This window comes from Pyrgilauda ruficollis, unplaced genomic scaffold, assembly GCF_017590135.1.
Source record: "Pyrgilauda ruficollis isolate IOZ18807 unplaced genomic scaffold, ASM1759013v1 scaffold105, whole genome shotgun sequence".
NCBI lineage: Eukaryota > Metazoa > Chordata > Aves > Passeriformes > Passeridae > Pyrgilauda > Pyrgilauda ruficollis.
Window position 1 is genome coordinate 1,671,616 of NW_024508656.1, and position 135,833 is coordinate 1,807,448.

General features: G+C 56.5%; 7 protein-coding genes across 20 annotated transcripts in view; 4 read left to right on the forward strand and 3 right to left on the reverse strand.

Annotated features, from left to right (window-relative positions):
• The first annotated feature begins 1,894 nt into the window (after positions 1 to 1,894).
• On the forward strand, positions 1,895 to 6,242 carry LOC121355139 (START domain-containing protein 10-like). Its single transcript, XM_041470341.1, has 6 exons — positions 1,895 to 2,059; positions 4,769 to 4,916; positions 5,009 to 5,112; positions 5,204 to 5,321; positions 5,470 to 5,522; positions 6,030 to 6,242. The coding sequence occupies exons 1-6, from the start codon at positions 1,895 to 1,897 to the stop codon at positions 6,240 to 6,242; spliced, it is 801 nt and encodes a 266-aa protein (XP_041326275.1).
• Positions 6,243 to 11,049: 4,807 nt separating this feature from the next.
• On the forward strand, positions 11,050 to 31,169 carry ARAP3 (ArfGAP with RhoGAP domain, ankyrin repeat and PH domain 3). Of its 4 annotated transcripts, none has more exons than XM_041469879.1 (34): positions 11,050 to 11,201; positions 12,815 to 13,906; positions 14,501 to 14,559; positions 14,848 to 14,921; positions 15,333 to 15,403; positions 18,855 to 19,124; positions 19,473 to 19,542; positions 19,963 to 20,083; positions 20,275 to 20,462; positions 21,225 to 21,331; positions 21,436 to 21,635; positions 21,787 to 21,872; positions 22,056 to 22,238; positions 22,450 to 22,612; positions 22,924 to 23,055; positions 23,128 to 23,284; positions 23,428 to 23,530; positions 23,734 to 23,932; positions 24,022 to 24,085; positions 24,915 to 25,078; positions 25,221 to 25,433; positions 25,574 to 25,679; positions 26,151 to 26,298; positions 26,478 to 26,546; positions 26,838 to 26,912; positions 27,024 to 27,138; positions 27,298 to 27,426; positions 27,597 to 27,730; positions 27,872 to 27,954; positions 28,161 to 28,196; positions 28,729 to 28,792; positions 28,886 to 29,023; positions 29,304 to 29,342; positions 29,991 to 31,169. In XM_041469879.1, the coding sequence occupies exons 2-34, from the start codon at positions 12,855 to 12,857 to the stop codon at positions 30,555 to 30,557; spliced, it is 5,379 nt and encodes a 1,792-aa protein (XP_041325813.1). In that variant the 5' UTR covers positions 11,050 to 11,201; positions 12,815 to 12,854; the 3' UTR covers positions 30,558 to 31,169. The 4 variants fall into 4 exon arrangements, with proteins under 4 accessions (XP_041325813.1, XP_041325831.1, XP_041325841.1 ...); XM_041469897.1 differs by having other exon boundaries at positions 12,815 to 13,900; XM_041469888.1 differs by lacking the exon at positions 11,050 to 11,201 and adding an exon at positions 12,458 to 12,664.
• Positions 31,170 to 31,302: 133 nt separating this feature from the next.
• LOC121354930 (proteinase-activated receptor 3-like) lies at positions 31,303 to 33,533 on the reverse strand. Its single transcript, XM_041470011.1, has 2 exons — positions 33,338 to 33,533; positions 31,303 to 32,444 (listed from the first exon to the last, which is right to left on the reverse strand). The coding sequence occupies exons 1-2, from the start codon at positions 33,432 to 33,434 to the stop codon at positions 31,381 to 31,383; spliced, it is 1,161 nt and encodes a 386-aa protein (XP_041325945.1). The 5' UTR covers positions 33,435 to 33,533; the 3' UTR covers positions 31,303 to 31,380.
• A 1,345-nt stretch (positions 33,534 to 34,878) lies between these two features.
• On the forward strand, positions 34,879 to 41,023 carry FCHSD1 (FCH and double SH3 domains 1). 4 transcript variants are annotated; one of them, XM_041469929.1, is made up of 19 exons: positions 34,879 to 35,335; positions 35,578 to 35,698; positions 36,148 to 36,193; positions 37,030 to 37,103; positions 37,353 to 37,497; positions 37,572 to 37,708; positions 37,783 to 37,846; positions 37,941 to 38,069; positions 38,249 to 38,371; positions 38,452 to 38,547; positions 38,623 to 38,730; positions 38,834 to 38,938; positions 39,138 to 39,368; positions 39,455 to 39,538; positions 39,646 to 39,802; positions 39,884 to 40,089; positions 40,193 to 40,289; positions 40,362 to 40,429; positions 40,588 to 41,022. In XM_041469929.1, exons 1-19 carry the CDS (start codon positions 34,894 to 34,896, stop codon positions 40,651 to 40,653), a joined length of 2,499 nt encoding a protein of 832 aa, XP_041325863.1. In that variant the 5' UTR covers positions 34,879 to 34,893; the 3' UTR covers positions 40,654 to 41,022. The 4 variants fall into 4 exon arrangements, with proteins under 4 accessions (XP_041325863.1, XP_041325853.1, XP_041325880.1 ...); XM_041469946.1 differs by having other exon boundaries at positions 35,190 to 35,335; positions 35,601 to 35,698; positions 40,588 to 41,012; XM_041469919.1 differs by having other exon boundaries at positions 38,452 to 38,730; positions 40,588 to 41,023.
• Positions 41,024 to 41,046: 23 nt separating this feature from the next.
• RELL2 (RELT like 2) lies at positions 41,047 to 55,829 on the reverse strand. 4 transcript variants are annotated; one of them, XM_041469989.1, is made up of 8 exons: positions 54,691 to 55,829; positions 50,864 to 51,077; positions 48,992 to 49,199; positions 48,527 to 48,715; positions 43,838 to 44,140; positions 43,510 to 43,807; positions 41,951 to 41,984; positions 41,047 to 41,722 (listed from the first exon to the last, which is right to left on the reverse strand). In XM_041469989.1, exons 2-7 carry the CDS (start codon positions 51,069 to 51,071, stop codon positions 41,952 to 41,954), a joined length of 1,239 nt encoding a protein of 412 aa, XP_041325923.1. In that variant the 5' UTR covers positions 51,072 to 51,077; positions 54,691 to 55,829; the 3' UTR covers positions 41,047 to 41,722; position 41,951. The 4 variants fall into 4 exon arrangements, with proteins under 4 accessions (XP_041325923.1, XP_041325932.1, XP_041325905.1 ...); XM_041469998.1 differs by having other exon boundaries at positions 43,510 to 44,140; positions 48,992 to 49,058; positions 49,137 to 49,199; positions 54,691 to 55,820; XM_041469971.1 differs by having other exon boundaries at positions 43,510 to 44,140; positions 54,691 to 55,825.
• A 1,527-nt stretch (positions 55,830 to 57,356) lies between these two features.
• Positions 57,357 to 67,038, forward strand: HDAC3 (histone deacetylase 3). Its single transcript, XM_041469959.1, has 15 exons — positions 57,357 to 57,519; positions 57,777 to 57,859; positions 60,372 to 60,514; positions 61,354 to 61,435; positions 61,610 to 61,666; positions 61,755 to 61,810; positions 63,086 to 63,219; positions 63,469 to 63,549; positions 63,639 to 63,712; positions 63,854 to 63,918; positions 64,356 to 64,445; positions 64,559 to 64,617; positions 65,058 to 65,137; positions 65,433 to 65,590; positions 65,867 to 67,038. Exons 1-15 carry the CDS (start codon positions 57,465 to 57,467, stop codon positions 65,934 to 65,936), a joined length of 1,287 nt encoding a protein of 428 aa, XP_041325893.1. The 5' UTR covers positions 57,357 to 57,464; the 3' UTR covers positions 65,937 to 67,038.
• Positions 67,039 to 112,970: 45,932 nt separating this feature from the next.
• The window catches only part of LOC121355170 (protocadherin gamma-B4-like), a 42,081-nt gene continuing 19,218 nt past the window's right edge, over positions 112,971 to 135,833 (reverse strand). For 2 of the 5 annotated variants that reach the window (XM_041470411.1, XM_041470430.1), the window contains exons 2-4: positions 132,018 to 132,076; positions 118,962 to 119,050; positions 112,971 to 115,379 (exon numbers count right to left, since the gene is read on the reverse strand). In XM_041470411.1, coding sequence (XP_041326345.1) covers positions 115,153 to 115,379; positions 118,962 to 119,050; positions 132,018 to 132,076 — 375 coding nt within the window. In that variant the 3' untranslated portion in view covers positions 112,971 to 115,152. Of the gene's footprint in view, positions 115,380 to 118,961; positions 119,051 to 132,017; positions 132,080 to 134,108 lie in introns of all 5 variants that reach the window. The other 3 variants (XM_041470420.1, XM_041470403.1, XM_041470395.1) reach the window with 3 other exon arrangements.

The following is a 135,833-nucleotide window of genomic DNA, read 5'->3' on the forward strand; positions in this document are numbered from 1 at the left end:
TTCCCTCACCCCACAGACACCTTTGGAGCTCCAGAGCCCTCAGCCTCAGGTCCTACCCACCTCCACACCCACCTGAGGCCTCTCCAGGCTGTACCTGGGGGACAGTCCCCCCTGCACAGGGACACACTCACAGTCCCCCCTGCACAGGGACACACAGCACGCAGCAGCAGCGGGGCCAGACAGCTTGTGTGGGCTATAAATCTGTGTGGCCAGAGCTGCTCCTGCTCCACAGCCCCAAGGCCACCCCAAGGTCTTTCCAAGGCGTGATCTGCCCCTCCCCTCCACTGCGGCAGCTCCTCAGCGGAGCGTGGCACTGCCAGCCCTGCCCTGGACAGCCCCAGCTGGGAAGCAGGGCCCCAGGGAGAGCCTGGGTGCCTGGGGAGCAGCAGGGCAGCCACGGCAGCCTCTGCCCTCTGGGAGCAGCTGCAGCTCTCCAGCTTCCTCCCTGCTCTCCTTTCCAGGAATGTTTCCCCATTTCTCAGTGCCCAGGGGATGCTGCTCCCAGGGTCAGCACTGGGGTTGTTCCCAAACCTCATCCCAGGGTTGGGTGAGGAGGAAATTGCACTCTGGCCTTGCAGATGAGGCTGATCCAGGGGCAAGGGGTGTGAGAGTGGCACAACCTCGTTTCAGGTGGACTTCAAGAACCCCAAAATTCCAGTCAAGAGAAACCTTGTGGACATCAACAGGATGTGCAAGATAAGCCCAGATGTCAGGCAGGCTGGGGATGAGGGGCTGAGCAGGATCCCAGTGAAAGGTCCTGGATAAGGTTCTGGACAGGAGGGTGGACAAACGGGACGTGCTGCACCCTGGGCAGATGTGGCCCCAGCCTGGGTCCTCTGTGCAGCACCAGGGAACTCCAGGCTCTGTGCTCAGAGTGATTCCCAGTCCAGGGAGAGATGGAGGGGCTGGAAAAGGACCAGCAGATGCTGCTGGCAGGGCTGGAGCTGGGAGAGAGCTGGGTTGGGATCCACCAGCATCCTGCAGGTGCCCTGGGGACAGAGCCAGTCCCTCTCAGTAGGACATGACTGGTACCCAGGGACAAGGGACATTCATTGCAGCTGCAGGCTGGGTAGTAGAATTGAAATTTTTTCCCGAGGAGGTGGCACAGCTGTGGGACTGAGGTGAGCAAGTCCATACTTGCAGGCTGGGCTGAGCCCTGCATGACCCTTCCTGTGCTGGTGCTGTCCTGCTCACGGTGGGAGGGGGCTGGACACCCCCCGGGGGTGCACCATGCTGTGAGCCCAGCAAGGGCCACCTCTCCCTCACAAATTCCTTCCCTCCCAGCCCCAGGGCACGCTGAGAGCCGAGGTCCTGTGCGCCGGACCGTGCCCCCTCCCCGGGCCCGCCCTGGCCCACATCCCGCTGCTGCAGCCGCGGGGCCGAGGCCTCTGCTGCTCCCGGCATCAGCTGATCCCTCCCGGCAGCCGGTGCTGCAAAGTCAGGCACAGAGATTGCCAGGGCGCCGGCGAGGGGACAGCAGGGGTGGCAGCACGGGGGGCTCGGGGAGCCGGGGGCACCTGTGCCCTGAAAGCCGAGCCACCTGCGCGCTGCTACCTGCTGAATAATAGAGGAGCTGACAGCCAGCGGAGAGAAATGTGATGCTGGTGAGGCAGCCCGGGAAGACATCCGAGCTGCCGGCAGCTGCGATAGCAACTGCAGCCGAGGAGCCTTCCAGCCCCGTGCGGGCTGCCTGCAGCGCTCTGCCCACCCCGGGGTGCCCGGGCGGCCGGGGCCCGCAGCAGGGACGCGGGCTCGGGGCTGGCAGGATGATGTGAGCTGCAGCGGGCACCCGGCGAGGCAGAGCTCAAGGGCAGGGCTGGGTTTCCCGGGAGGTGAGGCAGAGGCTGCCCGCAGGCGGTGCCCGCGCCCGCCCGGGGGGCAGCAGCTCGGCCCCATGTCCAGAGGAGGGGAGATGGTTTACATCCCGGATGACTCCGACTTCAGCTCCTTCAGGGATCAGTGCGAGAGCCTGGAGGGCTGGCACTGCCGCTACAACAAGGCTGGCGTGACCGTGTGGAGTCAGGGCCAGGAGGAGAGCTGCACCGTGCAGAAAATCAAGGTAAGCGGAGCTTCCCACCCCCAGCCGTGTGCCCGGCGGCTCCCGAGGGTCCCTGGGGACTGCCCCGTGCTGGAGATGCGCAGTTCGGCCTGCCTGGGGGTGTTTCTGTCCCGAATTCCAGGGCTGGCGGGGTTAGACCCCCGGAAGGTGCTTCCCAGCTGCTCCGGCTCCTGCTGCCCGCCCCGGGATCCCGCCGGGCTCCCCGCAGCCCGCGGCCGTGTGCGCTCACGTGCGGCTGCCCCCGGCCCCGACACCCGCGGGAAGGCCCCGGGATCGGTTACATTGTGGACGTGGCCCTGCCGGGAGCCCCCGGACGCCAGACGGGCTCATGGCACGTGTCCCTGTTGTCCCTTCCCCGGCTCGGCCGTCCTGGGGCACATCACGGGATGAGATCCTGTGGGAGCCCCAGGTGCTGTTTTGGGAGGTTTGTGGCTTGCCAGGGGCTGGACCTGGGGTGCTGCAGAGGGACAAGGAGGTCCAGCCATCCCTCAGGTACCTTTTGGTTGATCTCCACAGCCCCAGCAGCACTGCCAGGTGACCCTGGGCACATCAGGAGTGGCTGCAGGGGGCTGGGGGCATGGGGTGAGCCCAGGGTGGGTGTCACGGGCTTTGGCTTTTCTGCACCAAGAATCCCGAGCCCTGGGCAGGGATGGGATCTGCCGGAGCGAGGAGAGGCAAAACATCCGACCTGCAGGACAGCCCAGCTGCTGGAGAGCATTCACCCAGGAGTGCCGGGGGAGGGTCGCCACAGCCTCAGGGAGGTGGTGAGGAGGGAGCAACGCGCTGGAAGAGGCTCTCCCACTGCTGTCCTGAGCACAGGACACCCAGCTGCACCTCTCCTGCAGCCGGGGCACGAGGAGGAGCTGGGCACATGCTGCTGCTGTGGACAGAGGCCCTTCAGGGCCAGCGGGAGGAGCAGGAGCAGCACTCTCAGCAGAGCTGCAGCTGCAATACACATTTCCCTGCTGCCGTGAGCCAGGGACCAGCTTCTGCACCTGGATCAGGGAGCATTTAAACCAGCTGGGCATACACAGGATTAAGGGGTGCTGAGGGGTCAGGCTAGCACCTCTTTGAAAAGTCCTGGTGACTGCAGCAGGTCCCTGACACCTGGGAAGAGGCAAAAATCACATTCCTCTCCCAAAAGGAAACTCCAGGGCGGCACTGTGGGCTGCTGTGTCACCTCCATCCCTGGGAAGGACATGGAGAATGTGCTCCTGGAAGCCACGTCCTGAAGGAGGAGGGCAGTGGTGACAGCAGCAAGGACCTGCCAAGGGTAAATCCTGCCTGAGCAGCCTGCTTGCCTCTGCAGGGAGAGGTCTGGCTCTGTGGCTGTGGGCAGGTCCAGCCTTGGACAGGGCTTCCCGTAGTGAGATCTGGGCTGGAGAAGTGAATGTTGCTCAGAGTGACCAGGACAGGCTGGCAGGAAGCCCTGGAGCCCCGCCCTGAGCCTGGCAGAGGGGCTGCAGTTCTGTCCCCCCTGCCACCACTGAGCCCCACAGGGAGGGGACCCCAGGCAGGCCTGGGCAGTCAGGCAGCATCACCCAGCCTGGTTCAGTGCCATAACGGGGATTTTCCCTGCCCTGGAGAGGGCCTGGGCATGGTGCAGGGGTTGGCAGTGCCCAGAGCCCCTTCCCAAAATGTGGGATGCAGGCAGAGCTGCACAGCTTCCTTTGGGTCAGGAGAGCCTCAGTCTGTCCATTAACTGAGGGAGTTAATTTTCTCAGATTCCCTGAGCAGCTGGAGCTTTGGATTTTTTCCCCCTGAATTCCCTGTGGATGGGTCTGGGCTCTGTGCTTTCCCCATCCCAGCTGCTGCGCCTGACAGGGCCGTTCATCCAAGACTGCAGGGGGTGGTGGACAGGCTTTAGTGGGGAATTTGGGGCTCCAAGACTGCGATGGTCCCTCTGTGACAATCAGAGTTTCCAGGAGACCCATGAGCTCCACCTGCAGCTGGAAAAAGCAGCAGCACCTCCAGGCCCTGCTGCGAGGGTGCAGGCAGGGAGGGAGAGCAGGAGGAGGGGGCTGGGTGCTCCCACCCTCCCGCGGTGCCCTGGGGACTGCAGCGCATCTCCGAGCCCGGCCTGGGCACGGGTCCATCCATACCGGGCCACCAGGGAAAGCTTGCCCGAGATTGATGGGACCTGCCACACTCAGAGGGCCATCTCCTGTTACACAGCGCCTCATCAAAGATGCAAGGGCTCTAACGAGCAGCAGATGACATCTCCCTCCTGCCGGCGCTCAGAGGAGCAGGGCGGCCGCCTTCATCAATAATGCACGGCTGGTGCGGCCGGGAGCTCCGCGGCTCCGGTTACAGCCGGGCCCGACACCCCCCGGAGCGGGCCTGAAACCCCCTCGAGAGCGGACCCGACACCCCCCGGAGTGGGCCTGAAACCCCCCCAGGAGCAGATACAAAACCTCCCGGGAGCAGACCCCACACCCAAGACCATCATGAAGCACACGGACGCCCCTTTGTTTGCCCTGCAAGGGCATAGGTTAGGGGACAGGCATCAAAGCCTGGACCAGCTGGACCACCTGTGTGAGGGTCATCCCAGCCCCCTCTGGCTGCAGGAGCGGTGGCTCCGGGGCTGTCCTACAGCAGAGCCATGTCCTGCACCCTCCATGGCACAGGGACATGGGACAGCCCAAAGTCCTCGTGCCCAGGTGGGCACAGCTCAGGGCTGGGTGCTGCCCCCCGCCCCTCTCCCCACAGACCCGCATCTCCTGCAAGGATGTCCCTGCCGAGACGCTCTATGACGTGCTGCACGACACCCGCTACCGCAGGAAATGGGACTCCAACATGATCGAGACCTACGACATCGGGCGCCTCACCGTCAATGCTGATGTGGGATACTACTCCTGTGAGCACCCCTGAGACCCCCGGGGCCCCCTTCCCAGCCCCACTTCCCCAGGAGTGTGTGTGGGGCCATGGAGTAACAGGATCTGCCCACAGGGAAGTGCCCGAGCCCCCTGAAGAACCGGGATTTCGTCACGCTGCGCTCCTGGCTGCCCCTGGGCAATGACTACATGATCATCAACTACAGCGTCAAGCACCCGGTGAGCCCCGGCTGCCCCCAGCCCTGGCAGGGCTGTCTGTGGGCATGGGCAGGGCTGGGCAGGCTCTGAGGTGCCTGGAATATCCCCGCAGAAATACCCGCCCCGGAAGGATTTTGTGAGGGCTGTGTCCCTGCAGACCGGGTACCTGATCAAGGCGAACGGGGACGGTGCCTGCATCCTCTATTACCTCACCCAGGTGGACCCTCGCGGTGAGTGAGGGGGCTCACCCAGAGCTCACCCCCCTGGCTCCCCATTATGCAGGGGTGCCCGCACCAGCCCTGGCGTGCTGCAGGCTCATGGTGCCTCCCCTGGGGCTGGCCCTGCTTCCCTGGGTGATGGGGCTTTGGGCTCTTGCAGGGTCGCTGCCGAAGTGGGTGGTGAACCGTGTGTCCCAGTTTGTGGCACCGAAGGTAAGGAGGGGGATGGGAGTCCTGGGCAGCAGGGATGATCTGACCAAATTACCCCGGGTGGGGGCAGGGTGGGTGACCCCAGGGCCCACAGGGTGGATGTTAGGTGACCCAGGGCTCTGAGGATGGATGCTGGAAGACCCAGAACTCATGGGACAGGTGCTGGGAGACCCAGAGCTCACAGAGCAGGTCCTGGGTGACCCAGGACCTGCAGGACAGGTGCTGGGTGGTCCAGGGATCACAGCGTGGCTCCTGGGTAGTCCAAGGCTCACAGGATGAGTGCTGGATGACCCAGAGCTTGCAGAATGGGTGCTGAGAGATCCAGGGCTCACAGGATGGACCCTTGGTGATGCAGAGCTGCCAGGATGAGCTCGGGGTTTCACAGGGCATGCACTGGGCACGTTGCTGGGGCAGCCAGGCCCCATCCCCTGCCAACACCCCAAACCCTGCATGGGGAAGCTGTGCCCACAGCCCAGGGCAGCTCCAGCCCTAGCCCCGCTGTGCCCACAGGCCATGAAGAAGATCTACAAGGCTGGGCTGAAGTACCCGGAGTGGAAGCGCCGGCACGACCCCGAGTACAAGCCCTGGGTGTACCCCGAGCAGAACACGCTGCCCAGTGTGAGCCTGGCCGAGCTCTCCGTGCAGCACGCGGATTCCCTGGAGAACATCGATGAGACCGGCCTGTCCGAGGAGCACCTGAGCACCAGTGACCATGAGGCCTGAGCCCTCTGCCAGGGAATCCCCTCAGCACCAAGGCTTGGCACCCAGGGGGCACAGCAGGGAATTTGGCTCCCTGCTTCCCAATAGTCACATCTGCTCTCCCAACTCCTTCATCATTGACCCCCCTCCCTACCCAGGCAGCGGGGAACTGTCCTGTGGGATCTGTGCAACAGGTGCTGGGAAGAGGCAGGATGGGCACCCTGGTGGCCCCTGTGCCCATGGAGATGTCCCTGTAGGAGACAGAGCTGGCAGTGGGTGTTCCAAGAGAGGCTGGGCAGGCTGAGGTGGGCAGGAGCTTTCCTGGCACCAGGATATGGCTCTGCCACTGTAAGACCCTAAAAGGCCCAGAAGTGGGGGGTTGTGAGGGTCCTGCCCAGGCTTTGCAGCAGCACAAGGTTTGGATTGACCCCGTCTGGCCTGAGGTCCAGCTCTGCCAAGCCCGAGGTCAGGCTGTGCCCACTCCAGCCCTCCATGCCCCTCCAAGCTTAGTGTGGCCCCCCCATCTCAGGGAGCCCTCCCAGGCCCTCCTCAGCACCAGGCTCACCTCTGCAGGCTGGCTGTAGCCCAGCAGGCTCTGGGGACGCTTTCCCCTGGTGGTTCGTGGGGGTTGTCCTGGCAGTGGGGTCCTGGGCCACCTGTGTCCCCACTCTCCCAGTGTTTGCTGCTGCTGTGGTTCCTGGCACAATAAAGGGGTTGGTGTGTGTGAGAGCTCACGGAGCTGGCAGAGGATGGGGAGGGGGCTGGCACAGAGCCCACCCAGAGGCATCCAGCTCTGAGTGGGACAGGAGGGCCCATCCACACAGCCCCAGTGCCCTGGGGTGATCCTCAGCAGGGACAGAAGTGGCCACAGCAGGACAGGACAGAGGGATGCCGGGCTCTGCACCCTACAGGCGCGTGCATGGGCAGGGGGCAGCTTCCACCGGACAATGGGAAGTTGGTCTAGACAGGCACTGCCGTGGGAATGTGCTGACAAATGAGGGATTTTCCACCCACTCCTCGCTCCCACCCTCCGAGGCAGCTGCTGGGCTCTGTCCCCAGCTGAGCAAGAGCTGTGGAAGGTCACTGCAAATGGGGATGTCACTGCAGCTTTTGGGGTCCCTCTGACCCAGCTTCACCCCCCTGGTCCCACTCCAGGCCTGCCCTGTGAGTGCTTCCCCCACACCTGGAGCTTTTCTCCACCCCAGCATCTCAGGCATGGATGCTTGCTGTCCCCCTTCAGCCACACTGTTAGGTGACAAATGTCCCCTGCGCTGCCTCGGGGGACATCACACACACAGTGCTGGGAAGGGGACAGCAGGGTCTTGCTTTCGGGACAGCTGGATCCGGGGGGTTGCAGCTGGGCTGGCTGCACAGAAGCCGCCTCTGCAAGGAAAATGTGGAGAACAGGGGCAGGGGATGTGCAGCTCGCACCTTGCAGCACACAGCGACCCAAGGTTGCTCCCTCCCCCTCGCCACACTGCTCCCCTCCCGGGAGCAGATAGGGATTATTTTACCTCTAAAAAGACACAACCCAGTTCCAAATTGCCCCAAAAGCACTCTGGCAGCGTGGAAAATCACCCCTGGGTGCTGCTCTGATGGGGCAGAGCCCACTGGCACCCCGAGCCCGGCGGGTGCTGGGGTGAAGACCCTTCCCCTGCGGGAAGGAGCCTCATCCCTGCGCATTCCCGGATGTTTCCCTGCAGGATCCAGACTGCAGCTCTGCCGGGGGCTATTTTTAGCCAGACCTGAGTGGGAGTGAGGAGCTGCTGCCTGAGCACCGAGAGCCCGGCAGGGAGCCCCAGGGACAGCTGTAGCAGGCTGGGTGACCCCTCAGCCTGGGCTGTGTCCCGAAACTGGGATGGTGGTGGCACAGGCAGTGTCCCTGTCACTGTCCGCATCCAGCACTGGCTCTAGGAGAGCTCCTGACCCCCAGAATGAGCCAGGGTAGAACTGGGGGGGCACCGTGGGTGGTGCCAGCAGCCGCAGCGCGGTGATTTCTCTTGGAACGATGCGGGCTTCCTGTGGCACAAACAGGAAAGGGACCGGCCGCCGGCATCCCGATGGCGCAGGCAGGGTGCGGGAGGCGCGGAGCCCCCCGGGGGCCCTCGCTGGGATTTTGGGGGAGCGGGTGGCCCAGGGCCCGGTGGGACGAGAGCCAGACACGCGGGGGCTGCGGCCCCGCACGAGAGCCCAGCTGGGCGCTTTTCCTGCCCGGCTCCCGCGCGCAGAGGTTGGAAAGGAAACGGGAAGCTGCTGCTGGACGGGAGATTAGCCCGGAGGCAGTGATGTCAGCCGCTCCTGATGGATCGGGGGCAGCGGCAGCGTGGCACGGGCCCCATCTGGCCACACACCGTGTCAAACGTGCCCCTGCTGGGGCAGGATGTGACTCCATCCCTGGATCCCGTGATTTTTGACTCCTGAGCTCATGGATAGGTCTTGAGCAGCTTTTGGCCCCTCCACCCAGACCAGGACAGCGAGGAGCCCCCCCAGCAGCCTCATGGACTGGCCTTGAGCAGGGCTTTTGCCCTGCAGATTTCCAATACTCCAGTTTTCCCCAATCCCTCGCAGGGCCTCAGCTCTCTGCCGTGCCCTGCAAACCCTCAGGGTCAGTCCCAGCCCCACATTTCCAGCTGTCCAGTGTAATATTTCCTCTCTAGGGATGAGCCTGGAGTGTCCCTCACCCTGTCCTGCTCCCCAGAGATGCTCCCACCATCAGCCCCCTCATGAACTGCATGGGTGGGGCTGAAGGTGAAGAAAAATCTGGCCCAGGGTGGGGAGGGATGGATGGATGGATGGATGGATGGATGGATGGATGGATGGATGATGGATGGATGGATAGGTACCTGGACACAGGAATCTTGAGGGACAGTGTCATCCTGGGTAATGCCCAGAGAAGGGAAGGATCAAATGCTGGAAGCATCCATCCTTCACTTTGATGTTTGCTTCCTGCAGCCCCTGCCAACATCTTCTCAAAACCCAATCCAGCCCCAGGGGGTTTTCTGATCCTGCCCATCTTCCTCCTCCTAGGAGCAGGCATGGCCTTCCTGCTCTGTGACCATTGCAGGACAGGGCTCTGTGCCTCTGCCTGAGCATGCTGCTGTCTAGATATAAAGAAATAAATATAAATATAAATATAAATATAAATATATAAATCCCATCAGCAGGCTGGCAAACACTGGGAGCAAGCAGAGGCTTTGAAACCTGCTCTGCAAAACATGGGCTGATAGGAAGCCCTTGGGAAACATCCCAACCCTGTGCTCTGTCCCGGTGTCCTGCTGTGCCCTGCTCTCCTCCCTGTGCCAGCTCTGGGGCTCCGGGGTGGTCCCATGGCTGGGGAATGTCCTGGGTGGGTTCTGGGAAGGAGCACTTCACCTTGGGAACCAGGTGCTTTAGCAGGGGTTCCTCCTGCCAAGGGAACAGAGCCCCAAACCTGGGAATTCGGTGACTGTGGAGGGAGAAGGGAGCAGTGGAGAAGGTTTTCTACACCAAACTGCCCTGTCAGCAGCCAGCAGGGTGTGGGAGCTAGACCCTGCCCTTGGGCACATCAACCCTGCCAGGACAGTGACCTGCCATCATGAGGATGTTCCAGGGACATTTTCCTCCCCTGCTGTCCATCCCTGCCTTCCTGGCATCAGCGAGGAGCACTGCTCCCAGCAGCAGGTTCTGAGGGCTTCCAAAAGCACTGCTTTCTGAGCAGCGAGTTTGGACCAGAGTTTGGACCACTGTGGATCCTTGCAGCCTGACCCTGCCCGGGGTTCTGTCTGTGCAGGTGCTACAGGTGCCAGTCTGCGCTCACTGCAGCACAGCAGGACAGAGATGGTGACAGATCTGTGCTCTGTCCCTCCCAGCCACACCACAGACCTCAGCAGCCTTCCCAAGAATAGCAGGGCCCAACAGCTTCCTCTGCAAGGCAGGGGGATGGCACGGTCTGCCCTGCAGGGCCACAGGGTCCCAGCACACCCTGAGGTCCCTTGCACCCCGAGGGTCTCCACACCCCACCCACAAAGGGGTCCATGGGGTCACTCGTGCCCGGGGGATGTGTCACTCCCTGCTGGAGCAGCTGCTGGGGAAAGGGGAGGAAGGCAAAAGCCTTGCCAGGCTCGTGCTGAATTCTGCTTCTGCTTTGCAGCAGCAGCCTGTGCTGAGTGCCCTCCCCCCTGAACTGCAGGGGGTTTATAGGGTGGCACTCCCACACCACCCCACAATGGCCTTGGGGGCACTGCTGGGGTGGGGAAGGACCTGCTGGAGATGGAGCAAGGGAGTGCTCAGCTCTGGGCCCTCACAGGGCAGGGAGAGGTTATCAGCCACGGCATCAGGAGTGAGATATCAGCCTTGACACCCTCAAGGTTGGGCAAGAGCTGAGCTGGACCAACGGCCAGCCCTGGGGCTCTTGCAAGAGGTGTTGTGTTAAAAGCAGCTGGGCCAGACTGTGCTGAAAGCTCAGGCTCCTTGCAGCACAGAATCCCATTGAGTGTCCCTCTTCCACGCCAGCCCCTGCTGTCATCCTGCCCCTCAGCTCTCTCCACATACCCTGCCCACGGGGCACCAGAAGTGGGATGAGGTGCTGCATTCCCGGCACCCCCACAGCACAAAGGTTTTGATCTTCCCAAAATTTCACCCACGCAGCCCCCCAGGTGCCAGCCCTCCCATTCCCCACATCAGCATGAATATTTTAGCCTGTTTTCCTCAGTTTGGTCCCAAGGAAGGCAAAGCCTGGCTGAGGGACAGGACCCAGCACAGCCGGGGCAGCGTCACACTTGGGAAGGGACAGGACAGAGGGTGGGACAGGGATGGGGACCAGAGGGCTGGCCTGGAGGAGGGACCGGCAGTGGGAGGTGCAGGCTGGGTGCTGTGGAGCCCGCAGCAGTTCCTGCACGGGACTGCCTTGGCATCCCCCTGGAACCTGGAGCGGGGTGGCCCCGGAGCCCACAGGACACTGCCACCGTGCTGCTCTGCCGGACCGGCCCCGGGGGGCTGCCAGAGGTGAGGGACAACCGCGGGGTGGCAGGAGATGGATGGGACAGATTTGGGGACAGTGGGGAAGGGCCAGGACTGGGACAGTCCATGCTCACTGTGCCAGCTGGGCGTGGGATTTTAGGCATAGGGATGGTGCCCACCTGCCTGTCAAGTGTCACTGCCCATGCCCTGCACTGCCCCAAAGGGCCACACCACAACATGGTGCCCGGCATGGCCCCAGAGCCCCAGGAACGGGGAGGTCTCAGGAGCCATCTCCTCAGTGGAGAAGCCCCAGGCAGGGCAGGCACAGGGCAGAGCCAGCTGCAGATCCCTCAGGGCGATACAGGCATGAAAAAAAGGAAAATTGCCCCATTTCGGCCCCAGCTGCTGGTCAGATGTGGCCCCAGCCCTCTAACCCTGGGGCACAGACACCCAGCCCACATCGCTGTGGGACATCGCTGCCCTGTCTTTTCTGTGTGGGACATCGCTGCCCTGCCCTGCCTTTTCTGTCGGTCCTACACAGCCTGACAGCCGCCCTGTCCCCCTGTCCTGCTCCCGTGTCCCAGCCCCTGCTGTGGCTGTCCCTCCTCCTCGCTGACAGCGTCCCCCACGTGCTCGCGGGGACACCGCAGCCTCCCAGGGCACTTCCCCCTGGCACCCACGCAGCCCTTGCCTGGGCAGGCGGGGCTGGGCAGCGGGGCTGTGCCCGTGCTGGGCACGGGGGCTCAGCCCGGCTCTCCCGGGCCGCCTTTGGGACGCGGCTGCTGCGGGAGGGGGCAGGGGATGCGTGGGAGCGTGCAGGCAGCAGGAAGGAAGCCTGCGCCGAACAATAGAGGGAAATGGAGGAACTGGAAAAAGACCCAGTGGCAGCACAGTCAGCACAGATGGTTTAGTGCGGAGCTGCGTGATTCATGGGAAAAAGGCCCTCAGCAGGCTCTGTCCCGGGCTGTGCTGGCGAATCATCTCGGGCTGAGCGTCCCTGGTGGCAGCCGAGCCTGGCCGTGCCTTCGCGGCGATGTGCGGGCCTGGCAGAGGGGGTCCGGCCCGGCCGGGGGTGGGTGGGTGGGTGGGAGGCTGTCCCCCCTCTGTTTGCCCGTGAGTCATGCTGACCTCTCCCATGCCCTCGCCAGCAGTGAGAGAGAGAGATTATGGTCTGGCCCTTCCGGCCGCAGAGCCCTCCCCGAGCTGGCCGGCACAGGAGCTCATCGTCCCCTGGGAGGGCCCCGCCGCTCCCCCCGTTATCTGCCCGGGACACCCCCGCGGCTGCGCGGCTCTGCCCGCCCGCCGGCCCTGCGGAGCCCGGCGCGTCCCGGCGCTCGCATCTGCCCCACCGCCCGCTCCCGTGAGCCCCCGGAGCCTCGGTTCCTGCCCGGGCTCGGGTCACGGCCCCGCCGACAAAGCGGGGCCAGGATCCGGCTCCGGCAGCCTCGGGGAGCGCTGCAGAGGCTGGGGCTGGGGAACAACAGGATGCCGGCTCCCGGAGCTGGGAGGTAAGCGGCTGCGGGAACAGCAGCGAGGTGTGGGGACCTCCGGGAGCATCCCGCGCTTCCACTCGCGGTGTCCGCGCCCTTCACGGCAGCTGAACCCACCCCCTTCCCTTCCTGCCGCCTCCTCAGCCCTTCTCTCCCCTCCTCGCACAGATGATGGGCTGAGCATCCGTCCCGGAGGCACCCCAGGGCCATGAGCTCCCCGTGCGGCCCTGACTCGGATATTGCAGACTGGCTGGCCACCATCCACTTGGAGAGGTACCGGGATGTCTTCAAGCAGCACGGATACCATGTGGCCAGAGATGCCACCTTGCTGGACAGCCACCACCTGCAGCAGATCGGCATCACCGCCACCGGGCACCGCAAGCGCATCCTCACCCTGGCGCAGCAGACGCGGATGCTGAGCCAATCCCGGGGCAGACCTGTGGCAGGAGACACGCGTTCCCGAGGCACGGAGGTGCTGGATGCCCCCCAGGAGGGCAAGGATGCCATGAGAGCAGAGCCGGGAGGGACCAGTGACGCCTTTGGGACGCAGCAGCGTGTCACCGTGCCCAGCCAGGCACCTCCTGGAGACAAGGACGCTGCTCCTCCCGCCCTGAAGCCGGTTCCCAAGCCGAGGACGGTTTTCCCTCGCTCAAAGCCGGAGCAGGGATTAGTGCCCGTGCCCCCGGCACGCTCCACGGTGCCAGCGCACGGCCCGGGCAGCGAGAGGGCACCAGCAGCCTTTGTGGTACTAGAGGGGTTTGTGCCGGGGGAGAGCTCCACGGATTTGGAGAGCCCGGAGCCCGGCGCTGCTCCAGGGGCAGCCGTGGCCATGGGTGCGATAGCGTCCCGGCTGCGAGGGCGGGACAGCGCTCGGGAGGAGACACGGCCGTCCCCGAGTCACGGACAAGCCCTGGAGACACCGGAGAAATGCCCCCCGTCCGTCCCGTGCGTCCCCCCGCGGCACAGACACAGGGGCCTGGCAGCCGAGCCCAGCCCTGGCAGTGCCCAGGAAGGTCTCCCCGGCCCCAGCGCCGCCCCGGCCAGGAGAGAGCCCTCGCCGTGCCCCAGGGCAGCCTCGTCGCAGCCGGGCCCGGGGCAGCCCCGGCTGGAGATGGTGTCCAACGTCATCTACGAAGGACTCGAGCGCCCGGCAGCGCCCGCGGAGGAGCCGGGAGGGGAGGACGGGCCCCGGGGGGAGGGGGTCCCTCAGCCCCCCGCTCCGTCCCCGCAGGAGCACGCCCGGCCGGAGGACAGGTCTGAGTAAGCCGATGTTTTCTCTCAGCCCTGGGAGCCCAGGGGGCCAGAGCAGGCAAAGAGGAGGGTCCAGAGAGCCCCTCAGCCTCGGGACCCACCCCAGAGCTGGCCCTGCCTGCCTCCAGGTGCTGACGAGCCCCTGTCACCACCCTGCCCGTGCCTTCCCGGAGCTCTGGTACGGCAGCTGGGATCCCTCGGAGATGACAGGACGGCCCTGGGCCCCCGATGGCTCCTTCTGGATGCAGGGAGGGGCTGCTGCCCTTTCTCTGTCCCTCTGCCAGCAGGGCTGGGGGTCCCCAGCATGCTGAGGGGGTGGCTGAGTGAAGTTCTGGGGCTGCCTCCTGCTAGGAACGAGGTGGGAGATGTCAGAGGGGTGAGATGCTGCGGTGGGAAATGCCCCACAGCCCCAGAAAACATCCCAGCAGTGCCAGGGGTGGGAAGAGAAGGGAGAAAGGAGGGCACCGGGAGCAGGGAGGGGATGCTGCACATTCCAGGGGACAAAGCCAGGCTCGGGAGCAGCGTCCAGCAGTTCCTGCCCAGCCAGACCGGACAGCACAGAGTCCAGTGCAGCCACAGTAACCCTGTCCTGTTTTCCTGCAGTCCTGGCTGGCCCGGCGGGGCCCTGCCCCCCATCCCACAGAGACCCACCGGCAAGCCAGGTGAGAGCCCTCGGGGCACAGCAGGGACCTCCAGTGTCCCCGGGAAGGGGGAGAGGGGATCACCCACACCCCCTGCCTGTCCTCCGGCCCTGCCCCTGCTCCTGCTTGCTCAGGGACCGGGGTGATCCATTCCAGGCAGAGCTCAGCCCCACCTGTGTCACTGTGTCACACGCCCTGGGTGTTGGGGGGCACTGTGGTGGGCTAGGGGGTCCCTCTCAAGGGCTGGGAGTCCTGGCTGCTCTCGTCCTCCTCACCACTGATGCCTTTCCCTCCCCTCTCTGCCCACAGAGGGGAATGATCCGCCCATCACCCCCTACAGCGAGACCGTCTTTGGCCATGCGGCCCTGCCCCGGGAGCCAAAGGTGAGGGGACACTGTGGGGGTGGTGGCTGTCCCTTGCTGTCACTCTGCATCCCACCAGCTGCTGCAGAGTTGGGAGCTGCAGCTGGTGAGGCCACAGAGCCCGGCAGTGCCTAGGGAAGGTTCTCCCCCCAGAGGGTGCTGGCACTGCCCAGGCTGCCCTGGGAATGGGCACGGCCCGGGGCTGCCAGAGCTCCAGGAGCCTTTGGACAGCGCTGCCAGGGATGGACAGGGGGGATTGTTGTGGGTCTGTGCAGGGCCAGGAGCTGGACTGGATGTGTCCCTTCCAGCTCAGGAGATTCTGTGATTTTGGGTTAGGGTCACAGGCTGAGCCCCTGCACTGTGGGCCAGGCAGGCTCAGGGGGTCTGGACAGGGCACAGGGGACGGGAGATGTGACCATTCTCACTTCCCAGGGTGTTGGCATCTCCTCTGAGCAGAGCTACGAGGCCGTGTCCGAGCTGGAGCTGGAGCGGGAAGGCTGCAGGTAGGGATCAGCTCCTCGGGGCCACAGGGGCTGGGCTGGGTGTCAGGGGACAGGGCACAGCCCTGGGGACAGCCTGAGAGGGGATGGGGGTTTTACCCCACGGCAGAGCTGATCAGGAGCCTCTGGGATGATGTCAGCAGACGAGCTGACGGGTTTGGAGATGAGAAGGAGCTCTGCTGGTGGGTGGCCCTTGGGGGACAGTGCTTGGCAAGAGATTTCTGAGGGCACAGCTGGGGCAGCACCAGTGGCACTGCACACCTGTACATCCAGAGGAACCTGGGAATGGGGAAACACCATGGGAAATGGGGATTACTCAGAAATTAGCTGGCTCCAAGCTCCGGATTAGGGGCTGTGCAATCCCTGAAGGCCCCAGCAGCATCAGATCAGCATCTGCTGCTCAGTCACTCTGTGGTGGTGGACAGTGAAATTGTGAGGGGCACCTTTAAAACACTTTTGAAATGTACTTTCCATAACTCCTGATAGCATCTCAGAAAGAGGAAGGAAAGCTGCTCTTCCCATTTCAGATGGGGAGGGTTCCTTTTCCTGTGTTGCTTAGAGAGGAGGAGGTGAGCTGCAGCTCTGTGGCCTTCAGCCCTGCTGTGGCCAGTGCATGTCCATGTCCTGCCTTTCTGCCCAGTGTGGGGACACTCCCTGTGCCTCTTGTGCCCTGGGTGTGTGGCACCACGGTGGCACCTGAGCATGTGGCACAGATCACAGCCACGGATGGGGAACTTCAAATACCTGAGAACTGCAGTTTTGTAAACAGAAATACTGAAATCTCCTGTGGAGCCTCTGGATCAGCTCAGAGAGGAGCTGGGCACTGACCTGTCTGCATCCAGTGGCTTCCAGGGAGTTGGGATCCAGAACATCCCAAGGGAACTGGCCAGGCACTCGCAGCTGTGGCATTTTGCAGCTGGCCTTGCTGAGAAGAGGCAGGATGTGACCATCAGCCGTGTCAGGGACAGCAGTTCACAGGCTTTTTCTCCCAGCCCAAGCAGGGCTGGGGTGTGGAGAGTGGAACAGGAGACAGAAAAGCTCTGAGAACCTTTTGCAGAGTGCTCACAGACTCCATCATCCAGCTGCTCCAGCGCTTTCCTCCCACCCCAGCCGCACTGGTCCCCCCACATTCACTGGAACAGAGCTGTGGGATCCTGCTCAGCTGCTGGGGAGCTGCTGGCCAGCCCTGGCCCCAGCTCTGCTGCCTCTGTGGGACCTCCTGACCCGGCCCCCCCCTGCAGCCCTGGTGTTTCTCCAGTCCTCATCCTTGTGTCACTGGGAATGACCAGGTGTCCTCTGCAGCCCACCAATCCACTTGTCATGGGAAATATTTCCCAGTCCCAAAATTCAGAGAGGCCCTTCTGGCCCTTTTCCTACCTGTGGCAATAACTGCTCTTGCCTGTCCTTGGGGAGCTTTGTCTGGCCCACGCCACTCTCTGGCTTGGGGTGTGGCAGTGGAGTGTCAGGGGTGAGCAGAACCCCTCACCAGCAAGAAAATATCCTCAGAAAGAGGAAAAGGAATGTAAAATTCCTGCAAACTGTGAGCTGGGTCTCTGAGGCTGCAGCAGGTGGGATTTACCTGGCTGAGTCTGAGCACCTGCATCCACGCTGGTGATGCTCAGCCCCCTGAAATGCTGGGGCCCTGCTGCAGCCATCGGTCTCAGCAGATCAGAGAGGTGGCACAGCAGTGTCCTGGTCACCCCATGGAGCTCAGGGGACTGGCTCAGACTCACCAGGCATCGTGGGTGGGCTTTGCTTGCCCCTGCCAGATGCTCAGTGCCCTCTGTCTCTTTACAGCTTCATTGACTGTAAGTCCCAGCTCACGAAGGGGCTGCCATGGATTTTTCCTGTTTTTCTCTTGCCCTGACCCATTCCGTGGCTCTGCCTCCCACTCAACCCTGGCACTCAAGGCTGCTGTCTGCCTGTGACTCAAGAGTCCTCCAGCCACACCGTTCCCTGTCCAGTCCTTCCTGAAGCATCTGCAGACAAGGCTGGGATTCCAGCCAGATGAGTCACCCTGCCAAGGCTCTGTTGTGCTAATTAAACAGCGATTTTCCTTGTGCTCTGAGCCTCGAGGCCAGCCAGGGCCGTTTCTTGTCTTTCCTGGAGCCACACAGGCAGTTTTCCCTCTCCATCCTCTCCTCAGCCCGACACTACCCCACTTCTCTGAGCAGACCCCAGCTGGGATGGCTCCAGCCCAGCACCTTTCCTGGCAGATTTTGGGATGCTCCTGTCCCACGTAGATCAGGGATATCTGATGTCCCATGGCCTCAGAAGGTGCCTGTCCAGGGCCTGTCCTAGGATGAGGCAGTGCCCAAATCCAAGTGTTGGGAGAGTTTAGGAGTGTTTGGGGTCCTTCTTGTCCTGAAGCTTCTCATGAACTTACACTGGAGACACTTTCTCACATTCTGTTCTCCAAAAATGTCTCCATCTCCAAGGAGGATTCCCACAGCTCACCTGCTCCTCTCCCACGTGCTTCTGCACCTTGCTCCTTTCTTTGTCTGATGTCACCCAGCTCCTGAGGCTGAAGCAGTGATGGCCAAGAGAGTCCTCTCATTTCTCCTCATGACCCCGCCCCATCACCCACCCTGTCTCCTGGAAATGCCGAGTTTGCTAGGTGTTCCTCAGACAGAAGCTGGGACAAGTCTTGGATCATCCTTGTTGCCTTTTTAGGAGCCTTCTCTTTGCCCTGGCATTGGATTCCTCAGGGGAATTTGGCATGGATGCTCTCCTATGGGTGCTGGGGTGTCCCAGTTGCGACCACTGTCTTCCTGCTCATCACCATTGCACCTGGGCAGGCCCCCTGTGAGCTCCTGGGACTGTCAGACATTTTCCAGCACATTTCCTTTCCAGGGAAAGAAAAATGCCTGGCTGAGAGGGCTGATGGGAAGGGGCAGGCTTTGCAGTTTATTTTTATAATTTCCTTTTATTGTTATGGGCTGGAGCACCCCAGCAGGGCTGGCTGGGGGTTTGGCATGGCTTCCCAAGGAAAGGAGGTGGATGCAGGAGTTCCACCAGCCCAGCAGGCACAAAGGTGTCACGGCAGGAGTTTCACAGTGCTGGGAATGTTGGAGGGGCAGTGGGAGGGAGCAGCTGGGGTGGGTGTGCAGCAGAGAGCAGGATTTAGGATTGGGGATCTGCCTGGTTTTGTTTCGCTGCCTGTGAAGGGGGAAGGAGGTGATGCCAGGGGTTTGGAGACATGTGGTGGTGACCCCTGTGACATTCCCCAAAGCAGGGAAGCCCCAGCCTTAGGGCCATCACGTAGGACTGGCTGAGCCACAGGCTGCTGGTGGCCACGGGGCTCCTGAGCACTCCCAGAGATGCAAACCCCAACATCCCCGGGTGCCCCACATGGGTCAGGCTGAGGCCAGGAGCAGTGCCGTCCCCAGACAGGGTGGCATTGCCCAGGACCGTGCTGTGCTGCCCAGCTCCCTCCCAGCCCCTTCTGCCGCAGGACGAGCAGCGAGTGCAGCAGCGAGGGCCGGAGCGAGGACGAGGAGAGCCGGAGCCGGCTCATCGAGCGCATCGCCCACAACGACACCGAGGGATATTCCACCGTGGAGGCGCCGCGCGCCGAGGGCGCCCCGTTCAGCCTGCCCGCCCACCTGTACCCCGACGAGCTCCTGGACGACCTCACCATCTCCCCATACGCCAGCTTCACGTCGCTGTCCGAGCCCCGGCCCACCATGCTCAGCGGCTGGCTGGACAAGCTGTCCCCACAGGGGTACGTGGGGCAGGCGTGGAACCACAGCAGGCTTTGGGTTGGGAGAGACCTTAAGATCATCTCATTCCACACCATGCCATGGACAGGGACACCTTGCACTATCCCTGCTTGCTCCAAACCCCATTCAACTGGCCTGGAGCACTTCTAGGGATGGGGCAGCCCCCGTAGGTAAAGCCCCCTTGGGCAAGGCGAGGTGGTTGCTCTGGTCACTGTGCTCCCCTTGGAAGAGGAACCTCTTGGGTGCCGCAGCTGTGCTGCAAGACCCTCTGTGCAGCTGTGCCTGGGAGGAGGAAGGGTCTATGAGGGGCAATCATCCCCTTCCCAACAGCTTTTCTACCACCCCAACAGGAACTATGTCTTCCAGAGGCGCTACGTCCGTTTCGATGGGAAGAACCTGATGTACTTCAGCAGTGAGAAGGTACCACGGGGCACAGTGGGGCAGGGTGGGGAGGCTGAACCTTGACACCACCTGGGCAGCTGCCACATCCCCTTGGCCTCTTGTCCTTCTGGAAGGAGCCAGCAGTGCTCTGCCATAACCAGGGTGGAGCAGCTGATCCCTGGCAGGCTCCCAGCACAGCCTCAGCCTTAGGGAGCCCAGGATAGCAAGGGTCCCTCTGCCAACAGAGAGCAGGAAAGGGGAGGTCCTGCTGGAAACAGGGTCCCAGCCATAGATCCACCCCTTCCTGAATCCCCAGCACCCATCTGGCTGCTGGTGCCCGCAGGCTGTGCTGTGAGGCAGCACCAGCAGAGCACCCAGGGGATGTGGAGGATGTGCCAGGTCATAGAGGTGCCCTGGGGGAAGGGCAAAGGGGGTAACTCCACCTGGGGCTCATTCCAGGAGCCCTATCCCAAAGGAGTGATCCCACTGTCTGTGATTGAAATGGCTCGTTCCACCAAGGACAACAAGTTCCAGGTCATCACCAGCCATCGGATCTTTGTCTTCCGCGCTGAGAACGAGGGTGAGTGAAAACCTGAGCCAGGGCCCACCAGCCCTAAGGAACCATCCCTGCCTCCCTTCTCCAGGCAGAGCATCCCGCAGGTAGCTCTGACCCTATCCCCAAAACATCCCCTGCCTGCCTTCTGGGTGCTCTGCTCCATGCCAGGGCTGTTGGGAAGGGCTCAGCCCTGCTCCCTCATGCCTGGTCCCCAGCCCAGAGGAATGAGTGGTGCTCCACGCTGCAGAAGAAGGTGATGGAGCAGCGCCTGGTGGGGTCCCGGCCCCGGCCTGCCAACACTGCCCACTGCCAGAAGTCAGGAACCCTGGAGCTGAAGGGCCAGAAGTCCAAGGTTTTCGCGGCCCTGAGCCTGCCTGAGATGTGGCTGTACAAGAGTGAGCAGGTTTGTGCCCCGACCCCCACCTGGGATGAGAGGGATGGAGGGAGCTGAGCCAGGGCTGGTGCCAAAGGGAGAGCAAAGAGGAAATGGGTGGGCAGGAAAAAGGGAATGGCAGAGCAAGAAGCTGGAGATCCTGCTCAGGGCAGCAGTGATGGGTAACAGGAGTGGACCCCCCTCCCAGTCTTCTCACTGTCACCAAATCATCATCATCTCCACCAGGCATTTTGGTCTTGGTCACACCAGGCATCCCAACCCATCCCAGGGCAGCTGGATCAATGGCCATGGAATCAGCAGCAAACACACCTGCTGCAAGGGGCACTCACAGTGACAGCTGGTCTCTGTCACCTCCCATGCTGCTGCTGCTGCCCACAGAACACCTCACTTCCTTCCTGCTGAATTTTCTTAGCACCCCCATTTTTATTTCCATCACCTCACTTCCAGGTGCCTGATGTGCACTAAGCAGCATCAGCTCTGAGGAGTTGGGTCAGGTTGATGTTTGTTTTATGAGTGTCCCTGACTCGAATCCCCAGAAGAAAGGGACCTGGGTAGCCACATTTCAGGGGCTGTGGGCAGAAGCTGCCTTTCATTTGAAGGTATTTTCAGGGTGCTTTATGGCAGATGAGACGTGGCTGAGAGAGCGGCAGGGGCTTGTCTGGGCAAAGCAGGGATGGGATGCTGGGGGTGCCGTGGCTGCAGCCCCAACACCACAGGCATGCCCAGGGTGGTGCCCAGCAGAACCAAGAGCCCTGTCACCCTGAATTGCAGTTCTTCAAAATGGGCATTGCCATGTGCTTCATCGAGATGCGCGGCTCCACCATCCGCGAGGCCAAGAGCCGCGGCTTCGAGCTCATCACCCCCTCCAAAACGTTCAGGTATGCTGGCATCCGAGGGGGATGAGCAGGGAGGAGCAGCCTGGAGCTGGACTGGGTGCTGGTGGCTGCAGCCCCCTGAGCTCCAGCTGGGCTGGTTTTCCCAGCTTCGTGGCAGAGTCGGAGCGAGAGAAGCGGGAGTGGATGGAGGCGCTGCAGGAGGCCATCGCTGAGATGCTCTATGACTACGAGGTGGCAGAGAAGATCTGGTCCAACAAAGCCAACAAATACTGTGCTGATTGCTGGGCTCAGAGTCCTGACTGGGCATCCATCAACCTGTGTGTGGTCATCTGCAAGCAGTGTGCAGGTGAGAAAACTCCTGGGAGGCACAGGGGCATCCTCGGGGTGTGGGCTGGGCTGGCCTGGCCTGGGCAGGCATGGTGCTGCCTGGGGTGTGGGCATAATTTGGGGCTCAGTTCCCCAGCAGGTGGGGGTGCTGACTCTCCTGCTCCTTGCAGGGCAGCACCGCAGTCTGGGTTCCAACATTTCCAAGGTGCAAAGCCTGAAGCTGGACACCAGCGTCTGGTCCAACGAAATTGTGCAGGTGAGGCACTCGGGGGTGCAATGAAATTGTGCAGGTGAGGCACTCAGACATGGTGTGCTCAGGGGCCAGGCTGCTCCTGGCAGCGCAGCAGCCCCATGGTCTCCCTCAGGATGCAGGAACATTGGGAATCCTGCTCCTCCTGCTGACCCCGGAGCTCACCATGACCATGGGACTCTCCCACAGCTCTTCATCGTGCTGGGAAATGACCGAGCCAACCGGTTCTGGGCCGCTCGGCTCCCCGCCACCGAGGCCATCACCCCGGACAGCGGCGCCGAGCAGAGACGGGAATTCATCACCCGCAAGTACCGGGAGGGACGGTACCGCCTGCCCCACCCCCACTACGCCACTCAGGAGGAGGTGCTCCAGGTAAGGGACACCTCCAGGTGCTGGCACCTCAGACCAGGAGCTCTGGGGTGGCTCCCAGCAACTCCTGCCTGGCTGCGTGTGCTCACTCCCTCATGCCAGGCAGATTTTGGGAGGTTGTGCCCTGGTTTGGATGCCTTGGAGCAGCCCTGGGAGGGAGCTGGGGTCTCCATGAGCCAGGGCAGGGTCTCTAAATGTGCCTGTTTCACTCCAGGCCCTGTGCTCTGCAGTGGCAGGACCAGCCCTGCTCAAGACCATCCTGCAGTTCTTCTCATCCTCGGAGGCTGCTCTGGCCTCTGATCCTGCTGCCAGTGAGGCGGCCCCGGGGGCCGACCTTTGGTGGGGACCAGAGAGCAAAAGGCGCAGGAACCTTTCAGGTAAAGAGGACCCTTGAGCCCCATCTAGCTGTGGTGGAGAAAATTCCTGTTTGCTGCTGGCCCTGCCCCTCCTAGCACGGCCCAAGGCTGGGGACACTCAGGGTGTCAGGTGTGTGGCTCCCTGGGGGACCTGCCCTGTTGAAGGATTCCTCTGGAATCTCTGATTAGCGGGTTCCTCTGGAGTCCCTTTTCAGAGAACCCCATGCCTGCACACCCCGTTGCCTATACCTGCATGAGGGGGATCTCCCTCTGGTACCCACAATTTGGTGGGTGCCTGCTGTCCCCCCAACCCTCTGTACTGTGTCCCACAGGGAGCCCCCACGCACGGGACCCAGGTCCAGAGGGCGTCTACAACGAGATCACCCAGCCAGTGACACACAGCGGGTACCTGTACCGGGCCACAGCGCCCCCGAAGCTCCCAGGGGCGCGGAAGTGCAAAGAGGGTGTGTGTGGGCAGAGTGGGAGGGCAGCCAGAGGGTGTCCACCCCAGTGCCACTGACCCCCTGTTCCTGCAGACTTCCAGCGCACGTGGTGCTCCTTGGAGAGAGCCCTGCTCTTCTTTGAGACTGAGAAATGCACTGAGCCCCTGGGCCACATTGACAGCGGAGATCTCATCTCCCTGGGGGTCAACAGAGCCCACCAGACACTGACCAGCCCTGGCCCTACTGAAAGGTACCCCTGGCTGTGCCCCCAGTCATGCCCAGAAAGCTGGGGGCACACAGACAGCAGGGCTGGGCTCCTTGCTTGGTGCAGTTGCTGCTCTGGCTCTGGGGGCAGGGACAGATTTGCCCTCATGGCTAGTTCATCCTCTGCAGGTTTCGCTTCACCCTTGAGCTCTTCCTCACGGGGGAAAAAGTGCAGCAGCTGGGAACTGACGGGCCCGAAACACTGCAAGCCTGGGCCAGTGCCATCGGCAAGGTGAGCCAGCCCCAGCGTGTCCCCAGACTGTCCCTGCTTCCCTACTGTGATTCCTCACAGCTCCCCATGCTCTTCATGCACTGTGGGAAGCACTCTCCTCCCTTTCCAGGGCTCTTAGCCTACCTGGTGAGCTGCCCCCATCCTCATGGGGGTCAGCCCTCGGAGGTGTCTTCACCCCGCTCATCTCCTGTTCCATCCCACAGTGGTTCACCCCCGTGAGCTGTCACTGCCTGCTGGGCTACGAGTTCCAGCGCGTGGGCCAGCTGCGCTACAAGTGCATGCTGAACCCCGAGCGCTGGCAGCGGGCCTTCTTCATCCTGCAGAAAAGCCACCTCTTCATCTGCCCCGCCGAGGAGGACGGGGCCGAGGACAGCATCAACCTGCGGCGGCTGCAGGAGCTCAGTGAGTGCCGTGAGCTCACAGGGCCCGGGACAGGCTCTGCAGGGTGGCCCCGCGTGGCTCTGCCCGCTCAGCTTCTCACCCCAATGCAGGTCTGGTTCCCCCCACTGACACCCCGGAGAAGAAGGAGCTGCTGGTCCTGGTGGAGATGGGGAGGTGAGTCCTGGCCGTGGGGATGATGGGGAATGAGCCAAGCAACCTCGGCTTGCTGCCCAGGGCAAAGGGACTTCGGGATGTGTTGGGACTCGGATGTTTATTATTTGTTATCTATGTTACAGTCTCACAAACCCTGAGTTCTACAGCCTTTCACTCTAACAAACTAAAAATGGAGTCCTGTCTCTCTCTCTACAAGACCTTTTAAGGATAAACTATCCAATTAAGAAATGACACCTAATTTATTTTACTTTTAACCAAATAACCAACCACCCGTGGCCCGCAGTGTGGACTTTTGTATCCAATTACACAAAACCACCCAAGCCCATGGAGAAGAAGGTGAAGAAGGACCAGCCTCTGCCCTAAAACCTCCATCTTGCTTTATATATATTACTATATTCTAAAAGGTTAAACTCTAAGATTTCCACTGTGTGATATTACACACTTCTATTTAAACTTCACACCTACAATCCCAGTTCTATCATTCCATTATGGAAGCCTTCTCCATGGCCTCAGGTCAATGCAGTGTTCTCTTGGGGGTCAGTGCCTGTCAGCACAGAAATTCTAAAATTCTCGGTAGCCAGGGTTCCCACAGAGGTGAACCCTGTGGGAATCCCATGATTTGGGATCATGCCGATGCTGATCCTAAATCCTTGGTGGGGAATTTACAGGGACAGCAGGGCTGTGACCGAGAGCCTTGCAGAGGTGTTTTGGTGGGGTAGAGGGTCCCTCAGCTCAGCCTGGCTGGCCCTCGCTCCCTGTCACAGGCAGGAGGGATAACCTGCCCCTGGGACAACCCTCATTCCCTCTTTTCTGCCCTTGTTGTTCTCAGGACGTTTTACCTGCAGGGCTTGTCGCGGGCGGACTCGGCAGCGTGGTACGGTGACATCCAGGCATCGGCAGGGGGCCGGGGCAACGCTCTGAGGGACCAGCAGCTGAGCCGGGGGGACATCCCCATCATCGTGGACTCCTGCATCGCCTTCATCACCCAGTACGGTGAGCCCAGCACCCCCAGCACCCTCCAACACCTTGGGGTGGCCAGCAGATCCAGGCGGGAGGCACTGCTGCGGGGCCACCAGCTCCATGAGGGATTCTCTGAGCAGGATCCGGCCCCTGTGACCTCGTGTCCCTGTCCCAGGGCTGCGGCACGAGGGGATTTACCGCAAGAACGGAGCCAAGTCCCGGATCAAGGTACTGATGGAGGAGTTCCGGCGGGACGCTCGCAACGTCAAGCTGCGCATCAGCGACAACTTCATCGAGGATGTCACTGACGTGCTGAAGAGGTTCTTCCGGGAGCTGGAAGATCCCATCTTCACCCTGGAGCTGCACCCCCAGTGGAAGGAGGCTGCAGGTACCTCCTTCACCCAGCCCTGCTCCATGCTGGGTTCCCTGGAGTCAGCGTTCCTCTGGAAGGTTCCTGGTGCCAGCCTTGGTGCCGTGTCACCTCTGGATCTGCTGGGTTCAGCCAGGATCTGATTTTCCTCCCTCCAGAGATCTCCTCGAAGCCGCAGCGCTTGGAGCGGTACAAGGAGCTCATCCACCGCCTGCCTCGCCTCAACCACAAGACCCTGGCTGCGCTCATCGGGCACCTCTACCGGTCAGTGGGGCCCCTCAGTCAGGGTCCCCAGGCCCAGCCAGCCCTGTGCGGTCTCCCTGCTGCCCAGGGAGTGCTGGCTCCTGTCCTTAAGAGACAGGGAGGGCCCATGCCCTGCTCCACCCACACAGCTGGTGCTGGGACATCTTGGACATTCCCAAAGTCATCCTGCAGCAAGGGGGAGCAACAGGAGGTTTGGGAGTAGGGGACACCACCCTGTAGGATGTAAATGTCATCCAGTGCCCCAAAAAACCAGAAAACACTCAATTCCCATTGTGAGTCAGAGCCTGAGGTAGTGCCATTGTCTGGTTTGATGTCAGAGAGTTCTCAAAACAGGAACTGCCCAGTTGAAAGTTCCCACTGCTGAGGGGCTGGGGACATCCAAGCTGTTTATATGAGGCAAAGGAGGGTGGCTGGGGCTGAAACCCCACCCTGAGCGGGACCACCTCCTCACTTCTGTGCTCCTTGTGCCAGGGTGCAGAAATGTGCAGACCTCAACCAGATGAGCACCAAGAACCTGTCGCTGCTCTTCGCACCCAGCCTCTTCCAGACTGACGGCAAAGGGGAGCACGAGGTCAAGGTGATGGAAGATCTCATCGACAACTATGTCAGCATCTTCAATGTAAGCAGGGGCCTGCAGCCCCCTCCATGCTGAGTCTGATCCAGACCCCTTGGATCCCCCCATAGCGCCCACCTCTGCCTCCCCCTGCATCCCTCCACCCTGGCCCTGTATCCTGAAGCCAGATCCCACTCCATGGTGGATCCCACTCCACACTGACCCTGTCACCCTTCCTCTGGCAGATTGATGAGGATCAAGTATCTCAGATGGATCTGGAGAACAGCCTGATCACCACTTGGAAGGACACCCAGGTACTGGGAATGTGCTTGTTGGCCCCCACCACATCAGGGACCCCTGGGCTGGGGGAACTGGCTGGAGGATGGAGATATTCCCAGCTGCCCGCCCTGGGTACCCACTGTCCCATATCCACATTTGGGAAAGGATACTGCCCCTCTTATCTCCCCTGTCCCCATCACCCTGAGGCTCCTGCCTGGGGGAGGAACAGCCCCAGTTTCCCAGGACACCATCTCCAGCCCTGGGAAGGTGGGATGTGCTCAGCACCCACACCAACATCTCACCAATGCTACCTGCTCTCCCTGCAGCTCTCCCAGGCAGGGGACCTCATCATCGAGGTGTACCTGGAGCAGAAGGTGCCCGACTGCTGCGTCACCCTGAAGGTGAGTCCCAAAGCAGGGCTGTGCCAGAGCACGTGGGGAGGGAGGCAGCTCCTGGCGCCCCGGGACCCATCCTGCACCACCCGCTGCAGCTCCCCTTGTGTCCGGCCCCAGGTGTCCCCCACGATGACAGCAGAGGAACTGACCAATCATGTGCTGGAGATGCGCAACGTGGCCGCCAGCCTGGACATCTGGCTGACCTTCGAGGCGCTGGAGAACGGGGAGCTGGGTGAGCATGGGGGGATCGCCCAGGGGGATGCTTCTGCCATGGCCAGGCTGGTGAGGGGCAGGTGTGGGGGACAGGGGATGGCTTTTTGGTGGTGGCACAGGGGACAGGAACTGGCACAGGAAAGGGGACACAGTAGTGAGAGTGTCCCTGTGTCCCCAGAGCGGCCCCTGCACCCCAAGGAGAAGGTGCTGGAGCAGGCCTTGCAGTGGTGCAAGCTCCCGGAGCCCAGCGCTGCATACCTGCTGGTGAGGAAGGTGCCCATCGGCGAGGGCAGCTGTCTCTTCACAGGTGAGGCGAGCACAAAGGGACCCAGCCCCTCAGGGTGTCCCCAGAGGGGGACAGCTCTGCCTGAGCTTCCCCTTGCAGCCCTCAGGGGCACATCACTGAGACCCACAGTGGGATTCCCCTGCAATCCCACCCTGCCAGCCCCCTGACCCTTATGTCCCCACACTGGGCAGGTGCCAAGCGTGAGACCCCCAAGTGTGGGCTGCTGAAATGCCGGGAGGAGCCCCCCAAGCTGCTGGGGAACAAGTTTCAGGAGCGTTACTTCGTCATCCGGGACAGGAGGCTGTTGCTGCTCAAGGAGAAGAGGGTAGGGGGGATGCCGTGGGATAGACCTCAGCCCCGGGGATGGGAGGAGGAGCCTGGGGACAGCAGCAGCACAGTGGCGGCTGTTCTCCTGGCAGGGAGGCTGGCATCAAGCCAGGCTGACCTACTGGATGTCCTTTCCCAGAGTGCCAAGCCAGAGCGTGAGTGGCCCCTGGATGCAGCCAAGGTTTACATGGGCATTAGGAAGAAGCTAAAGCCACCAGCTCAGTAAGTGGGACCTTCCCAGCTGTGGCACTGGGGCAGATATCCATCCCTCAGTGCCTGCTCCTGGCACCCAAGCCCAGCTGCTGGAGTACACCTGGACCCAAAGCCTGTGCCCGGGGGGCGAGCTCAGCCCTCTGCCCACTGCCCACAGACCCCAGGCTGTGTCTGAGCTTGGCAGTGCTGCCCTACAGCCTTGTGTTCCTTTCCAGGTGGGGTTTCACACTGACCCTGGACAAGCAGCAGCTGTGAGTACCTTCCCCTGCCATCCTGGGGCTGGGGGAGGTCAAGATCTGTCCTCAGTTTTAGTGGGAGTGGGACAGCCAGGGACAGTGGTACAAGGCCCTGGAGTCAGGGCAGAGCTGGGGCTATTGAGAGGCAGAGCAGTGGAACCACATTGTCCCTGACACAGGATGGCAGCCAGGCTCCAGGGGCCACCCACATCCCTACCACACAGCCTTCCTGCCTCCCCACACACCGCAGCGTGCCTGGATAGTGCTGGGTGCCCAAAAATCTGTGAAAAGCTCCCACCTTGCCCTAAAGTAGCAATTTGGGCATGTAGAGATTTTCAGAGATATGGCCCTGTGGGGTATAGATGAACCTGAGAGCCTCAGGCTCACAGACAAGGTGACAAGGGGACATGGGCCCCACTAGAGATTTTCAGAGATATGGCCCTGTGGGGTATAGATGAACCTGAGAGCCTCAAGGTTCTCAAGCCACAAGGTGACAAGGGGACATGGCCCCCACTCCCTGGCAGCTCCTCCACTATTTGCTCTGCAGGTACCTGGTGTGCTCGGGGCAGGCTGAGCTGTGGGACTGGACCACCAGCATCCTCAAGGCTCAGGTGGGTGCAGGCTGGTGGTGCCACCCACCTGGGCAGGGCTGGGAGGGGGCTGGCAGGGTGTGACCCCCGTACCCACCCTGCCCCTGTGCACAGCACGACGACCTGCGCCCCGTGGTCCTGCGCCGGCGCTCCTCCTCCGACCTCGCCAAGCAGAAATTTGGGACAATGCCGCTGGTGCCTCTGCACGGGGACAGCACTGATGCCACCATGCTCTCTGCCAACCAGACCCTGGTAAAGCCCCTGCATCGCCCCCTGCCCACAGGTGCTCCTGTACCCATCCTGGTCCTTGTACCCGCCCCAGGACCCCGTGCCCACTGCAGGGTTGGAGAGGCTGGCGCACCGATGGGTGCTGTGTGTGCTGTGTGCCATGCTTGTGTCCGTGCCCCTGTCCGTGGCAGCTCTCCGTGCCCGCAGGCTCCTGCACCCTCTGCCCCTCCCCTGCCTGCCCAGGCAGCCGTGGCCCTGCTCCGCGCTCTCCGTGCTCACCCCTGTCCGTCTCCTCTGTTTCTAGCGCCGCCTGCACACGCGAAGGACTTTGTCCATGTTCTTTGTAAGTACCTGCACACCTGGAGCACCTGCTGCTGGCTTTGCACTGTGCCAGGGCTCATCTGCAGCATCCCACGGGCACTCAGAGATGTGCCCACCTTGTGTGGCAGACGAGGGGGTGCCCACTGCTCTGCGTGTTCCCTGCCTGGGGATGTGGGTCCCTGCACGGTCCCAGTGTGGGCAAGCAAGAGCACACCAGTCCAGCCCAGTTCCCAGAGCCTCTGCTGTTGGGCACATGTTGCCTGTAGGGCATCAATGGCAGCAAAGTGAGGAAAGAGGTTTAGGTGTGCCTTGTCAGTAGGTTATTTCCAAAATGGCCACTGGGCTGAACTTCATCTCACCTGGCTCTGTGCTCTGCATGGGATCCACCTGCCCGCCCCACCCCGGAACGCTCTGCCAAGGGGTGCTGGGCTGGTGGCATGGACCATGCCCAGGCAGGGACCAAAACTGCCCCTTCCTCAGCCATGGGGAAGAAAGGGCAGCAGTGCCTGAGCCGAGGGACCTGGTGGAGGGCGGGTCCCCTGCAGGTATCGGCCCCATGGTGAGGGACGAGGATCCCCAGCAGAGCAGGGAGGGCAGGGTGAGGGGGGACAGAGGGGTACAGCTGAGCTGTGTGGGCAGTGCCCCTCACCCTGCCCCCTGCCCTCCCCAGCCCATGAAGATCCACCAGGACTCCCTGGAGGAGCAGCAGGAGAAGGAGGCAGACACTGATCCTGTCTACGAGGAAGTGGGGAACTTCCCCGAGCTGGCGGCGCTGGACCTGGGGCAGGGGCTGCTGGCAGAGCTGGCGGCCGTGCCCCCCGTGGACAGGTCCAAGAAGCCGTCCCCGTTCCCCGAGGAGCCCCCAGGCACCGCCCTGCGCTCCTCACTGCCCGCCAGCCCAGCCCACAAAGTGACAGGTCCCTCTGTCACCAAAGCTGTGTCTCTCGAAAGGGGTTTGAACCTGGAGAGCAACAAAGCTCCAAGCCCAGGGCTCAGACCCACCAAAACGTCCTCTCTGGAGAGGAACGTGGAGCCTTCCCTGGCGCTGGGCAGGGACTGGGAGCAGGCAGCCACCCCAGAGAGCAGTTCCACTGCAGAGACCTCCCTGGAGCTGCCCAGGAAGAGGAGCTTGCAGCCTCCCTCACCCATCAGTGACAAACTGATGCAGGAGCTCAGCAGTGTCATCCTCAAGAAGAGCGATGGCCAACCCGCGGGGCCTGGCCAGCCCGTGACGTGATCGCTGTGCCAAAGGGGTGCCCACCGACCTGGGGGTCAAGTCGTGCCCGGTGGCAGCAATGATGGGTACCCCACACTCCCACATCATGGAACCCCCCACCCTGCTCCTCCTCCTCATCCCAGAGCCAGGCTGGGATGGGGAATCGAAGGGACAAGTGGCGACCAGGATGTTGGGCCGTGGTACCCCCTCGTGGGAGGGCCGGGACTGCTGCCACCCGTGCCCTTGCTCATGGGTGGCACATCTGTCATCGAGCCCAGCACCGAGGGACACAAGTAAAGGGGAAATGAAAGCAGGAACGCGGTGCCCGCATGTTTTGGCAGCATGGCACCGTGCCAGGCAGGGGGCATGGGGTGCCTGCCAGCACGGGGAAACACAGCATGTCCCCTCCAGCACTGGGCCTGCGGGGCAGGGCCAGGACACCCAAGCCATCCCCCCTTCCCTTCTTGCATCCACTGTGGCATATTTTGGGGGGAAAGGGGGAGCAGCAGGAGCAGGGCTGGCCATGTGTGCCTGGTGTTAGTCCTGGCGATGGAGGACAGCCCCTCCTCAGCGAGGGTGTTTGTACCTATTCCTGCTACTGGCAGGGAGAAATAAAGGTTTATTTGTACTCTGGAGGGTTTGGTCACTGCAGGAGGAGCGGTGAGGGATGCCAGGGTCTGGCAGGTGAGGAGATCAGGCTGCCAGGCACCCAGCTGAGGGTCCCATGGGATTGGGCAATGCTAGTTCATCGGGGGGGGCAAAACAGGCAAAATCCTTGTGAACCTCCGATCCAGGTGGGATTTTTTGCCCAAGTCTTTTGCCAGCTCTTCGTGGGGAGCATGCTTCAGGCTCCCCCATCCCCAGGGCAGGGGGACACAGCCTGGCAGCCCTGGCTCTGCTCACTGGACCTCAGGGGCAGGGCTGTCTTCTCCGTGGACCTCCCTGATGAGGCCTCGAGCCTCTGCAGGCAGCGGCCTCCTGCATCCCGGACCCAGCCCCGAAAATCCCGGGAGACATAGAAGTAAATGAAGGGATCAAAGCAGTTGTTGCAGGCGCTGAGCACCAGGGCCAGGGTGTAGGAGATGTAGGTGCCGTTGTTGCAGCCCGTGGGCTCCAGCAGGTGGTGGATGAAGAGCATCACATTGCTGGGCGTGAAGCAGAGGATGAACACCAGGAGGACCAGGGCCAGGACACGCACCACCTGTGCGTGGCTCCCTCCCTTGGCCAGCAGCCGCGCCAGGATGCAGCTGTAGGAGATGATCATGAGCACGAAGGGCAGGCCAAAGCCCAGCCCCACCAGGAACAGGAAATAGTAGCCAAAGAACATTTGGGTGTCCTTTTCTAGCACATCGTGGCACGTCGTGATGTTCAGCCTGGAGATATGGTGTGTGTGGGAGCGCAAAAGCAGAGGGCTCATGCCCAGCCCCACCAGCAGCCAGATGCCCACACAGATGCCCACTTTGCCTCTCATCCAACTGGAGCCCTTCCACAGGAACGGGTGTGCCACGGAGATGTAGCGCTCCAGGCCGATGCAGGTGAGGAAGAAGATGGAGCTGTACATGTTTCCGTAGAAGAAGGCCACCATGGCACGGCACAGGTAGTCCCCAAAGGGCCAGTGGTTGCCCAGGAGGTGGTAGGAGATCTTGAAGGGCAGCAAGAGGACAAAGAGCAGGTCGGCCCCAGCCAGGTTGAGCAGGAAGATGGTGCTGGAGCATCTCCTGAAGTTGGTGGCCAGGACCCAGCAGGCCAGAGCATTGGCTGGCAGCCCCACCAGCAGGACCGCGGAGTAGAGGGCAGGCAGGAGGCGGGTGCTGAGGGTGCTGTTGAGAAAATCTTCCTCGGAGGCCTGGGAGCACACGTTCTTCTCCTGGGGAGTGAGGGGGAGCAGGGCTCGCCCTTTCTTGGGCACTGTGGGGACACAAGAGGACACAAGGCATTGGGCTCAGCCGAGGGCAGGAGCTGTCACCTCCCTGCAGAGCCACCACTAAACACAGGAGGTGGCATCTCCCTGTCCCACGGCAGGGAGCCCCCAACACCCTGCTGCCCTCACCCTGCAGAGCTGTGCCCCACTCTGTGCCAGCCAGCACCGCAGCGGTGCCAGCCCAGCTGGGTGCCCTGCTCTGAGCCCGGACGGGCTCTGCTCCACAGCCCTGCTGCTGCCGATGTCCCTTGTCCTACCCAGCTTGGCACAACGGGGTCAGGAGGGCAGCACGGGGCTGGGATAGTCCCAGCCATGTCCCCAACTCCGCTCCCCGCCACAGCCGGAGACATCGCCTCATCTCCTGTGGTCAGGGGTTTTTCACTGTGTGCAAAGAACTAAAGCGAAGAACAGGAAGGCCCCAGGACACCAGAGAAACAACCCAGGATCAAATCCCTTTTCTGGCTTGCTCAAAAAAAAAAAAAAAAAACAACACCCAGACAGTCTCTGTCTCTGCACGTCATTCCCAGCTGCAGAATTTCTGTCCTGATGGTCCCCAGAACACCCTACCCCGGGGGGCTTTGGTTGCATCCAACGCGTCTCCCACAACCTCTGCCCCCTCTCCACATCCAGAGGATGGAAAATTCAGGTTACAAGAGCAGTAATCCGAATTTTGCTGCCAAAAGGGAAAATGCTGGCTGGGTTTCACGTCTTCACTCAGATCCTCAATGTGGACGCTGAGGGAAGGCAGCAGAGCAGGGCCCCAAACTCTCCCCATGTCACCTAGCCATCACCTCCAAGTGTCACGGGATGTGATATTGGGGTGTCCCAGTGAGGTGTCCCTGCCCTACCCCATCACCCCCAGATCCACTGAGACACTTACCTGAGGAGGGTTGGGCGGCAGAGCCAAGCCAGGCACAGCTGATCAGGAGGGTGACACAAGTAGCAGCAGATGCAGGTGACAGCAGCCGCCAGGACATCTCTGTGGAGTGACCACTGTGCCAGCCAGGTCTGCACAAATGGCACAGGGCTGGTGACACGGCAGGGCTGTCACCCGTCCCTTTCTCTGCTGACACCCCCCTTTGTCTCCACCACGTCACACCAGCATCCTGCCCACAACCCTGCGGTGTGGCAGCCAGACTGAGGCGTGGGGTGACTGTCAGTTGTCACCATCTGAGCACCTGAGGCACGCCACCGAGGGAGCGAAATTTCCAGCTGCCGTCACACGACCGCACACGACCGTGGGGAGGAGGAAGCGGCAAGAGGCAGCTGGAGGCAGCCGGGAGAACCACAGCGGGAAATGGAGCTGTTTGTGCCCCGTGTGTGGGACAGGAAGGTGGCAGCGGGTTCCCAGCCGGGTGACATGTGGCCCTGCCCCACTGCAGCACTCCAGGGCACTGGGCATCCTGCCTGCCCAGCCCTGCCAGGACCCACCACTGGGGTCAGGCTGACATGCTGGTGTCACAGCTTGGTGTAGATGGGCCACCCTGCATTGTCCCCTTCTTGTCACCAAAGTGGGCAGCTGGGTGACCTCCGGTCCATTTTTCCAGTTAAGAAGGGGAATACCAGAGCCAGTGACACATCCCCAGCCCACCCTTGTGCATCGTCACACACCAGGGGACCAGGACATGTGCAGCCAACCCCAGAAATGTCATGGGACAAGAAAGACGGGGACAAATGGGACAGTGGGGAGGGCCATGAGCTGTGCAGGAAGCACAGAGAGAAATCCAGACAGAAAGAGAAGTGAGCGATGAAGGGGGTGGGAGAGGGTTGGGAGGGGGACGGGGGAGACTCAGGGACTGGTTGAGAGCCCCTCATGATTCCAGGTGGCCCCCACTGAATGCCATTGCTCAGCTCTGTGCCCCTGTCCCCACAGCAGAGTCCTGCCAAGCCAGGGGCTCTGTGTCCTCATGTGATGTGGGACCCCACACGTCCCTGTGCTGGGGGCTGTCCCCTCAGTGTCCCACACGTCCCCACATCCCAGGGCCAGTGCCCCAGCACCCCATGTGTCCTATCCTGGGACCAGTGTCCTGTGTGTCCTCATGCACAAGGACTCGGTCCCCAGTGATTCCAGTGCTGTGTGCCCCAGCACTCCCCATGTCCCCATGACCCCCTGCCTGAAGACAGTACTCCCCATCACCTCATGTCCCTGTGGTGCTGTTCCCACACATCCCCATCTCTCATATCCCTGTGTCCCCATGTATGTCCCTGTCCTCCTGTCTCCCATGTCCCCATGTCCCTGTCTCACATATCCCTGTGTCCCATATTCCTGTCTTCTCTCGTCCCCATGTCCCCGTCTCTCATGTTGCCATGTCTGCATGTCCCTGCCTCTCATATCCCTGTGTTCCCACGTCCCTGTCTCCCCACCTACATGTTCCCATCTCCCTATGTCACATATCCCTGTCACATGTCCCTGTCTTCCCACATCCTCATGTCCCCATGTCCTTCCCGCTCATATCCCTGTGTTCCCATGTCCCCCTGTCCCCGTCTCCGTGTCCCATCGCCCCGCCCACACGTGCAGCACCGACCACCAGGCGCCGCTGCAGCCCCCGAGGGGCGGGGCTTGCTGGGCGCGATGGGCGGGGCTCCCCGGCAGGGCGGGTAAAGGGGCGGGGCCGAGGGCGGGGCCGCTTGGGGGCGCGGTCTGGGGCGTGTCCGTCCTTGTGCGGTGGGCGGGGCCTGGTGGGGCAGGCTCGTCTTGGGGCGTGTCTGTGGAGGGTAGGGGCGTGGTCAGTGTGGGGCGTGGTCAGTGGGCGGGGCGCGGCCGGCCCGGCAGTTCCGGGCTCCGCGCACGCGGGTCGGGGTGGCGGCGATCGGGGACCGGCACCGGGATCGGGATCGGCACCGGGACAGCGCAGCGATGCAGCCGCCGCCGCGCAAGGTGAGCGCCGGGCCATGCCGGGCCGGGCCGTGCCGTGCCGTGCCGGGCCGGGCCGGGCCACAGGGCGGGTCACCGGGGCCCGGTCCTGCAGCCGTGACCGAGACTCGCCCCCGGCGGAGCCTCCCGGGGCTGGGGAAGCGAGGCCGCGTTTGGGTGGCGCTCAGGACTGGGGGTCGGTGGGCACCGGTACCCGGGCAGGGCGGACAGCGCATCCCCGCACCCCGTGCCCGCCGCGGCCGCAGGGCTGAGCGGGACATTCCCGCAGGTGAAGCTCACCCAGGAGCTGCGGGTCCATCTCCTGGAGCAGCTGTCGGGCCTGCAGAGCAAACAGCAGCGGGACGCCGAGCTGCTGGAGGACATCAGGTAGGGCCCGCACAGGTGACACCCGGGTCGAGCAGAGAGCGGGCAGCTCATCCTGTCTGTGTGTCTGTGTGTGTGTCCCCGAGCTGACACCAGGCACTCATCCCACCAGTGTGTGTGTCCCCAAGCTGAGACCGGGCAGCTCATCCCAGCAGTGTGTGTGTCCCCAGGCTGAGATTAAACAGCTCATCCCACGTGTGTGTGTGTGTGTGTGTGTGTGTGTGTGTGTGTGTCGCCAAGCTGAGACCCGGCACGGGTGGGCCAGGGACCCGGCACGGCTCACCTTGAGCCTGTCACCTCGAGGTCATGGGCTCCATCACCCTCTGGGGTGGCCTGATGGGGACAGGATAGTAAGGGGGTGATGGCAGGGGGATGGTGGCAGCAAGTGATAGCAGGGGTAGCCCATGCCTGCCCCTCTCTGTGTGTCCTCTCTGTGTCCCCTCTCCCCCCAGGTCCTACAGCAAGCAGAGGGCCACCATTGACAGGGAGTATGGGCAGGTAAGGAGGTGCCACGGGATTCGGGATCAATGTTCCTGGGGGGCCCTGGCCCCATCCTGCCGGCCTGGGGCAGGAGCTGGGCACGGCCCCACGCAGGCAATGAGCTCGGAAATTACCCGAGCGTGGCTGCTCCGTGCTGGCCCCGGAGGGTCCAGCAGATGGCTCATCCTGCCAGAGGACCCTGACCACGTTCAGCACCCGCTGGGGGCTCTGCTGAGCACAGCATGGCGCAAACCTTGGGTGTTTTGGCAGCCTGGAGGGAAAACCTTGTGGGGGGAGGAAACCGCTGGGCTCTGCTGTCTGCTGGGTCATCGCAGGGCGCTGCTCTGAAATGTCAGTTTGGTTTTGATGTGAGATGTCCCTGCAGTGTTCCTTGGGGACATACTGCAGTAGAATTGTGTCCCCCCTTCCTGCAGCTGGTCATTGTGTCACTCCCCTCCCTCACACCCCCCAGGCTGGGGGTGACCATCCATCCTCCCCAGGGTTGGGGTCTTGCTGTACTTGGCTTTGCTGGGGCTCCTCTACTCTGTCTCTGTAGCCAGTGTCCCTCACTGATGTCCCTTTGCAGGTGCTCTTTCCCAAAAGCCACAGTGGGGGTGTCCTTTCATTGTGGTGGCTGCCCCCCCAAAAGATTTTGTCATGGAGAGCACAATGGGATTCCTGCTGATACTGAGCCACGGGGATGTGTCTGTGCTCTGGGGGGGCACGTGTGTGTCCCCAGGTCCATGGGGTGGGCAGCCGGGTGGGGAGCCCAGTTTTGGGCCCAGTGGGGGGTGGTGGGTGCTGGAGTGCTCGGCAGGGTCGGGCAGTGCTGGTGATGCCGGGTCTGTCTGCAGGCACTGCAGAGGCTGGCCAGCCAGTTCGTGAAGAGAGACTGGCAGCGGGGCCGTGGCGAGTCTGGCGACTCCAGGTGGGCTGGGGACAGGGACAGGGCTGGGGACAAGCAGCTGGGGCTTGCTGTTCTTGCCCATGACCCTCCCAGCTTGGAGATGTTTATTGCCAGCTAGGATTTGGGTGTCACTGGGATGCAGCTGTGGGTGGGATGTCCCCAGTGCCAGGGTCCTGCTGGGTCTGGGGGTGCTGGCAGTCCTGCTGGGCATCCCTGAAAGGTGTCACGGGGCAGGGAGTGCCTGGCCCTGTGTTAACCTTGTGCCCACAGGAGCGTGGCCGCTGTCTGGAAAGGTGTCATCGAGGGGACAGCGCACGCCGGGCAGGTCCGTGTCACCGCCTCTGAGAGCTACCGCGCCCTGGCCGCCGAGGCCGCCCGCAGCGCCCGCCTCTCCAAGGAGAGGACGCTCAAGAAGGTACCGGGGCAAGGACATGTCCCTGTGCCCGGGCAGTGGGGACAGCTGTCCCCCCCCGCTGACGCTCCCTGCAGGGCATCGAGCGGCTGCAGAAGGCGCAGGTGGAGCTGCTGGAGACGGTGAAGGAGCTGGACAAGGCAAAGAAGCAGTTCAGCCACCTGCGGCGCAGCAGCGAGGTGGCCAAGGACAAGGCGGCTGATGTGGAGGCGCGGTGAGTGGGGGACACGAGGCTGGGGGGCTGCTGTGGCTGTGGGGTGGTCTCACACCCCCTCCCATCCTCCTCAGCCTCCGCAAGAGCGACCGGCGGATATTTCACACCAAGGCCAGCCTGCAAAAGCTCAGTGCCAAGGTTAGTGGCGCGGGGATTGGCAGCATACCCACGTGCGGGGATGCAGGGGGACACAGGGCACCATCGCCAAGCCACACTGCCCATGTCCCCACAGTTCTCAGCGCGACTGGCTGAGCACTCGAGGCAGCTGGCAGGCGTGCAGAATGAGTACAGCTTTGCCCTGGTGTCTGCCTCTGCCCACCTGGAGCATTACCAGCGTGTGGAGCTGCCCGCAGCCATGCAGGTAGGAGATGCCCAGACCCCCCGTGCCCCTTCCCCAGGGTCCCTCAAAGAGTATCTCCCCACTGCCAGCAGGGAGGGTCCCGCTGGCACAGGGTCAGGGCTGGCTGTCCTGGGGGCTCAGGGACACTCCAGGGTGGGGATGTGGCAGTGCTGGGGGTGTTCCCATCTGCTTTCCCCCAGGCTCTGGACGGGGACCTCTACGAGCGGCTCCGGGAGCACTTGTCGGCTGCCAGCCGGACGGAGGTGGAGACCTGCCGGGCCACCCGGGACTGGTTCCAGGGCGTTGTGGAGGCATCCGCACGGGTAATGGCACTGTCCCCCAAGCTGGGTGGGACACGAGGGCACAGGTGAGCCCCCGGCCCCATGCCACTCCCCTGCTGCAGGTGTGCCGGGAGCAGGACCTGCTCCTCTTCCTGCAGGACCACCCTGCCTTCTCCCTGGCGCCCGAGCAGCGCTTCCAGCTCACTGGGGTGGAGGAGGTAAGCGGAGGGGGTCATTACAGCAAGGTGGGGTCTGCACAGCCAGCCCCTTGTCACCGCCGTGTCCTTGCCCAGGTGTGCCTGCTGCCACCAGCAGACGATGGGGCCAGCCTGGAGAAGGAGGCGCGGCGCTGGGCCACGCGGGTGGCCCGAGAGCACAAGAACAGGGCACACAGTGAGGAGGTGAGTGTTGTCCTGCCCCATGGGGCACTGGGGGGCTCAGGGAGGGGCTTTTGCAGCCCCTTCCCAGCTGCCACCACCCTCTGAGCTGTGGGTGCCCGCCCAGGTGCTGCAGCGGCTGGAGGCCAGGCGGCAGCAGGGGCTGGAGGCAGAAGTGGCGGCCGTGGAGCGGCAGATGGAGGAAGTGAGGGAAAACATCCGCAAGGCAGAGGTGGGACCCCCAGTCAGGGAGTTTGGGGTGACATCGAGATCTGTCACCCCCAGGGTGCAGGGACAGGGAGGGGTGGTGGCTGGGATGCTACCCTTGGGGCGTGGTGCTGGGGATGCCACCACCCCTGGGGATGGGGGCAAGGGGGTTGGGACACCGCCACAGGTGTCCTGGGGACTGTGACAATGCGTGGTGTCCCCAGGTGAGCCGAGTGAAGGCCGAGGCACGGCTGGCACTGCTGCGGGCGGCAGGGCTGGACGTGGACACCTGGCTGGCCGGGGCCATGGTGGGGACAGGAGAGGAGACCCCCACAGGGCTGGACCCGGCCGAGTTCGATGACTACGAGGACAGTGATGAGCCAGATGAGGACGATGAGCCTGGGCCTGCTGCCCGCACCTACCCCTACACCTGCCGGGTGATCTTTGGCTACCAGGTATGGCCCTGCCTGCCTGACCCTCACCCTGACTGCTGAGGGATGGCACCTCAGCCCCTCTGCCACTTTGTCCCCATCTTCTGCAGGGCTGCCAGGCGGACGAGCTGTCCATCAGCCAGGGCGAGGAGCTGGAGATCATCGAGGATGGGGATGCAGAGGAGTGGGTGAAGGTGGGAGGAGACTGAGCCCCCCTCCATACTGGGGCACACTTTTTGGAGGTCCTCAGGCTGGTCCCACTCTGGAGCCTGGGATGTTCACATGGTTTCTGCCTCCTCAGGCTCGGAACAAGGCTGGGCAGGTTGGCTACGTCCCCGAAAAGTACCTGCTGTCCCTGGGGTGTGACTCGGGTGCTGGGCTGGGCCCCCCAGGCCCCTGTGCCTTGCACCGCCAGCTCTCCAGCATCATGGCTGCAGAACTGGTGCTGGAGCCTGGAGGTGGGTGCTGGGCATCACCCCCACCCCAGAGAGGGGGGCGGGATCCAGAGGGTGCTGAGCCCGCCCCCGTCCTCCCTGCAGCCTGGCTGGTGCGAGCCCTGTATGACTACGAGGGGCAGAGCCCTGAGGAGCTGAGTTTCCCTGAGGGAGCCATCATCCGGGTGCTGCCCCGCGCCGCTGGCGAGGTGGACGATGGCTTCTGGACCGGCGACTTCGATGGCCGCGTCGGCGTCTTCCCCTCCCTGGTGGTGGAGGAGCTCACCGGGGCCCGGGAGGCAGCCGGGCAGGTCGGTGGCAGGAGGGTCATTGTGTCACCCTGGCACTTCCATGAGTGCCGAGGTGAAGACCCCCTTCCCACCATGCCCATCCCTCTTGGCTGTGTCTTCCCAGGAGCTGCCATCACCATCCCCTCCGCCCTTCTCCCCTCCTGGCCTTGCACCCGGGGCCAGCCTGGTCCCCAGCCCTGCTCCTGAGACAGCTCTGGGAGGTGAGTGCTGGGGAAACTGGGAAGGGGCTGGGAGAGCCTGGAAAGGCAGGCTGAGCTTCTGGGCACTCCCAGGTTGCCGACAGGATGGCACGGGCAGCGGGCAGAGTTCTCCAGACCTGGCAGCCACACGCCTGCGGCCAGTAAGTCCCTTCACAGGGATGCTGTGACCCCAAAACCTGCCCCAGCCCTTCTGTAATGGAGCCACCCTTGTGTTTTGTGTGGTCTGAAGGGGGATGAGTGGCCTCAGTATGTTGGCACCACTTCTCTCCCTTTCCCCCTCCTCTCTCTCTCTCTGCAGCTCCGTGCGCCGCCCCCGCCGCCCGGCAGAGCCCCCGAGCCCGACCCTGAGCTTCACTTCAGCTGACCCTGTGGGTGCCCCCAGCCCCAATCCCCCAAAAAGCTTTGCCTGAGCAAACCACCACAGGCTGCTGTCCCAGCAGCCTGGGCTGCTGCTGCCCCATGCCCCGAGCTGGTCTCTCCAGGGGCTGCATCCTGCCCAGTGCTGCTTGCAGAGTGGTCCTGCATCCCAGTACAGCACCCAGAACCCTTTTTTGGGGTGCCCAGTGCCACAGCCAGGCCCCATCTCACCCCCCTCTTGCCTCCACCCTTCCTGCCTGGCATCACCCGTGCACTCCCAGCCCTGGTTCCTGGGGGGCTCATCTCTGGACCCTGCCAGCCCCCACAGCACCTCCCCACTGGCAGGAGCGAGCATGCGGGGCTGTTCCAAATAAATCAATAAATCCCGCTGGCCCTGGCGAGGGGTTCAGCAGCTTTAATGGTTGTAGCTCATCTATGTACAGGGCGTTACACACCGAAGCTGGCACGGCCCCGGGGCTGCCTGCTGGCCTGGCCTGGGGCCATCCCGCCCCCAGGGCCGGGCTCCGGCCCCTCCAGTGCCGGGATGGGGCTGGGAGCTCCTCTCCACCAGCATCTCCAAGGGACCTGCCGGTGCAGGATTTGTGCCTGTGCCCGCTCTGCGTGGCAGGGGTGCCCGGGGGGGGGCTGTGCTCTGTGGTGAACGTGCCCGGTGGCTGGGGGGTGCTCCCCACCGCCCCGGGGGGGGCTCAAGCCGCTGCCTCCATCCCTGCCCCTCGCCGCGGCCCCCTCTGATTCTTCCCCCGAGCTGGGGGGCCGCGGGGGCAGCGGGCTCTGGATGCTGTCCTGCCCCTGCCAGGCCCTCGGGTCCCTCGGGGGGGTCTCCGGGGAGGGTGCGGTGGGTGGGACTCGGGTACCTATTGCCAATGGGATGAAGGCTGGCGCCGAGCGCGGTTGTCGGTGCCGCCGGCGCGTCGCTCCGGCCATGCCAAGCGCGTAGCTGCCCACCCGGGGCCGGGCACGGCTGCCCCGCGGCTGCCCCACGGCAGAGCCCCAGCCCCGAGGGGCCCGGGGGCTGCGCGCCTCCGGTGCACGCTCCAGCCGGGAGCGGAGAGGAGCTGCGGGGAGAGAGGAAGGACGGGGCTTGTGCCCACAGCCATGGCACCTCCCCATCACCCGCAAATGGGACTTCCCGGGGTCACTGCCTGTGGCTGGGCACATCCCGACCCCTGGTTCACCCTCTCTCCATCTCCAGCAGCAAGCTGAGACCCCCCGGGGCAGGGACACTGACAGTGCCCTCCCACCCGCCCCAGACATTGTCCCAGGGGCAGGGGACAGGCACTCACGTCACACACGGTCCTGCTCCGCGGCGCTGGGCTCCTGTGGGATGGAGGAGGGGGTCAGCACTCCCGTGGAGCGGGGGCTGGGCCGGGGCTCTCCCGTGGCCACAGCAGTGACCCGAGGGGCAGAACCCCACTGAGTCTCCAGGAGCAACTACAGCCCAGGCACCATCTCTGCCTTTCCCCACCACTGCAGGACGTGATGAGCAGCCAACAACCCTCGTGCTGGCTGTGACTGCCACTGAGGGGATTGGGGATGGTCCAAGTGGCACCAGGGCTTGGGGACAAACATCCCAGGGAGGTCCTGTCACCGTTCTCCTGGGCCCCCATGTCCTGGAGCAGCCCAGCACCACAGGCAGCATCCAGGGCAAAAGCCTGGCACTGTGGAGAGGACAGACATCACCATGTGCCTGGGCTTGCCCTGCACCTAACTGCTTCCCCACGGATCAGAGGATTCCCAAGGCTCAGTGGGCCACAGGAGGACCTGTCACCACCTCCCCAGGTCTCTGGGGAAGGGCTGCAGCCCATCAGCTCTATCCTGCCATGGGCTGCCCTTCTCCATGAAACAGCTCAAACCTTCCAGCCTGGTCACCAGAAAGCAGAGGGAAACAGTGGGATCCTGCTTTGCCCTTATCCAGCATACAGCCAGGCACCCTTCCCAGGCCGCTCCCGTGCTGACCCAATCCTGCCACATCCCACCCCCTGCCAAGGGCTGCTGGCATGTGCATGGGCCGTGCCCAGCCCTGCAGAACCAGCCTGAGGGGATCTCCATGGCTTTGAAGCATGCCAGGAATTTTACCCAGGCATTTGGCTTCCTTTTTCTTCCAAGGGCTTTGCCACACGTGCCCTGGTGCTGGTTTTGTGAGGCAAGCCAAGACCCAGCTCTTGGAGCTGCTGACACTACACAAGGGAGTGTTTCCCAGCCCCCTTCCATGAAAATCACCTTTTCCCAGCTGCAGAACCATGAATGAGTGTGTGAGTCTGTGAGTGAAATTCTGGGTGTCTGAACACCACCACCAACCTCATTTGCTCACTGGTAACAGCACAGAGGCAATTCCAGGGAGAAAATCCCCTGGAGCTTTCTAACCCCTTCCAGCAAGGCGGTTGGGTGGGATATTCGGAGGTACCAGGATACTGGGAGCTCCAGGCAGGGTGGGCTTTCCTCCTCTCTGAGCACAGCTCCTCAGGAGCAGGGGAAAACAGCCAAAAGATCACCACTTGGCTTTGCCATTTCCTGGTCTTCAAGGTAAGAAAGGTTCCTGGAGAAATCTGCCCCTGCCGGTTCCTTACTGGCCACATTGGACCCCATTGAGGCTACGGTTTTGGGGACACTACGTGGTGCAGTGGAGCTCTCCCAGGTCAAATCCCAATGGATGTTCCCAAAGGAAAAGGAGTCCCTTGCCAAGGAGAATGGGCAGCAGGTCCGCAGCACTTCCCACTGCCCCAGAGCAGGGTGGGACCTGTCACAGTCACTCCACTGCTCAGACACTGGAAAATGGGTGGGGAAAAGAAATCCCCCTCCAGCCCAGGGGACCACACGGGGACCAGGAAGAGGAGGAACATACCTGCTGCTTCCCGTCCTCCCCTCCGGACTGTTTCCTGCTGTTCTCGTCTCTCCCCAGCTCATCGGCCTGTTCCTGAAGACTCAGGCTCCCGTGAATATCCGACACTTCATCTGCCGACGCCAGTCCGATCTCCTCCAGGCAGATGCCGGCTCCTTCCCGTGCCAGCTCTCCTGGGATGTTGGGACTCGACGCTCCCAGCACCGGCAGGCTCATCAGCCTGCGCTGGCGGCTCGAGCTCCCGGGAGCGGAGCCAGCATCCTGCAGGGACCCCGCCGTGCCGAGCCCCACCGGGCCGGACCCCGCCGTGCCGAGCCCCACCGTGCCGGACCCCGCCGTGCCGGACCCCGCGCCCGCCCGCCGGCTGTCACGGGTGCCGGAGCTGGCTGGTGTGTTCGCGGCTGGGCTGGCGGACAGGCTTTGCTCCGCGCTTCTGCCACTCTGGGTGCCCGTCGGGATGGCTCCGTTCTGCAGGCCGCCCGTGGGGACAGTCCCGTTGAGAGCCCGCTCCCGCTGCAGCATCTCGCTGCTGCGCTCCAGCTCCTCCGTGCTCGGCTGCCGGCTGCCGGCGGGCAGGGCCCCGTCCTGCTGCTCCTGCACGGACGGCTTCTTCCCGATGTGTGTGACACGGAACCTGCAATGGGGGCAGGACAGAGCAGTCTTTTCCGTGCTGTCCCACCGCTGCATTCCCAGCTTTTCTGTACCTCCAGCCCCGATCTCCTCTCTTTGCCGTGATCTCCAACCTTTCTGACCCATTCTGACCTACACAAGCCATGTCCCCAGACTGATTTCCCCCTTCATTTTGAGTAAAACAAACAGAAAGAGAAGGATGGGAAGAGCAATCCAGGTCTTAGCTGGGGCAGGGCTTGTCCTCCCAGCAGCAAGATGGATCACAGCTCTTGGAAATGCTCTGAGACAACCGGGATGACAGTGTGCCCTCAGTGAGGGCAGGGACAGGGGTTTGGCAGTGATTTGGAAACAGGGATCAAAGGCTGGAGGAGCTGTTTGGCTAAAATCTGTCAGAGCACATTTTGCACCATACCTTGGAGGGGTGGATGGTACCTGAGTGTTCACCAAGGTTGCACCATGAGCAGGTAACAGCTCAGAGCTCCTGGGTGGGCAGGAGAAAAGCTGCAGAAATGGGTCTGACACCCTCAAAAGGTGGGTTAATAATCAGAGGTGATGCAGCATTGCACATGGGGAGAAGAGAGGGGTTAGAGATCATAGACTCATGGCTTGAGTTGGAAGGAGGCCCTAAAAGATCATCCATTCCCACCCCCTGCCATGGGTAGGGACAACTTCCTCTCAATCTGGTTGCTCCAAGCCCCATCCAGCCTGGCCCTGAACACTTCCAGAGATCCAGGGACAGCCACAGCTTCTCTGGGCACCTTGTGCCAGAGCATCACCACCAATTTCTTCCCAATATCCCTTCTAACCCTGCCTGGTGGCAGCAGGGAGCCATTCCCCCTTGTCCTATCACTCTATGCCCTTGTCCCAAGTCCCTCTCCAGCTCTCTTGGAACCCCTCTAGACACTGGAAGGGGCTCTAAAGTCTCCTTGAAGCTTTCTCCTCCCCCAATTCCCTCAGCCTGGGAGGGGCAAGGTGTCAGCAAAGCCTGAAAGTCTGAATTGTGATTGTGCTGATTGTGACTCCTCCTCACCAGCACTGCCAGCTGCTGCTGGACCAGCAGACAGGAAATCTCCACGGGGAGCTGGTGTCCACCAGCCAGAGCACTCCAGTGCCAGGACTGAGACCTCGTGCAGTCCATGGCTCACCCACAGCTGCTCTTGCTGCACTTGGATCACACATGGAAAACCCAACAGACCTGGCTGACCTGGCTGAGGTTCAGCTGCAAGTCAGGGTCAGGGCAAAGCAGAACTTCAGAAAGTTCTGGTGTGGAAAGAACAGCAAGACACAAAGGTCAAGCACATGGCAGCACTGTTGTTCCAAAGGAAAAAGCAGAGAGGTCCAAAAGATAGGAACAGATGCCAGGAGAGTTGGCAGAAATGAAGGAGACCACTTCCAGGCTGGAGCCCAGCCTGTGGACAGCACCAACCTCTCAGCAGGGCCAGAAAGCTGCTCAGGGTTGGGAGGGTGGAGAAGAGAAATGCTCCAGCTCCAGAGAAGGCTCCCAGGCCAAGCAGCAGAAAATGTGACCTTTCAGGTCTGTCCAGATATTTGGAGATAAGACACCAGCACTGCGATTTGGGGAGACCAAAGAATGTTCTGGCCCTGAAGAGGGACAGGAAGGAGACACAAGTGACAGGATCACTTCTTGGTAATGCCATTGAGCAGTGTCAGCCTGGAAGAGTCAGGAGTGGATTCAGAGAGCAGGAAGGGTTTGGACTGGAGAGGGTACAAGAGGTAACGCAGCCAGCCTCTGGCTGGTGAGGGAAAGCAGAGGAGCCCTGGCTGGCTGCCTCATCAGCATCCCTGGGATTCAGTGGGATGTGACACGCTCTGGCTGATGGGGCTGAGGACAGAGGGTCAGACACAGATATTTTATGGACAAGCTCTGCCACTGACTACAACTGGTTGAGGGAAAGCGCTGAGCTAAATGGTAAATCATCCTATACCATACATAACCCTGAGTGCCACAGAAGTTTAGAACAATATAGGTGCAAAAAGCCCTCAGGAGGTCTCCAGGCCAGACCCCTGCTCATATCTGGGCTCCCTCCTACCCTCAAGCACTTTACCCGGAGCCCTGTCCAGTCAGGTTTTGGAAATCTTCAGGGATGGAGACTCCTCCACTCTTCAGGGCTGTTGAGGGCTGCACCTCATGCACCTGCATCCCCATGGCAGAACAGTTTTTCCTTGCATCTTTTCTGGATTTCTCTTGTTGTAGCTCATGGCCATTGCCTCTTGCCCTTCCCAGTGCAGATCTCTGAGGAGAGTCTTGTTCCATCTTCATTTAAATTCCACCCACCCTTTGGGAAGTGTTAGAGGACAATTAGATCATCCCTTTCTAATGCTCCAGGCCAAAAAAGTCTCTTCAAGTGCCCCATACTCCAGCCCTGGATGATCTTGGTGGACCTCTGCAGCTCCCATCCTTTCCACTCCTCAGGGATGAGCCTGTTCCTACCAAGACCAGGGCTCATTCCATGTAGGAGCAGGCTGGACTCTCAACCACTGCATCCAAGGCAAGAACAATACCAAAAATAATGGAGAACAAGACTTGAGGGTGTCTTTAACTCTAGGGGTGGGTTAAAGAAGCCCTGTTTTGTAGGGTCAGTGCTGGGTCAAAGTACTTCAAGTTATTTGTCATAATAAGACACAGGAAGGGCAATCCTGGAAAAGTCATCCAGGACCTGGAAGAGAAAAGGGGCCAGTCTGGAAATAAGAAGCAGAATTTGGAGGTGGGATTGTACCTCTTGGGCACATAGGCCCCTTAGCAGTTGGACCTTGTACCAAAGAGATTCAGGATTGAAAGTAAAGCCTTGGAGAAACGGGATGACCGCCCTGTGGAGAAGGCTGGTGTGGGGTGGGATTCTGACAGGGTTAAAGAGGAAAAGCAGGAATTGAGGGAAGGTGCCTTTGGGAAAGGACAGCATCTTCTGCAGCACTCTGAGTGCTGAGAGGAGGCTGGGAAGAGCACGGACAGAGGACACGGAGGAGGGGATGGAGCTGGGCACCAGCCAGGGAATGAATTAGCGGTGAGTAGGAACTGTGCAAAGCCCCGGCCTGCCGGGCACCACCTCCAAGGACAGCCACGGGCACGGAGGGAGCCGGGAGCTGGCAGTGCCCACAAGATGTGATCCAAGCTGCAGTTGGGCCTGGGGAGGTCCAGCACGTCTCCCTGCTTCTCCAGCTGCCCGGAAAGCCCCAGCTCAACTCCCTGCTGAGGCTCCTGCCCATGGTGGTGGAAAAATCCACATGATAGGACACAGGGAATGGCTTCCCGCTGCCAGAGGGCAGGGATGGATGGGAGATTGGTAAGGAGTTGTTCCCTGGGAGGGTGGGACGGTCCTGGCACAGAGAAGCTGTGGCTGCCCCTGGATCCCTGGCAGTGCCCAAGGCCAGGCTGGATGGGGCTTGGAGCAGCCTGGGACAGTGGAAGGTGTCCCTGCCATGGCAGGAGATGGAATGAGATGAACTTTGTGGTCCCTTCAAACCCAACACACTCCACAATTCCATGGCCCTTTTGGCTCAGCATTCCCATGAAAGGACTGTCCCTCTGGACCGCAACATGAAGTTTCATCAAGGCTCAGGCCCTGAATGAAAACCTTGTGCACAATCTGAGCATGGCAGAGCTTTGTGTCTCACCACGGTGGCCATCCAGGGACCAGCAGCTGCTTGTCGCCCTGCCCCAGTCACCACAGCCGGAGGGAGCCAAGCCCAGGAAGACTTTCCCAACCCTTTCTGCTGGGGAATGGGGCAGCCTGGGCAAGCCTACAGACTGTTCTACAGGTTAGTGACGACACAGAGACCACAGGAAGCTCAGGAAGTCCCTTGAGGTGAAACCAGGTGGGGATGGAAAGCATTTGTGGGAAGTGTCAGGAACACTCCCCTATTCTTACATTGCTGCTGTGTCATCTAATTACGGACATCGTTGGAGGCAGCGACCTGGAGCAGCACAGCCACTCTTTCATCCTAAGCAGGTGGTGGCTTGCACCTGGGACATGCTGTCCCCTCTGGCCCTCCCAGTGAGGTCCCTAAAGCCCCCAGTTGGGCAGCAAGGGCCCTGCTTGCACCGAGCTGGGACAGCGGGCTCTGAAAGGACACGGAGCTGGGGCTGTGCTCAGCACTGACTCAGCAGGAAAACCCAGCTTGAGTCACCTTCCCGGAGAAGGAGGGAAGCCACCGGTGCATCACAGCCTGCCACACACCACAGGCATTTCCAGGTGCAGGAACCACCTGGCTGCTCAGGAGCTCCAGCTGCAGAGCTGCTGCTGGGGCATCTCAGTGTGGAACAGCAAGAGGGAACCTTGGGCACCTGGGGAAGGGGGAAGGAACAGGAGGACTGAGGAGAGCCTGTGGTCCTCATTCCAGCAGGGAATGTCTGGCAAAGCTCGTTTGGTACCTGCCCACTGAGAAGACGGTGGTCTCTCCGGGATGCATCCTGCTTTTGCCCTCCTTGGACCGCCCCTGGCGCTGCAGCGGGTGCCTCTTCCTCCTGCTGCAGTGGATGCAGGGGGCCTGCGTGGAGCCCAGGTGCACCGTGTGGTGATGTGGCGGGCCCCCGTCCTGGCTGCTGCTGTGGTGACAAAGGCTGCAACAGAAGATGACAGGTTGTGTCACCTCAGGGAGACATCCCAACCCCGGTGCAGACCCACCGCAGCAAGGCCTGGGAGCAGCAGCTCTGGGGGGAACCTCTGCTGGGGACAGGAATGAGGAAGAGCTGTTCCACTTGACAGTGGGGAGAAGCACTCCTCAAAACCCTCAGGAGAGCAGGACTCCCCGCTGGGAAGATGCTTTGTAGCAGCTGGAAAGGGGCTGCTTGTCCTTCACTGTGGAGCAGCCACAGGCTGCTATGAGCTTCCCTCACCTGGGTACTGGCACTGGCACATCCCCTTCATTTTCCCCCAACATCTCCTTGAGGGCCTCCACGTTTGCTGAAGAGAGAGAGAAAAACAGGAATGCGTCAGCCAAAGTGGTCAGCACGGCTCTGGGCCGGCCAAGGAAGTGCTCACCTTCATTTTGGATGATGCATCTCACAATCTTCTCCACGGTGTCGTCGTTCTTCTCGGCCTCATCTGAAAAGAGACAACGTGGCACTGAGGGCTGGGATTCCGGGGCTCCGCTCACTCATCCCTTCCTAGGAGCAGCTGCATCAGCAGAGTTGTTGGAGAAGCCTCGAGTCCCCTGTCACACTGGGAAGCCACTGGGGAACACCAGATCCCTCATCCTGGAAAAGAAATGGCTGAGCCAGCAGCTGTGTGTGCAGGGAGAGGGGGTGGTATTGCTCCTTCAGAGCATCTGGAGAAATGAGAGGGAAGCAGGTTCTAAAAAGTTGAAAGAGGAGGGTCCTTGTCCAGCCCTGGAGCCCCTGGCTGCAGGATGCTGCAAGTGCTCAAGGCTCCAAGGGTAAACAGGACATGTCCACAGAAAATAAACCCACTGAGACCTGCTAAACACAGAAATGGGGAATACACAGTGACAGAGAGAGCCCCAGAGCTGCACACTATTGAAAGTTTAAAAGACTGTTCTGAGCAAAGTGGGTGCCTGCTTTGCTGTGGAATTCACCCACAGCTTTCAACTCAACCTGCTTCCAGCCACTGTTGCAGGCAGGAGGCCTGGATGGATGGATGGATGGATGGATGGATGGATGGATGGATGATAGACAAACCTCCAGCCTGGTCAGCGGTGTGAGATGTTGCTGTAAGCAGGTCAGAACTGTGACCTGGCAAACCTTAAAGGCTCAAGAGCTGCTACCATGATCTTGGAAGATCTCCATCATCCCATGGAGATGTTTCCCTGGGCTGTGGCGTGTCCAGAGGGCAAAGCCCATCCTGGAAAGTTCAGAGACTACCTCCATGTCATGTACAGCCAAGACATTGAAGCGGAGGAGCACATCCATGGGCACCTGGAAGCTCTGGCTGCAGCTGAGGAGTGGCATTTCCCTCCTGAGCACAGGCAGCGGCAGCAGGAGGTGCTGATCCTCCCCAGCACTGCCGGCAGCACGCAGAGCTGGAGGAGTTCTGTGGCACCATGTGGCTGTTCCCAGCCTGGGAAGCAGCCGGAGGAATGTGTGTTCCCCACTTCAGCAGACTCAGGAAAGTACCGAATGACAGAGCTCGCTTGGGCCGGGCACCCACGCTCCATGCGGCAGTGACTTCCCAATCCAACCACCCCAGAGCCACTTGCAGTGGCCTGAAGCCATGGAAAAAATTCCCTACAGGTCCCTTCCCCATCCAGCAACAGCCCTGATTCTGTGGTCTGCATGAACACAGCAGGGACCAGAAGAAGACTTGACCAATAACAAACACCAGCTGGCTCCCTGCCAGACTTCCTAATGCCAGAGGGCAGAGGCACTTGTGCTCCAGCTGGGAGAGGTTTTCCTTGAGGGAACAGGGGTTACGATTAAGATTCTGGGGATTCAGCAAGTTCTGAATATTCATCAGAATTACCTTTTGGTGATAATGCTCCTTTGGGAAGGGCTAGGCACTGGCTCCCACCTCCTTGTCACCTCCAGCCATTGTCAGCTCGTGGATCAGAGGGATCCCTGGCCCTCACACTCCCGATCCCCAGGGAGCACTGCACTGCTCTCACCGCCCCAGGCCTTTCTCCCAACCCAGCCACACGTGACAGGTAACCCTCCCAGCCCTATCCCACAGCCCAGAAGGGTGCATGAGGAGCACCAGCCCACACCAGGCACAAAGCCGAGCCCCCAGCGAGCCCCCATGGCCCCAGCACTCACCATCCTGGAGCTCCTCCACCCCGTCTTTGTCATCTGGGTCAAGCTCGTCCCGGAAGGTGCGGCACCGGTAACCCTTCTTCTTCAGGACATGGCAGATCAGGAACCCCACCAGCCCCATGATGAAGAAGACAAGGACAAGGAGGAAGACCACAGTAATGCCGTGCTGGGGATCTGACTCCCCATCGTGGGGGTCGTGATAGTCTGACATGCGGATCTAGGAGGAGGGGGAAGGCAGGTCAGAGCCGCGGCGCTCACCGCCACCCTGTGCCCATCCTCCCGTTCCTCCTGCGGGGCAAGGGGCAGCTCCCAGCCGGGGGCAGCTCCCAGCCGGGGGCGGCTGCCCGGGGCTCAGCCCGAGCCCCGCAAGGTCCGGCGCGGTGCGGGGCCGCACGGAGGACAGGACCGGCCGGAGGTGGCTCCCCGCGGTCTCCCAAGGACACTGCTGCCCCGCACGCCCCCGGCAAGAGGCATCCCAAGGGCAGCGGCGGCGGCAGCGTCCCCGCAGGCCCGCCGGCCCCGGGCTGCGGCGCTCCCCCGTCCCTTGCAGGCGGCTTCCCAAGGGCACCGGTGCCCCGGCCTGCCCGGGGCTCTGCGGCGGGCGGCGTCTCCCGGCTCGCCCTTGCCGGAGGATGGCTGAGCATCCTCCCGCGCCGCGCTGCTCCTCCGCAGCCCTCGGTACTCACGGCCGAGGCCCTCCAGCGGCACCGGCACTGGCACCGGTACCGGCAGGCAGGGAGCCGCGGCAGCCGGGCTGGCGGAGGGCCGAGCCGCCGGCCGCTCCCGCATCGTCCTCCCGCAGAACCGAGCCGGCTCCCTCCGCCTCGGCTCCTCCAGGCGCTCCCGGCTCCTTTCCCAAGGGCTCGGCGCCCGCGTTCCCGCTTGCCGGCTGCGCTGCCCGGCACGGAGAAGGTCCCCCCCGCCTGCCCCCCGGCCCCGCTGCGGCGGTACCTGGGCCTGCGGTCCTCCGCAGCGCTCTCCTCTTCACCTTCACCTTCACCTTCACCTGCCTCCTAGCAACCCCGCATCCCCGCGGCTGGGGACCGCGGCCAGCATCCTCCGGTCCCCGGGCCCCGGCTCCCTGCCTGCCTTCCCCGGGAAGGAGCCAGCTGCCTCTGCCTGCCGCTCTCTGCCGCTCTCTGCCACAAGAGCACCCGCCTGTCCCGATCCCAGAAAAAAATCTCTCCGGAGCTGTTTCCGTGGAGGAAGGCACGGAGAGGAGCTCGGGGAGATGCCGGAGGCTGCAGCAGGACACGCAGGAGCGCTGCTCAGGGAAGCTGCCAGGCTGCCGCCCGCCCCGGGGTGAATAACCTCACCCGCACGCGTGCCAGCCCGAGCTCCCCTGGCACCTTCCTTGCCTTGAATTTTAGGGCACTGAGCCCTGGCGATGGGAGGGAGAAAGGTGGAAGTGGGGCTCAGTGAAAGCAGGACTCATCACACAGCAGCGTTGTGGGGGGGAGAGGGGTGCAGACCCCCACATGGGGATCCCAGCACCGAGGAGGGGGTGGAGAAAGAGCCCCGGGAGTCTCCTGTGTCTCCCTCCTTTCTAAAAAAGGAGTGGCTAAGCCATTGGAAATCTCATGCTGCGGTGGTCCCATGACCTCCTTCTCCACCTCCATCACATTATCCTCACTCTGGGAGGTTTCACCCACCACTCCTTTGCTACTGGAAATCAGACCTGCTCCTCTCCCTTCTTCAGCCACCTGCCAGTTCTCCACCCAACCCCTGAGGGATGCAACCCTTGAAACCCCTCCCAGCCCATCTCCACTGAACCAAGCTCTGATCCATGCACATATTCCTCCGTGGGAATTATCCCATGGGAATCCCTAATGGGAATTATCCCACCACGGCCTGCCTTGCTGTGACACAGCCTGTGACCCCTCCAGGCTCTCAGCCGTGCCTCGCTGAGGGCTCCTGTCCCTCTGCACAGGTGACCAAGTCGGCTCCCAGGAGCCTCGTCCATCAGTGTGACTTCAGGAGGTCACCACGTCACAGGTGACACCCATCTGCCCGCTGTCCTGGCAGGGAGGCAGGAATGGAACATCTGTGCAAGAACAAGACTTCTCCTACCACGGATTGCTGAGCCACAGGAGAGGAGAGCTCTCCAAACCCTGGACCAACAAGCTGCTGCATCATGCAAGTCTCAGCTGAGGAAGAGCTCCCAAAGTAAAGCTCGAAGGCAGTTTGCTCCTTGCCCTTGTTTCTGTGCACAGGGGGAGCTGGCAGCTCTGGGTTTCTGCAGGGCCCTGAGGGGATGCAGTCATGGCGAGCGTATTCCCGTTCTCCTCGTGCCCACGCACGCTGTCCTGCACAATAAATCGCTCTTTCTCCTCCTGGGCATTCCCGCCCACCCAGAGCATTGCTGCACCCTGCCCCCTGCCAGCTCCCCACCCCCTGCCAGCATCCCACCCCTTTCCCGACTCCAGCCGTGCCAGGCTGATCAGGACTCCCCATTCGAGGGGACATTCCCAATTTCCCACAGCCTCTGGTGTCAAGGCATTTCCACAAGCTGGGGGACACAGCATGGCACAGCAGCCTGGCCCTGCCTGAGGACAAATCCTGGCCTTCGTGGGGTGAGCCAGGATGAGGAGGGAGTTCTGTGGCTGTCAAGCTGCTCCCTCCTGGCTCTGCAGCTGGATTACCCCAGCTGATGGTTTCTCTTCCTAATTCTCCCAACCAGGGATCACCTGCTCCCAGTCTCCACCTTGTTTCCCTCACTTCAGCTTCAGTGTCCCTCCAGGGCCTTAATCCTTGTCCCACACAGCACCTCACAGGTCATCCAGAAACAACACCCCGGCACCTCTGTGCCCCAAAAGCAGCCAGCATTTGAGGCATGAACCCACACAACGGAGCTCCCCTTGTGAGCAGGCTGGCCGTGTTCATCCTGGCCATGGGGGGACAGAACCCACATGGGGTAAAGCCCCACACCAAGCTGGCGAGGTGCAGCCATGGCTGTGGGCTGCCTGCTCATCCACAGTTTGGGATCTGCATCCTCTGTCCCTCCTGACCCCATCCCAGCTCCTCTCCCAGCCTGTGTGACCCCACCAGCCGAGGCAGTGGCATCTGAGACAATCTGGACAATCTGGCTGCAGCTCTGGGACAGGCAGCTGCCTTCTTTCTGCCTGCCCACCTCATCCAGCACCACCAACTGCAGCAGGAGGAGGAGGAGGAGGAGGAGGAGGAGGAGGAGGCAGAGGTTACACAGTCCAGAACATGGCACAGTGCTGGTCCAGAGAGTCCCCTCTGCCTGGTGAGGGGCACTTCTGTGGGAGTTGTCCCTGCATTTCCCATTTCCCTTTCAATGAACTGAACTCCTCTTTTCCCATCTTTTCAGGACTTATGAAACGTCCTTGCTCGTGGATGAACCAATTAGTGATGAACTCCCCTACAGTGGTAAGTTGGAGTTGCCTTTTTTCCTCATGAGCTCAGCTGGAATTCTTGGGATGTTCTACTCTGCATTGATCAGGGCCAAAGTGTCAGCACTCCTGACCTCGGAGAAGGCCTTAGCCATGCCTGGAAGTGTCCAAGGCCAGGTTGGATGGGGTTTGCTCTAGTGGAAGGGGGTTGGAATGAGATGAGATTTAAGGTCCTTTCCAACCCAAACCATTCTGCCCTTCCTTCCCAGGCCTCCCCTCAGGGCTTCCCTGAACCCTGGAGGTCCTTGGAGGCTTCACTCCCTCTCCAGGCATTGCCTGGAAACACCGGAATTTCAACCTTTGGAGGCTTGGGAGGGAGGGGACAGAGTGGCCGAGGAGAGGATGGTGGGACAGTGCTGTCACCTGCCACCCTGTCCCTCGGCTGGCTCTGGTCCCAGTGAAATCCCACATTACCTCTTGTCTGCTCTTTTCCTGCTCCTCTTCTGCAGCTGTTGGAGCAAATGTCACCCCACAAACAATGGGACCACGTCCTTTTGGGGGATCAGCCGCCCTGGCCCCGCTGCCTGTCCACGTGGCAGCTAAACGGGCTGGACTGCCCAGATCCAGGCTCCTCTTGGGATCTCCACTTCAATGCTCAGCCCAAAAATTGTCCTCACGTCTGCAAAGCTGCTCCATCCCATCGTGTCAGACGTGTCCCTGAATCCTCAGCCCTGCTCCAGCTTTCCAAACGTGCCCAGCAGCTAACAGCCGTTAAACCACAGCCTGCTTCTGCTCTATGAGCACAAAGAGCATCTAAAAATATCCCTCTCTGAGCCTTCCCTGCTCTGCTCCAACACCCGTGAAGATGCCTGGAGCAGCACCCAGCTTCCAGAAGGACAGCTCAGGCAGCAGAGTGATCCCAGCTGGAGTGTCTCTGCTCTCCTCAAGGAGGGCTGTGTCTCTGCTCTCCTCAAGCAGGGATGTGTCTCTCCTCAAGCAGGGATGTGTCTCTGCTCTCCTCAAGCAGGGATGTGTGTCTGCTCTCCTCTCCTCAGGCAGGGCTGTGTCTCTGCTCTCCTCAGGCAGGGCTGTGTCTCTGCTCTCCTCACCCCGTCCCCAGGCAGGCACTGGGACGTGCCCCGGGTGGCTCCGTGTCCCCAGGCAGGTGTTATCTGGTGGCAGCAGCTGGTGGAGCAGGGACAGGACAGCCGTCATGAGGGAGCAGCGTCAGAGCTCCGGAGCTCCCAGCACAGCCGTGGTGTTCAGCACGTTTAAATCCCAGTGATTCCTGGAGCAATGTACCTGGACAGCTCAGGCTGCAGTGTGCACCAGCCATCCAGCTCGTAACTGCTCTTATCAGACTCTTCTCAGAACCCTCTGGAATCCATCAAGGTTTCTAAGACATAAACTGTGCTAAATAAGAAAGAAGAAGCTGAGAAATCAAATTCCAAGACCACAAGAAGTAAATAACAGCAGCAAAGCACCTGGACTGTGACCAGTCCCATATTCTGAGAGGTGCATGCAGAACACGTGGACAAGACAAAGGCACCAGTAAGAAATGTGTGCAAAGAGCTAGAATATATAAATAACTGTATAATGCAAACAATAAACAGCTTCTGCCTAATCATATTGCTCAGTGGTCCAGGAGTCCTGAATTTCCTAGTTTCCCCTGCTAAGTGCTGGGCTTGGTGCCAGGTGCCCTCTCTGAGTGTCCCCAGGCATAGACGGCCCTGTGGGGTCATGGTGAGAGGGTCCTGGGTCTCCTCTGGAAGTGTCCCTGCCCCTGGCAGGGGATTGGATTGGAATGAAATGATCTTTAAGGTCCCTTCCAGTCCTATTCCCTAACCCATCCTGTGATCCTTTGTCCATGCTGGAGCTGGGGTCCTAAAAGAAAACCCACACAAGGAGCGGCGTGGAGGGGGCAGTGTCCCCACAGGGGGGACAGAGACAGCCAGAAATATCCTTCAATAACCCCACCATTTCATCCCACCTTGACACCTGCAGCCAGCACAGCACCCAGAATTCCCAGCCATCCCACCATGTCCCACCCCATACAGGCAGGAAGCTCCCCTTGCTGCTTCCAAGGGGTTTCCATGCCCTGGGAATGCCAGCCCGGCATCCACTGATCTGCCAGGGAACATCCCCGTGCCCATCCTCAGGCCGCTCTGGGGGTGCTGCCCTCTCTGAGGAGCCTGTCTCCAGCACAGCTTCCTTCACCCCAAACCGCAGGAAGCCAGCAAGCAGGAGGCTGGCAGAACCAAGCACTGATTTTGGCTTGGTTTTCCAAGCCTTTGGACAAGGTTTCCTGCTCTGTCCATCCTTCCTTCCCTCCAGCCCCAGGGAGCAGCTTTGTGCTGCCATTCCCAGCCAGCCCTGCCCACGCCATGCTCCTGTTTGCACCTCCTGTCAGCTCCAGCTTTCCCCCATCCCGCTGCCTCCTCACACCAACGATTTCTCACCCAGCCTTTGTCCTCCTCCTGCCTGGCAGCGCCTCCAGAGGGTTCTTTCCAAAGCTCTGGAGAGCCTGCACCCCACAGGGTGGCACCTGGTGACAGCTGGCAGTGGCAGGACCCATCCCTCAGGGACTGGGATGGAACGAGCCCATCCGGGTGTGGGGGTCCCATGGGAACCCCCTGCCCCATCCCCTGTGCCCTGGGTGGGCTGTGACCCCTGGGGGGGACAGGGGAGCTGGGAGTGACTGCGAGACAACTGGGGGTGACTGGGGGCCGACTGTGGGCCTGCAGAAGAGAATCCTGTGGCCAGCTGGGCTCACTGGGAGGAACTGGAGCAGCTGGGAGCGACTGGGAGCAGGTGGGAAGGAGGGAGGAGTGACTGGTGGACAATTATGGGAGAGAACCAGCAGGCATCTGGAATTAACTGGGAACGACTGGGAGGCAGCTGTGGGCCTGCAGAAGGGAATCCAGTGGGCACCTGGGATCTGCTGGGGGTGACTGGGATCTGCTGGGGGTGACTGGGATCTGCTGGGGGTGACTGGGAGTAGGTGAGGGGCAGTGGGGGTGACTGGGGAGACGGCACCGGGTGACGGACAGAGTGCAGCCGGTAACTGTCACCAAGGGGCGCCGCTGGGGGCACGCAGGTGAGACCGGGCTGTGGCCGCGGGTGCCACGCCCCCACATGGGCGTGGCTTTGTTGTGGCCACGCCCCCATCCCAGCACACACCCCGCCCGGCCCCCGGCGGGTGTCGCAGAGTGATGACGTAAGCGGGAGCGCGGCGCGGCCTGTCCGCCATGGCGAAGACCGTGGCCTATTTCTACGACCCGGACGTGGGGAACTTCCACTACGGTGCGAGCGGGGCCGCGCGGGGCCGGGGCAGCACCGGGGCGGAGCGGTGGGGCGACCGCCGCGGGGCTGGGGCCGGGCGGGGCCGGCTGGAGGCGGGGGTGTGGCCCAGCCCGCCCTCCCCGTCCCCTCTCCCCTGTCCCCGCTCCCCCGTCCCCCTCAGCCCGGACCTGCTGCGGAGCGCGGCGCCCGGCGGGCGGCGGGAGCGGCCGTTGTGCCCCCGTTGTCGGCCCCGTTAATCCCGCGCGGTTCCGTTCCAGGCGCGGGGCACCCCATGAAGCCGCATCGCCTGGCGCTCACGCACAGCCTGGTGCTGCACTACGGCCTCTACAAGAAAATGATCGTAAGCCACGCGTGTCCCCGGCCGGGCGGGGGGGACAGCACGGCACCCCGGGGGCTCAGCCAGTGGGACAGCTCCACCCTGAGCGCCCAGGGCTGCTTTGGGGTCCCACGGGTGGGGGGCAGTGACTGGGGATGGCTGTAGGGCTTTGGGGTCCCACGGGTGGGTGACAGTGCTCAGTGGTGGCCGTAGGGCTTTGGGGACCCACGGGTGGGTGACAGTGCTCAGTGATGGCTGTAGGGCTTTGGGAGCCCCAGGGGTGGGTGACAGTGATTGGGGATGGCTGTAGGACTTTGGGGTCCCACGGGTGGGTGACAGTGCTCAGTGATGGCTGTAGGGCTTTGGGGACCCACGGGTGGGTGACAGTGCTCAGTGATGGCTGTAGGGCTTTGGGAGCCCCAGGGGTGGGTGACAGTGATTGGGGATGGCTGTAGGACTTTGTGGTCCCACGGGTGGGTGACAGTGCTCAGTGATGGCTGTAGGGCTTTGGGGACCCACGGGTGGGTGACAGTGCTCAGTGACGGCTGTAGAGCTCAGTCCTGCACTGTTGGTGCAGCTGCAGAGGATTCCAAGGAGCTGCTGAGGTCGGGCAACTGTAAAGATACAATTTATGGAAATAATTTTAGATGTTTAGACATGAGAAGAATTTCCTTAATTAATAAAATTCCCAAATAAAACCACATCCAGTGCAGTGACTGTGTGGGAATGCAGCACTTGGGGGAACTGTGGGGAGTCTTAGCAAAGTTAATTTTCCAGATTCTTACTGTCACTGTGTGGATTACCACAAGCAACTTCCCCAGAGGTTTTTTTTTATTGTTTCCACAAGTGACTTCCACAAGAAACTTCCCCAGAGTATTTTTTTTTTTTTAATTTCCACAAATATCTTCCACAAGCAACTTCCCCAGAGTTTGTTTTGGTTTTTGGTTGGGGTTTGTTTTTTTGTTTTTTTTTTTTTTAATTTCCACAAATATCTTCCACAAGCAACTTCCCCAGAGTTTTTTTTAAATTATTATTACCACAAGTAACTTCCCCAGAGTTGGGCTTTTCCTTGCAGGAACAACCAAAAAACCTGTTCTGACCTAACACTTCTAAATGGCAAATCCCTGCCTGAAGGAGGCAGTGGGCAGAGCTCTACATTTTCAGTCTTGAAATTCTTTTTTTGGGGGGTTATGTTTTCCTCAAGCTGCCACTGGGAAGCTGAAAACCTCAGAGACATCTTCATCCCCAAGCAATCAAGGACTGGCAAAATCAGGAGCAAGTAAAGCCAGGGGTTTGGAGCAGCTGGGGCTGTGAAATTCCTGCTGATTCTGCGTTGTGCTTGCAGTGTTTCTGCCTCTGCAGTCCCAGGCTGTGCAGCTGTCGGGGTGGCTTTGCCTCTTCCCACCTTCCCCAGCTCAGGAACGTGGGTGGGATTGCTGGGAAGGCTGCAAGGAGCCAGCTTTGCTCTGCCAGCAGCTGGGTGAACATTTCAGCCTGGTTTTCCCTCCCTTTCTGTTGGATTGCCACGTCCCTGCTCCGAGAGCCTCGGGCTGTCCAGTGGGAGCCATTTCTCCTCTCTTTGCCATCAGTTTTGGGCTGGTTTGGTTTAATGAACCGTTGGGATTCCTGGGGGATCCCTGGGAATAGGGAGCTGCCTCATCCCCTGTTTGAGTTGTCAAAGGCAATAGCCTCTGAGAAACACCAAATTCCACACGGAAAACACCAGGAGAGGAGGAGATGGGCTTGTTCTGGTTGATGGTGGCTCTGAAGATGCCCAGGTTTCCTGCTCAGCACAGAAAACAGGGCCGTGGTGCAGCTGTCCTGAGGAATTTCCCTTTGGAGACCAGCTTGTGCATCTTCTGTTATGTTCACCTTCAACTTTTTCTATGAAGTGGTTGCTTTAAATAAGAGAAATAAAAATTAGAGAAATCACAGAAAAAAAATCTTATCAATTGAATTCCCTCTCCCAATGTTGTTAATTTTTAACTCCCCCTCTGCTGAGGGGTGTGCCCTAAGTGCCAAACCTGTGTTGTCACAAGGTCCTGGATTTGAGTCCATCCACCTCCCTGGCCATTCCCCCCATTTTCCTTTCCAAAGGAAACAAAACTTATGCAACTCTTCCATCTGCCTTGAGAGGTTTCCCCAAATAATTTGGAACCTGTCAGTAAATCTTAGAGAGGGATCAGAACCACCCCTAGATCAAGGTCTTAAATTGCTGAGTGAGGAAGGAATGATCCCCCCAGGGAAGGAAAAGCTGTGGTTTATTTTGCTGCCCAAGCAGGAGAATGTGCCATGGGGTAGGAAGAAATTTTGTGGCAAGAGCTGCAGTCAGAAGAGGCAGATTTCGGATTTATTAAAGGGAAAAATGAGAGGAGGTTCCATGGAGCAGCTGTTCAATTTCAATGAACACAAGTGCCAGTGTTTGCACAGTTTTTATGGACCTTGTGCAGGCCACTTATCAATTAGCTTGAGATTCCTCCCAGCCCAAGGAAACAGAATTTGGATGGGAAATAACTCCTGCTTTTGTCTCTGGAAGGTGTTCAAGCCCTACCAGGCCTCCCAGCACGACATGTGCCGCTTCCACTCCGAGGATTACATCGACTTCCTGCAGAGGGTGAGCCCCAACAACATGCAGGGCTTCACCAAGAGCCTCAACGCCTTCAACGTGGGCGACGACTGGTGAGTGCCCCAGGGGCTGCCCTGCCCTGCCCAGGGCCCTTCTGGAATGTGCCATTCCTGCCTTGGTTTAGGCAGCATGAGGAGTGTGTCCCTCCTGTGCTGTCTGGGTTTGCCTGGGATTGTTCAGCCTGGAGAAGGGAAAGGGTGACCTCACTGTGGCTTTACAGTACCTGAAGGAGCTGACAAGAGAGCTGGAGAGGGACTGGGGACAAGGCATGGAGGGACAGGACACAGGGAATGGCTCCCACTGCCAGAGGGCAGGGATGGATGGGATATTGGGAATTAGGAATTGTTCCCTGGCAGGGTGGGCAGGCCCTGGCACAGGGTGCCCAGAGCAGCTGTGGCTGCCCCTGGATCCCTGGCAGTGCCCAAGGCCAGGCTGGACAGGGCTTGGGACAGTGGAAGGTGTCCCTGTCCATGGCAGGGAGTGGAACAGGATGAAATTTAAGTTCCTGTCCAACCCAAATCATTCTGGGATTGGGGGCTATCACAGTCCCCCCTCTCTCGTGAGGCAGTGTTACATCGTGTCCCAGCTGTGGGCAGGAGACTCTGACAGGTTTTGGGAGCATTGAAGCCTTCTCAAGGCTGGTTTGGAAGCTTTGGGAATCATTCTCAAATTCCCTGTGTACCCCTGTGTTTACAGGCAGCTCACTCCCCTGCCGGGGCTCAGTGAGTTACAGGCATGGTCAGAGTGATCCTGATCCCAAATTAACTCTTTCAGAGGAGACTGAGCTTTATTCTTGCTCAGATGTTACCCCTGGCCAGTTTGATTCCTGGCTGTGCTCTGCAGAAAGAGGAGGAATGAGGAGTTCTGAGTTGGAATGTGGTTTCTTTTTCAGCCCAGTGTTTCCAGGCCTCTTTGAATTTTGCTCTCGTTACACTGGGGCCTCTCTGCAGGGAGCAACACAGCTGAACAACAAGGTAAGGGGCTGAAGTGCTGATCCTGTGGAACCCAGCTGGAGCTTTGGAGGAGGAGGAGGAAAAGCCAGGAGGGTGCTGTGGACCCCTGGGATGGGCAGGTGGAAGTGGGAAGAAGGGTACAGGGTTGTTGTCAACATATTGACACTTTAAATTCACTTCTCTTTCCTCTCTTAGATCTGTGACATTGCCATAAACTGGGCAGGGGGCCTCCACCATGCCAAAAAGTTTGAGGTAATGACATCTGTGGATTTCTTTTGTCTTTGGGGCCTGGGCTCTGTTGATCTCATCCTAAAGCTCTTGGGGTTTTTCTCTCTTCCAGGCTTCGGGCTTCTGTTATGTCAATGACATCGTGATTGGCATCCTGGAGCTGCTCAAGTAAGGACAGGGCCAAGGGCTGAACTCTGCTGGCTGCTTTGTGCTTTCCCTCTGCTTTTTCTCTCTTTCCCTGCCTCATTTGCCTTTTGGAATCCAGGAAGCCCAAAAACTTCATTTTTGTCCTGGCCTTACCTTTGAGACACAAGAAAGGGTTTGAGCATTGGAACATCTCACTCCAGTTTTGTTGGAGTCAGATGTTTTGTTATCCCTCAGGGAGCTTGAGGGATACAGAACAGTTCTTCAGTCCCATTTCAGGGGCTTTTGAGTCTCAACCTTTTTGCCAGAGTGAGCCTTTCATAGGTAAATGTAAGTTTTGGTTCACTGGAGACACAAAAATGACTCAAATCTTTCTAGAGTTGTTTGAGCACCTTAAGAACAGGATTTGGGCTGCACATGGATGATCAAAGGACACTTGGTCTCCATAGAAAAAAGTCAGGTTATTTTTCACTTTAGGAAATTAAAAATCAATTCAGAATGAGAGGAAAAGTTACAGAAATACCTTTAGTTTCTTGCATTGATCTGAGATTTCTTCTTTATTTTTTTTTTTTTTTTGGTACTTCAAAGTGCCCTCCTTGTCACTGAACCTGAGACAAGCTGTCATGGAATTAAAAAGGATTTGGAGCTGATCAAACAATAATTACATGACTGCTGGCAAGTTTACTTGCTCTCAAAGTCAGATTTGTGGGATGTACTGGGGTTTCTTGTTCCCCCTTCCCTGCTCTGTTTGGAACCCCAGGATTTCCCTGGCAATCCCTGCACTCCCATTTCCTAATCCCATCCACCAGAGGCTCAAATACAGCCCAGTTACCCCTCATGGGATGTTATTTCTGTCCCGATTCTGTTGCCTGTTTCCAGGAACGTTTCTGCAGCAGGTGACTGCATTTTGAGTTTGCTTGTGTCTCTGGCTGCTTCTCCAGTAAATTTAGCCCAGCCTGGAATTTTTGGTGCTCACCAGCTGGGACGCAGTGCTCCATTTCCCACCTCCTCCATGCCAGCTTGCCTTTCATTTCCTGATATGATTAAAATCACTGGAGCTCTTTAAAGATTAACTATGAGCACACTGGAAACAAGAATCTGCAACTTTTGAACACCCAGCTGCTTAAACAAGTTATTTTCCAAGATACTTCTGGCCCCATCTAAAAATCTTTTTGCTCTAATATCCATTTCCAACTACCTCAGAAGAAAATGTTTTAAATACCAATTTCCAGGCAGATCAGAGGAAGATGTTTGGGTGTGTACAAATGCCTGGAATCCCAGCTTTGATGTATCCCACAGGTATCACCCCCGGGTGCTGTACATCGACATCGATATCCATCACGGGGACGGGGTGCAGGAGGCTTTCTACCTGACAGACCGTGTCATGACAGTGTCATTTCACAAATATGGCAACTACTTCTTTCCTGGCACAGGTAAGTTTTTAATTTCTAGTGGGAATCTGCTTCAGAATCCCTTGGAAGCTCTACTGGAGTAGAAAAGAGTAAATCACAAAATTCGAGCTGCTGGGGGGAAATGGTGGGAGAAAGTGATTAGAGAGGAGCAGAACTGTAGTTGCTTGTAAGGGAGGGGTCCTGATCAGGTGGAAAGACTCAGCCCAGCTCAGGCCTGGCCTTTGCACAGCTCTGAAGCCTCAGGGCTGTTGTGCCTGTCCTGTTTTGCAGGTGACATGTATGAGGTTGGTGCAGAGAGTGGCCGTTACTATTGTCTCAACGTGCCTCTGCGAGATGGCATCGATGACCAAAGTAGGTGTTCCCCCCTTTTCCCCTTGGTCCCAGGGGTTTCCTGGTCCTTCTGCTCCAGAGCCATGACAAATCCACCTCTCTCTCCAAAGGTTATAAGCACCTCTTCCAGCCAGTCATTAACCAGGTGGTAGATTACTATCAGCCCACCTGCATAGTCCTGCAGGTAAGGAAGCAAACCTCTGTGCACACATCCACACCTGCAGAGGCTGCAGAGAGCTCAGAGGGCTGTATCTGTGTTACCTCCTGTCCCCTGGTGTGGATCTGGAGAGCAATGCCAAAATTCCCTTGTTTTTCTGTTCCCCAGTGTGGTGCTGATTCTCTGGGTTGTGACCGGCTGGGATGTTTTAACCTCAGTATAAGAGGCCATGGGTAAGTACAGCAGGACTTGGCTTAGAAAAACCACCTGAAGGGCTCTGAGGAGTCTGCTGTGAGGCTGGAGCTTTGGCCTGCCAGCAGTTTTTGGGGTTTTTTTTTTAACATTTGTGTGACTAGAGGGGGTTTGAGAATGAGGTGACTAGAGGGGGTTTGTGTGACTAGAGGGGGTTTGTAGGAGGTGCCACAGGGAGACGGTGAAGGAGGAGGAGGCCATGGAGATGGTCAAGAGGTGTCCCTGCCATGGCAGGGGTTGCAATGAGATGAGCTGTACGGTCCTTTCCAACCCACCCCCTGTGCTGGAGATTCCTGGGTGGAAGCTCCAGGTGTATCACACCAGCCATGGTGCTGTTGGGAGTTCAGGGGGGCACTTCTGACACGTGAACCTGTGCTGCAGTTTCCAGCTCTGGCATTTTCATGTTTGGGGTTTGTAGGGAGTGTGTGGAGTATGTGAAGAGCTTCAACATCCCCTTGCTGGTGCTGGGAGGAGGAGGTTACACGGTCAGGAACGTGGCACGCTGCTGGTGAGTGCTCTCTGCCTGCTGAGGGGCACTGCTGGGGCTCTTCTGTGGGAGTTGTCCCTGCATTTCCCATTTCCCTTTCAATGAACTGAACTCCTCTTTTCCCATCTTTTCAGGACTTATGAAACGTCCTTGCTCGTGGATGAACCAATTAGTGATGAACTCCCCTACAGTGGTAAGTTGGAGTTGCCTTTTTTCCTCATGAGCTCAGCTGGAATTCTTGGGATGTTCTACTCTGCATTGACCAGGGCCAAAGTGTCAGCACTCCTGACCTCGGAGATGGCCTTAGCCATGCCTGGAAGTGTCCAAGGCCAGGTTGGATGGGGTTTGCTCTAGTGGAAGGGGGTTGGAATGAGATGAGATTTAAGGTCCCTTCCAAACCAAACCATTCTGTGATCTCCCACCACCCACTTTGCTGGGCGGACACAGCCGTGTGTATCCAGGATGATTCAGTTTGCACCATTTACTGATGTTTTGTCTAATCCCTTGCACTCAGGGTTGAATATTACTGTGCTTTTTAAGCTCTGCTGTCCCCCAGGCAGGTGGGAGGGTGAGCTCTGCTCCCTGCACAGCTTCTGGCCCTCTGTGCTCTAACTCTGCCTCCTTCCATCTCAGAGTACTTTGAGTACTTCGCTCCAGACTTCACCCTTCACCCTGATGTCAGCACAAGGATTGAGAATCAGAACTCCAGGCAGGTGAGTGCTTGCAGCCATGCTGCAATATCAGCTTGGAATTTCCAAAACCCTGTGGTTGGTGCTCTGTCCTGTGAAAGCAGCTGGAGCCCAGGGCAAAATAAAACACCAATGAAAAACAACAACTGGGATGTGTCAGTGTTTCCTGCTTGGGTGGCAATAATTGAATTCACTCTGCTCTGATAAGTGACTTTTTGCACAAATCTGTTGCTCTTGGCCAGCACAGAGGTGATGCAGGCAGGTGACAGAGCTGTGACACATCCCACTGTGGTGATCCCTGTGTGTTCTGTCCCTGTAGTACCTGGACCAGATCAGGCAGACCATATTTGAGAACCTGAAGATGCTGAACCATGCTCCCAGTGTGCAGATCCACGACGTCCCCTCGGACCTGCTCAGCTACGACCGCACGGATGAGCCCGATCCAGAGGAGAGGGGCTCAGAGGAAAACTACAGCAGGTACCAGAGCCTCTTTTGGAGCAATGGACTTCCCTTTCTGCCCCTGGGAGGGGGTACTGAGGAATCCATCTGAGTCCTAGAACAAGTCATAGAATCCCAGAATTCGGGGTTGGAAGGGATCTTAAAGCCCATCTCATTCTTGTGGGCAGGAAAGTCACGTCTGAGTCTCTTGTTTTTACCCAAGGAGCTTCTGTGGTCTCCTACTATGACATTCCCTCAGGCCCCAGGGGTTCCAGGTCTCTGTCCCTTCCCTGACAGGGATTTCTCTTCCCCCAGGCCTGAAGCTCCCAATGAGTTCTACGACGGTGACCACGACAATGACAAAGAGAGCGATGTGGAGATCTAAGGGCTCTGGGCTGCGGGGCCTCCCGCCTGGGACATGGATGCTTGGAGCACGTAACTGGGCCCTGCAGGAGCCAGTTTAGCCCTCTCTTCAACTTAGACTACGTGTGGTGGCAGCAGAGACAGCCCCACTGCAGGCTCCTGCCACCTGGAGAGGCACAGAGGTGACGTGTGCTCCTTACTTGTCACCACGTCACGGTTCTGGCTGTCACCGCTGTGGGAATGGAGCCGTGCTGAGTCCTGGCTGGCAGCTGTGGGACTGCCCTCAGAGCCTGAGCCACGCTCCATGGTTCCCATGCAGGCTCCTGCCAGCCAGCTGGGAGCTGGAGCAGCTGTGCCTACAATCTCTGCCTCTCTGCAGCACTTGGGATCCATCCTGCTGTCCCTGACCTCCCCTCAGGTACCACCCTGCTGTCCTCTGCAGCCTGCACTGAGAGCTGCTCCTGATGTCCCTTCTAAGAAGCTGATGCTCCACAGCTCCAGGAATTATTGGATAAGACCAGGCCCGTTGTGGGGTAGGGGTCAGGATGTCCTTGGAGCAGCTCAGTGGAGTGGATGGAAGGATGTGTGCAGAGCATAGGCTCATTCCTTCCCCCCACACCCAGATCTGCATTCACAAACGAGTTCTGCAGCACTTTGCTGAGTTGGACACAACCTCCCTGTTGTGTTTATTCCTTGGGAAGTTTAAGTCTCTGTGGAACAGAGGTTTGCCTGCCCGGGTCAGTACTTAGTGTGTTCTGAACCTTTAACTTAGCTTCCAGCTGTGTTTCCCAAGTTCACACATGGTCAGCAAGAGATCTGGGCTGTTGGCTCTGAGAGGAAACAGTTCTTGGGCTGTACCCAGCAGATGTTGCTCTGCTGCTGGGTGAGAGAAGCTGCTTCCTGCAAGTGCTCTTTTCCTGCCCTCACCCAGCAGAGCTTTCCCCTTGGCCATCCCTCCAATCCCAGATTTTGCTGCTCCTTCTCCCAAGTCCTCAGCTGGTACCTGTGGTGGTTTGGAACGTGCTGTTTGGGGAGGTGGGGGGGTTCAGCCTCTGTCTGTACGGTTCTGTTTGTTTACTGATGTCTTTGAACATTAAAGAAGAGGCAGTATTTTTCTTACCTGACCTGTTGTTTGTCTGTTTAATCCCCACACCTTTTTGGCTCCTGTTCTCCCAAGGGTCAGGCCCTGGCAGGGCAGTGTCATCCACTCTGTGAAGGAATGGAAGGAATTCTGCTCCTCAGAGTAAATGTTGGTGAGTTTTTGGCATCACTGCACATGAGGGGAGCACATAACTTAAACTCCCTTTCAAGAGGCCAAGTGGGGTGGACACTCCTGTTAATGTCTCTCAGTCCAGCAAAAGCTTTGCAGGAAGCTGCAGAGCCAATTTGGGAGATTTTTCCTGCAGTTATTTAAAATGCCATGATTTCTGAGAGTTGCAGAGTCCATAACAGCCTCTGCACTTTGCACTCTCCCTGTCCCAAGGCCTTTTTGGGGACTGTTTTGTAGTTCTGGTCACTACAACATGAAGCAGGCAGTAAGTCAGGGCTACTCCCAGTGGGTGTCCAGAGAAATCCCTCAGAAATAAATTGTGATTAAATTAGACTGGGGCTGGAGAAGGATGATCAAAGGTCTAACACAGCTCCTGTTAGGAGGAGGTCTGGTGGATCAGGATCCTTCAGCTGAGGAGGGAGAACTGAGCAGGGATGGGATGTCATATGGGAAGCTAATACAACCATGAGTGGGTTTCTCCAAGTACCAGACTACAACAGCAGGGACTTCACCAGGGAGGGCCTGGAGTGCCAGGACACAGGGAATGGCTCCCACTGCCAGAGCGCAGGGCTGGGTGGGATACTGGGCAGGAATTGTTCCCTGGGAGGGTGGGCAGGCCCTGGCACAGGGTGCCCAGAGCAGCTGTGGCTGCACCAACCCTGGAAATACCCCTGATGGGAGGATGTTTGCTCCTGAAACAGGCTGAATTCTCTATTCCAGTGTGCTGACGCTCCCTGTGCAGAGCTGTGCTCGGACACCAGGTGGCACCTGGATCACTGGAATTCTATGGAGGCTCCATGGCCCTGCTGCAGCCTCTGTGTGCAGACACTGCAGCCCCACAGTGGGGGTTTGGGGTGGGAGAGAGTCCTGGCTGCGTTCTCAGAGGGGTTCTGAGGGTTCTGGGCACTGTCAGGCCTGGCTGCCACCAGGGCACAGAGGCAGGGATTGCTCCTGCTGCAGCTCTGTGACTTCCCTGTGTGAGCTTCCACACCATGCCCAGCACATCCCTTGGCACCAGGGATGTGGCCAGGCTGGCACTGTCCTTCCTGCACAGAATCTCCCAGAGATTCTCTCTAGGGGAGAAATGAATAGTCTGTCTTAATTTCCTATAAAGAATCACATCAAATTTTTTTTTTTCTGCTTTACCTGACTCTGTCCTGGCTGTGTTGGTCCCATAGCCCCAAAACACAACAACCCCAAGTTAATGAACTCACTGCAACATCTCCTGGAGCTCAGGTTGTTCCACAAGTGTGGCACAGGCTGGGAGCTTTGTGCACCCCTGTGCCTGGGTAGGAAATTGGGATAAGAACATCCTTGTTGTTTTGGGTGCTCTGGGAAGTAGCTTGTAGCTTCCCTGGTTCCCACCTGTGCTCATCAGAGCCTGGAGGGAACTTCCCACCTCCCAAACTTTCTGTAGCACAGCTGAGATGTTTAGCTGCTGTTTACACCTCACACCAGTGCCTGCTTTCCCTCTGGAAGGCACCCAGCACCCCTGGCACTGACAGGAGCTGATTTTGGGATGTGCTGCCCAGCCAGGTCTGGCTCTCACCCCCCAAACCCTGTTCCTCCCCTCCCTCATGCCAGGAGGCCCAGGGAATCAGGAGCATTCCCTGCTGCCCCTCCAGCCCTGCCACAGCCCAGGCTGCTTTCCCATTCCCAGGGTAAGGTGCAGCACAGCCATGGGGGTGTTATCTCTTCCCTTTCTCTAGCTTAGGGACTGAGAGTCTGGGGATAGATTAAGTGCTTTGAAGTCTTCTCCCTCCCTCTGTGCTGAGCAAAGGGGGAACTTGGCAGGCCCTGACCTACCTGAGTGCCCTGGTTATTTTCTGTTAACCAAATTTCCTAGGTGGAGATGCCCATGGGACTGGGGAGTGTGGCTTTGATTCCTCCCGGGGCAGAATTAACCTGCAGGAAGGAAAAGCAGAGGTGTTTCCTGCAGGTCTGTGCTGCTGGGCTCAGCCCTGCCTGTGTGTCAGTGACAATTGAGGTGCTGCAGCAGAGCAGGGGGGCTTGGCTGGGGGTGCCAGGCACTGCAGAGCCCATCAGGGCCAGCTTTGTGGCCTGGCTGTCACCAGCAGCAGAGTTTGCTCCTGTGGTTTCCCTGTGTGAGCTTCTGGCCTAACAAATCCTCTGCCACCCCTCCCCAGTGCTGCCATCTCAGTTTCAATCCCTCACCCCTGGTCCTGTCCCTACAGGCTCAGGTTCAAAGTCTCTCTCCACCTTCCCTCTAAGCTCCATCAGTGCTAGGGGCTGCTCAAGCCTCCCTTCCAAGCAGAGCATTCATTAATTACTCTCAGCATTACCCCACCACCCTCATTGTGCACTTCCTCTGTCCAGTCTAAACCTTCTTCCAGTGTAAACCCTTCTTCCTCCTCCTGTCATGGCAGGCCCTGATAAAAAGTCTCTCTCCACTTCTCTTATCAGCCCCTTTCAATGTGGGAAGGCCCAGATAAGGTGTCCCCACACAGTCCCCCCAGTCTGATGGCACATTAAACACTGCAGGTCCCAGTGTGGACCAGTCCGTAAGTTAGGCCAGACCAGCCCAAAAGTTAGGGATTGTTCAGGGCATTTTGCAGTCCAGTTGGAGTCCCTGCAAGGCCAGACATTGTCCAAGCTCCTCTCTCAGCATAAATTTTAAAAAAATAATAAAATCAAATCGGTTTTTTTTTAGTTGGTAGAATTTGCTGTGCTTTTTGAAGGATTTTTTGTATTATTTGAGATTATTTTTGGAGTATGAGGAAATTAGATTAAATTTTTTGTTTGTGTTTTGTAAAGATTTTTTTTTTAGGTTTTGAGGTATTTATTTTTTTATTGTATAAGGAATTGGTAGTTATTTTTGTTGTTGTATATTATTAGAACTGGAAGGTGTAATAACAGAAGTGTTTTAGTAGGAGCTTGAATGTTTTGTTGGTTTTAACATGGTGTTGGTGGAAGCATGTAGGCATTGTTTATGGAAGCATTTAGGGTGTTGTTATTTTGTTGTATGGAAGGTGCTTGAGATGGTATTTTGTGTTTAGATTTAAATGTTTATTATCTTTTATTTCTATTACAAGTTGTGAGTGGCTGGTTTCCATTTGGACCTGGGGATGTTGTCTGGATGAACTCCTTGGATGCAGCCCCCCCAGGAATTCCTTACTCATCTTACATAACCCAGAGCATTTCTGCAAGTCAGTGACTCCTTAGGTCCATGAGGTCAGATCCAGGATGGATTGAGCTCCTGACACGTGGATTTGGAGATGCTCTTAAAGGGCAGTGGGACTTCATTCACCCAGGCTGGGGCTCAGGGCCCTGAGCACCTCGTGTGGACCCAAATCAAAGTTTCTCTTGAGACTGAAGCTTTGGGGTTTCCTGGCAGTGCTGGGGACCAGTCCCCAAATTCCTGTTCCAGCATCCCTGTGCACTCTTCCCATGCCCTCAGATTCCCGGGATACTCTGGCACCCCTTCCCCTTGCTCACAGATATCTGGCTGCAGGCATCAGCCAAAACTCTAGCCAAAACCTCCCTCCTCTTCCTTGTCCATCCCAGTGTCCCCAGCTCTGTCCCCTCAGAGGCCTTTGGGATTCTGCAGCTGTGGCTCCTCTCTCCCTCCATCTGTTCCTGATGTGCCAACTTTGGCTGAGAAGTGGCAGCAAACAGGGGCAGAAACTTCTCTCTCCCTCTGGGATATTCTCAGGAAAAATGGAGAAATCTGTCCACAAACCAGGAGCTGGTAAAGCCAGAGTTTCTGCTGAGGAGAATGAGCAGAGGGGGCTCACCAGGGTCCTTCCAGGATCACAGGATGATTTTGGTTCAAAGGGTCCTCTGGAGGGCTCAGGCCCATTCCTCCTGCCCCAGGTAAGGCCAGTCCAAAGGGATTAGGGATTGTTCAGGGTGTTTTCCAGGCAGGTTGGAATCCCTGCAAGGCCAGACATTGTCCCAGCTCCTCTCTCAGCATAACTGAGCTCCCTTCTCTGCTATTTAACCCCCCTTGTGAAAATATTCTCTTCAACTAAATCCTGATTTACCTGATGGGAGCTGGTGGCTCTCATCCCTTCACCTCCTCCCTGCTCTTCCCTCTCATTTCCCCTGGAGTGGTGTTGGGGAACACTCACTGCCAGCACCAGGGTGCTCTGCCAGGGCTCTGGGGGCAGCACTGGGGGAAGTTGTGGAAGAGGTTTAACAGAGACTTCTGGGAGCCAGAGAGGAGTTGGATAAGAGGATCCATGCTCACCCCTGAAAGAATTTCCTACCAAGGTTGTTGACATAGAAACCAAGAAAGAAAGAAGAAATAAGAGAAACCTGCAACTGCCTGTTCCAGTGAGCACTTTGTTTGTCTCCTGACCAATGACTAAAGTGTAAACTTAGGAGGTTTGTAAGAATAAAAATCATGCAGGCCATAATGAAAACAGGTCTGAAGCCTTCTGAAAATGGAGTGTGTTTCTTTGTATTGTCTCTGTCTCAACCACAACAGGAGATGAATGTTCCTTTGCTTTCTGGAGCCTGTTTGGAGAACCTTCTCCCTGGACTTTGTAGTGAGAGTGATTTCTGCAGGATGTGTGGGGTACCTGCTCCCTGTGAGCCCTGGCAGAGGGGTTTGAGGCTGTTCCCTGCAATTCCTGGAAACTGCAATCGTTCCCAATCTCACACACACAGTCTGTAAGTACAGGTAGGCTGCTCTGGGAAGTGTTTGTACCTTCCCTGATTCCCAGCTCTGCTTATCAGAGCCTGCAGGGAGCTGCCTGTGGATGGGCTCAGCAGCTGCTCTGCAGGCCAAAGGACTGAGTTAGCAGAGGCACAAATTGATGAAATGTGGGAATCCCTGCAAGGCCAGACATTGTCCCAGCTCCTCTCTCAGCATAACTGAGCTCCCTTCTCTGCTATTTAACCCCCCTTGTGAAAATATTCTCTTCAACTAAATCCTGATTTACCTGATGGGAGCTGGTGGCTCTCATCCCTTCACCTCCTCCCTGCTCTTCCCTCTCATTTCCCCTGGAGTGGTGTTGGGGAACACTCACTGCCAGCACCAGGGTGCTCTGCCAGGGCTCTGGGGGCAGCACTGGGGGAAGTTGTGGAAGAGGTTTTACAGAGACTTCTGGGAGCCAGAGAGAAGTTGGATAAGAGGATCCATGCTCACCCCTGAAAGAATTTCCTACCAAGGTTGTTGACATAGAAACCAAGAAAGAAAGAAGAAATAAGAGAAACCTGCAACTGCCTGTTCCAGTGAGCACTTTGTTTGTCTCCTGACCAATGAGTAAAGTGTAAACTTAGGAGGTTTGTAAGAATAAAAATCATGCAGGCCATAATGAAAACAGGTCTGAAGCCTTCTGAAAATGGAGTGTGTTACTTTGTATTGTCTCTGTCTCAACCACAACAGGAGATGAATGTTCCTTTGCTTTCTGGAGCCTGTTTGGAGAACCTTCTCCCTGGACTTTGTAGTGAGAGTGATTTCTGCAGGGTGTGTGGGGTACCTGCTCCCTGTGAGCCCTGGCAGAGGGGTTTGAGGCTGTTCCCTGCAATTCCTGGAAACTGCAATCGTTCCCAATCTCACACACACAGTCTGTAAGTACAGGTAGGCTGCTCTGGGAAGTGTTTGTACCTTCCCTGATTCCCAGCTCTGCTTATCAGAGCCTGCAGGGAGCTGCCTGTGGATGGGCTCAGCAGCTGCTCTGCAGGCCAAAGGACTGAGTTAGCAGAGGCACAAATTGATGAAATGTGAGTTTATTCACAGCAAAGAAGAAAGCAAGGCCATTAGCATGGAAACTATATAGACACAAAAGAGATATTTGCAGTGAGAGGATAGAAGCCTTAGTGAGCAGGTGCATGTGCCTTAATAATTTGTTATAAACTCTTGCCAATTAATTATTGACATTAATTGCTTTGTACCAATAAAATACAATAAACTATTACTTGTCCAGCGAATATAATGGGCTGTTTTGATGTAACTAATGACTTCAATAACACTTTGTTAAGAGTATAAAACTTAGGAACAACTTTTAATAAAAAAAAACAACATTGTTGTCACTGCACAAGTGTGTGTGTGTGTTTGTGTGTGTGTGTGTTGTGTGTCCATCTCAACAGAGACACTCCCCACCTCACAAACTTTCTGTAGCACAGCTGGGATTTTTAGCAGGTGTTAACACCTCGCACCGGGCACTGGTGTGGCCTGCTGGTCTTGGACTGACTTTTCCTGACGTTTTAGAGCCAGCAGCTCTTTCCCTGCCATTCCAGCGCCATTCCTGGGGCACCTGGCCTGGTGCAGCCCCAGCTGCCATCCTGGCCCAGGAGTTCTCCTGGCTGGAAGTGCTGCTTTTAACAGAGGCCATGGAAAAGTGAGCGGGAGCGAGGCCAGGCTGTGTCCCAGGGCTGAATCTTTGGGAGTGAGGAGCTGCTGCTGTTCCCATCACTGCTGCCACTGTGGTGGCTTCACCTGGTGCCAGTCCCCTGCCACCCCTCGCTTTTTGGGGAGCTGCAGGTGCCACCTGCCCCCAGCCCTGGGGTGCAGCTCCTGCTGTCCCGGGGTGCTGCCACTGCAAGCAGCGCTGGGGCTGCCACTGCTGGGGCTGCGTGCCGGTGCCTGGGGTTTACTGGGAGGCACTGGGATGCACTGGGGGCCTGCAGCGCCCACCACACCCCCCGGAGCGCTCCCATTGGGGCATCACCACTGAGGAGCGATTTTTCTTGGCAATTTAAACTTTGAGAGGCCCCTGCCTGAACCCTGAGCTAGACCAAGGAGTTCTCCAAAGGTTTTCCAGCTTTGTGCGGGAATCGGGGGTGTTCCGGCCGTGGGAGCGGGGGGTTTCCCCGCGCCCCCGGTGCTGCGGCGGTGTCGCTGCAGTGTCGCTTTCACCCGCCAGGTGCGCGCAGTTGAGCCGCGCTGGCGCCGCTCCCGGGATGAGCTCAGCGCGCCGCGATTGGGAGCCGGGATCAGCTGCTGCCCTGACGCGGCGCTGACGCTGCCCCGCATCATCCCCCGAATCCTCCCCCGAATCCCCCCCGCATCCCCCCGGCCCCCCCGTGACCTCCTTTTCCAGACAAAGACGGGAAGTGCTGCCTGCGTGCGCATCCCGCCCCTCCATCCCCCCCTTCTTCCCCTCCCTCCGGCCCCCGCTCTGAACCTGGAAAAAACAGCTCAGCTCCTATTTCAAGGAGCTTTTGTCCTCCCAAAGAGCTTTCTTGGGGACATTTGTCTTTCTTTCTTCTGCCTGTGACGGGAACATAATTGGGAGTGGGTCTCCATCTGCTGCGGGGGGAAAGGGGGGGTCCCGGGGAGAGATCACACCAGGGCAGCATCCCCAGTTTTAGGGCGCTTTGGATGGGGTGTTTTGGGAGCAGGAGCGGGGATTTGCAGGGTTTTGTGCCCTGAAATGGATCAGGAATCAGGGACTGTGCATTTCCTCTGTTGTGGGGCTCCCCCATCTCTGCAGTGCCCTCCACACCCGGGCTCCGGGCCCAGCAGTGCCAAAATCCCAAATCCTACCCCAAATCCTGCCTTCCCACAGCTCTCCCCGTATCCTGCCCAGCCTGGGGCCACCCTGATGTGTCACTTGTGCTTTCCCAGCCCTGCCAGCCTGAGTCACCGGGGTGTGCTGGGAATTCAGCCGGGTTGGGAGCCCCAGAGCCAGGTTTTGCAATTTTTTCAGTCTCCCATTGCTCATGGGATGAGCTGTCCTGGCACCCCCTTTCTTGGTGCCCCTTGTTATGCAGCAACACTGCAAAAATTCCCTCTCCTCAAGTGCCACTTCCCTGCCAAGCTCCTGCTGCCCCAGTGCCACCCTCAGTGTCCCCTGCCATGCAGGGGGACATGTCCTTATGCCCATATATATATTATATATCGTTTATATTATATATTATCTATTATATCTATTAAAATGTATATTATATATATATTAATGACAGTAATAAAATCAGGGCTCCCTGGGTGTCCCATCCTGGGTGTCCTCCACTCCATTCACCCCCAGACATCCCCCAGAGCTCCAGCTCTGGGCCAGCTCGCCCTGATCCCACAAAAAGCTCTGCTCTATCCCAGGAAGGGCCCTGGAGGAATTCTTGCAGTTATATAAATTGTAGAAGTTACATAAGGACCTTCCCTGTGCAGCTCTGAGAGCTGGTGCCCCACACCCAGCCCGTGCCAGGGGCTCAGGCTGGTGCTGGGTATCCCATTCCTGCCTGGATTCCAGCCTTCAGTGCTGCCACTTTACCTCCCCTCACCTCCATCTGTCTCTTCAATTTTTAAAAACTCGCTTTTCTTCCTCATCCACTCAGTGTTTAAATTATTACCAGGGAAAAAGAAAAGGGATCCTGGATTTTTTTGTGTGTGTGTTTTTTCATCTCCTTCCTGAGCAATGACTTTTGGCCCTTTTTGAACCGATCTTGGGAAATTTTTTGGAAGTTTTCCTTGGAAATTTCAGCCTCAGATCCAGCAGGATTTGGCCCTACCGTGGCACACTCCTGCCTTGAAACACTCAGGGTTTTCCATGGACCCTTTCATCCCCAAACCTTTCCTGGGCTTTCCCCTGGTCACCCCATATCAGATTTGGGCTGGTTCTCCCTTTATGTCCATCTTCAACCCTTTTTGCCATCCCATGAGAGAAAATTTGGGAGCTCATCCTAATGTGGAACTTCATATAAATGAAATTTCTCACACATGGAAAATAATATCACTGTGTAGGGCAGTGGCATTAATTTTTAAGAGTTGTGTGTGTGAAATAGGTTGGTTTTAACACAAATTGCTGTCTTTTTCCTGAAGATTTTATATGTTATGTATTAACATAGAAAGAAAATAGAAGTGTGAAAGGGGAGGGAGAGGCAACCAGGGGAACTCTGGGGGTGACAAAGCTGCTGAAAGTTTTTAAGCAAAAAGAATTTTAGCCTCAGACCCAGCAGGATTTGGCCCTAAATGGGGTCACCCCATTTCAGGTGGAAGCTAACTCCCCTCATATTCACCTTCAGCCCTTTCTCCCATCCCACAGGAAGAAACACCAAGTTTTGGGTGCTCATCCTAATGTGGAACTTAAATTAAATCTAAAGGTTTTTTCAATCCTGGAAAATTATATAATTGTGTGGGGCACGGGCAATAATTTTTAGGAGCTTTGTGTGTGAAATATATTGATTTTAATACAAAATACTCTCCTTTTCCTGGATACTTTGAATTTTACACAGCAAGGAAAATAGAAGTGTGAAAGGGGAGGGAGAGGCAACCAGGGGAGCTCAGGGGGTGACAAAGCTGCTGAAAGTTTTTAAGCAAAAAGAATTTTAGCCTCAGACCCAGCAGGATTTGGCCCTAAATGGGGTCACTCCATTTCAGGGGGGGGCTGGTCCTCTCCCTATATTCACCTTCAGCCCTTTCTCCCATCCCACAAAAGAAAACACAAAGTTTTGGGTGCTCATCCTAACATGGAACTTAAATGAAATTTAAAGGTTTTTTTTCAAATGTGGAAAATTATATAATTGTGTGGGGCACTGGCAATAATTTTTAGGAGCTGTGGGTGTGACAAACGCTGGATTTAATACAAAATACTCTGCTTTTCCTGAGAATTTTGAATTTTACACAGCAAGGAACATAGAAGTGTGAAAGGGGAGGGAGAGGAGACCAGGGGAGCTCAGGGGTGACAAAGCTGCTGAAAATTTTTAAGCAAAAAGAATTTTAGCCTCAGACCCAGCAGGATTTGGCCCTACACTGACATAATCCTGGCTTAAGAGTTGGATATTCAGGGAGCAGCTTGCAGGGTTTTCCATGGACCCTTTCATCCCTAAACCCTTCTTGGGGACCACACCGGGTCACCCCATTTCGTATCCTGGTCCTCCCCTCGTATCCATCTTTAACCCTTTTTGCCATCCCATGAGAGAAAATATCAAGTTTTGGGTGCTTGTCCTAATGTGGAATTTCAAATAAATTAAATTTTATGGCTTTTTTCTAACCTGGAAAATTCTATAATTTTTTGTGGCAGTGGCAATAATTTTTAGGACCAGTGTATGTGAAATATTTTTGTTTTAATACAAAATACTGGGTTTTTGGGGGGGATTTTTAATGTAACACAGCAATGAAAATATAAGTGTAAAATAGGTCGCAGGGAGAGACAACCGGGAGACCTCAGCGGGTCACAAGGATGCTGAAACTTTTTAATCAAATTTTTTGACTATCACAAGAATTTTAATCACCCCGTTAGGAATTTTGGGGGGTTTTTTGCTGCCTGGAGCCTGTGGGGCTGGAGCAGGGCTGGCGAGCTCCTTTCCCCCGCCCGGCTCATCCAGCAGCAGAGGGTGCTCATGCACCGCTCTGCGAATCCTCCTCTCCCTCAGCCATCTTAGGGAAACGTTTCCCTTCCCCGCAGTCTCCATTTTATGTTCCTGACGCAGAAAATAAAAAGGTCAGCACGGGGGGGAGGGAGGCTGGGCTGGGGGGGATGCGGGAGGTGCTGAGGCAGAGCTTGGCTGCGGTTTTTGGGGTGCCAGGGCGGGATGTGGGGCTGCAGAGGGGGGCACTGAGGGTCTGGTACCCAGGGGGGTGCAGGGAGAGGGGCTGCAGGGGAGGGAGGGCAGGATTGGCGAGGGGGGAGGTGGAATTCCAGCTGGAATGCTGCTTGGAGCTCCCCGGCAGCCCCCAGGGTGGGTGGTGCCCCCTCCCTCCCTCCCTGCCTGCATCCCTGCATCCCTGCATCCTCCCTGCCCCAGGATGCTGCAGCTGGATGCTTTTATTAACCCCTGTCTCCACAGGAGGCTGAGCAGATCCCCCAGGCTGCCTGAAGCAGGATAGAGCTCAGGATGGAGCTGAGGATGGAGCTCAGGATGGAGCTCAGCTTTCAGCCCTTGCCAGGCTCCCCAGCCCAGAGGGACTTTCCTGTTTTCATTGTTCGGGACACCGAGATCTGTCCTTGTTCTTTCTTTCCTTCCTGCCTGCACACGTTCGGGAGGGGGAGGGGGTTGCCCCAGCTCCGTGACCAACAAAGGCTGGCAGCAGCACCTTTCCCAGCTGTGTGGAGAGTCCCAGGAGAGCTGCCAGCATTTATGGAGCAATTGTTGTCATCATCCCGATTTGTGGGAGCCTTTTTTTGTTACTCATCGCTGCTGAGCAGCACTGAGCAGCACTGAGGGGTGAGCAGGCACCCCCCAGTCCGGGATATGACACCTCCCAGGGGTGCAAAGTGCTCCAGTTTCACCCACCCAACCAGCCAGGGATGCTCAGGGATGGGCTCGGGGCTGTGGTCCCCCCTGGCCCCTGCCTCTCTGTGCCCTGTGATGAGCACAGCACATCTCCCCCTTCCATGAGAGCCCTGGGAGCTTCCAGAGGCCTGCTGGGATTGTCTGAGTGGTTTCCAGGCTAAGGAGTGCAGTTTAGGGGTTGGGGAGGGGTTTTTGTGGCACCTCATAACTGAGAAGCAAAGCGCTGTGCCCTCACCTTCACAGGAATGTGCACACAGACAATCGCTGGTGTCGCTGCATCCAACAAACTTCCAACAGCCGGAGCTGCCAGCTCCAAAACCTGCCCGAGGTGGGGATTAAACACTTCAAATCTGGGCCAAGTCCATCAGCAAACTTGAACAAAAAGCCCTGGGAGAGCTGACTTGTCTCCAGTGTGTTCAGCTGAGTCTGCTCGGGCAGCTCATCCCTCAGAGCCAGGGACGGGGAGGAATTCCATTCCCACAAATCTGCTCCTTCCACATCCCGCCTGCCCTTGTGCCTATCCTACACCCAGTTCATTCCAAACTCTTTTATTCCTTTCCTAAAAACCTGATTTTGCAGTTCAATTGAGCCTGTTTTGGTCAGTTTTGGTCAGCTTTCCCCCAGCTGCTCCATCCCCTTCCCACAGCCACGCACGAGGATGCTCTGGTCAAGAAAACACCACAAGAGCCCCTGTGCTTTCTGGGGACACTCAGATCGCTCAGAGCGACTTTTCCTTTAAATACCCCGAGCTAAAGCTCCCTTTGTCTGTCATCTTGCGCCTGCCTGGACGAAAATAGGTCAGTGATTCCGTGCCGGGCTGGCGGAGCGAGCGCTGCCGCGGGCGCCGGGCGGGCTCGGGATGCTCGCAGAGGTGCCCGGCCACGGACCAGCCCCGGGACAGGGATGGTCGCAGAGGTGCCCGGCCATGGACCAGCCCCGGGACAGGGATGCTCGCAGAGGTGCCCGGCCACGGGCCAGCCCCGGGACAGGGATGCTCGCCCTCCCTGCGCTGTGACCGGGCAGGAGCCGCTCCGGGGCTGCCAGGGGGAGCAGCACCCCCGTGCCCACGTCTCCCCCGGCACAGTTGGGTTCTCGGGATGCTTTTCCGCCTTTTCGTGATGTCTTTTTGGGGCTACCGAAAAATAGAGGGCAGATAAAATTAAGGGAATAAAAGCAGTTTATTTATGGAAGGGCTTTCAGGTACATTTAGGGCAGATGAAGCCCATCGAGGAGTGTGGGAACCCTGGATGCTGAGAATTTCAAACTTTCTGTGCTGAAAGGCACAGACCCGCAAGAGAACACTGCATTTGACCTGAGGCCGTGGAGACAGCTTCCAAAATTGGTTGATAGCACAGATTATGAGACAGGGGCTACACTCAAAAATGGTCACGGGTTTTCACAGTTTGGTCTATTTCTATATTGGGCGTTAATCTTCCAATTACAGCTTCAGGTAATGAAGTCATTTACTCCCAGTCTGTTCCCCCCAACTCACTTTTGTTTCCATCTCCTGGGCCTGAGGCAGTGAGGTGTCCTCGATTCCCGGGCCTGGAGAGGAATTGCTGCGTCTGCCCAAAATGGGAAAGCAGCAGCTCACACTGTACATGGAGTTTGGAGTTCTACACTAAGAACTGCAGGGTTACAAACAGATGGAAAATATAAAAGCTGAAATCCTAAGGCATATCCATGCTCACGGTGCAGGTTTTGGCGTTTGTGGGCACCCCAGGATGGGCACAGCCCCCATTCCTGTTTGCTCCAGGCCAGGGTGAGCATTCAGGCACCGAGCTGAACTTACCTTTACTGGGGAACACAGCAAAGGTAAGAAGACTTCGAGGAAGTAGTGAAAGAAGGCCTCAGAAACAGAAAGAAAATAAATCAAAAACCAGAAAACTTTGAGCTAGCTGCAGCTGCAATTGTGAAAGTAGAAAAGTTACAATAGTGCAGCAAGCAAGGACATGAAACAATAGCTTGAGTTTTGGGCTTGGCTAAGATAGGCCTTAAGAGTGCAGAAAAATGTGCTTAGCAAGGTAGCAGAAGGTTTTAAGCTTAATAATGGAGTATTGTGTATTATTAATAGAAAGAAGACAAGCAGGCTTTGTGTGAAGCAGGTGTACGTGTGCTCTTAGTGGTTGGCTAGGTCTTTATTATTTATTTCTTTATTTTTTAAATATGAGCTTTAGCAATGTGCTCTTGGCTGGAAAGTTTTTTAAATGCTCTGCAACAAAGCAATCTTTGGCTGCTGCTGAGCTTTGCCACCCTCCCGCTGTCTCAGCCATGCAGTGAGGCCGATGCCACAGTAAAGCTCCAGGAAGGATCGCAGCAGCCCCTCCCGTCTGTGCAACCCCCAGCACCACGGCCCAATCCCGTCCTGTGCTGAGGAGCGAGGGAGCCGCAGGAAAGGTGGGAATCCTGGGGGTGACACGATGCCCGACAGGCAGGAGGAATGATGTGTGGAACTCTATGATATTACAAGGCTAATTAATTCCTTCATTATACTATAACTATATTATAGAACATTCCATTAACAAGAACTATTACTAACCAGAAAACTCGTGACTGGCTGCAGACCGCCAGTCCACACAGCTCGCACTTGACAGGCTAATTAACATAAACAACTATCACGCAGTCCAATTAAGGACTCGCTTTAGGTAAACGATTTTCTCAACACATTCTACGTGTGCAAAACACCAGGAGCAGCAAGCAGAGATAAGAATTGTTTTCTCTTCTCTGCTTCTCTCACAGCTTCTCTCCGTTCAGAGGGCAGGTGAATACCACAGGAATCGCTCCCGTGGGATGCTGCTGCTCCCAGGGCAGGGTCTGTGCCAGCCGGAGCTCTGCCACGCACAGCGGGGCATTACCCGGCCTGGGAGGTTTAGGGGCTGTGCTGGGGTTGGGCATCTCTGGGTCGCTCTTCCAGCACCAAACCTGCAAACGCTTTCCTGAAAGGGAGAAACACGGCTCGCTATTTTTATAATTTTTATAAATTATTATTAATTATAGATATAATTATATATATACACACTATATGTTATTAGTACATATTATAGAATATATAGTATATTAAAAATTATATATAATGTATAATAATATACACTATATCTATTATCTAATAGATTTTATATAATTTGTGTATTTGTTATAAATTATTACATTATTATAAGTCATTAAATTATTATATATCATTTTAATAAACGTTTATTAAGGGATAAAAGGGATAAAATCCAGCGCTGGGGTGCACAGGGTTAACTTAAACCATGTTCTCTACGTACTGTTACATTACAGGGGGTACATGAATATTCATGAGTTTATGAATATTCAAACATTCTTTTGCTTGGTTTTAACCTTTGACTTGTCTTCATGCTATCTTGTAGATTAAACCAATAAATTTTATTTCTTCTTGTGGCTCCATCCTGTTGTATTTTCACTCTCTGGTAACAGGAGTTAATAAATTAATTTTTTTTCGATGCTCTGGTTTCTGTTTCGGTTACCTTATCTTTTAGATAAGATAGTCCCCGAATGTGGGAAATCACTTAATTATTTTACACCATTTTCTGAGTTAGTTATATGAAAAAGCATTTCAGCATTTCACAGTTTATTATGCTATGGTCTAAAACAGTATATATTGCACTATATTTACACTATATAATAGTATTACATTATATAATAGTATATACTACACTATATTACACTACTATTTATGAAAGCTACAGGGTGCATACATAAACTGACAGATTATACTACATCTAAAGCAGTAATTGCAAATTGTACTGCATCAGGATTTTTGTGTTCAATAACAACTTGCAAAACAAAAGCTAATACGTAACTATAACTATAAATATAATAAATAACTGTGTTTGCTATTTATAACAGTGAAGCATTCCCCCCGTGCCATTCCATAAATCCCTGGGTTTGCAGTGTCTCCCGCTGAGCCGGGATGTGCAGGTGGATTTTGTGGATGTGTCAGGGTGGGTGTGGTGGGTATCACCTGTGCATTGATTTAAGGAGATCCCTTTTTCCAAACCTGGAAAACTCTATATTGTGTGTGGCACTGGCAATAATTTTTAGGAGCCGTGTGAGTGAAATATTTTTGTTTTAATATAAAATATTCTTCTTTTGGTGGGATTTTAACTGTAACAGCAAGGAAAATATAAGTGTAAAATAGGTCGCAGGGGGAGGCAGCCAGGAGAATTCAGGGGATCACAAGGCTGCTGGAGCTTTTTAATCAAGTAATTTGGCTATTACGAGAATTTTAATCACTCAGGGAAATTTGGGGGTTTTACTCTCTTTAACAAGGTTATCTCACTGAAGACATCCATGGATGGAGCAGGTCTCCTATGAGGGAAGGCTGAGACAACTGGGGTTGCTCAGCCTGGGGCAGAGAAGGGTTTGGGGACACCTCAGAGCCCTGCCAGGGCCTGAAGGGGCTCCAGGAGAGCAGGAGAGGGGCTGGGGACAAGGCATGGAGGGACAGGACAAGGGCTCGTGATTTTAACTGAAACTGGGGGATGCAGACTGGATACAGGGAAGAAATCCTTTCTGTAAGGGCGGGCAGGCCCTGGCACAGGGTGCCCAGAGCAGCTGTGGCTGCCCCTGGATTCCTGGCAGTGCCCAAGGCCAGGTTGGACATTGGGGCACCCTGGGACAGTGGGAGGTGTCCCTGCCATGGCCGGGGTGCAGTGGGATGGTCCTTAAGGCCCCTCCCAGCCCAAAATATTCTGTGACTTTTCGTACAAGCAGAGATCCTCTCAGCACCTTCTCCTAAGAGAAAAATTGCATTTATTCCGTCTTTTTTCTCCACTCCACCTCCCCCTCTGTGCTCCTTGCAGCATCTCCGCGTTTCCCCGGTGCTAAAGGTGCCCAGCCAGCCTCACACGCACAAATCCATCCTCAGCGTCTGCTGCTTGTGCTGAACACCAACTAGAGCAGGAAAATCCCTTTTTCAGGTGTGGGGAGGAGGAATGAATAGGGGAAAGGAGGAAAAAGGAGAAGGGAAAACTCCCCAGTGATGAGAAGCAGCAGGGGTCCCTCACCAATCCCTTTCTCCAGAGCCCCCCCGCTGCTTCTCCCACTCTTTGACCCTCCCCGCTGTCACTGCGCGGCTGGAAGTGCTGATTGGAGCAGGTTTGATTAGCAGCAGCTGCTAATTACCCGCTAAGCCCAGCCTGCAGAGCCGCGGGCGGTGATTAGCGCGGGTTTAATGACCCTTGTCCCTCTTGTTGTGGTCTGAGGGTCCCGGGGTGGGGTCGGAGCGCCAAGAAAGGGCAGGAAAAGGGAGAGCAGATTCCCAGACCTTGTAATTAACTCTTCTAATCGCTTCCCGCCGCCACACACAGCACGGGGCTGGGCTGATTCTGAGATAAGGGTTAGAGATCTGCAGCTTAGGGCTCTGTGTGGCCTCAGGGCTCGTCTTAGGCTTGGATTTGGCAGCTTTCTCAAGGAAAAAGACGCTGGAAAATCTCTTCTGCCTGCCCCACACCCTGTCTGGCAGCAGGGCCTTTATTTCCATAGTCCATTTTTCTTCCCCATCCTGCTTCCTGGGAATGGTTTTTAGTTATGAGCAGTCAGAGATGAATTTAAATCCTGGGAAGGGGGAAAGAAAAAAAAAAAAAAAAAAAGGCTGCCAGCCACTGTCACCTCCTTGGACATCAATTATTCGCCTTGGACTGATGAATTCCAGCTTTGTTCCCTAGATTTGCAGATAAACTGACCCTATCCCTGCAGGGAAGGCAGCTTTAGCATCATATTTCAGTGTGGGGAGCATCAAGATGAGGGAATTTTGGACTTGAAGGATTTTAAAGATCCAAGCAATATTTTTCTTTATATATATATGTTCTAGAAAATCTATTTTCCCTGCCCTTGTTCCCATTCAGAAATGTGGTTGCTTGGCTTCACACCCCCATCCTGCTTTTTTTAAAGGCAGGAAAAAAGGAGAGTTAAGAGCTCCCTATTTATCTTCCTAAAATATCCTGAGAGGGTCTCAGTTGTCCTGGATTTTTCACAGAAATTCTGGGTTGTCCACATTGGAGAAATCTGGTCTTTGAAATAGGAAAACTTCAGTGGAAAAAGTTATTTTCTCTGGACACATTTAATTCCAAACAGAAATAAAACATTTTGGCTGTGCAATGTCAGTAGGAAAATCTCATTGTGATTTTTTTCCCCCTTTCTGCAGTGCAAGAAGTCAAATCTAAGTTGTCAGAACTAAAAAAGTGTCCTGCAGAATAATTTAAGTTTTCCCAGTGCTGTTTAGCCCTGCTGGGGATAATGGGGAGAAGGGAGTGGGGTGGGAATGGGGGGAGCAGAGTCCTGACCCGGGGATGGGGCACCTCAAGGAGAAACAGGACAGTGGAAAATGAACCCAGGGCTCTCCCCAAAACAAGGTTTGAGAAGCACAGGGAGCGTGGAACACCTTGGAAATGGCTTTTCCTGTGATTTTTTTTCCTTTAATTGATCAGAGCACTATTTTTACCCAGTTCAGATGCACTCAGGGCTCAGAGGCTGCTCTCTGGGGAGGAGGAGGATTCTGTCCTTGCTGATTCATTCAGCCCTGGCTCAGGATCTTTCTGGAAGCATCTCCTGTGCCCAGTGTCGGAGTTGAGACGGAGACAATGCAAAGCAACAAACTTAGTTTTCAGAAGGCTTCAGATCTGTTTTTATTCTAGCATGCATGATTTTTATACATTCTTCAAAACTCATGAGTTTACACTTTAGTCATTGGTCAGGAGACAAACAAAGTGCTCACTGGAACAGGCAGTTGCAGGTTTCTCTTATTTCTCCTTCTTTCTTCCTTGGTTTCTGTGTCAATGACCTTGGTAGGGAATTCTCTCAGGGGTGAACATGGATCTCTTATCAAACTTCTTTCTGGCTCACAGAAGTTGCTGTAAAACCTCTTCCACACCCAGGTGTGTGTGACCTGTCTGGAGCTGGGACCCTGAGATTCTCCTTCCTCCTCCTCAGCTCCCAGATATCTCTATAAATCCATTTCTGGCCGTGATCATGGACACTCAGGCTGAGATCTTCTGAAGAGGGCAGGGTTAGATTCGCTTTTAGAAAGGCTAGGTTAGACTTTAGGAAGCTTAGATAAGATTTTAAGAAGGTTAGGTTAGACTTTAGGAAGCTTATATTAGATTTTAGGAAGAAATTCCTCCCTGGGAGAGGGGCCCTGTGGCTGCCCCTGGATCCCTGGCAGTGCCCAAGGCCAGGTTGGACAATCTTGGAGCAGCCTCGGATGTGGAAGGTGTCCCTGCCATGGCAGGGGTGGGATGGGATGAGCTTTAAGGTCCTTCCAACCCAAAAGCTGGCCCAAGGATGGAGTCTGAGTGCAGAACTGCTCTGAAGACAGACCCTGCCCGTTCAGAAAATGCTCCTGCTGCTGTCACAAGTTGGGAAGCAGCACGAGAGCAGCTGTTTCTCATTAGGTGCCTGTTTGCAGTGCTGTGGGGCTCCAAAAAGCAGCAGGTCTCTCTGTGAGCTGCTGCAGGACCCGGGGCACAGCCGGGCTCGCCGAGGCTCAGCTCGGGAAGCGTCTCTTGATCTCTGCTGAAACACGTCCTTGCCTCGTGCTCCTGCTGCTTTCTGGGCTTGTCCCCGTGCTGGGCTCTGCCTCAGGCCAGCAGGACACAAATGTCTGATTGGGCTGAGCCCTGTGGGGCTGCAGGAGTCCTTTAATGCTCTCTGCATCTGATCCTGCAGGCAGGAGCTGGGGATGGCAAGGGAAAGCTCCATCCCTGCCAGGGACACAGAAGGGTTCAGGAGGGGGGACCTTTAAAGGCCTCTGGTCCACCCCTGCCATGGGCAGGGACACCTCCCACCATCCCAGGCTGCTCCAAGCCCTGTCCAGCCTGGCCTTGGGCACTGCCAGGGATCCAGGGGCAGCCACAGCTGCTCTGGGCACCCTGTGCCAGGGCCTGCCCACCCTCCCAGGGAGGAATTTCTTCCTAAAATCTAATCTAGGCTTCCTAAAGTCTAATCTAACCTTCCTAAAATAGAATCTAACCCTGCCCTCTTCAGAAGATCTCAGCCTGAGTGTCCGTGATCACGGCCAGAAATGGATTTATAGAGATATCCAGGAGCTGAGGAGGAGGAAGGAGAATCTCAGGGTCCCAACTCCAAACAGGTTACACACACCTGTGCCAGGGCCTGCCCACCCTCCCAGGGAACAATTCCTAATTCCCAATATCCCATCCATCCCTGCCCTCTGGCAGTGGGAGCCATTCCCTGTGTCCTGTCCCTCCATCCCTTGTCCCCAGTCCCTCTCCAGCTCTCCTGGAGCCCCTTCAGGCCCTGGCAGGGGCTCTGAGCTCTCCCTGGAGCCTTCTCCTCTCCAGGTGAGCACCCCCAGCTCTCCCAGCCTGGCTCCATGGCAGAGGGGCTCCAGCCCTGGCAGCAGCTCCGTGGCCTCTCTGGGCTCATCCAGCAGCTCCAGGTCCTTCCAGTGATGCCTTGGGAAGGCTGGCCGAGAACAGAGGCTGGACAGAGTTAAACAATGAAGTAGGGATTTATTAGGAGGCCTCCATGGATCCACCTTGGGCAGCACAAGAGCCCAGCCAGGGCTGCACCCCAGGTGAACAAAAATGGGCACAAAATGGACAATGGGTCACAGGGTCTCTCACTTTTATCAGTTCTGCTCTGTTTGCATATTGGAGTTAAGTGTCCAATTCCAGCTCCAGCCCAGGCAATCCCATCCTTCTCATTTTCCTCTCTTCAGCCCACAGTGTTTCTGCTCTTGGGCCTGAGATTTGGATCATTTGTCCTTGGTCCCCAGCTAGAGAAGGAATTGTTTTGTCTCCCTGCTCTGTGCAGAGAGCTCACCATCCCCTGATATGAACCCAGACCCACAGAGTAAAGCAGCACAGAACCTGAAAAATAGAAAAGCTAAACCTGAGGCATCAGCTGTGCTGTGGCCCCCAGGGCTGGGTGCTCCAGGTGGGTTCCAGGAAGAACACCAGAGGATTTCCAGCTCCTGCAAGCCCCTGCTGCTGGCCAGGCTCCCAGTCCCTCCTGCACAGTCCTGTTTTCCTGCTCAGATGTTTTCCTGACCAGATTTCCTCATGTCCATCTCCAAAAAACTCAATCCTGGGATCAGAGTGATGCCAGGGCAGGTGAGGTGATTGCTGGGGGTGGGGAACACGGAGCTGGATCTTGGCAGCTCCGAGCAAAGACAATTTTAGCTCCTTGCTGAGTCTGCAAAGCCCAGGGCTGCATCCCAAAGAGGCTTTGTTTGAGTGGCTGCAGTGGAAACCTTTTCCCTCTGAAAGCTGTGGCTGTGCTGGGCTGCTCAGGGGGGGAATTATTGATGGAATAAGGGGATGTGATGCCTGGGAGGAAGGATACCTATTGTTCTGTCTGGGATGAAAGGCTGCTGCTGCTGAGTCAGTGGTGGGAGGCAGGAAAGCAGGAGCAGGATATGGAGAGCAGATGCATCCGTCCCTGAGGGGCTGAAAGCTCTGCTGAACCCCTGAGTGTGCCCCCAGTGCTCTGCTCTGCCTTACCTGCTCTAATGTTGGCATTCAGCTCCAAATCTCCTCCCACCCCCCAGTAAATCCCAGCCCTCCCCTGGCCCAGGCTGCACTGGAGCTGGGCACTCCTCAGAACCTTTTTACTGCTCAAGCTCTTCTTTCAGTCTTGAAACAGCTTCAAGCAAATCCAAAGGAATCCCCTCCTTTCTCACCTTGCAGACTGGTTAAGCATTCGGATGTCCCCTGGTGAGTGTGTCCCAGACCAAAACACTGTAAAAGAAGCGTGGGGAGAGCCTCGGTGCTGCCTTGGGGAGCATTTATATTGCAGAGAGCTCAGATCTGCCTGGGAAATGCCTGGGAGCATCAGTGCGATGAGCTTTGCCCATGCCCTGGGCACACACCCCCATCCAGGGACAGGAAGGATGAAGGATCACATTTCCCCTGAGATCTGCTGCTGAGAAATGGCCTGAAGCAGTTAATTCTCTTTTGGGGTGGGTTGTTTGCCCGGATCTAAAGAGGGGGATGAGCCCCACTCCTGGCAGGGAGGTCAGAGGGCTCTCAGAGGGTACAGCTGGAGTCCTGATGACTCCAGGATAAAAACTGCTCCTGCTTGGAGCAAATATTTTAGGAATGTCCTTCTCTATTTTCATGTCTTTTTTTTTTTTTTTTTTTTTTTTTTTTTTTTTTTTTTATTGTCTGCTGAGAACTTGAAGAAAAGCTTGACCAGGACAAGAGGATGGATTTTGAATGTGCAGTGGAATATTCTGAACTTCCCAGCTGACACAGATAAGCTAAGAGTGACAAATCTGTGGGGGAAAATTGACAATATCCTTTTGCTTTTAGGGAGAAAAACGTTTCAAAGAGGATGTGAGCTATGACAAAAGGAGGCCATTTCCCCTTGTCCACCCTTCCCACAGGAGGTGCAAATGTCACCCCAGCACTGAGCAGATTAGGCTGGGTTCATCTTTGAGTGTCCTTGAGCTTCTCTGGGCAGCTGTGCCAGGGCCTCACCGCCCTCCCAGGGAAGAATTTCTCCCCAAAATCCCCTTCCAGCTGCCCTGCCATCTCCGGGGACATCCTTAACTGGAGCAGATCTCCCAGAGCCCCACTGCTCAGCTCTGCCATGCTCCTCGCTCCCCTTTCAAAGAGGATTTAACCCCTTTTGTGTGGTTTTCCCCCTCCCACCCATCACAGCAGCTGTTCCTCCTGTCCTGCAGGAGCTGCCATGGACAGGCAGGAAACTCAATCTGCCAAGCTGGGGAGGGGGAGGCAGAGGAGAAGCAGCAGCAGTGAGAGCAGCAGGGAACAGCTGCTGGACATGTATGGGATGCAGCTGGGTGTGGGGGGCAGCAGGAGCCTGGGCTGGGTGCAAAGAGAGCTACAGAGGAAGAGAGGGATGCTCTGGAGCTGGATCCCCAAGGATGGAGACTTGGGGCAGCACAAGGGGCATTTCACTGAGAGGAGAAACCTTGAAAGCAGCAATTTCAGGTTTTCCTGCAGAGCTCCACCTTCATCTGAGGGACAGCCCACAGCAGCCCCATGGCTGTGCAAAGCCTGCTGAGCTCCAGAGAACCTTCTCCAAGCCCAAAGACTCTTTGACCCTAAAAAATGCAGCAATTTGCACCCCAGTCCACAGGCTGTGCACCCCTTCAGGGCTGCATTCCTGCACTCCATCTCCTCCTGGATTTCCTGGGAAGCTCAGTGGGTGTCAGCACCAGAACTCTTTTCCCTCTTCCCAAGCTGTGATGCTGTGCCAGAATCCTCCATTCCAACCACACATTTATTCCACATGTGGTTAAAAGGGAGGAGGGGACAGGCCATAAATATTCTTTCCCAGTGCTGTTGCCTGAGCCTGGGAATACCCAAAGGAGTGGAATGGCCCCCGTGGGGTTGGCTCTGTGGGACAGGCCTGTGCAGCTCCAGGGGGCTCTTTCATCACCCCAAATGTGTCTTTAGCCCTGGGTGAGCAAATCCTCCCCTGGCAGGCAAAGTTTTGGGGAGCAGAGAGGACCTGGCCTCTCTCCTGGCACTGCCCATATTTTCATATTTCCACTTTCCTCCCTGGCTCTGTGCACGCTCAGGGACATGGGTGTAGAACAAACCCTGCCATTTGTGATGAAACAGCCATTTCCTTCACATTTTTCCTACATTACCCACGAAATTCGGATGTTACTGAGTGTAAGTTTGGAAACCTCCTGAGCCTGCAGCCACTCCAGGCACAGACCTGCAACAGTGACCCCTCAGCATTCGTGGCTGGTCTGAATTCAACCTTCTGCTTGGCCCTGGAGGTTAATGTGGCTCTGCATGTCCCCTGCTGTCCCCACGGCGTGGGGCTGCTCCCTGCTACCAGATGCATTCTTTGCTTCCAACATATGGCCTCAATTACCGTCCTCTCCCTGGATTTCCTGCCTCTCTGGCTTTCCTGAAACTCATCCCCTCCTCCTGGCAGCCTGAACTCCTGCAGTGAGATGCTTTGCAAGCTCTCACATTCCTCCCTCCCTCCCTGCCTCCCTCCTGCTGCTCTGCTGCCTCCAGCCAGGGGTGCTGGTGCAGGGCAGGCACAGAGGGGGCTCAGAGCCCCAGGGCTGTCACTGAGCCCAGGAGCCCGAGGGCTGGCTGGCCACAGCCAGACTGCCCAGCCCAGCGTCCTGCAGGGCTTTCTCCAGAGCCCCCCTCCCTCAGCACCATCCCACACCACCCTGCAGTTTTCAGGGGTTTTATTGCTTGATTTGCAAGGCTCAGGCTTCTTTTTGTTGCCATCCCCTGCTGCGGCCGGGGGCTTTCCAAGCCTCTGCCCTTTGAAAGGAGCATCAAACCACTCTGGGTTTCCCCTGGGCACTGCTTGGCCTCGTTCCTGGGCACTTACCCCTGCAGAAAAGCCATGTGCCCGTGGCTTCTGCCTCTCAAAGCTTTGGAGGAGGGGAGAGAGCTCTGTCAGTGGCTCTTTGTGGGAAATGGATTTGTAGAAAACCCTCAAAACTTGACAGAAGGCTCACACAGTGTGTGTCTGTATGCAAACCTTGAGATAAGAAATGCTGACTTTGAAACGCCATGGAACAGGACAGACATTGTTGAGAGAGAAATGGAAATAGAAACAAGTTTCAAAGGATGGCCTTGTAAAAAAGACTAGACACTTTAGGGAAATAGAACTGTGAAAGATGCATTGTATTAGGACCCACCAGGGGCAATTTTAGATTATTGGCTTTAAGGCATTTACAGCATGGTGTGGCAAAAGCTGATGGGCCAAGAAACACTGATAGTGCATTGTAGTTAAGAAATAATTGGCTTCTGATTGTGACGGTGTGAATTATAACATCTGTATTGTCTCACCCTTCTCATGAGACTGAAAATGGAATAGAAGTTTTTAAAACACCTCTCGGTTGCCCAACTCTGGGTCAGGAAAAGGCTTAATCTAATCCAACAGCTCTTCAGCCCCTTCCTGCTTCCTGGAGCCCCAGGCCCTGCAGATCCTGAGCAATCTGGGTTTATTGAGGGCTCAGGGGGAGCTGGGAACGGTTCAGTCCCACAAACGAGGCAGTTAATGATTCCCATCCCCTCGCTGGCACGTTTCAGCCTTTGGAAGGGGGTCTGGCCAGCAGCTGTGCCAGCAATTGTAGCTCCAAAAGAGCATTTTCTTTCTGTGTCAGCTTTCATCCCTGGCCCCTCTGCATTCCCCTGGTGCCTGCAGATGCCGGAGTTTCCAGGCTCCTGCTGCTCCAAGCCCCTGTGACTCTTCCCTCCCACCCAGAGATGGAGTTGTGGGATGGGGAGGGATGAAGAAGGCACTGCTGGCCCTGTGTTTGCTTCCTCTTCCTGTCCCGTCCTTCCCTAAGCGTGGGAGAGGCTTTTTCCCGGGCTAAAAACGGCTCAGCAGCATTTGGGAATGGCAGGAAAAGCTGAGAGCTGCACCTCTGAAAGCAGCAGTGCAGGGGAGCAGTTTGGGATGCAGTGGGGGATAACAACATCCACAGCTGAGCAACCACAGCCACGTTCAGCTGCAGCAGCCCCCTTGAATAATAAGGTTTATATATTGTATATATATAAATTTTATCTTTATTAAATATTGTAAATGAAATATTTTTACAATATATAAATAATTTATTTTTACAATATAAAAATATTCTAAATAGAATATATTTTACATATAATATATTTTTATATAATATATGGTATTATATATGTTTACAATATATAACTATTGTAAATCTTTTAAAAACTGTACTATAATAAGTACACTGGTTTCTGATTTTCTGGTTGAGCAATGCCAGCAGGAGCATCATTGATGGAGTCACCATCCCTGGAAGTGTTCAAAAAGTGGCATTTAAGGACGTGGTTTAGAGATGAGCACAGTGGTGCTGTGAATTTGATGATGTTAAAGTTGTCCTTTCCAACCTTAATGATTCTGTGATCCCCTGAAATCCCCTGAAATTCCTCCTCACCTTCTCCTGGAGCCTCTTCCTTTTGCAAGCAGCGGTGGAAGCACGGAGAAGGAAAAGTCCACATTTCTGAAATCAAACACAAAGCATTTTTAGAAATCCTAGAGTGCACAAAAGCTGCAGGGGAGTGTTTGGAGCACAGAGCTGAGGATCCAGGTCACAACGTCCCTCCACACCCCCTGAGTGGTTTGGACGAGTTCATTCCAAAGCTGCCACAGGGCCACCACCCTGTCACCCTCAGAGACCCTTCACAGCTCCCCAAACCCAGCCCCAGCACTGTAAGACCCCCAAACGCCCCAACAGGTGCCAGTCACTCAAACCTGCCCCAGAACTTCCAGGGGTGGATTCGGGCAGGACTGTCCCTGCCAGCCCAAACCCCGCGCTGGGGCTGCCTCCTTCCCAGGACACCCCAAAGCTTCAGGGGCTGTGAGCCGGCACCCCAAAGCTTCCCGGGGCTCGGGGCTGTGAACGGGCACCCCCAGCGCTCCCGGCTCCCCCCGCTAGCCCCACAGGCCCCTCCGGTAGCCGCGCTCCCGGCCCGCGCTGTGGATTTGGGGTGCCGGCAGGTGGCAGCCGGGGCAGGCGGCACGGGCAGCCTCCCGCAGATGTTTAATGGGATTTCAGAGCTCTGGGATCCATCGGGAGCTGTTGTCACGGAAACGGAGATCTGCGAGAGCCATGGCGCTCGGCGTTAACCCCCTCGGTGCCGGGGAGGATGCGCCGGAGGGGAGCGGTCCGTGCCCGGAGCTCCCAGCCCCCGCCTGCCTTTGTAGGGTCAGCTGTTTTCTTTAGGATTGGGGTTCCCATCGCCTTTTAAAACCTGCCTCGGTGCTGCTGGAGCCCCGGTGCCCCAGGAGCGATGTCCTGTCTCCTGCCTGCGTGTCCTGCTCCTCTCCTCTTCAAGTTTGGGAGGTTCCCACACCAAAAGCTGGACCAGGAGGTGAGGTTGGGTGCCCGTCTCCCACCTTGGGGGGGGGAAGGGGAATACCCTACTAATGCCTGCTCCCAGCACATCCCACCCCACCCGGGGCTGGGGCTGGACGGGAGAGGGCAGCCGAGCTGCGCTGCCGCCGGGGCGGTGGCCGTGCATGTGTCACCCCCGCACGTGGCTCCGGGGACAGCCCTGCGGCGGGGACGGCGAGCAGCTCGGCCGGGGCTAAGCTCCTTAGGCTGAGCGGCAGCACGGCAGGGAAAGGGAGATTACAGGGCAGGGGGGCTCTGGCAGCCCGGGGTGCTCACTGGAGAGGCACGAGGAGACAACTGGGGCGAGCACAGGGAGAAGAACCCGGGGAGATGAGAGGAGCAGCCGGAGAGGCCTCAGTGGGCAGCGAGTAACAGCTCGGAGGAAGGGAAAGGCTTTAGGAACATGCCCAAAAATCCTTAATCTATTATCCTAACCCCCCCCCCCCCCCCCCCCCCCCCCCTCCCCCCCATCACACTCAGGGGCATGAAAACATTCCCAAAAGCATATTCAGATTGGAAACCCACTGGACTTTACCCTCTCCCTGAAGGACATGGGATATTTGCTGTCCTTTCCTAGGGTAGGAACTGGATGCCATTTTCTGGAGCAGAGCAGGGTGTGAGGCTGCTGCCCACAGGGGCTCCCTGAGGGCTTCCAGAGGCTGGAATTCCCTGCTCCTGCCACGCTGCTCTCATGGGTGCTGTGGCTATCGGGGCACAGTGATGGATGTTCCATGGGGAGTCCTGCAGTCCTGCCATGTGGTGAGGGTTTTACAGCAACTTCTGTGAGCCAGAGAGAAGTTGGATAAAAGGATCCATGTTTACCCATGGAAGAATTTCCTACCAAGGTCATTGACACAGAAACCAAGAAAGAAAGAAGGAGAAATAAGAGAAACCTGCAACTGCCTGTTCCAATGAGCACTTTGTTTGTCTCTTGTGACCAGTGAGTAAAGTGTAAATGAGTTTTGTGAGAATGTATAGAAAGCATGCAGGCTATAATAAAAACAGGGTTTGAAGCCTTCTGAAAATGGAGTTGTGTTGCTTTGTATTGTGCCCATCTCTGCCAGGACACTGCTGGGGCAGGGGAGCGTGGCAGGGCAGGAGGTGCTCACTGAGCTGTTTCTCTGCTGTGCTCCTTCCACAGCGAGCTCCAGGGCTGGGAGGGATGGAAAAAAGCAGTACCTGCTCCTATTTGCAGTGTTTGTTCCTTCCTCTCAGCTGTCAAGGAAACCATGGCATGGGCCACATACCCAGCTGGGGTTGCTGTGGTTGCTGACGTGTTCTGGCCTTTTAATCCAGATCCAAAATAGCTTCTCCACCCCTCCATTTGTGCTGGCTGACAGAGCACCTTCCACGGTGCCATCGTCTGTTCTCCTGCCCGGGAGTGAGGCCCAGAATGCCAAAGTGTTTCTTAGAATCATAAAAACACTGAATAGTTTGGATGGAAAGGGATATTTAAAGGTCATCTGGTTCAAATCCCAAACACCTTCCATGAGGGTAGAAGAGTGGGGAGGAAGATCTCTCAACCAGGCATTTGGAAAAAGAAAACCAGAGCAGAGAGGTAGAAGTGGGGGTGCTACAACTTTTCTATTTCTCACACAGGAGGAGGAGAAAGGTCAGGAGAAGCATGAAGAGAAATCGCCAAAATTTCCACAGCCTAGGCTGGCAGTGGGACTTTTGCTCATCTTTTACATGCAAAAAAGAGCAGGGATTTAAAGGAACATACAGGGACTGGAGCGTGTCCAGGGCAGGGAACAGAGCTGGGAAGGGGCTGAGCCTGGAGAAAAGGAGGCTCAGGGGGGACCTTGTGGCTCTGCACAGCTCCTGACAGGAGGGGACAGCCGGGGGGGTCGGGCTGTGCTCCAGGGAACAGGGACAGGAGGAGAGGGAACGGCCTCAGGCTGGGCCAGTGCAGGCTCAGGGCGGATTTTGGGAAAATTTCTTCACTGAAAGGGCGGTCAGGCCCTGGAGCAGACTGCCCAGGGCAGTGGTGGAGTCACCATCCCTCGAAGTGTCCAAAGGCCACATGGATGTGGCACTGGGGACATGGCTCAGTGGTGACCACAGCAGTGGTTGGACTTGATGACCTCAGAGGCTTTTCCACCCTAAACAATTCTGGGATTGTAATGGGCTCTTCTGCCTTTTGGCCTCAGTGGGGCCCAGGGTTCATCTGTGCTTAGCCCAGCCTTGCTGACCCATCAGCCAGCAGCAGCTTGGCCCCAGTGTGGCTGATGTGTCCTGGTGCTGTGACACGCAGGGTGTCCCTGTCCCTCCTCCCTGACAGGACCAGGCACAGCACCACGTGTGTGCCCAAATGCCACCTCAGCTGGTGGTGACAGTGTTCCCTGTGTCCCACTGACACCTCCCTGAGCTGGTTTCACCCCTGCAGCTCTTTCCCAGAGGATCACTGTGTGCTGGATCACAGGAATCTCTCCCACTGTCAAAAACCCTGAGGGGACACTGATCGCTGTCACAGCCATTCCAGACCCAACTTCCCTTGGAGGGGGAGAGTTTCCTCTTCCACAGCTGCAACAACAAGGGCCCCCCTGACTCACTGTCTGCAGGGGACACAAGGGCTCTGCTCATGGGGATAGGAGCCAGGGCAGGGAGTCCCAGGCCCGTGAGCATGAACTCTGCCTGTCCCCACGGGATTTTCTTCTCCTGACCCTTGGGTTTTCCCTTTTTCTGCTCTTTTCAGAGGGCGATTTTAGGGCAGGGTGGCATCTGTGTGGTCCTGTCATGGCTGAACCCTGGTGAGCTGCTAAACACCAGCAGCTGCTCAGTGACCGAACACCTGCCAAGGGGAAGTGATGAATGAATTCCTTATTTTGCTTTGTTTGCAGGCTCAGCTCCTGCCTTATCTGTTAAAGCACATTTATCTCAACCCTCACCCTTCCAGTCCTGGCCCATCCCGCTGTGGGGACTGAGGAAGGGCTGTGTGGGGCAGAGCTGCCAGGCCTGAGCTGGGTCCGGCGTTGCTCCGTGTGGGATCCTGCTGGAGCCGGTGCTTCCCTGAGCCCTCCTCCCCAAGGACCTCCTGTCTGAGGCTCTGTGCAGCTCTCCCAGTGGGGTTCTCCTTCAGCTGTCAGGACATTTCTCCATCCCCTGTCACGGCTGCCGAGGAAGGCAGGAGGAGCTCAGCGTGGGAGCCGTGGCAGCTCCGATCCCCATTCCCACCCTGCCCAGGCAGCTGAGCCCATTCAGCCAGCAGCAGCTCCATCCCCAGACTGGGGAGGAAGGGGAAAAGCTGTGGGGCTGCTGTTTGAAGGAGCTGTTGTGGGGGAGTGAGGTCAGGGAGAGGGAAAAGCTGCAGCACTTTTGAGAGAGGTGCGAGGACCAGGGCAGGGTGTAGCAATGTTCCTGAACAGCTCAGGCTGCAGTGTGCACCAGCCATCCCACCTGGATCTGCTCTTATCTGAATCTTCCCAGGGCCCTCTGGAATCCATCAAGGTTTCTAAGACATAAACTGTGCTAAAATAAGAAAGAAGAAGCTGAGAAACCGAATTCCAAGATCACAAGAACAGGATAATGGGGAGTGGTGAAGAACCTGGACTGTGACCAGTAAGAGCCTGAAACGAGAGATGTGGGACTGCAGGCAGCTCTTCAAAATGTGTTTATTGTATACAAATGCTGTTTATTGTCTGGAAGATGTTACAGCAGTCTCGGGTCATGGGTGACAGAGCCACACCTACAGATGACAGCCACAGCTATGGGCAAGCCTGAAGACAACGTAATTTTGGTTACACTGCATTATATATTTTTCTTTGCTGAGCATCTTAATACATAACAACCAATCCACACCTTTACTATCTCCTACAGCCAATCATAACTACCATCATTACCATATTATGGTCATTACCATCCAATCACATGAATTAGGATGTTACAGTTTAAGCTTAAAGTTGTTTTTCACTTTTCTTGCAGTGGAAAATTCTTAGACCTTTTTTCTCCTTGCCACATCAACATGTTTGTTTGCCTGTGGTATCTTTCTGCTTTTCCTAAGATCTATTTCTGCTTGGTAAAAACATCTCTTTGTTTGTGGTCAACATATCCTTTGCTCTAGTTATAAAACCTCCTTCCAGCTCAACTTAACCTTTGCTTTCTTAGTTGTCCAGTAAGACTGGCGTAGCAGTTCTCAATTTACACATCTATTGTTCTTTTATGTCAAAACTTGCTTCCATCTCTATTCCATTCTCAGGTTCTACACTCAGAGGTCTTTCTGCCAAGCACAAATATCTGGGAAATTTCTTGTCAAAGTTTCATCCTTCCCAACAGTGACCAGTCCCATATTCTGAGAGGTGCATGCAGAATACATGGACAAGACAAAAGCACTGTTTAAAAATGTGTGATCAGCGTGTGCAGAGAGTTAGAATGTGTATATAATGCATAATGTAAACAATGAACAGCTTCTGATTAATCATATTGGTTAGTTGTACAGGAGTCCTGAATTTCCCACGGCAGGGCTCTCACACAAGGGCTCAGTGTCCTGGGCTGGCTCAGGGCTTGTCCTGCCCCCAGAGCTGCTCCTGCACAGCTCAGAGCTGCCCAGTGGTTTCAGTGACTCAGCCAGTGTCCTTCTCTGTCACCTCGATGTCACAGCTCTGCCATCTGCACACGGGGAAGCGAAGGCAGAAAATCGATCCCAAATCCATCACTGCCCGCTCAGGCAGCCCAGGGAGAGCAGGGGCTGAGCCAGGTTGGATGTGGGGGGACTCTGATTTGTCAGACCAGGCACTGGTGCAGAGATCAGACACGTTGTCCCAGTGCCCAGCCCTTCCCTGCTCTGTGGGAGAGAAGCTGGTGATGTTCCTCTCTAACCCCAGATGGAGCCAGGGCAGCAGGGCAGGTTGAGGCTTTGCCAGTGACCAAACCATGCTGGGACAAAAATCCATGTGTTGTAGGTAGAGGCAGAAATTTCTGACTCTTCCTGAAATGTTTTGTCAGTCCTGTCCGAAGCCACTGCAGCCTCAGAGCAGATTTGTTGGGGATAAAAAACAACATTTTTGGGCAGGGGTTCCAGCCCAGCAATCCCTTGGCCAAGCCATAAATACTCATTGCCCAAAATGCTATTAATGCTCAGTAACTCTGGGTTTTCCTGTCCTGCTGCTGATGGCAGGTTGATAAAGCCCACCTGCATTTCCAAAGGGGTCTCTTGAAGCTGAGTTCCTGTGGGAGGAGAGGAGAGGTTCTATGTGGCTTCAGCCCGGTATTGAACTGGCTACAAGGCAGGAAACAAATTACATCAGGGAGGCTGGCAGTAGTAGGAATATTTCTGACAATGTCTCAGTAGGGAAAAAGAAAAGATTGATTGTGAAGGGATGCACAGGGACCTCACCTGGATGTTTGGTGGCTCAGAGGGGCCACAACAGTGCTGTGGGGGCTGGGAGTGCTGGGGAAGACAAAGGTCCAGGGAGATTTTAGAGACCCTCCCAGTGGCTAAAGGGGCTCCAGGAGAGCTGGAGAGGGACTGGGGACAAGGCATGGAGGGACAGGACACAGGGAATGGCTCCCACTGCCAGAGGGCAGGGATGGATGGGACATTGGGAAGGAATTGTTCCCTGGCAGGGTGGGCAGGCCCTGGCTCAGGGTGCCCAGAGCAGCTGGGGCTGCCCCTGGATCCCTGGCAGTGTCCAAGGCCAGGCTGGACAGGGCTTGGAGCAGCCTGGGACAGTGGGAGGTGTCCCTGCCATGGCAGGGGGAGGAATAAAATGATTGTTAAGGTCCCTTTCACCATTCTCTGATTTTATGATCTCAGAGGGATTTTCCTGTCCTGGCTGCTTTTTCCGTCTAACTCCACAAACAGAGGGATGCTCCAAGCCAACAATTTCCAGTTGGAGCAAAACATGGATGAGTGGGGTGTCCATGTCATGTCTGGAGCAGTTAAAACCTCAAAGCCCCCTCTGAGATCGACAAATCCCTGGGAAAGGAGGGAGAGGAAGGAAAAGGAACCACAACAGTGGCTTCTTTTTTCCCTTTGTTTTAATTTAGCAGTGCTGCCTGCAGCTCTGGCTCTGCTGCCTGAGGAGGGACCTCATGAGCCAGATCAGGTGCAGAGGGAGGCAGCAAAGGGAGTGGGATAGCCCTGGAGCTGCTTAATTCAGGAAAGGGGCATGGAGGAGGCATAGGAAATGATAAACCGGAGGTGTTTGTGTCCCCGTTGTAAGGAAGAGCTGAATGAAGATGGGAGGGGCAGCTTTAAATGCCAAGCTGTCACTTCCCAGCCCTCCCCTGCACAGGATGTCACAGATCCTTACGGTTTGTCCGGGTTAAAAAAAGCAATGGGATACATTTATGGAATAAAAAGGTGGGAGGATGTGAGAAATTTCAGTTTGAGAAAGATGAGAGCGTCAGTGGGGGCGTGAGGGAGCTGCAGGGAGCGGAGGCGAGGGAGGAGGGCAGGAGGGAAGGAGGGAAGGAGCAGTCTGCCGGGTTCATGCTGTGGTGGGAAGGGGGTTAGCTGGGGGGAGAGACGGGCTGTGGGAGGAGGATGGCTCTGCCCGGAGCAGCAAGAAGCCGTCGCTGAAATGTCGGGCTCAGGAGAGGGATTGGGAGCGTGGGAGAGCAAAGGCCGGGGGGAGAAGGGGCTGCTGGCTCAGAGCGGGGTTTGCAGGGCAGGAGGACAAGCGGTGCATTGAAAGCAGGCTCCGGCTTCCTTTCAGCCCTGTCCAGCTCTGCCCAGCCCAGCTGGCAGCTGGGGGGACACCCGCACCCCCCTTCCTGCAGCCCCAGGGGCTCAGGCACAAAGCCTGGCAGCTCTGAATGCTCCCTGTGTTGTCTGCGCTCACCAAATGCTCCATCCCTGCTGCTGCCAGAGCCCAGGGGCTGTGACCCAGCAGCAGCACCCACACAGAGCCAAAATAATACCCACAGTGAGCAGGGGACAGCTTGGAAGGGGAGGGAGAGGGAGATGTCCGGGTCTGGGGGCTGTGGGTCCCCTCCCAGGCAGTCTCCGTGTGTGACCCGGGTGTGACAGCCCCGCCTGCACAGCTCAGTCCTGCCTGAGCCCCGCTGTGCACACCCCGCGGGGCTCCTGCTGTGCTGCCTTTAGAGATGAGGACAGACCCAGAGGCGACGTCTCCTGCCCACTGTGCTCAGTTCCATCTTCCTGCGTTTGCAGAGGGGGCAAATGCACCAGGGAGGGATGAGGGGATTGTCAGGGATGCTCCAGTGATGCCTTGGGAAGGCTGGCCGAGAACAGAGGCTGAAGAGGGTTAAACAATGAAGTAGGGATTTATTAGGAGGCCTCCATGGATCCACCTTGGGCAGCACAAGAGCCCAGCCAGGGCTGCACCCCAGGTGAACAAAAATGGGCACGAAATGGACAATGGGTCACAGGATCTCACACTTTTATCAGTTCTGCTCTGTTTGCATATTGGAGTTCATTGTCCAATTCCAGGTGCAGCCCAGGCAGTCCCATCCTTCTCGTTTTTCTCTCTTCAGACCATGTTGTTTCTGCTCTTGGGCCTGAGATTTGGATCATTTGTCCCTGGTCCCCAGCTAGAGAAGGAATTGTTTTGTCTCCCTGCTCTGTGAAGAGAACTCACCTTCCCCCAATGTGAAGCCCAGACCCACAGAATAAAGCAGTACAGAATCTGAAAAATATAAAAGCTAAAACCTGGGGCATCCCCAGGGCATGGAGATGGTGAGAGAGGTGTGCTCGGTTTGTGGTTGCTATTTAGCAGTCTCCAAAAGGATTTTAAACCCTACAGCTTCCTCCTGCAGTCTCACGTGCCTCCTTTTGGAGGAGGGGATGCCTCAGGAGCTGGGGAGGACAGCACGGGAAGATTTTCAGCCCTGGAAGAGTTAAATCCTCCCGCCTGCAGCGCCTGGGCACTCACTCAGCTGCTGCTGTCCCTGAGCAGGTCCCCTCCCTTCTGCCGCCTCCTCCCGAAGGTGGAAACGCCGAAACCGAGCACGGCGGTGCCGGTGCCGGTGCCAGCCCCGCGGCCGGGCCAGTGCCACCCTCACCCCGTGCCCTCGGCCACCCCGTGCCCCGGGCCGGCTGGCACCCGGCAGCTGCTCTAATTCGGGGTTCCTGCCGCGGCCGTGGCGTCATGAGCTGGATGAGCTCAGGCTTTAAGCTGCAAAGGCTTCTTAAGGGGAGACACCCCGGTCTGGCTCCGGCTACTGGGGCACCGGCGGGCCGGCGGGCGGCCCTGGCTCAGCGGGATAAGGAGCGGGGGGGCCGGGGGCTCTAATCCTCTGCCGGCACAGCCCTGGGAGAGCCTGGGACAGCGTCCCCGTCACAGCCGGCCTGAACCCGGGAGGCACAACGAATGCACAGGATGAACAGGGGAGGCACAGAAAATGCATAGGGTGCACGGGGAATGTACGGGGAATGCACAGGGAATGCGTGGGAGGCACAGGGAATGAATGGAGTGCACAGGGGATGCACGAGGAATGCACGGTAGGCACAGAAAATGCATGGGATGCACAGGGGATGCTCGGGAGGCACAGGGAATGCACAGGAATGCACAGGGGATGCACAGGAATGCACAGGGGATGCACAGGAGGCACAGCCTGCTAAGGAGGTTGTGTCTGGAGCTCTGCAGTCCCGTTTGGGTCACAGTGCTGCCCATCGAGAGCTCTGGGCCTCTCTGGGATTGGGGTGTGTCCTGGTTTAGGGCGAATTTGGGAGAGAACCTCCAAAGGGGTTCCTCTGGAAAGCAGCTTCAAGCGGCCCCTCCCCCAACCGGTTCGGGAAAATATTTCCTTGGCGAAAAGTGGAAAAAAAAAGCCCTGTTTATTTAACAGACAAAGCACTCACCTTTAAAAAAAAAAAAGAACAAAACAAACAATAAAACCTCTTGCCACTCCAAAAGAGATTACAAACTCAGAAAGTTTTTTTTCCGTGGGCTGCAGCTCAGCTCGCTCAGTCTCTTATCAGTCCCTCTGGCCCAGGGCCGGCCCGGTGGCCACAGGGGGAGCTGCCGGTGCTCTTCTGGGTGTTTATCGGTTTCTCTGGGTCTGGATTGAAGGCACTTGAGACTGTAGTTCATGTTCAGACTCAGGTGTTTATTATTTCTTACCAGTAAAACAGTCTCTCACAACTGTGAGTTCTGCAGCCTTTCATTAGCAAGGCACAAAATGGCCAACAATCTCTTGTTACAGGGTCTTTTAAGACTAAACTATCCAATTAAGAACTGACACCTGGATTATTTTCCCTTTTAACCCAATAACTGATCCCACAGAGCCCGCAATGCGGACTGTTCTGCCCCATTACAAAATGCCACCCAAACCCATGAAGAATGAGGAAGAAGAAGGAACCCAGGACAGCACCCTGTGCCCTCCATCTTGCTTCCATCCACAACATACTAAAAATCCCAAACCCTAAATTTCTCACCAAGTGATACACCTACACTGCTCTCTATAATCTATTTCACACTTTAGTGGATTCTAGTCTGTCTTGAAGTCTAGGAAACTTTCTCCAGTAATGAGGGTCAAAGTCAGAGCTCCCCTGGGGGTCAGGGCACCCCAGAGCAGACAGAGAAATATTCCTGGTGCCCTGGGTTTCCACAGGTGCTCAGTCCAGAGCAGGTTTAAACAGTTTCAAGAAAAAGAAAAACCACAGTCCAGGGAAATCCTCTGGCTAAGTGAGCTAAAACTAACTAAAAGCCAAGGAGAACTCTGTCCCACAGTCTGTCCATCTGCAGACAGCACAGTCCAGGAGCAGGAATGTGGAGGAGTGAGCGCAGTGTCTGAAAACAAACTGCGGCTTCTTCCCTCCCCCCTTCACTCTCAGAACAGCCTTGAATGTGCAAAACTTATTTCTGGGCTAAACAGACCAGTGGGGGTACGAGCATCATAAATTCAGCCCAGGACAGGTGAAACTCGGGCTGCCTGAGCCCTGGGGCACTTGGGGCGCTGCCCCCGGGGGGCAATGTCTGCACCCCCTTGTGTCCCCAGCCTGGTGGCCCCTGGGGATGGTCTGTGCCAGAGCTGGCCTGGATGAGCTCCTCCCCCTGTTTTTACCTTCACCTTGTTTTCAGAGCCAGCAAAGTCAGTGAGGTGACAAGAAATGGAGCATCCCTGAGAGCACCAGCTGCTCCAGCTGGACATTGATCCTGGGAAAAGGCAGAAAGCTGCTGGACCCAAATGAGCCCTCAGTAAGTAAAATAAAGATTCATTCTGGGACCTGGGCATGGCTGTGAAGGGTAGTTAACTCTCCCTCTGGCTCTTGGGGCTGGTTGTGGCAGGGTTTGTGCTGTTTTAGCTCTCCTGTCCCATTGGGGTCTGTCCCTGCTGACAGCTGAAGGGTCAAAGGCTTCAGCCGAGGAGAGGAACATCATCTGAGGTCCTGGTGGTGGAGCAGGCTGGGCACAAAGGCAGGGACAGGGCAAAGCCACAGCCATCCCTACTCATCACTCTGAGCTGGGGTCACAGCCACGCAGCCCGGGTCTGGTCTCCATCTTGCTTCCATCCACAACATACTAAAAATCCCAAACCCTAAATTTCTCACCAAGTGATACACCTACACTGCTCTCTATAATCTATTTCACACTTTAGTGGATTCTAGTCTGTCTTGAAGTCTAGGAAACTTTCTCCAGTAATGAGGGTCAAAGTCAGAGCTCCCCTGGGGGTCAGGGCACCCCAGAGCAGGTAGAGAAATATTCCCGGTGCCCTGGGTTTCCACAGGTGTTCAGTCCAGAGCAGGTTTAAACAGTTTCAACAACAAAAAAAAAAAAAACCACACAGTCCCGGGAACTCCTCTGCCTCAGCAAACTAAAAATAACTAAAAGCCAAGGAGAACTCTGTCCCACAGTCTGTCCATCTGCAGACAGCACAGTCCAGGAGCAGGAATGTGGAGGAGTGAGCGCAGTGTCTGAAAACAAACTGCGGCTTCTTCCCTCCCCCCTTCACTCTCAGAACAGCCTTGAATGTGCAAAACTTATTTCTGGGCTAAACAGACCAGTGGGGGTACGAGCATCATAAATTCAGCCCAGGACAGGTGAAACTCGGGCTGCCTGAGCCCTGGGGCACTTGGGGCGCTGCCCCCGGGGGGCAATGTCTGCACCCCCTTGTGTCCCCAGCCTGGTGGCCCCTGGGGATGGTCTGTGCCAGAGCTGGCCTGGATGAGCTCCTCCCCCTGTTTTTACCTTCACCTTGTTTTCAGAGCCAGCAAAGTCAGTGAGGTGACAAGAAATGGAGCATCCCTGAGAGCACCAGCTGCTCCAGCTGGACATTGATCCTGGGAAAAGGCAGAAAGCTGCTGGACCCAAATGAGCCCTCAGTAAGTAAAATAAAGATTCATTCTGGGACCTGGGCATGGCTGTGAAGGGTAGTTAACTCTCCCTCTGGCTCTTGGGGCTGGTTGTGGCAGGGTTTGTGCTGTTTTAGCTCTCCTGTCCCATTGGGGTCTGTCCCTGCTGACAGCTGAAGGGTCAAAGGCTTCAGCCGAGGAGAGGAACATCATCTGAGGTCCTGGTGGTGGAGCAGGCTGGGCACAAAGGCAGGGACAGGGCAAAGCCACAGCCATCCCTACTCATCACTCTGAGCTGGGGTCACAGCCACGCAGCCCGGGTCTGGTCCTGCAGGTTTCTGGCTTCTGGTGGAGTTATCAGTGGGAACAGCTCTGCACCAGCTTGTGCCTTATGTGTTTTGAGTTCTTTTCTTGTTCTAATTTAACATATTTATAACATTGAGGTAATGGAGGGATCCAGAACAGCCCAGCATCATCTGGGGCTGGCACAGAGCTTGGCTGCTGTCACATCCCTGCAGGAAGGGCCAGGCTGATCCCAGCCTGGGTAAGAGCTGGGGTCTTGGGAAGGTGGAGAAGGAAATAGGGCGACTGGAATGCCCGTGGAGAGAAGGCACTGGCACCCTCTGGTCTGGGAGAGCCCCCAGGGGGGCTGAGCCAGCACAGGTGTGGCAGCAGGGTCTGGGGACATGGCTGGGGTCACCATTTCCTGCAGGAACCTCTGCACACCAGAGCGCTGCTGGGAGCACTGGGGTCACACAGAACATGTGAAGTTTTAATTGTAATGCACTTCTCACAGAGTCACAGAAAGGTTTGGGTTGGGGGGGACCTTACAGCTCCCTTTGTCCCAACCCCCCACCATGGGCAGGGACACTTCCACTGGAGCAGACTGCTCCGAGCTGGAGTAAGAGCTCAACAGTAATAACAATTCCATTTTCCCGTAGCATTTGGGGCATTCCTGGGGCTCGCTATCACACCGCGGGTTGGAAGCTCTAACAAAAAGCCGAGCGAGCCGAGGACAGCGTGTGCCGTGCCGGGTCAGCCCCGCGGCCCCTCGCGGCACGGGGCAGGGCCAGCGGTCCCTCCCGGTCCCTCCCGGTCCCCTGCCGGTCCCTCCCGGTCCCTCCCGAGCGGCTCTCGGTGCCGGGCACAGCGCACCCTGCCCGCCCCCAGCGCGCCCGGGCTCCGCGGTCTCTGCATCCCAGAGGGAAAACACGGCCACTCTCCTGTGGACACGTAAAAAGTTTAATGAAGAACAAGAGGAGACAAGGACACAGAGCAAAGGTTGTTACAGCCGGGTGCATCTAGGCACTGAGCCAAGAGCACACTGTTATCTTCGGGGACACCCCTTAAATACCTTTTAATTACAACATCCATTTGCATATTCATAGACCCTTATGCATAGTAAACTTTTCCCCAAACTAGTTTACATGTTCCAATATCTGTTTAGCCTGGCTCCTGCTCTGATCCACCTTTTTAGAGCGTGCACATTCCTTGGCTGTGGTTTCAGTCCACTCTGATCACCTCCAGTTCTGGGCCCTGGCCCTCCCTGCCTGCAGAGGTGCGTGCTGCTGGCTGCCAGGTCCGTACAGGTGTGCTCACCCCGTGTTCGGTGGGTGTCATCCCATCCCAGCAGGCATTGTAACACAAGCACACTGATATCAGCTATTGCACTGAGCTTAATGAACAACAGAAATGAAAACCATATCTTTATAACAAAGCTACTTCAACATCACACACATAAAATCCATTTTAATATTTGTGAAAAGCCAATATTATAATATGTATCTACACCAGGAGCTGCGGATCCAGCGGAGCATGAAGGAGGATGGGCCCTCGGGAGGAGGTGGGGGAGCTCCTGCACGGGAGCTCTGTGCTGGAAAGGGGAAAGGGAGAGAAATGCTGTGTTTGGAGGGCAGGGCTTGCTCTGGTTTGCCTCTGGCCACAGTCCAGGGACTCCCCTCAAACCTGGGTGAAGCACAGCTCCCCTGGTGCTGCAGGGTGTGGGATGGAGCCCTGCACACACGGTTTGACGCCTGCCCGTCCCTGCAGGAAGGGTGAGGGAGTCAAGAAGGGTGGGTAGGACAATTAAGGCACTCGTCCTGTGTAGGAAATGAGTTTGTAGAAAATTCTCAAAGCTTGACAGAAAGTTTACATGCATTGATGGTTATAATAACAGTATTAGTGAGAGTGCCTTGTGTACTTCACTGTACTCAACGATCGATGGAAAAAACCATCAAAGAAGTTTTTTCTGTTCAAGGGACGGGGGAAATGTGGGAAATAAATTTGTAGAAAATTCTGAAAGCTTGACATAATGTGTATCTGTATGCAAACCTTGAGATAAGAAATGCTGACTTAGAAATGCCATGGAATAGGACAGACATTGCTACCCAGCCCGGGCTGTGCTCCTGCCCTGGGGCCGAGGGCTCCCTGCAGCAGCGGCTTTGCTGTCCTGGTGGGTGCTCCAAGGGGGGCCCAGTCCCTCCTTGTGGTCACCCTGTTGGAGCTCTGGATGCTGAGAATTTTAGGCTTTCTGTGCTGACAGACTCTGACCCCCTAGAGAACACTGCCTTTGACCTGAGGCCGTGGAAAAAGCCTCCAAAATTGATTAATAGCACTGGGATTGTGGGGGTGTAGTTTGATCAGGAGTGTGTAATGTCACAAGGTAGAAAACCAACACAACCCCAACCCCTCCCACCCAGGCAGGGCTCCTTTACCCCCTGCCTGAGGTGGGGAGCAGCCCTGTCCCCCCCCCGCCCCGGCCACCAGGGTGGCCACCAGCCTGGTCTGTGTCCCAAAATGTCCCTGCCTGTTCCCCAGCCCCCTTTGCGACTCTGCTGCTGCAGAGGTGTGAGGTGGAGCCTGGATCCACGAGGCTTTCAGGAGCGGGTCCCCACAGGCATGGACTGCTGGGATAATTTAAAATCCAGGACAGAGACCTCATTATTGCCCTAGTTTGCATCAAATCTCAGTTTGGGTTTTTTTAGCAGCCTTTTGATGAGCTTGTCAATGACAAGTTGCTAATTGAGGAGTGGGAGGCCCACAGTGTCCTGTGAAAACGGGGGAGAAAAAAAGCCAGGATTAAAAAAAAACTGTTTAAAGCTGGCACTGGGCCTGACTGCAGGGACCAGGGGGATGGAGGGAAGCCAGGCTGGGGTGGCCGCAGAGAGACCACGGGGGTCCTGCTCAGTCAGGGGGTGGGGACACCCAAATCTCTGCAGGGGCTGGGAGAGCTTCAGCAGGGACAGCCCCATCACCCCAGGGTGCTGCAGCAGGGGGAGGACTCTGGTCTCTCACAACATCAGCCCCCTCCAGCACCGAGTAGAGCTCCAGGCTCCACATCTTTTTATTCCACACCCCCTTCAATATATTCATTGATTTGTAAATTCCCTACACGTACTGCTGGGCTAACAAGTACACTTTAAAGCACAAGCTGAAACATGAGGTAAAAAAGGATGGGGGAGAGATGAAAAAAACACTGATTTAAAATATTTTTGAGGTTATTAATGGTACAAAACACACTTCTGTCCTGCACCCCTGTGGATTATCTCTTGCACCCCACTGTGGGGATGGTGGGGTTGTCTGGCACCCACAAGCCCCTTCCCCATTCCCCATTCCCTGCACAAAGCAGCTTTGTCTCCCTCTTCCTGTCCCTCTGCTCCTGCCTGGCCGTTGTCCCTCCCTGGCGCCCGTCCCATCTCACCCTGCAGCACAAGGACCCTCCTCCTCCCTTTATCTGGGGGAGCCCCAGCCCCCCAGTGCAGCTCACAGGGCCCCCCAGTCTGGAGGTGATGGGGAGGATGGCAGGGTCCCCACGCCCAGCCCTGGCAGCACCCACACGCCGGGACCAGCAGTGCCGGTGGCACGGAGCGAGGGGTGGGCACTGCCCCCCAAAGCCCTCTGCAGCTGGGGTGTCCTGGGGGGCTCTTCTCCTCCTGCACCCCTTGGCTTAGGCAGCTGCTGTCCCTCCCCTGTGGCAGCCAGGCTGGAGCTCACCCAGGAGGGTCAAATCCCAAATCCAACGCCACTGTCTGAGCCCTGTGGGGTCCCAGGACGTGTCTCTGCTTCCCAGCCCAAAACTGGCAGTGGCTCCCGAAGCTTGGCCAGCAGGATGTGCTGGGCTCCGTGTCACCCACATCCCTGTCCCCACGGGAGGAACACACCCCAGCACGGCTGGATCTGTTCCCTTTCCTGCTCCCAGAGACCCCAGGAAAGCTTGGGGTGGTTTGGCTCAGCATTGCTGCCCGTTCATGGGGACAGGGGGCCAAAAACCCCCTCCCCAAACTGGGCCTGGCTGTTTTTGTCATGTGCCAAAGGAGAAGGGGCAGGCAGGCAGCACTGGGCACAGGCAGCCCCTGCACCTTGCCAGAGGAGCATTTTGGCTTTTCTTGGCCTTTTTTTGGGTGGGGGTTTTGCAAAGCCCTGCCTTTGCCCCAACTCCCTGTGGTTAATGGGGGCTGCAGGTATCCCTGGGGGAATTAGCACAGCCTGGCTCGGTGCTCCCAGGGATGGCTGGGGGGGGCAGCCCTGGGTTCTGGGCGAGCAGAGGGATGTTCCTGCCTGCAGGGGCAGCAGCAGACCCTGGGACCAGGCACAAGGGCTGGCTCTGCCACCAGCAGCTCGGTGACAGTGACCCTGGCAAGTCCCACCCACAGCGAGTTCCAGCAGGGTGTGGGGGCTCGGGAGAGGGGACACACACAGGGACATCCCCTTGGAGCTGAGCCCCGCCAGCCACTCTGTGTGCTAACAGCAGTGCCCAGAATCTTTGTCTGGTTTGCCCTCATCCCTCCTGGCACTGCTCTCCTGCTCTCCCTTCTCCCAGCCCCATGACCTCAGGTTCTGGCTGCTTCCCTGGGACTGATCTCCTCGGGCACCCGGCCACCAGCACGGCTGGGACAAGGGCTCTGTCCCACAGGGAGGACGGACAGACAGAGTGTTCTCCCAGCAGCTCATGGAGAGGCCACCTCAAGGTCACACAGGCTGCAAAAGAGCAAAATCCCACCACATCCTATTTTCTCCGGAGAGGGGCTGAGGGCTGCTCCTGCTCCTCCTCGTGATGGATGAGCCTTTGGCAGCCCCCGAGTCCCAAAGGGGGCGGCCAAGGGCCAGCAGGGCCCTCCCTCCGCCCTCTCCTTCCCCGCGGTCACAAGGCTTCAGTCAGCAAAAGGAAAATTTTATTCTATCTACGCACGCTTTATTATTGTTATAAATAATAATAAATCACAGCGGCAGGAAGGGGATGTAGGGAGCAGGAAGGGATGTGGAGGATGGTGAAACGCCTCTCACTTCACCCCCTCCGGGGATGTGAGGTGTGAGAGGAGCCAGCTGTGTCAGGGGAAATAAACCCCAGGGAATGTCCTGGGGGGCTGGGGGGGCTTTCCCACCACACCCTCTGCTGTGGATATCCCCTCTCCTCACCTGGCCTTTTGCAGCCACTGCCCCCGTGGATCCCTTTTGGATGTTTTTTATCCCAAATACCTGGATTTCCAAGTGCTTTTGGATGGTATTGGCTGCCCTCCTTCTGAGGCATTTATGGGAGGAGAAGCCCCTGCTGCCACCAGCTCCCAGGGCTGTCTTCTGCTCTGAGCAGGCTCCAGCTCCCAGTGTCAGTGTCACACCCAGAGTGACCTCCCCAGTGCCTTTGGGGACCCCAAAGGAAGGGGAGAGAGAAAGCTGCACGAAAACTCGACTTTTTTGGTGATTTCCACCCCCCCTGCTTTGCTGGGTGAAGTCATGACTGGAGGAGCTGCTGATGGGACTCAGCCCATGACCACAGCCTGATGGAGATTCCAGCTCCACGCCCAGCCCTCCCTGGGGCCGAGTGACAGGTCAGCTCAGCTCAGATCCAATGGAAAACTGGCTTGGCTCTATTATTTTCTTTCCTTTTTTTTTTTTTTTTTTTTTTTTTTTTTTTTTTTTTAATTTTTAATTTTCTGTTGTGTTTTGGTTTCAAGGTCAGTTGGAAAAAAACCCACAAAACAAAACAAAACTGCTGCAAACAAGGGCTCCACCAGTTGGTGACATGGGACCCGCACTAGCTGTGGCACTGAGAGCTCCAGCTCTGCCAGGAGCAGGGAGTGAGCGGGGCACAGTCCCCAGAGGAGAACAAAGGGGTCTCCACCACTGTGTGACCTGTTCCTCTACTGCCCAGAGCTTCCAGCCCTGCTGCCTGTGAGGTGTGAAGGTTCCCTGGTCCCATGCCATGGTTGTACCTGGGACAATGACAGGGAGGGGAGGGAGAGTGCTGAGCTAATTCCAGTGGTGGGGAAAGGAGATGGAGAAGGGGGAGAAGCAGTAGCAGGAGAGTTGGAAGGAAGGTGGAGGTGCCTGCAGAGGGGTGGAGGAAGATCTGAGCCCCTCGGGGCAGTGGAAGGATGCTCAGGGCAGCCCAGCAGGGATACCATGGCCCAGGCACAGGGCCCCATCTGGAACTTGCTGGGCACCTCGGAGTTTGCTGGTGAACCCCCCTGGTGTGAGGGGGACACAGCCACTCACCCCCCCAGCCAGCAGCGGGCACAGAGGCTGTGACCCCCAGCCCCACGCCGGCACAGCCCCTCGGTCCCCAGCACGGCTGCAGTGAAACACCTCCCGCATCCAGCAGCTCCTTCCCCAGGCGCAGTCGCCCTTCCCGGGAGCAATGCCACGACCCCCGCGATGTCCCTCGTCCCGACCGCCTGCCGGGGGCTCTGTCGTGCCTCGCTCTTTGTGTCCCTTTTGTCAGGGCTGTGACTCCAGCTCTGTTCCTGCTGCCTCCCCCGTGTCACCGCCTGCGCTCGAGAATTCCCCCGGCTCGCCACGCTGCGCTGAGCACGTTCCCGCTCCCGCCTGTCCCCGGTAATTAGCGCGGCTGACCGGGTTTCCTTCATCAGCGCTAATTGGCCAGGTCTGTGTTTGCGGCTTCCCCTTCCTGGCTCTCGCCGTGCCCTGCGGTAATTTGAGTGAGAGAGAAGAGAAATGGAATGGAACTCGAGGTGCCCCCTCGGTGCACACATCCTGTCATCGAGACCCCAGCGGGGAGACGGGGACGCCACGGGGCTCAGGGCACCGAGGGGGCTTCTCAAGCCAAACCCAGCCCTGGAGCTCTGCAAAGCCTCTTTGCTCCCTGTGGGTGACTGTCACCCACCTGGGGACCCACTCGCTGGACCATCCCCGCCTCCTTCACCACCAGCACTCAGCTCCACGCACCCGGTGGCATCCCCAGCCAAGCGGGCAGTGATGCCTGGTCCCTGGGATGAAGCCACCCGCCTAGGACAGGTGCTGGGGACAGCCCGGGGGTGGCACCTGGAAGTGCTCCGCCCTGTTCCCCATTAGCTGCAGGTCGATGGGATTGATCCCCCTGGAGCTGTCCCTGATGCAGCCCAGGTGACCCAGCACGGAGGGACAGCAGCTCGGGGCAGGGGGCAGAGGACACGGTGTCACAGGAGCCCCAGAGCAGCAAATCTCTGCCCTGGTACTGCCCTGAGCCCCGTGGCCTCCCAGACATGTGGTCTGGGACCGCATGTCCCAAAGGAGGACGCCCCTCACGTGTGTGTGAGGCTGCCCCCGTGGGCACAGGCTGCCCCCGTGGGCACAGGGGAGCCAGGAGAGCTGGATCTGCGGGTGCAAGGGAATTTGGGGAGAGGGATGTCCCTCTGAGAGGTGCATGGGGATTCTCAGGGGTCTGTGTGCAGCTGGATGGGGGTTTGGTGTCTCTGTGGGGCACTGGGGGATTTGGGGAGTGTCTGTCAATCTGCAAGGGGGGCTCAGGGGGTGCTCGCTGTGGGAAAGGCCAGATTTGGGGGGTTTCAGGGGGCAGAGCCTGGAGGCCACAGAGCTGCAGTTGGACAGAGACACAGGGTGGGGATGGATAGGAATACAGGGATGGGGACTGTGCCCTGCACACCTGGAGCCTCCTGTGCTCTGCTAAGGGGGGGACCAACAAACCAACCCCCAATCCTGGGCTCTGTCTGTCTGTCTGTCTCCTGGGACTGCTCTGCCCCCGCTTCCTCCACTCTCCCCCTCACATCTGGCCAGCAGCAGCTTATTTTTTCCTCCAGGGTTACGACATCCTGAGCCACGGGATGTTTTTCCTGAGCCTGTGTTGGACCCGCAGGGGGAGGGTGGGAGGATTGTCTTGGCCAGGGAGCTCCAGTGACAATATCTGAATGCCCTCCCACCCACTGTCCCCAAGTGCAGAGAGGGGAGATCAGGAAAGCAAATCAGACCAGGGCTGGAGAAGGGAGAGTGGATTCCTGCTGGTGATGGGGAAGGGTGATGGAATCCCAGTTGGGTCCGGTTCTGCGGATCCTCCAGGACTGGGCAGCAGTGACCAGATCCCTGCCAGTGATGGAGAGGGGCAGCTGGAGCCTCTTGGGGCTGTAGCTACCGACCCCATCATGTCCTCAGTCATGATCCAGAGCCAGGCCACCCTCCACTCAAAGGCCTGGGTGACCAGAGGATGGGGGTGCCACCAGAGCAGGCCTGGGGGCACAAGACTGAGGGTGCCCCTAGAGCATCCCCACTGCTGGAGCCAGGCAGGGGCTGAACCACCCCCTGTCAGCAGCACCGGGATGGCCAGACCGCATCTGTGCCTCCCTTCTCCCACCAGAATAAATACCATTCATTCAGAAGAAACCATTTTATTATTTTTTTTTCCCAAAGAAAAAAAGCAATATAAATATTAGAGTATAAAACTTGCGTGTAACACATCGACATTGGTCTATATGGGTATAAGAAGGATATAAGCATATATATAATATATAAGTATAATTCAATATTAGACACATTGAAAGGGCAAACGTGTTTCATTTCACGCACACTCGGAGCACAGACCACATGGAAAGAAGATACAGAGAAAATTGAAAATACTGATGTCCACAAGTTAGTTACTGCAATTAAAAATAACACGTCACTAAATACACGACACTCACTACGCTACCTCAGATTGCAGATTAAAAAGAAAATATAAAGACTACGATTCAGCTACAGCATTTCTAGGAGGGGGGCAGGTGGCAGCTGCAGGGGACAGGGTGGGAACCGCTCCCAGTGCAGCCAGCAACGGAGGTGGCTTGATCCCGATGAAACACGGAGGATGCTCCTGCTGCCCTGGTTTGGGGAGGGGGCAGGGGTGGGGAGAGCCTGGCTGAAAGGGCTGGATCTGCTCAGGTGAGTTACGTGTTAGTGATTAAAAAAGGAAAAAAACAACACACACCCCCCTGGGAAACTCGGTGTGTCCCTTTCCGGGCCACCCCACAGCTCCTCTCCTGGCTCTGGCTACACAAAGCCCCAAGCTGCCTCTCCCGGGGGCTCAGAGCTGCTTTGCTATGGGAAGCTGGCCTGGTGCTTTGGTGATGAGCACATGGAGAAACTCTAATCCTCATCCTTCCATTCTCCCCGCAGGTACAAAGCCCAAAGCCAGCGGGAGCATCACCTCCTCCTCCAGGCTGGCCCCGCACGGTCCCGTGTGTCACTCCCCCAATCACTGCCCCCCATTTTGCAGCGTCACCCCCGGCTCTTGGGTCCCTTGTCTGGATCTGGTCCCCAAACGCCACCGAAACAACCATCACTTACTCAGCCACCAACTCTGCACCAAAGCCATGCACCGGCAGCTCCGCGGATCCACCCTTTGGGCGAGACCCCCGGAACCGCCCGACCACCCCAAACAACCTTTGGGGCCCGAACTAGAAGCAATAATGAGTTTCCCCACCCCACCTGAGCCATCCCACCCCCTCCCACCCCTTCCCCAGGGCAGCCCGGGCGGCTGCCGGCGCGTTCACACCACGTGGGCATGCGAGGACTGTGCGGGTCCGTGGAGCTACTGCGCTAGTGCAGGTGTGAGGTGAGGGACGTGCATGCAGACACCGTGTGCAGACAGTGAAGCGTCGTCCCCGTGTCCCCTGGGCAGGGACCTGGCCAGGCCTGGCCGCGGGGGAGCGAGGCTCTCTTAGCCTTAATTCCATAAGAACATCGACTGTACATATAAATATTTACTGCAAAGAAGGATTGAGATGTGTCTGCTCTTCGGAGACCCCTAGAACTGCCGGGGCAGCTGCCGCACACCTCGGCATGCTCCTCATGGAATTCCCTGACTCTCACACAGCTGGAGGGCTTTTTCCTTATCATATTTCAGGCCATTAGTGGTTACACTTAAAAAAAAAAATTAAAAAATGCTTAGGATGCAGCTTTGCCATATTCCCTTTGACTCATGCAATATAAACACTTTTTTTTTTTTTTTTCAGATGACAGGTAAGCAGGAACTGAAGCACTCCCTACCAACTTCCAAATTCCAAAATCCATCGCTATCATTGGCTGGGGGTGAATTTTACGAATGGAAAATTTAACAGCAAAGAACTGGAGCATGGGCTCTAAGCTAAGAACTTCCTTTTCCTTTCCAAAAAACAGCTGAAGGGCTATAAATTAAAAGATCCACATTAAAATTATTTACACTGGGCAAAGCTGAGCACAAGCCTTGTGCCTTTCTTGGACTGCCTGGGAGCAAATTGGATCCAAAGACGTGGCAAAAGACCTTCTGCCCTTGCATATTCTAATACCCGAGGGATTGTATAAAACATTATTCACAGGGCACTTGTTTGCGTTCGGTTTAGATTCCGGATTGGTTTTCATCATGAGACCTGAGAGCAGTGAGCCCCTGCTCTCAGCTCTGATGATGACGAGATACATTCGCAGCATTTCCTACTTTTGCACCACAAAAAAAATTCACATTCGTCCTCCGGCCTGGGCTGTGGTTTTGGGGGAGTGCTGGAGCCGGCTGCCCTGTAGCTCTAAGGTCTCCTTTTTCTTCTTCACTACTTCTTCTCCTTCTTCCCGGATTTCTTCTTGTTGCCTCCGGCGGGGGCGGCGTTCTTGGCGTCGCGCTTGCCGGCGGCGTTGGTGAGGGTGGCGTTGCTGCCCGGGATGTAGACGTTCTGCCGGTAGTCGGGGACGTGCTGCAGGGTGAACTGGGGGCCGTAGCGAGCGCTCAGCCCCATCGTGCCATTGCCGCCGCCCAGGGTCGAGTTACCATCAGCAGCTTCTGTGGGGAACGCCGGGGAAGGGGGAAAGAGAAGGGCAGGATGTTAAAGCCAGCTGGAGACCCCCACCCCGAGCCCCAGCAGCCCCATCTTTGGGTGTCAAACCCAAAGCAACATCACCCTTCAGCTCCCCACAGGGCAGCCTGGCACAGAACTCCCCCCGAAACTGCCCATTACAAACATATTGTGCAGTCACACCATTAGTGATGCATTAAAGGAAATTCAATATTTATTTATTTTTCCGCCGTATCTAAAACCCTGCCTGCGGTATTTTTCTCCAGCCAGGTTTATTCAGGGAGCAGGACACGGGAGATGAGAAAGAAAACCCCTCCCCTGCAATACCACAAAATGGCTCTAGGAAGCCGAGCACGAACGAAATCAATGCCAGAGCGTGTCTGATGGTCCAGATCTGGGAGCAGGGGGAGGGGAAGGCAAATTCATTCCTGTCGCTATGCAAAGCTCCAGCACGGAGCGAGGAGTGGGGAGGGGCACAGGGCCCCCCGGGATGCTGGGGCTCTGCTGGATGCTGGAGACCAGATGGAGATGGGGGATGCACGGAGGCAGGGGGGCAATGAGCAGGGGGGATGGCAGGGCTCGAGTGATGCTGTTGCCATGAGCTGCTGCACGATCTGCTCCAGTGCAGCTGCCTGTGCACGGCTCAGGGGGGATCCTTGAACAGCCCTGCTCAGACATGGTTTGCTGAAATTCAGCCTTTGTCTGAGACGCTGTGGCTCCCATCTCAGCCTTTAACTGCCTCCTGCTCATGGCTGGGGCCAGGCCCTCCCGAAGGATGGGGACACCCAGCAAGGGCACCCAGAGAGCCCAAGGCAGAGCCCAGGGGTGCTGCTCCCTCCTTCCAGAGGCAGAGAGATTGTGGGAACAAAGGAACAGGCAGAGGTGGTGGGCTGGGTCCCCTCGTGTTTCTCCTCACTCCAGACCAGCTCTGTGCACGCCTCTGTGCTGCCTCTGCTTTCCCCTAAGCAGATGGAGGTGGCTAAGCCAGCCAGAAAGCTGGACAAAAAGCTGGATCACATCCCACCATTCCCTGAAATATGGCTGTGTACACATTCCCTTTGCAGGGGTCGGAAGGATGAAGCAACTGCAGTTTGAAAAGTTGCAGCTGCTCTGTTGGAGCGGGCAGGGAGGAAAACACAGCGAGGCTGAAAACAAGCGTGATATTGTGTCCCAGGGCAGGGCTGTGGGGTGCAAACAGGGAAATGCCTTTCACCTCCTGCTCTGGAAGCATTCCCCGCAGGAGAATTCTTCCAAAGTTCCCATGAAACGGGTTCCAGACCCAACGGGGCTTACAGGACCTTGTGAGATGTCCTGGGGAGATGTGTCTGTAATTAGTGACATTTATAGCTAATCCTCACTCGCCTGAGAAGGAGCTTGTTTCATTAGTAACCAACCCAAGGCCACACCCATGGAGGTGTTAGAAATGACCCCCAAGGGATGGGATGACTGGAGATGTGCAGGGACCTTCTCACAGGCGGACTACTGTGGAAGAGGTTTTACAGTGACTTCTGTGGGCCAGAGAGAAGTTGGATAAGAGGATCCATGTTTACTTGGGCTGTCCCAGCAGCTGCCTCTGCCCATCCAGATTGCTCCAAACACTGGTTTTTCATATTGTTCCCAGCTGCAAGGCGGGAAGATTCAGAGGAAGGATGGCTGGGAAGGGAGACAGAACCCTACAGCAAGGTCACAGCCCTGGGGGAAAATCAGGTCCTCAGATACTCTGCCTTGCGATGGTAGTGGAACCATTGGGGAAGGGATTTAACCCTCAAAGGACTGGATGGTGCAGGCTTGGCCTGGCATGGCCAGCGCTGCCTCCTGCTGAAGCCAAGGAAAACCCCTGGCCCAGGGTAAGGATGCATCCAAGGCAATAGTGTGAGCCACTTGTCACCCCGGAGCTCAAACAGAGCTCAGTGGGTGACAGTGAAAGATAAGGATTATTTAAATGGCCAGGAAATCACACCCAGGGATGGGTAGCACAAAGCTTAATGGGCAATTAGCGCTGCCCCTAATCAAAGCCCGCTCCAATCAACACTATTGGCTTGAAGAGAGAGCAGAAATGGGGGACAGAGGGAGCAAGGGTGACACGAAAACACCGTGCTGGAGGAAAAAACTGGTGCTGGGTCCCCATGCACACAGCCAGCACAGAAAGAGCCCGCACAGGATGGTAAGGGAAGGCCATTATCTGCAGCAGGGATTTGACTGACATCAAGCCCCGGGGCGGCCCGGAGCCGGGGACAGGCCGGGACAGTTCCAGCCTTGTGGACTGGGGGAGATTTGCTGCAGTAGAGCCCCGGGCTCCACCAAAGGCGCTGCTTAACCTGGAAGGGACCCGCTTAGCTCTGATCCTGGGGATTGCTGGAGCAGCAGCCAGAAAAACAGCTTTATTCACCAGCAAGGAGACCGGATCTGGAGACACTGGGTGATGATAACCACATGCAACCCCAAGGGCTGTTTTTCCATGATCGTTTTTCAGAGCAAAGACACATTTTCACATTGTTTCTTTCTCTTGAGTGTAAACAACTCCCTTGCCCCAGACCTTGTCCCCCTCCCCAGCCACGGCAGCTGTCTCCTGGTGTCTGCAGGGCAGCGAAGTTCAGCTGCAGCAGCTTTCCAAGAAAGCAACACTAAAGCCATTCCTCCTCCCTCAGATTCCTTCCCTCCCAACAGCTCAAAGGAAACATCCTAAGCATTTTGCACAGGGTTTTATGGCTGTGCTTCTATTTTTAAATCAAGGGGGGAAAGACTTGAAGGTATTTATAAATAAAGGCTCTATGAAAACCAGGCTCTTTATCCATAGTGCTGCACAGAATGATAATTGTCCTTGTTTTACACAAAGCCATGGAGACTGTGGCTGCGTGGGAACATCCCTCCCTGCCCAAGGCTTCTTCACAGCCATAAACCAGAACAAACCAACCCAAAACGACTCCAAACCACCCTCCTGGGAATACAACTCAAGGAGGCAGCAGCAGCCAGTAGGGAAAACCTTGGTGGGCCCATGGCTCAGCAGAGGGGCTCGGGGAGCTCCTGTGCACAGCCTTGTGGATTGGGGGAGTTTGTTGGGAATACTGAGTCAGGCATTCACTGGTTCCTGTGGTCCAGCCTCCAGCCACACACAACTTCCAGCCTTCCCTCCCCCTCACCTCACAGCAAGTTTAATTTACTGTGACTTTCTGGAACCAAGTAGTCCATAAAACATCATCTCCAGACTGGCTCTTTCATGTAACACAACCCCAGCACAGCCAGGTGGAGTTGTTTCAGTACAAAGCAAAGAGTTTGGGTGGAACAAGTGTCCCTGTCTACAGAAACCAGGTATCTCCTCTGCCTGGATCCTTCCTGACCCCTCTCTCTGTAGGAACGTCAATGCTTTTCCCCCTGGATCCCTCCTGACCCCTCTCTCTGCAGGGACATCAATAATTTTCCACCAGCTTTGGGATCTGTTGAGGCAGATCCTTTGCAGCCAGCCCAGCTAACCCAGATGAATCAGTCCCACAGCATCTCATCTATCAGCAGGAACCCGAGGGGCCCCCCAGAGCAGGAGTCAGGGTTTTCCCATGCTGATGGACACCAACCATTGGCTGAAGCCAGGATCATGGCTTGGAGCATCTCCGTGTCAAACTGGTTGTTGGGCCAGGCTCCAGCTTCCTCTCCATTCTGAGAGCTGTGGGAAAAGAAAACAAACAATAAGTTACTCCACTTCAGTCAGGAGGAGTGTGAGGGATGAGTGCATGCTTTAAACCCTCCCATAAACAGCACTCAGGGGCCAAGACCCTTTCAGAGGTGTCCATCCCTCAGCAGGCTCTTGAAGAATAACCACCAAAAGCACTTGGGAACTCGATGGTGCATCCAGCAACACCTTCCTGACTCCTGCTGCCTTCAGAGGCCACAGCCAAGCATCTCATCTCCTCAAAACCCCACCAATATGGAATCACAGAATGGTTTGGGTCAGAAGAGAACATGAAGATGATCTATTTCCAACCCCCTGCCATGGGATATAATGTCATCCACTGCCAAAATGACAGTGTCATGTCACAAAAACTGCAGTCCTAAAGCCCCAGAGATGCATATCCACCCTTGTATGCCCAGGTCCTCTGCCCTTCTGCAGGCTGAGTGGATGCACCTCCCAAGCTCTTTCAGGTTACAACTCCATTCTGCAGCTTCATTCATGTGAGGGAGGGTGAGAAAACCCCACAGTGTGCTGGGAATTCAGGTCATCACAGAGCAGCTGCCTGGCACCACAGAATCTGCTCTGAAAAGAGTCCAAGCTCAGTCCTGGGGAGGCTGGAGCTGCAGGGAGAGGAGAGCAGGCAGCATCTGGGCCTTGGCTCCCCTTGGCTGCTGGGGATGCTGAGCACCACGGATCAGCCCGGGAGAACTCCGGGGATGATGACAGACTTTGGCTGAGGAGGTTTTGTGGCCAAGGCTACAATCAGCACTGTGTGCAGGCTAACAAGCCCGGCTTTCATGTCTGCCAGGTGTCAGCTGTGCTCAGCCACCGCTCACTGCTCAGGGCTGTGCTCCCAGAGCCCCTCCAGAGCCTCCACGCTTCCTAAACATCTCACCAGCTTCCTGGGGTCCCCTCTGCTCTGTCCCTAAACGACCCCACCACTCAGATCACCACTGTCTCCTCTCCCAGTCCCTGCTCTGACCACCCACAGCCCTTTCCAACTGTAGGAATTCCAGGATTTATCCCTTGGCTCCCTTGGGATGAGGGCTACCCTGGGAGCTCTGCTGAAGTGAGATAGGGGAGGATGTGGGGTTGGAAAGCCCTTCCCATGAAGAAACCTTACCCCATTTCCCAGGAAAATGTTCAAACCACCAGGCTACAAGGCATGGAGGCCTCCCCCACCACTGTGCTCCCAGCTCAGGAGCTGCCAGACCCCAACGCTGCTCAGGCCCCAACATTGCTCAGACCCCAAAACCCTGCTCAGACCCCAAAACCCGGCTCAAACCCCAATGCCCAGCTCAGACCCCAACACTGCTCAGACCCCAAAACCCTGCTCAGATCCTGAAACCCTGCTGAGATCTCAGCATCCTGCTCAGCCCCTGAATTCCTGCCCAGCCATGCTCTGGGGTGTCCCTCTGGCAGCCCCATGCCTGAGCACTCAGCACCCTGCAAATGCCAGCGTGGGCACGGCCGGTGCCAGCTCAGTGCCACGTGCTGGGCACCAGATGGGCTCCTCACGCCCTGCTGGGCATCCCTCTGCCTGAGTGCCCCCTCCACCTGTACCCTCACACACAGAGCAGGCTCAATATTTGCATTTTGGAATTGGGATGGACCCACAGGCGCTGTTCTTGAAGGTTGTACCTGCCACAGTGACCTCGTAGCTGCATCAAAGCTCTGCAAGGAGAGAAGCCTTGAATGCACCTGAGCTTTCAGCATCCCTGTGAAATCCTGCCCCATGCACAGGGTGCCCAGAGCAGCTGTGGCTGCCCCTGGATCCCTGACAGTGTCCAAGGCCAGGCTGGGCATTGGAGCTTGGAGCAGCCTGGGACAGTGGGACATGTCCCTGCCCATTGCAGGGGGTAGAACAAGATGGTCTGTGAGGTCCTTTCCAACCCAAACCATTCTGGAATTCTGAATATATGTTCCAACTACCTTAGAAACACAATATCTGTCTGTAAGGATGCTGTGCAGACACTCCCAGGTGCTCTGCACAAAATCTAGTCTTAAGCAACTTGTCCAAAGATGTGCAGGACCCGAGCCAGGACCACAGGACCGTCCCTCCCCTTCTGTATCCCGTGCCTGACCCATCCCCAGCCGGGCACAGGGCGCTGCTCCCACACCAGTTAATCTTTAGGGGATGCAAATAAGCACCAGTGGAGCACCGGCTGCCCCGGCACGACCCTGCAGGCAGCATCCTGAAATCCCTGTTGCCTGCGCCTCCCGGGGCCTCCTGGGCACGATTTACAGCCCTCCTGCACGCCGTGGGTGGTGGCACGGTTTCAAAAGCCAGAAGTGAGGCGTTCTCCCCTCCCAGTTGACTCCCCCGTGATGGATGTGCTGAGATCCTCGGCCGCGGGTCCCCTGCCCCGCCGGGCGCCGTGCCAGGACAAGGCGGGGACAGCCCTGGGGCTGCAGCGACCTGTTCATGTCACAAACAGGGCTGGGAATAGAGCCCCGGGCTAGATCCAATAAAGGACTTAGGAACCTAAACTCCACTGCAAACCACAGCCCATTCAGCCACCCGTTAACCCCAGCAGCTCCTGCCCCAACCCCAGTTGGAATATGAGGTTCCCAGGTTTTTCAGGGTTTCAGGAAAGCTGCTCAGAAACATCCCTGAGGCTCCCAGCTGCTGATCCTGTTTCTAGGAGCTGCCCTAACATGATGGTGGTACCCAGACATGGGGGAGAGAAAGCACAAGAAAGTATCACATTCATTTTGTTTGGTTGTCTGTTTTGTTTTTTGTTTTTTTGGTTTGGTTTTTTTTTCTTCTTTAAATGTAGTATTCCGGTGGTTTGAACTCTGTCCTGAAATCAGAGGCTTGGGTTCAACTCCCTCTTTGATGTGGCAGTGCCAGCATCACATTTTCCACCTCCCAAAAGACTCTTCCCTCCTCTTCCACCCCTCCTTCAGGCAGAGATGTTCCTCCTGTCTCCTGTCAAAGCCTCTGTGTCCTACAGCAGTGGGAATGCACGGAAGGAAAGGCTCACCTGTGTTCAGGAGATTCACCTGCCCCAGGACTCCTGACCCCACTGAGCTGCCCAGCCTTGGGCCAGGGCTGCATGCAGGCACAGGCAGCAGAGCTGACACCACTGGGCACCAGACCTGGCCAGGAATGGCTTGGAAAGGGAGGGATGAGGGGTCTGGGTAGTCCCTGCAGCCTGGGAGGGGTCTGAGTGGCACAGCCCAACCCTCCCAAGGGGGGTGGCTGTACCAAGAAATGTGGCTCTTGCTCAGGCTGTTCTGAGCTCTGGGTTAGAGCTGTGTGTCCCGGGGAAGGAGGACTGAGCATCACCAGCCAGCTCAGCATGGGCAGCACTGCAGACCCTTTTCCTTCCTTGTGCTCTTAGGGAGGGATGAACACGTGAACTCCTGGCATGAGCCTCACCAGCCCCTCCACTTTGGGGGACACCCAAAGCCCTACCTCCTCTTAATTCCCTGTGGGATCACAAAATCAGACTGGAAGAGGGGCACAAATCATAGAATCCTAGAAAGGTTTGGGTTGGAAGGGTCCTTAAGGATTCTGCAGTGCTCCTAGGTGCCACCTTCCAAGCAGAAGGAGCTCTCCCAGCCTCTCCCACCCTGCCCTGGGCTCCAGTGCACAGATCATTTTGGTGGCTCTCATATGGCCCTGCTTTTGTTGCAGTGAGGAGCCCAAAATTTGGAACAGTGCTCCAAGTGTGGATCTGTGGGTGCCACAGGGGAATTGAGGGCAACTTCTTGTCCTGCTGGCTACAACCTCACCAGTAAAACCAGTCAGTCTCCACCACAGCAAGGATGCACTGGTGATTCATGTTCAACCTGACACCCCATGTCCCTTTTTTCACCCTTACTGCACCCAGTGTTCCCGAATTTTGCACAAAGAGCCCCAAAGCTGTGTGCCTGCTCCTCATGATGCCACGTAGAAAAGCTATTTTAGAAATGCCTTAGCATTGCAAAAAAAAAAAAAAAAAAAAAAAAAGGGCATTGAACTCACTTCTCTAAGCAGGAAATTCAAGTGTCTCAATTACTTGCAGCGCAATCATCCAGAATTCAGAGGCACAGAAAAAAAACCCAAGGGCTGTAATCTAAAAACATCCAAAAATAACTCCTCACAGCAGAGAATGCACACAGCTGATGGCCAGACCTGGCTGCCTTCCACGGCTATAGGATGGGGCTGTGAGTCACAGCTGTGAATCACTGACTCAACAATGAGCAGCCCTCCCTGCCCTGCTGCCCTGCCCGGGGTGGGCACAGCCCAGAGCCCCTCCTGCCACTGCCACCCACCCCTCCACAGCTTTGGATGCTGCTGCAGGGAGCCTGCCCGGAATGGGAGGGCTGGTTCCTATGGAAATAGTCCAGGGACTGGCTGGTTTTAATACAAATGCTGTTGATTCAATAGGGTGTTTTTCTAAAAACCCATCCCCCATAGGACAGATTTTTTTTTTCTCTCTGTTCACTTCTACTCCACACTTCAAAGCTCAGAAAAGAGCTGGCTTTCATTTTCAGGAATGCTTCCAGCGTAGCTAGAACTGAGAGAAGGAATCAAAGCCACATTTGAGACAAACCCGGGGGTGCAGCATCTACAGGGGCTCAGGGCATGGTGGACACGGAGCACAGGCCAGGTGCTGTGTCAGGAGAGGCAGGTACAGCCTCTGCACGCCCTGGAGCTGCCTTCAATAAACCTGGCTGCATGGAAATCATGGAATAACCAGACAAAAGGTTTTTCTGGCAGCCCTGCCAAAGCCCCACTGCATCCATCTGCATCCCAACACTGCCCCACTACCAAGAGCTTCCACAGGCACCCACACCGGGGGGCACTTGGGTGCTTTGCTCATCAGCTAATTTGCAGCACCCTCAGCCATCAGGTCCCTTTTTATCTTCCACTTCCAGCACAAAATTATTCCACTTCGAGCACAGAATTATTCATTTCCTTGCGGGGTTGCCATGGAGCTCATCGCCATGGCAGCCAAAGGCCTCGCAAACATTTATTTGCACAATCGCCCGATGGATTCCTGAAAAATTGTTTTCCTTGCTCTGCAGCTGGAAACACGAGTCACAGCAGCGCCACAACAAACTGGGAGAGTTGATTCGTGCCAGAGCAGTGCTGTCAGAGCCCCAGGGGATGGAGAGGGCAGCTCAGTGCCCCAGGGTACCGCAAGGTGCCTGGCAGGGCTGTGGGCAGTGCTCGGGCTGGGGATTTTCCCGGGACACCCTCGCCATCCTCTCTCCTCTCTTTTGGGGGCTTTCTGGCTCCTATGGCAGTGCCCTCTCCCAGCCCGTGCTCCTGGCTGTTCCCAGGCAAGGAGTTGTGACTGGGATTTACTTCTCCTGCCGGCCTCTTCTCCTCTCGCTCCCATGGACACGGCAGCCCCGGATGCTGCTCCCCCTTCCCCTCGGGCAGCACCCAGCCCTCCCCGCCCCACGCAGCTCCCGGAGCCAGGGCTATCGCCAAGCCCATTCCTCCATTCCCATTCCCGAGCAGCCCCTGCTCGCTGCGGGCTGTCCCCCTGCCCCATCCCCCTGCCCTTCTCTTCCCTCTCTCCCAGTCTCCTCCCCATCCCCCCGCTGCCTCCCACACGCGGCTCCAGCCGGAGGCAGCAGCGGCAGGAAAATCTCAGCCCGAACATTCCCCGGCTGGCAAAGTGACAAGTGAGAGGGAGCGGAGCCGTCCCTGCCGCTGCTGAGCCTCCGCTGTGCTGCAGGCGTGCGGGGACACAGCCCCGAGCCTGGGGACACTGCCTGTGCCTGGGGACACAGCCCCGAGCCTGGGGACACTGCCTGTGCCGGGGGACACAGCCCAGGGCGAGCATCCCTCTGTCCTACTTCCCAAGCCGGCACCCCGCAGCCCCCACCCTCCCCCAGCCCCCAAAACGCCGGGATCAGCTCCAGAAGTGCCACAATTCCCGGTCCCGGGCAGAGGACGCTGCCCGCCCTTCCTCCAGGGCCCCTCGGCTCATTCCCGGCCCTTCTGTAACGCAGCTCCAAGGCCTGGAGGGAGCTTTAAGATCATGACTTTGCAAAGATGAAAATGTTAGCAAGGAACTGTGAGTGGGGGAGCATTTCCAGCCTCCCAAAGCGCTGGGGAGCCTTTACTTCCAGCCTGTGGAGCTGCTGGGATGCTGTTCTGCTGGATGAAGGCGGAACAAAAGCCCACAATGTTCCTAAAATGGGGCCAGGGCAGCGTCCCCTCTCCCTGGAACTCTTCTAACCCTCCTGAAGGAGACAGAGCTCAGACTAGTAATTATTTCCCCCAGGCCATCCTGCCACCATCCATGTCCCAGACATGCCAGGAAGGATATTTTGGGAAATTCTTTGGAAAGGTTGTTGTGCCTGTTTTTCAGAGCCATCTCTGCAGCCGGCCATGGCACGTGCTCAGCTGTGCAGGAAGCAGATGGAGGGAGAAAAATTAAACTAAGACACATAGCACCTGTTAAATTACCTAAAATAGCTTTTCTATACATAAAACAAGTGATGAAACCCCTGATATTCTTGGGGCTCTCCACAGTGAGAAACACATCCCATCACCTGGATAGTTCCTTTTCTCCACAAAAGACTTTACAGCTTTTGTCCCACTTGGCAGGATCTGGAGGGTTCAGACTTCAAGAGCCATGACAAGTGCAGATAAAGGGATTATTGGCCCAGAATGGTTCATAAGGGAAGGAAATAGTTTAAAAGGGCTCCATGATGTAGAAAGAAGCCCAAATATTGAATCTGCTGAGATTTGGGCTGTTAGTAGCCAAAAGGGTGGCCCCTGCAAGCAGGAGTGCTCTCAGTGGCAGAGAGGACAGCTCTGTGGTCTCCTGACTCTGGAAGGGGAGGTGGGGTGGGACAGGACACATCTCTACAAAAACCTTCAGCTTCCAATCCCAAAATCAGATCAGCTCTGCAGGAAGAGGGGGAGGGAGAGGAGCTATACAGGAAAAAGTCCTGCTCCCAATATCAAAAAAACTCCTGCCTGCCCAAATCCACTCCAAAATTGCACCCCAAGGCTGCAGCCCACGCCCAGAGCAAAGCCAGGCTCTGAGCAGCCTCAGAGTCCTTTAAAAGCAGTGTTTTGTCTGTAGGGTTGACAGGAAACCCCAGTAGTTAAATCACAGCATTGCTAGGATGGAAAAGTCCTCTGAGATCATCAGTCCAGCCATGAACCCAGCACTGACAATTCCAGCACTAACCCAAGCCCCAGGTGCCATATCTGCACAACTTTCAAATCCTCTCAGGCACAGAGACTCCACCACTGCCCTGGTATCTGTTCCTACTCCTGACTACCCTTTCAGGGAAGAAATTTTCCCAATATCCAGTCTTAACCTGCCCTGGTGCAAATTGAGGCCCTGCTCCGGAATGTTCCCCCCAGACACACACGTGGGGTCAGTCCTGGTACAGTCATGCACACTGTCCTGGTACAGTCATGCACCCCAAAAACACACCACAAGCCTTCCCTTGGCAACACCTGCATGCTTTGAGCCACAAGAACTCCCCTGATAGCTTACAGGACTATTCTTTATTCCTCTCTCCTGCACACACAGGCAGCCCAGCCCCTTCCCAGCTCTGTTCCCTGCCCTGGACTCCAGCCCCTCTAAGCCAGTTGTCATCAATCTTTTCTGTTCCACAACCCACCAGGTCAGCCTGGCAGATAAAACAGTCTGGCCCTTCCTGGACTTCTGTGGTTCAATCAGAGGTGCTTGCTGAGTGAAAGCCACACAAACAGGCTGGGACTGGTGTGGGCTTCAGCACTGGACACAAACAACCACCCCAAATACTCCCCAAAAAGACAACTTCTCTCCCAGGTTCCCCAGGATGTGGCAGAAGTCGGTGATTTGAGCTGTTCAGCCCCAAGGATTTGGCAGGGGGAGTTCCCCTTCAGAGCAGAGCTCCTTCACTGGCACAACTCCTCTGGCACTCAGAGTCACAGCCCACATTAAGCACAGCAGCTCTCACTCTAAGGAGAACACTGTCACTTAGATTATGGCTGTTCCTTCAAAGCAGTGCCCTCAAATAGTATTCCAGAGTCTGCTGTGACTTTTCAGGCTGCAGGGCTCCACTCACACCTTCCCCAGGCCTTGGGGAGGCAGCTGAGAGCAGCTCCACACTCCACATGCTGCAGGAGGTGTGGAGGAATCACTACTGAACACCGAACAGGCAAACAAATACAACCCAGGCAGAAGAAGCAGGAATTTTAACCCAGAGACTGTTACAACTTTGTCATTCACCCAGAATGTGTGGAACCACACCTGGCAAAGCAAATACCACTGCTGGCTTAACCCTGGGGCGTGTTTGGGATGGCAATGTGAGGATTGTAATTATTTCCTAAACTCCTCGCAGGGGCACTTCCCTCTGCTGCTCCTCGTGCTCCTGTCAGTGAGAAGCTGCAGCCTGTCCAGCAGCCCTGCCTGGCATGTGCCCATCTCCACGTTTTCCATGAATGAGCAGAAGGCAAATCCATCAGTGTTTATCTGCACAGCCCCACTGGTGCCCTGCGCTTTGCAGCACCTGCTGTTGGATGCTCTACAACACAACACAAACTCGCAGCGTAAATTCCTCGGAGTTTGCAACAGCCCCAGACGCCCCAGACACCCCTGGGTCTGCCTTTATTTATTTTTAGGAAGGATGTGGGCAAAGCCTGCAGTTGTGGCCAGTTGTCCTTCTGCTGGGTGTCCACCCCCATGCTGGGTAAGCCCAGGAATGTCTGTGGTTCCCTCTCTGGCCCCAGCTGCTCCGGAATGTTCCCCCCAGACACACACGTGGGGTCAGTCCTGGTACAGTCATGCACACTGTCCTGGTACAGTCATGCACCCCAAAAACACACCACAAGCCTTGCCTTGGCAACACCTGCATGCTTTGAGCCACAAGAACTCCCCTGATAGCTTACAGGACTATTCTTTATTCCTCTCTCCTGCACACACAGGCAGCCTGTTGATAGTCCTGCAAGCCCAACTCTTGAAGTTCTTGCATGAAAACAAAACAAAGAATGAAAAACAACAACAAAAAAAAATCCCTCTTTTCCTTCCTGGCTCTCTCTTGCTGCAGCACCTCCACTGTGAGCCCCCGGCCCCTCGTTTGTGGTGGGGGATGATGGCTGGGGCCAGGCAGGGCAGCTGTGATGCTGTTTGATAAACAACTGAAGCGAAGTGAACATCACCATTGGCTGTGCTCAGCCGGGGAGGGGAAGCCTGGCTAGCAACAGCTTTGGGAAGCATTAACAAAGGGGGATTTAGGATTGGAGAAAACAAATGGAAGGGGGCTGTGAAATGGCAACTCTGCATCTTCTCTACACGCTGTGCTCCTCCCTCCCCTGGAGTTGCCATGGATTCTCACACTGCTTCCCACCTCCCTGTGATCCCCTGGCGCTGTCTCTGGGGTGTCTCCTGCCTGCCATCTCCTCCCAGCCTGCCCACACAGCCCAGAACTGTCCTCAGCGCTGCCACAGGATGCCTCCCAGGCCTGTCTCACCCTCTCATGTCCACCTGTGAGAAACACAGAGCCCTCCCCATCCTTCAGGAAGGAAATCCTGCCTCCAGCCAGGTGTTTTCCTGAACAAATCATCACACAGACCCTAAAACAAAGAGCAGCCAGGGTCAGGCAGCACCATGAACATGCAGGGAACAACAACGAAAACAAACCAAAACAACAAGATGGGTCCTTTGTACCAGCCCCACTCTCCCCCCCTACACCACCAGCCTCCTCCCACAGGGAAACCCCACAGTGACGATCCCACAGGGATACCCTGAGATGCTGCTGGACCATTCATCTACTGCACTTTGGCCAACTCATCACTGTAATCTCTGCTAGAGCCACTGATCTGATTTATCCAGGAATGGCATCTGCTGCTCGGAATCAGTCTGAATTCATTTCCATTTGCCCAGCGACAGCATGGGTGTGTTTTTTTTTAAGAAAAACAAACCACAAACATTATTAAATTAATCATCCTATCCTCCTATTTCTCCCAAACAAGATTAATTCTGTTTTGCTCAGGTCTGCCTCGCTACCACATTTTCAGAGCATATTGTCTGAGCTCCTCTCTCCTGAGCATGTGCACCAGAGCTCTCCCATGTTTCAGAACAAAGAGCAGATTCCCTTTGTTGTCCTGGAGCAGCAGAGATGTAAGAGATCAAGAGCTGGTCCCTGCCTCATTGAGCTTCCCCTGCTCTGCCTGGTTCCAGGTGCCCAGAGACATGTGGGATTTGTTGTGATGGGCAGGGCTGTGTGGAGAAGAGACAGGATTGTTTCTTCCCCAGCTCCCATGGAGACAGCAAGGCAGAAATCCCAACACGGGTTTGAGCTTGTTTCTGGCTTAGGGTCAGTGCCAGGCTCCCCCCACGATCCATCCAACCCCCTGGCCTAAGCTGCTGTGTCTTTATTGTTAATTAATTTAGGTCAAATAGAGTTAAGAGCACATCCCTTTTTTTGATTTTCAGCTGAAAGGCAGGCTGTGCTCCCCTAGCACCAAGCAGAGCCCTGCACTTCAGAGAGCTCGTGGTGCTACAGAGCTTCACCTGTCAGCAGGAGACACATTTGTACAGGGTTTAACAGCAGAGAGAACAGCAAGCCGGGCTCAGGCAGCTGCACTTGCCCCCTCTTTAATGCCTGTACTACCAAGCAGTGCCTGGGGAATTCACACACCAGGCATCAAAACTCTGGGAAGAGCATGGGAACAGCACAATGGTGAGTGGGCTGCTTTCCAGGATCTGCCTGTTTGATCGCCAGGGAGATGTCAGGGCTAGGCACCGAACATATGAGAGCATTTTCTATTTCCATCCTTTAATAGTGTTACACAGGTTTGGATTAAAAACATCCCCCTTCATTTAACTTAAAACAGGGTGAAAGAAACGGGGAGGGGGGGGGGGAATCTGCAACAGCAGTTTTGTTGCAAATGTGGACACAGGCAAGTGGGGAAAACCAGAAGGAATTAAAATCCACTGAGTTCTTCCAGTTATTTCAGCAGCAGCCTGTGCTTCAGCAAAATCTCTTTCCAAAGCCAGGGTTCAGCCCATGCTCTGGGACCCCCTGCCACAACATGGGGCTCAGAGCAACCTGGTCCAGAGGAAGGTGTCTTTACCCATGGCAGGGGGTGGAAAAAGATGAGCTTGAAGGTCCCTTCCAACCCAAACCATTCTCTGATTGAAGAGCAGCTGTTCCAGGGCTGTCCTGGGCACCCAGGTCACAGATCCTCAGCAGTGGCTCATGCACCAGAACCAACATTTCCCACTCGTTCAGCTCCCCACACACACTCTGAGGCTGCCTGTCCTCTTGCCCTCTCTCTTCCCACGCCACAGTTGCTGCTCTCTTAGGCACTGGGAAGGCGATGGAGCTGGTGAAGAGATCCAGGCAGGGGCTGGGAGCTGAGCTGAGTGTCACTGTCCCATGACCTGAGGAAAGTCTCTGTTACTGAGCTCAGGGGGTCTGGGCTGCATCAGCTCTCTGCCCTGAAGAGTCCCAGCATGATGCTAGAAGAGGGAGCAGCAGAGCCTGCTCTGATGGGGCTCATTTACTGCCTTCTCACAGCAAAACAATTACAGCAGCTGTGGTGCACTTCTGCATTAACAGGGCTTTGTTAATTGTCATTTGAACTAGAGCGGAAATGCTTAGAAAGATTTTCCTTGATTAAAATATTGTCAGTGATGGGGAGCTCAACAGACCTCTGAGAAAACCATTCCAGCTACAGCTTTGCTTTAAAGTCCAAGGCCAGCTTCTACTATGAACACTTAATCTAATTACATCAAATGCTCACTCCATTTTAGCTTTATCAGCTGGAATAGCAAAGTTTAATCACTTCAACAAGTTGGCTATAGCAATCTCTTAATTTTCTGATAAGATATATTATTGAGCCAGACCCAGGGAAAGAGTCAGGCACAAGCAGCTGTTTAATTGCAGATGTTTAACTACAAGCTCTGACACCAAAATCCACCACCCACTACTCCCATGTCACCATTTTAAACTCCACAGGAGCTGCCCAAGTGGCCACCAGGAATGGCAAAGCACAGAGATACAGTGCCTGAGCCAGCCAGATGAGCAAGCACATCACCCAGATTTATTCCTGATTATTCAGAGAGCATAACCCTCAGGTATGCCCCAAAAGATATAATCTTTCCACATATACATTATCCTGGAGCCAGTCTCCTCATACACAGTAACCTCTGGCTGGGGTATTCACAGAGAAAGGTGGAATTCAGCTAAAGTTCTCTCTTTCAAGGGAGTTGACCCTCTGAAGGGGATCCCTGCTTATGAACTAGGAGAGAGGATGGGAGAGGCAAAGAACAACATTTTGCTGTCAGTGGTCTCTCACTGTGCACCAAGACAAGCAAGCTTGGTGGGCCAGAGGCGAGAGAGCCCCAGTCAGGAGCAGGCTACTCAGCTGGGAGGTCTCTGCTCTGCTGCTGGGGCCTCTCTTCTGACTTCACACACACCCCAGAGAGGTGGTGGAATCTCTCTCACTGGGGATATTCCAGAAGTGTGTGGACACAGTCCTGTGCTGTGTGCTCTGGGATGACCCTGCTGAGCAGGGAGGTGGGACCAGGTGAAGCTCTGTGGTTCCCTCCTCCTGACCCATCCTGTGGCTCTGTGAGCACACCTCAGCAGCACAGAGCTCAAGGCTCCATGATTGGTAAAGTGAGTGATTTCCAGTGGCTTCCGTGAAGGGAGAGGAATTAAGATTTTTGACTCAGGAAGGAATTTACATGCTCAGAATCTACTTTAGCAAAGAGGCCTTTCTCTGTGAAACCCATTGTCCATTCCTCCAACCATCTCCTGACTTCACCTGGAGTTCCTTCCAGTTCCTGAGGTGCAGACACCAAACCCAGCCACACCACGGCCAACAGCAGCTGTCACACCAAGCACAGCTGACACAGGAGCAGCCCTATTTCTGACTCCATCAATGACAGGGACACCCACTCTCAGAGCTGCCACTCATGGACTTTCCAGCACTGAAAGTGGCACACCAAGAAAAGAAACCTTCATCCCACAGATAAATGAAGAAAGAGCCACTTACCCACTTGTTCCAGGTCTCTGGGTCTGAGAGAAGCGCCAATCTGTGTTAGGCTGAGCTTGCTGCAAAGAAAAGGAAGAGTTTTAATACCTCCATTCTTGCTTTTGAAAATGAAAGTGAACTGATCTTGGATTATTTCAGTCTGGAATATCAGCATGTTCTGTCCAAGTGAAGCAAATCAATTAGAACAAAGAGAAAGCTCCCCCTCCCCCTTTCTTGAGTATTTCTGAAGCAGCATGAATAACAAAAACCATGACAAAAACTGTTCAGAGAATAATCTTCCAAAGCAGCTCAGGAAACCAGGCTGTGAAAGAAATGAAGCATGAAATAAACTGATAAGGGCATGAATTCAGCAGGAGCAGTGGTACCACAGTAATGAGCTTGGAGGAGGAAGCGGGTGTGAGGGGGTGGCAGAGTTAATTGATACTGAGAAAGATGCTCTTAATACTCTAAGGTAAAATGGTAACAGACCTTCCCAATCTCTCTTTTTTCTGTCTTTAAAAAGGCCTGCCTGAGATCTTGCTTTCATGCATGGTATTTGAATGACTTTTCCTAGCTGTTGTGGCCTTGGAGCACTACAATATTTTTCTGTCCACAGAAAAAAGAATAAACTTCCGACAGCAAGAGGAAAAAGCCTTATTTGTTTAGGAGACACAATAACCTTCAGACACAGCAGCACACTTTGTAACCTCATTAATAAGCCCCCATATCACTCTCTGCCAGTGTTATTTTACAACCAGACAATGAACATTTTGTAAATAAGGAAGGACATGGAGCAAGCTTGTATATTCCTGTTTGAATCATGCCTTTGTAGAAAGCACTAAATAGCACAACTGTTTCTGTCGGGAAAACACACACACTTCCGAAAATCATGATCATCTTAATGAACTCCAGGGTGATGACATACTACCTGGAAAGGACAATGCTTCCCTCAGCTATTTTAGGAAGGAGCAGTTCATAGTCCATACACAGTGAAACATCAGTTTTATAGGATTATTCTGCTTGTACATGCAATTACTAAGGAAAAGTGAAGACGAGTAGAGCTGACCTAGATTTTTATTTAGTAGATGTGCTCTCACTAATTTCTCTGCAGCTTTGATGATACTCATGAAAGAAGATATTAGAATAAATTACTCCCCTAAAATAGATGCCCCACTGGTCCCCATGCTGCATGTAAATGAAGCTGTTGAAAGACTTGCCCTCCAGATTTCAGATACGCATTTTTGCACACGCTGACACACAATACTGCACTAGATAAGCCCTTCCCAATATTTTGAATAGCCCTTCCATATTTTGAATTCCTGTTGTAATTACCATTTTCAAATTTAGGGCAGGCATTTGTGACACAAAATTGCTTCACTTTTTATATCCCAAAGTTATAAAAGCTCCAGCTAAACACAGTCACCTACATCTATATTTAGGCATCTGAGTACAAACAGCTCAAGTTTTCAAAGCTTGCCGCTCCTCAGCCTCTGCAAGCCCAAGGGCACATAAGGTCACCAGGATCTTTGTGAATAATGTCACTCCTGACATTTCAGTATTTTAGTGCTGAATACTGAATTCAGCTCCTCGCTCAACATGACCAAGCTGGAAAACGATCCCTTGCCAAGGCACAGTTAGTAATTAATAACACTTGGGGTTAAAGAAATGAGAAATTTCTACAAGGCACCTCTAAAACTGAGCAAAAGAAACACAGGCAGACTTTTCTTTCACATAACCTCCTCCGCACCACAGCTCATGTGCCATGTAGCAGAAATGGGTTAAACAGAACCAAGAAGTTAAACCCCCAGAAAACCTGTTCCTGACCACACTAAGAATCACTTTAAATAGAAACAAGTATGAGTGGGGCCAAGGGGAAACTCTCCACTGCTACAAACACAGAGTCTTTGATTCTATAACGCTGCTTAGCCCCTTCCCCCACCTCCACCAAGCCAAGCCAAAACTTTCACCTGCCACCACCCAGGAGATGACAGTGACACATGTTCCCTAAGGCCACTGTCTCAGGAGGAAGGACGGACAGAACAGCCAAGTGGCCTGGATATGACAAACTGTTTCACTCAGCAGGGAGGACAGTAAGAAACAGCCATCTCTTACCCCATCGCAGGGACTTGCTAAGGTGCTGGTCACCTGCTCATAGGCAGCCACAGTCTCCGCAGTGCTAGAATGGCTGAAGGGCTTTACAAAGAGGAAATCGCTCTGCTCAGACATGGGCGAGAAACAAGAGGTGTAATTCTGTGCCTGGGAGGTCAAGCCCGCTCCTCCCACGTCCAGGTACTTGATGAAGCCATCTGGCTTCATCTGCCCTCGGAAATGGGAGGCGGGCTTGCGGCCAGTCCCTCGGCAGCAACCTGCAAAGGTCCAGCTGGCACTGCCAGCTTTGAGACACCGGGCAGCCGCCAGCCCGAACATCACACAGGACACGAGGGAGATGGACACCAAGGAGATGATGAGGTAAAGAGTTAGGTTGGTATCCTCAGAAGAAGGCTGGGGGAGGTCCAAGGACTTGGAGAAGTCCTGCACACTGTTTTCCTCCGGAGAAATGACTATTACCACGGAGGCCGAGAGGGATGGCGTGCCATTGTCCCTCACTTCGACCACCAGCCTGTGGGAATCTTCTGACTCCCTGAGAGCCTGTGCAACCCTTATCTCTCCAGAGCGGCGTTCCACTTGGAAAGGCAAAGCCTCAGCAGACTCCTGCAGCTGGTAGGACAGCCAGGCATTATGGCCACTGTCAGCATCAACTGCTACAATTTTAGTTACCAGATAGCCAGGCTCTGCCAAGGCCGGGATGGCTTGGTGGAAGGCAGAGCCCTTGGGGACAGATGGGTAGACAATGTTGGGAGCATTGTCATTCTCGTCCAGGACAAACACATGGACCACAGCAGTGCTGCTCAGAGCAGGAGACCCAGCATCCTTCACCTCCACAGGCACCTGGAACACCTTGTCCTGCTCGTAATCCAGAGCTCGCACGGTGTAGATGGTGCCATTGTCCTGATCGATTCGGAAGTAGGTTGAGATAGGTGCATCCTGCATCCCATTGTCCAGGATGGAGTAAGACAGCTTGGCATTGCTACCCTCATCAGGATCTGATGCTGACACTGAAAAGACAGAAGTTCCAGGGAGGGAGTTTTCCTGAACATGAGCTGTATCAAAAGGGCTGGAGAAATTCGGTGCGTTATCATTCACGTCAGCAATGCGGAGATAAAAGGTTTTTTGTGTGGCCCTCTGGGGGGACCCTGAATCCACAGCCCTCACTGTGATGTTGTATCCACTGGCCTTCTCCCGATCAAGGGGACCACTGGTGACCAGCGAGAAATGCTCTTTAAAAGATGACACTAGTTTAAATGGGAGCTCTTTTGCTATCTGCAGACGGACCTGCCCGTTGTCACCCGAATCGCTGTCCTTCACACCAATGAGGGCAATCACTGTGCCTGGGGCTGCATCCTCCTGCACCGGGCTGGACACAGAGGTCAGCACGATCTCTGGGCTGTTATCGTTGATATCAATTAATTCCACTCGCAGGTGACAGTGGCCTTCCATGGCTGGGGATCCCTTGTCCCTGGCTCGAACCGCAATCTCGTAAGCACTGGATTCCTCGTAATCCAGAGGGGCTTTGGTTCTGATCTCCCCTGTACGGGCATCTAAGGAAAACAGTTTGGTGAATTTACCAGGTGCATTATTGCTGGTTTTGAAAGAATATTCCACATCCCCGTTGGGACCTTCATCCAGGTCGGTGACATTCAGCTTGGTGACCAGAGTGCCCACTGGTACATTCTCCTCCAGAAGTACCTTGGATATGGGTGGGTCACAGACAGGAGG

Bases quoted from the DNA above. Each gene is read 5' to 3' on its own strand.
- LOC121355139 (XM_041470341.1), top strand. From the start codon at position 1,895: ATGTCCAGAGGAGGGGAGATGGTTTACATCCCGGATGACTCCGACTTC. The intron at 5,113-5,203 runs GTGAGCCCCGGC...ATATCCCCGCAG, and splicing joins ACTACAGCGTCAAGCACCCG to AAATACCCGCCCCGGAAGGA. The intron at 5,322-5,469 runs GTGAGTGAGGGG...GGGCTCTTGCAG, and splicing joins CACCCAGGTGGACCCTCGCG to GGTCGCTGCCGAAGTGGGTG.
- ARAP3 (XM_041469879.1), top strand. From the start codon at position 12,855: ATGAGCTCCCCGTGCGGCCCTGACTCGGATATTGCAGACTGGCTGGCC. The intron at 13,907-14,500 runs GTAAGCCGATGT...GTTTTCCTGCAG, and splicing joins CGGCCGGAGGACAGGTCTGA to TCCTGGCTGGCCCGGCGGGG. The intron at 20,463-21,224 runs GTTTGTGCCCCG...CCTGAATTGCAG, and splicing joins GGCTGTACAAGAGTGAGCAG to TTCTTCAAAATGGGCATTGC.
- LOC121354930 (XM_041470011.1), bottom strand. From the start codon at position 33,434: ATGTCCTGGCGGCTGCTGTCACCTGCATCTGCTGCTACTTGTGTCACC. The intron at 32,445-33,337 runs GTAAGTGTCTCA...GTGTCCCCACAG, and splicing joins TGCCGCCCAACCCTCCTCAG to TGCCCAAGAAAGGGCGAGCC.
- FCHSD1 (XM_041469919.1), top strand. From the start codon at position 34,894: ATGTCCTTCCCGCTCATATCCCTGTGTTCCCATGTCCCCCTGTCCCCG. The intron at 37,498-37,571 runs GTACCGGGGCAA...CGCTCCCTGCAG, and splicing joins AGGAGAGGACGCTCAAGAAG to GGCATCGAGCGGCTGCAGAA. The intron at 39,803-39,883 runs GTGGGTGCTGGG...TCCTCCCTGCAG, and splicing joins ACTGGTGCTGGAGCCTGGAG to CCTGGCTGGTGCGAGCCCTG.
- RELL2 (XM_041469971.1), bottom strand. From the start codon at position 51,071: ATGTCAGACTATCACGACCCCCACGATGGGGAGTCAGATCCCCAGCAC. The intron at 48,716-48,991 runs GTGAGGGAAGCT...CTTCTGTTGCAG, and splicing joins GTGCCAGTGCCAGTACCCAG to CCTTTGTCACCACAGCAGCA. The intron at 41,985-43,509 runs GTATGTTCCTCC...TCCATCCCACAG, and splicing joins GGGAGGACGGGAAGCAGCAG to GAGCCCAGCGCCGCGGAGCA.
- HDAC3 (XM_041469959.1), top strand. From the start codon at position 57,465: ATGGCGAAGACCGTGGCCTATTTCTACGACCCGGACGTGGGGAACTTC. The intron at 61,811-63,085 runs GTAAGGACAGGG...TGTATCCCACAG, and splicing joins GGCATCCTGGAGCTGCTCAA to GTATCACCCCCGGGTGCTGT. The intron at 63,919-64,355 runs GTAAGTACAGCA...TGGGGTTTGTAG, and splicing joins CTCAGTATAAGAGGCCATGG to GGAGTGTGTGGAGTATGTGA.